The sequence below is a fragment of the Leptonychotes weddellii genome, chromosome 1, assembly GCF_054177405.1.
Source record: "Leptonychotes weddellii isolate Sample4059 chromosome 1, ASM5417740v2, whole genome shotgun sequence".
NCBI lineage: Eukaryota > Metazoa > Chordata > Mammalia > Carnivora > Phocidae > Leptonychotes > Leptonychotes weddellii.
Window position 1 is genome coordinate 104,902,404 of NC_138369.1, and position 126,379 is coordinate 105,028,782.

General features: G+C 36.5%; 2 protein-coding genes across 5 annotated transcripts; one reads left to right on the forward strand and one right to left on the reverse strand.

The window, feature by feature from the left end:
* Nucleotides 1-8,497: 8,497 nt before the first annotated feature.
* On the reverse strand, nucleotides 8,498-50,769 carry PDCD10 (programmed cell death 10). Of its 3 annotated transcripts, none has more exons than XM_006735708.3 (8): nucleotides 50,618-50,769; nucleotides 32,608-32,818; nucleotides 23,821-23,874; nucleotides 18,731-18,848; nucleotides 17,952-18,078; nucleotides 12,169-12,247; nucleotides 11,791-11,873; nucleotides 8,498-8,979 (listed from the first exon to the last, which is right to left on the reverse strand). In XM_006735708.3, the coding sequence occupies exons 2-8, from the start codon at nucleotides 32,701-32,703 to the stop codon at nucleotides 8,898-8,900; spliced, it is 639 nt and encodes a 212-aa protein (XP_006735771.1). In that variant the 5' UTR covers nucleotides 32,704-32,818; nucleotides 50,618-50,769; the 3' UTR covers nucleotides 8,498-8,897. The 3 variants fall into 3 exon arrangements, with proteins under 3 accessions (XP_006735771.1, XP_030886457.1, XP_081685264.1); XM_031030597.2 differs by lacking the exon at nucleotides 50,618-50,769 and adding an exon at nucleotides 50,074-50,158 and having other exon boundaries at nucleotides 32,608-32,714; XM_081829138.1 differs by lacking the exon at nucleotides 50,618-50,769 and adding an exon at nucleotides 50,074-50,158.
* A 742-nt stretch (nucleotides 50,770-51,511) lies between these two features.
* Nucleotides 51,512-121,061, forward strand: SERPINI1 (serpin family I member 1). Of its 2 annotated transcripts, none has more exons than XM_081829124.1 (9): nucleotides 51,512-51,635; nucleotides 94,425-94,691; nucleotides 95,724-95,954; nucleotides 97,932-98,126; nucleotides 99,722-99,926; nucleotides 105,756-105,853; nucleotides 118,726-118,812; nucleotides 120,421-120,510; nucleotides 120,749-121,061. In XM_081829124.1, exons 2-9 carry the CDS (start codon nucleotides 94,442-94,444, stop codon nucleotides 120,823-120,825), a joined length of 1,233 nt encoding a protein of 410 aa, XP_081685250.1. In that variant the 5' UTR covers nucleotides 51,512-51,635; nucleotides 94,425-94,441; the 3' UTR covers nucleotides 120,826-121,061. The 2 variants fall into 2 exon arrangements, with proteins under 2 accessions (XP_081685250.1, XP_081685242.1); XM_081829116.1 differs by having other exon boundaries at nucleotides 51,515-51,646.
* Nucleotides 121,062-126,379: the final 5,318 nt, after the last annotated feature.

Genomic DNA, 126,379 nt, shown 5'->3' on the forward strand with positions numbered 1-126,379 from the left:
TCTAAATATCCCCACAGCCTCCAAATGAAATGATAAATTCAACAAGGAGAGTAATTTAGACCTGAAGTGACTTCAACCTTCAGCATTACTAGGAGACAGAGAACACCGCAACCTTCAAATGACCTGTAAGTAGAGAACAATTCTAACAGACTCCTACTTCTGTCCTGCTGATGGCAAACCTGTGAGTGAGGACAGCAATTAAGGGGAAGTTTAAGAGATTCTGTGGAATGGAGTAGAAAGAAACAGAGGAGTCAAGAACGGCAAAGGTAAAATCATCCCTAGAAAGAGAAAGTACATTTAATGACAAAATTCTGAACACAGGTAGGTGCTTGATAGATGGTTCACAACACTAGATGCACAGAAGTGGCAGGATTGGAAGTGGTAGCTTTGGTAAAGCATTGCATCTGGAGAAGAATGAGGTAGGAGAAGGAAACAAAATATTTTAAAGAAAATGAAGTATCTGATGGTAATAAAAAAAGAAACAAGGCACACTAGCTTTCTCCTTCTCCAACATCAACACAATTCATTTCTGCTACTGAAAATCCCACTCCCTCCAAAGAGGAAACCCAGAAGCTTAAGAAAACTATACCAGCACACCCCAACTAAATAAAATGTCAAGGAAGTGTATGGTATATGAAAAAACTAGACTGAATTAGAAGTACAAGTACTATGAACAGAAATGTACAAAAATAGGGAGAAAGAGATAAAATGAGAGTTGGTTGAATGCAGAAAGAGAAAAAAGCAAAATGATACCAGATTAAATTATAAGGTGCTCAAGGGAGAACAGCCTTAGATAAAAATTTAATAAAGTTATCTTGTAGAAAAACAGAGGAAAAAATGTAAATAAAAATTAAATAAGAAAGTAACAAAAAATCACAGAGAAAGCAGTTGAAATAGAAGTCAGGCAAAGAGCGCCCACCATATCTTTAACTGATGTCCCAGAAGGACAAAAACAATGCAATAGGATTAATGTTTAAAACTGTAATCCAAGAAAACTTTCCAGAAATAAAAGACCTCAATCTGTACATAGAAAGGGCACAACAGGAAAACTGACCTGGAATGATCAACTCTGATACATATCCTAATAAAACTATCAGACTCTAAAAATAAAAAATTCTCAGAGCTTCCAGACCAAAAAAAAAAAAAAGGTGAAATAAAGACAAGAGAATTAGACTGGTATCAGACTTCTCAAAACAAACAAACAAACAAAAAACCCTAAAAAAACAAAACCCCAAACAACATACAAAGCGAGACAACAGTGAAGCGACATTTTCAAGAAACTTAAGAAAATATTAACTAAGGATATTATATACAACCAAGATATCCTTTAAGTACCAATAAAAGGAAAAGGTTGAACACAGAAAAAAATTCAGAGAATACTAGATGTGTGTAATATAAAAGCACCTACAGGATGAGCTTCATCCAACCAATAGATGGTTGAGAAAACCTAGGCAAAAGAATTCATCGGAAACATTTCATATATTTATTTGTAGAATTTAGACCATTTTCTATGTTTTGATAAAGTAGAAAAATACAATTAAAAATGGGAAAGGGTTGGGTTGCCTGAGTGGCTGTCAGTTAAGCGTCCGACTCTTGATGCCTTCATCTCAGGGTTGTGAGTTCAAACCCCACACTGGGCTCCACGCTGGGCATGGAGCCTACTTAGGGAAAGAAAAAGGGAAAAGTAGAAAAAGAACAATGACTCTCATTTAGTAATAGGTCAAAGTTAAAGGACAGGATCCAGAACTGATACCCAGAGAGTAAAAGTTTAAGTGAGAGAAAAAAGGGGATTAAAAATCCTACAAAATATTAATATAAAGCCATAGCTAGAATAAAAATACAAACTTTCCTAAATACCAAAAGGATTTTTTTTCAAAAGCAAAGAGGGCACACCAAGAAGAAAAAGATACACAGTAATTATACCATAATACATGCAAAAACTGTAACAAATAACAGAATTAAGTCCAAACATTAACAGTCATATCAATAAGTGTGAATGGGTTTAACTCAAGGCCAAAAGACAATTTCAAAAAGTACTACACTAAACAAAAAGAACACTTTATAATGTTAAAATCCACACTTCACACTTAGGATGTAACAGATATGAATATCTACACAACACATAACATAGCAATCACCTATATGAAACAAACACTACAAGGGATGCAAGGAGAAACAGAAACACTACTAAAAGAAACTTTACCACACAGGACAAGACAGGTCAAGTGAACAAAAAAAATGTAGGGATATACAAGAACTAAACGTAAGGTGAATTTTTGGATATATATTGAATACTACAACCTAATAATAGAGAATATACAATCTTCTCAAGTATACATGAAACATTCATATGGATATGCAAAAATCTGATCATATATTAGGGCACAAAGAAAATATCAGCAGGTACTATAAAATTATTACAAATAATACTTGCCGATCACACTGCAATAAAAATAGAAATTAAAAATGCAACCAAAAAAGGTTCTTCCACTTAAAAATTAAAGATATTGCTATAAACAACTCCGGCAAAATAGCGAATAGAAACAAAAAATACAGATTTTCTGGGGTGCCTGGGTGGCTCAGTCATTAAGCGTCTGCCTTCAGCTCAGGTCATGGTCCCAGGGCCCTGGGATCGAGCCCCATACTGGGCTCCCTGCTTAGCGGGAAGCCTGCTTCTCCCTCTCCCACTCCCCCTGCTTGTGTTCCCTCTCTCGCTGTGTCTGTCAAATAAATAAAATCTTAAAAAAAAAATTACAGAATTTCTGAAAAATAATAATAAGTACATCTGTAGGATTACATTCTAAGCAGTGATCAGAGAAAATTTCATAGCACTAAATACCTGTATCAATAAAAAATAAAAATTAGTTACATTCCCAACTGAAAGAGCTAGGGAAATAACAACAAGGTAAAACAAAACCCAAGGAAAAAATTAATAAATACAAGAGCAGAAATTAAAAAATTTTAAAAATCAACACTAAAGAGGTAGAGAACAGAAAAACAGTTGGTCAAATTAATGCATAGAGTCCTGGAAAAATGAAAACAACATAGACAAAATATTTGCTAGTTTAATAAAGAAAATAAAGGGGAGAAAGTGCATATATACAGAACAAGAAATAACAAAGAGCTATTGATACAGAGAAAAAAATTTTAAACATGAAGGATGCCACTTCAAATGAAATATATCTGAAAACCTACAGAATACTTTCTTAGAAAAATATGGTTTAATAAACTGATTCCTGTAAAGATAGAAAGCTTACAAAAACAATCTGCATATGAGAAATACAGTTACCAAAGAATTACTCCACAAAAAAGCACCAAGCCCAGATGGTTTCATGGAGGAATTGTTAAATTTGTCTACATTAAAAAAAAAAAAAAAAAAGTTTGCATGATTAAAAAAAAGCATGAGCAAATTCAAAATCATGAAAAAAGATATAAAAATGGTCCTTAAACATGAAAGATATTTAACTTCACTCATTGTGAGAGGAATGCAAATTAAAGCTATAATGAGATATCATTTCTCACCCATCAGATTAGCAAAAACTCAAAAGCTTGACAACATACTGAAGTTTTGGGGAAACAGAAAGTTTCATACATTCCTGGTGGAATGTGAATTACCACAACCTTTATGGAAAAGTATTGGCAATATGTAATAAAAGTACATATGCATATGTCTTTTCACTTAGTAATCCGACTTCTGGGAATCCACCCTGAAGGTATACTTCAAAACATAAATATGTAAGATCATTTGTTGTAACATTATCTGTAATTTTGCAAAACACTGAACTACTTGAATGCCCAAGTATAGCAGACTGATTGTATAAACTATGTACGTCCACACAGTGGAATGCTAGGCCACAACAGAAAGAGAGGGAGGGAAGGAGAGAAGAGAGAGAAAGAGAAATCTCTATGAAAAATACAAGTGACTTCTGGAGATGCTAAGTGAAAAAAGCAAAATCCGTAAGAGCATTATGTGAAATAGCTAATAAGTACATGAAAAGATGCTCAACTTTGTCATTAGGGAAATGCAAATTTAAACCATGAACTACCACTTTGTATCTATAAGAACATCTATAATAAAAAAAAAGTCATTAACAAATGTTAGAGAGGATGTGGAGAAACAGGAACCCTCATATATTGCTAGTGGCAATGTAAAGTGGTACAGTCACTTGGAAAACAGTATGACAGTTTCTTAAAAAGTTAAATACAAATTAATCACACAACCCAACAATTCCACTCTTAGGTATTTACCCAAAAGAAATGAAAACCCATGGCAACAGAAAGACTTGCACATGAATGATCTTAGCAGCATTATGCATCAGGGCCAAAAAGGAAGCAACTCAATTGTCCATTGACTATTAAATGAATAAATAAAACAGGAATTCATATAATGGAATACTATTTAGCAATAAGAATACTGACAGAAATGCTGACATATGCAATGACATGGATGAACATAAAAACATACTAAGTAAAAGAAGCCAGACTCAAAAGATAATATTGTATGATTCTATTTATATGAAATATCCAGGAAAGGAAAATCTATGGAGACAGAAAGTAACTAGTGGTTGCCTGGAACGGGGGAGGGGGCAGGGAGTGGTGGGAACCAGGCATGAGAAAGTTTACTGGAATGATGAACATGTTCTAAAACTGGATTTTGGTCAGGTTGCACAACTTTTTAAAATGAGTGAATTTTGTGAAATTATACCTCAATAAAGTTATTTTAAGGATATATATGTGAATTTTGTAATATGTACAATATGCACCAATGAGTTTATTTTTTTGAAGAAAGCAAGTTTATGGAGTGGCCAGCCCTCCCAGTTTGCCCAACTCTCCCAGTTTTAGCACTGAAAGTCCCATCCCGAGAAACTTAAAGGCCTGGGCAAAAAGGTTATCTCTCTATATGTATGCTACCTTTACTGTAAGAAAGGGGGGGGGGTGGAGATAAGAAAACACCTTCATTACGTTTCTTCATAAAGAAAAGAAACATGGAGGGCGGGGAACAGTGAAGTTGGATACCCAAGAAGGGGCTGGGGAATGGGGCAGAAGGGATATGAGAGAGTAACACTTCTCAGTAAACCTTTGGTATAGTTATGACTTTTAGAAACATGTTAGCATTCCATGTATTTTTAAAAATTAAATCAACAAGGATGTGAAGTATGTGTGTAGGGGGGACCTTAAACTTGGAAAAAAACTGAAACAAATGAATCCAATTTATTTCAAATAAATAACATAATCACAGTGAGAGAAAAAAGAATTAACCCAAGTAATTTATGAACACAGAATGTAATTATATATCCTTATTACTGGGCAGAGTACAGGTAGGGAGAGAACTGCAAACAAGCTTTTAAGTGTTTTTTTACAGTGACATGGGCAAAAGCAATTCTAAGAACTATTTCAGCTGTACTACAGGATTGACCAAGTGAATAAACTGACTTGTGCCAGAATTCTGAAAAAACAGAGACATAGAAATATGGAATGGGGAAGTCAAGACAAGACCCCTGAGGATGGATAGAAATTGGAGGTATTAGTGTGAACTCATGATTTCTGAAATCAAACACAATGTGTATATAAGCACATTAAAATGTACATGGCACATGCATATTTGTGTTTACGGTTGTACATGCACATTTCCTAATTCTGTCTGCTGAATAGGCCTAGAAGATGACACCCAGCAACCGGAGCTATGTGTCTAATGTCATTCCCCAGGGTTTCTTGGAGAAATTGCTGATTCCAGATTCTGGAACATCTTTTATTTAAGAGAATGTCCTAAAATAAATAAATAAATAAATAAAACTAAAACGATGCCACAGGGATATAGGAGCCAGATTGAAGGAGCTCCTACTGAGCAAACTTAAGACAATTTACGCACCAAAGTAAGTAATGAATTATAAGCCACTGAAAAAACAGACAACCAAGAGTCCAAAACAATAGTTAATATAAAACCGTACACGCATAGGTATAGATGAACGAATGGATGGCTGGGGGAGAAAGGGTTCCTGCTAACAGTAGAATGCTGAGTGCCAAATGGTAGACGAGGACGGAACGCTGGAGTTAGAAAAATCAGCATTTTGCAACTAGCAAAGACTGATAAGCAAAAATCACCAAAGGCTACTAAATTCTGGTTATAGCATGGACTTAAAAGAGTCTTCTTCAGATTATTAGACACAAGGTAAAAAAACAATAACTATATATTGGAGAAACTGAAAAACACCTTGCCCAGGTGACCAAAATTAACATCACCAATGAGGAGCAGATGGACACCTTGTGCCCCCAGCTGTGATGCTTTGATGACAGTATCACTGATGGAGTATTCTGAGAATGCATAACCTGAACCTAATGCAGAAGCCCCAAATGAGGGACATTCTATTGGGGAGGGGGAGGGGGACAAAAAGACTGCATTCTCCAAAAATATGTCATATCAATGCCATAAAAGACAAAGGGGGACATGGAAATGATCCCAGAGTAGAGGGGATTTGAGGGCAAATGAACCACCAAATGATAAAAACAAAATGGTAAGGTTTAAACAATAGGGGAATCTGGGTAAAAGATGTACTGATGTTCTTTGTATTATTCTTAATTCTTGCCAATTTTTGGTAAATTTTAAATCATTTCCATGTAGAAAGTTAAAAAAAAAACAATTAGGAGGAACTGATACTGGGCTGTGAACCTCATGTTTTGCTAACAAGGCTATTAAACTGCAATCATTAAAAAAAAAAAAAAAACTACCACTGACCATTATGTCATTTTGTTTAAAAAAAGAAAAGTGTGAGGAGGGGCATTTTAAATATCCAAAACATAGTAGTCATACCCAAAAAAAGAATGGTCCTTTAAAATGCATAACTTCATATTTAAGAAAAAAAACTTATCACATTATCCTAATTTTTCTCATTTCCCTGTGGACAAGGGGAGCTTTGTCAGTTTGGTATTAGGGAATTAGTATTCTAAACAAGGTGTGTTTTCAGCAATGGATGAAGTACAGATCAGTGGAAAGAGCATGGAGGCAAACACTGAATTCAAATCCTGGTGCCAGAAGTTACCAGCTTTGTAGCCAGTTTCCTCACTTGCAAGACAGATAGTTTAATCATGGGACTGTTAAGAGAATTAAATTAATGTATCTAAAATAGCACTTGACACAGAGAAGGGTGCTCAACAAATGTTTCCTACTCTCCTTTTTCTTTCTGTTCTCTGGAGATGAATCTGACTGGGGCCATATTAGCCTTTTCCTCATTGATCAAAACATGCCCCCCATTAGGATTATGTAAGAAACAGCATTATCCTGAGAACAAACCTTCCTTCTGAGTAAACTTTCCAATAAACTTCATGAAAACAGAAGCCAGAGATACTGGACAGTGAAATGGAAAGATAGATGGCTCATAAAAACAGATGACTTGGGGAATGGCTGGTTAACTGGTGAGTTCTGTTAAAGAGGTCAAGACAATTGGAGGGAAGATAGTATTAGTCTGTATTAGAAAAGTTTGCTGCTCAGAAAAAGATAAAACAGTGTATTTTTTCTTCATATATTCACAAGTCTATTTTGCAAACAACCATCTATTTCCAAGAATGAATAATTTATATAAAAAATAAACTGTATTAAAATCACCAATTCCATTTGTTTTACCAGCTGTGTATTTTGAAAAAAAAAAAAAAAATCAACTCAGTAAAATGTCCATAAATTATGAGATTTCACCCAATTGTCTATTTTTTTTTTTTTTTTTGCTTCTTTCCATATATTTCCTATTCACATCTAATAGGACAATTTCCTTTTATACTGCCATTGACAGTAATTCTTTAAAAATCTGTTTTTAAAAATAAAGAAAAAAGTTTAAAAATAACTAAATTGCATTATAGCAAAGAAATGTATATTGCCAAACAGAAATTTAGTTTAACATTTAAAATCTTTATAAAAGATAAACAAATCCTGATTTTCCCTTTATTTTATCATAATTGAAAAATGAAATCACTTAACATGATCACTTGATACATAATTTCCTTAAAACTTCTCTATGGTGAAACAAAGCTCTATATATTTAAAGAGTGTGTATAACAGTTATAACACTCATGACAATTTCAAACCAACTAGCACTGGTATAGCTTCAAATTACTATTAGTTGTGGCTATTTTTGGAAAAAAGGTACAAAGCTTATTAGGGCCCAGCATACCAGAAAACCTTAATTTTACATTGTCATAGAGTTGAAAAAGTGACATTATAGTGTGAAGACACTATAAATTGCCATTTCTTTCTCATAAGTCTCTTAAAACAGGCTGCAAAAATATTCAGTACCTCAAATATATTAACTAACAAAAATATTTCCATTGACTACCTTTTGCCCAGAGTGATTAAGGACCAAAAAATAGAATTCTTGTTGCTTTATTATCTGATAAACTGCTAGTAAGCTCCCGTTAGTTCTTTAGACATTACACCAAGTCATCTTGGTCTTCTGATCATATATATATATTCATATATATATATATATGTATTTTTTCAAGTAAAGAAATGTTTAACAGATGTAAACTATTTATTGAATATTTGCCACCAAATATTGTTAAATACATTATCTTGCAGCATATCGCTTTCAAGTTAAAATGTCAAACAAACACCAATATTTACAATTCTTTTAAGGAATGTTATATAATGACACATTAAGGCGTAAATTCTTTTGGCTTATAATTCTTAAAAGAATGATAATAGCAAAAGTGATGCAAAATCTTCAGTGTGAGATTATGATTAAGCTACATTTTACAAAAATATGGTGTAAGATGGCAATAATCCCATTCAACATCCTGGATTAGATCCCTTCAGGAGGGACTGATAATTTATACAGTCAAACTTTAAAATTTACAGATAAAGGCAGTCCAATACTGCCACTGAGAAATACATTTCTTAACATATACAACTTTCAGGCCACAGTTTTGAAGGTCTGAAGTATCAAGTTGGTTTGATGAATTAGTCGGTTGGCACTTATGAACACATTTATTGCCCTGTTAAAAAAAAAAAAAAGGCATTAATTTTATCAAAAAAAAAATTCATCCTTTAAAAATATTTATACTTGATGCCATCCACTAACAGTAGCAATGAAATCAATTTAGGGAAAAAAAAAAAGAGGCAAGTTAGTACTAAGGATCATGTTTTACACCAGCTTGGAATTGAATGGTCCTGCATCATTTGAAACTATCTAGGAATTACTGCCCCCTAGTGGTTCCGGCTGGCAATAAGGTGTTGGTGGGCTGCTAATGATAGGTGGCGCCTCAACAACCGGATTTCCTGAGGTTGAACAAGTAACTGGCCAAAAAGGATTCAAATGTAGTCTCCAGCTCTGGTTTCATATAAGTTACCAAAATAATATCTGTGCCAGTATTATATTCAGCCTCAAAATCTCTACTTCAATGGACATATCTCTCTTACCTTCTTTCAAAAACAAACAAAAAACAAAACAAAAACTATGAGAATTCTAAACTACTTTTAGAATAAATCTATTAAAACAAAATAATCATGTGGTTTCAATATTTAAGAGCTGACAATATATAAAAATTCTTAAAAATTACTTTGTGCTGCACACATTTCTCCTTATCAGCCCATCTTCATGTGACTGGAACAAAGAACTGATGCCCTAGTCCCACTGTGTGGTCTTATCAGTTTCTCAATATCATAGCTAAAACTTTTATCTTCATCCTAGACATTTCTCAAAAAAGAGGGACCAGAAATAATTAGTTGCATCAGTGCAAATTCATACCCTTACTGGAAGATGGCTCAAAGAACAGGCTCTATTAACAGTTTTCAGTTTCAAGAAAACAGATACAAAACTAAAACCAAAAATAATGGCACATTATTCATATACAAATAGTTATAAAGAAGCTACTGAATGAAGAAAAAGTAGCAGGGAGCCTCAGTAATCCATATGAAGCGTACATAACTTCAGATTAATGAAAATTAGGCTCTAAAGGAATTTCTACCTTTCTATGTGCTTATTTCATGATAGTTCTTAATTAGAATCAGAAATAATGATCCCATCATGTAAATTATTCTTTTGATGTGTTTTGGTTATTTTGGCTTAGCAGTGGAGACCAAGAAAAAACAGATATAAGTTTATTTTCAGAACACACCTGCAAGCTTATTAAACTAAGTCATCAAGGAGCATTTCCCCTAGACTATCTGAACAGTAACAAAAACCATTAATAAAATGTACCTCATATCTTTAATTCATAATATAAATGTAAAGAAATGTAAAGATTTCAACCTATTTGAACTGTTAAAAATAAATGAAAATTAACAGACCATTCTAATGTATTTTTATATTATAATAATATTGTAATGTTTGACATGGATATAGGGATCTTTAAACTTCAATGGTAGGATAAATGTTAGAGGTCCCCGCCAATGATACATGAAATAATCACTATTTAGATTGTTTTTCTGACCCTAAGCACTGTCAGAAAATGGTCTTGTTCACAAAATTTCTAGTATTCTACTTGAGATACAAAGAGCTCTCTATAAGGTACAATGCTACAGAAGACACGGCCCCTCCATCAGCTTATACAGTATATGTACATGTGTAAAATGTATATGTAAAAACACATAAATTTTTTGGTTTTCTGGAGTGTTCTATAGATAACTGTATGCCTAATCTTAAAAACAACATCCAATTTACCTTTTTAGTATACTATTTATCTTACAGAACAACAGTGAAAGCCTCCCTCCTTCCAGAGTGGGTCACAACCTTTGTAGTACTTCTAAATCACCTGGAACACTTTTTATAAAAGACTTATTAAATCCTGGTCCCACTCCAAGCTACCTGAATCAGAACCCCTGAAGTTGGGACCAAAGCACTGGAATTTTAAAAAACTGAACCAAAGTGATTCTGATATGCAAATGGGATTGAGAACCATTGCTTTAACTTTCAGTTCTCAACAGACCTGGCAGTATCAGTATTATCTGAAAACTTCTTAGAAATGCAAATTCTTTGGGCACCTGGGTGGCTCTGTTGGTTGAGTATCCTGACTCTTGATTTTGGCTCAGGTCATGATCTCAGGGTCATGAGATCCAGCCCTGAAATGGGTTCCACAGGCAGTTTGCGTGAGATTCCTTCCCTCTGCCCCTCCCCCAGTTCACATGTTCTCTCTCCCTCTTTCAAATTAAAAAAAAGAGAAATGCAAATTCTTGGGTCCACCCTAGACCTATAGAATGGAGGGAGGGGAACTCCAAAAGCAATTACATGTACATGTATAAAATGTATATTTTGTTCTTTAATAAGCCCTCCAGGTGATTCTGATGCTCCTAAAGTTTGAGAACCACAGCTTCAGGGGCTGGTGAAGTAGGCCAGTAAGCCAAATCTCACTTCCCATGTTTCTGTACAGCCTGCAGGCTAAGAATACTTTTATATTTTTAAATGACCAAAAAAAAGGAGTATTATGTAACAGGTGAAAATAAAATAAAATTCAAATGTCAGTGTCTATAAATCAAGTTTTATTAGAACACGGCCATAATGTCACTTGTTTCCATACTAAGACTGCTTTTGCACCACAACACCACAGCAGAGGTGAAGTAGGTAGTTCTGACAAGCCCACCTATAGGTGGACCCGAAATATTTGCCATGAGGCCTATTTCAGAAAAAGTCTGCCAACTTCTGCTCTAGACTAGTTATGGCTAGATTATCAACCAACAGTCTATCTTAGTTACTAGCTAACTTGAGTATGAACAATATAGTAAAAGGGCTTAATTTATATGGTTTTAGTATTATATAAAACCACATAATTTAATTTTTTTTAAAAAGGATAATAAATGACACTACTTACTTGCCATCTTTAAAATAGGTTTTCAGAGTATCACTGAAGCTTTTGGAGTACTTTACAAATTCTTTCTTTTGGTGTTCAAGTGCCTACAGACATCAAACAGAGTAAGAAAAAAATATTAAATAAGAAAAGAGAAATAACAGAAAAGCCAAAATCAAAGACAAGAGATTATATAGAATATAGGATGGACTTCATATATTACAAATTGGAATTTTTAGAAGTATTTACTTAAACATATTTTAATTCAAGGACAAAACCAGTGGTTAATGATACAAAACTATTTTCAATAATCAAACCATCTTAGTATTTAATTCAATAAAACAACTAAGTGTAAATCAACATCTAGGGTGGCAGCTTATATAAGGCTTCTACTAAACTTACCCTGCGGTTCTGGTATTGATACTTCTTGAAGACATTATTCACTGTATCAAGAAGTTCTTTTATTGCACTAGCTATATCCCTGTTGGATAAGGAAAAAAGAATCTTAAAATCAGTTATATTTGGAAGAGGGGTGTGTTATTTTATATATATATAGATAGATATGGGTATATATATCTATAGATATACATATATATAAATATATATAGATAGATAGATATATTTTTTTAAGGATTACTAATCACACTGTAATTACCACATTAACACTGCATCAAGCCCAAACATGACTTGTTGGTTGGATGGATTTTAGCCTACATGTACCCTTTTATGATCCTGACTTCTCTTGCACTGCTGACCAAACGTTCTATAACTAATTTCAATCTTCCCAAATCAGTAACATTTCATTCAGCACTACTTACTCAAATGCATTATAAGAATTACCTCTGCTTCTCATCTTTTCCAGTTATGATTTTTCCTTTCTTTGATGAATTCAAGCTAGTATATTCTCTACGTTTGCTATGTCATGAACAATTACATAAAATTTTACTATTACGTGTACCACACTTCTGTATTTATCAGCACTTCGTTACATACCTACATAGCTCTTCTAAGACACATCTACCTTCTAACAACTGCCTATACCCCTCTTCCAAAAACTTTGCTATCATTATTTCCTTTGGAAAATATATTTAAATTCCTGAGAGAGACAGTATCAGAATATTTTTCTACCTTAACCTTTCAGCAATTATCCTTGGACTATATATGCATCAACACCTTCCTCCCCTTTTAAGCAGATAAAGAGAAGAAATCAATAGTTCTCATGAGTTGACTGTTCTTCCTATCCATTAACCATTTTTTTTCCTAAACTTTTCTTGTCTTTTCTATCTATGCTTTTTTCAACTTTCATCTTCTAACTGCATAACAATTTTTTTTTTGCCAAACTGAACTTAAACTTCTGCTGTGCAAATGCAATGCAAGTGTGAAGATATGAATTATTAGGACATAAATCTAAACCATCCCAAACATCTTTCATTACTTTTTAATCACAAATGTCAGATTTCAGCTATTTCATACCTAAAACATTTCAGCTTTACTAAAGAAAAAAAACACAAAAAGCTCTGTATCCAGATTATATGTGTGTGTTTCACAGCATTTTTCTAGTAAATAAGCATGTAGGATGTCTAAGAATTACAAGTATACAGTATTTGGGTACAAAAAAAGTACGTTAGCCTATTCGAAATAGTAGTGATATTTGTATTAAATACTTTAATAAATAATTACTTATTACCTCCTGTATGTCAAACACTGGTATCGGGCTGAACATTAAAATATTAGATTCAAATAGGACAATGAATGTTACATGGAAATGGTATCTGTCCACTCATTTTTTTTTTTTCTCTTTTTGCCTCTAGTTTAGGAACAGCAGTTTTAACTTACATAACTGTTCCTTTCATTTATGGTTTCAAGTAAGTTGACTCCTGTATTGCTGTGATGTGCGTAAACCACTGCTTAATAAAATGTCGTATGACCATGACATGAGAAAAATTACAATTTCAACAAATATTTGGAAGTTACTTCAAACCCACAATGAGCCCATTTAAAGCAGAACATAATGAAGCAAACTACAGTGATCAAACACGGAGGTGTTTATACACAACTACTTTGTAGAATACTTTAATATTCTGCTTTAAAAGGGGGAATTATAAAAATGTGCTTTCAGGGCTAATCGACAAGATGAACATATGCTCCATATACAATGATAATGGCTAGATTCCACAGGTCAAACGAGCAGTGAGTTCTCACTCACCTGTAAGGAAAAAAAAAAGGGTTTTCTGAAAGGTACCACAGACTTACTAATGAGTATTGGGAATCTGTACTTTAAAAGAAAACTTAAAAAATAAGCCCCCCAGGTGATTCTGCTGATGAACCAAATGTGGAAACCCGTGTTTGGAAACCTAGAGCCTAGAACTAAGGTTTGATCTATCACTAGCCACAGAACTTTATAAAGAACTCTACAGAATGACCCAGGCTGTTTATCCCCAGGCCTGGCCTTCTCTAAAAACAATCTGTGGCAATTTATATCAAATATTACATCATCTGTATGTACACAGAACGGTATTTTCATTTAAGGTGCTAGGGTTTGCACCAGGGAAGCTAAATTATATTAGTAACTAAGGGTTTGTTTCCTACAAGAGAAAATAATCAGCACTAAAAAATACTTCAGACAATTAAACAGATCAAGAATTAAAGAAAATAACTACAGTGTAATTACAAACAGTCTGGAATTAAGTGATTCTCTGACAAGGGACATATAGTAGGACAGAATTTTCGCAGTTTGCAGCTTTTAGTGAGGCAACTTTGGGGAAACATACACTCAAAAGAGAAGACGACAGGCATCAGAGGAACTATAAACATACATCTTAAAAAAAAATTGCAATAGTAGACTTTCTAATCATGTAACTCAAATTTATATAACATATTTATGTGAACATTCTAAAGGAAGAAAATTCCTATGCTGTGTGTTTAGTTAGGTCTAGACTGGACATCTCTGGAAAAGCTACTCTGCAGCCATCAGGAAAACCAAACTCTGGTGAATTTTAGCGCATGAATATGCAAATACATAGTAAATAGATAAATGCACGGCTTTCTGGTTTATTAAGTCACAAGTCTCTACTAGTCATCCATTAGAATGCATCAGACCTAAAAAAAACCCTATGCAATTAAATTTATTAAATATTTGCATAAGCTTAAATGTAGTCAAACAGAAACATTCATTAATCAAAAGAACTTTTTTTTTTTTAAAGATTTTATTTATTTATTTGACAGAGACAGCTAGAGAGGGAACACAAGCAGGGCGAGCGGGAGAGGGAGAAGCAGGCTTCCTGCGGAGCAGGGAGCCCGATGTGGGGCTCGATCCCAGGACCCTGAGATCATGACCTGAGCCGAAGGCAGCCGCTTAACGACTGAGCCACCCAGGCGCCCCTCAAAAGAACTTTTAAGATATTTATTTGCTGGATCATTTTTCCTAATCAACCCCACAGAGAAAAGTGGGGGAAAAAAACCCTTATTTCACAAAGCTAGTATGTGCTGTGAGCACATACTGGGTTCTGTGTGAGCCACTTTATGTATGTTTGTGTATGTCCTTTCTCTCAATTCTTAAAACTGTTACCCTCATCTTTATAGGCAGAAACTAGAAAAACAGAAGCTAAGCAACTTATCCAAGGTCACACAGCTAAATGTGGAAATGGAAATTCAAACCTAGGTCTGCTAACATACACACAAATACCTGGATATTTGTTAGCTGATGGGAATCTTCCTTCTACTTAATATAACCTATGAAATCACATATAGTACTTGGATAGTATCTTATACATGTTTCTTGAAAATACTGCTAAAATAAATGAAGAAGATAATTACCTTAAGTATGAAAAAGTAAAATATTTTAAAGAAAAAACAGTAACTGCACAGTACGTTGTGCCTGAAGGATAAGCCATTTTTTATTTTGGTGCAATTTTATCCACTAATTTGTTAAACAACTAACCATGGAGACAGTATGTATCAAAATGTGTCAGTATATATCTGTGATACAAATAATCACACCTTACCTATCTATGTTAATTTATACATGGTCTCATATATATTATCAACAAACTTTCCAGGGCCAATTATACCTCCTAAAATGGTTAAGAAATAAATTTTAAATGCCAATACTCTTAATTCAGTTGTGCGGAGTACACTCCAGAAAACAGAACTGAAATATTACTACTGCCCCATAAATGAGAGAAAAGCCCTTAATTCAGCCTCTGTCAATGACTATGGATAAGACTCTTAGGCTCCTGACCTCAACTTCCTTATGATTAAAATGTGGCTGTTTATACAGTGTTTTTCAAATATATCTCTCTTAAAGCCACAATGGGTTTAGCAGAGATGCCTTGGGGACTCCCTCAAAGGGGTAAGATGGTGTCAAAGTAGCAGGATGAGGGCTCTGGGCCTACCACACCTACCCCAGCTTCAACCACTACATTCTTCTCTCTCTTACCTACTGGCATTCTATATTAAGATATCCTTTATCACACCTCTTCCAGATAGCTAAAACTTTTTTCAATTACCAAGTTAGACCAGCATTATTCATCTCAGATTGGGAAGCAGCAGAGAAGACAATGGAGTGCATCTGCCTGGGTTCGAACCCAGATCTATCAGTTTACCAGCTCTGTGACCTTGGAAAAGTTACTTAATTTCTTCACCTGTTATAGCAGTGTTATAATAAGTTAATATATGTAAAATGCTTAAAAGAGCACTGAGAATGTAATTCTAATAAGTGACTACTATTATTAAGATGGCACTGATTCAATAAACCTCTCCTTCAATGACCCGAGGCAAAATTTGCTGAAAATATTATTTTTAAAATGTCAGATCTTCATAGAAATGCCCCACAGATCATAAACAAATATATGATCATCAAAACAAATTAAAATTTTATTAAAGTATTTGAAAATTCTAAAAATAAGTTGCTTAAACAACTGTGCTTCACGTAACTGGCAATTTATCCTTTTATGAGCTAAACAAGTTTACTTTATATTAGACTAAAAATAAAAAACTATTAAAACAGTTGACTATCTTCCTTTTTCACACATTAAAAATAGTTAAAGGAAGTTGAGGCTTTCCTATAAAGGTAAAATATTTACCTCAGGATTTGTTCCCTGTGACATGAATTTTAGCTAGGCAATGAAAAATCTTTTTCGTATTTTCAGGTTCTCAATTAGAAGACCTAAAAGAGACTCCTTAATAGCTGGGTTGCGTACCCATCATAAACCAGTACTTTCTAAAATGGGATACTCTGCCCCCTATACCACTCAAAATAGGTGCCCAAACTAGCTAAAATAACATTTTGCAATGGGAATTACAAAAAATACTGTTTCCAAGAGATGAATGTTAATATTTACTACAAGCGAACCTCTTTCCATTCTTTCAAGATACGAAGTATGATGATGCGGCCTCTTTCAGAAAACAACAACAAAACCTGTGCTAAATCTTTCCTTTTCAGCAATTTTTACTTGTGGTTTCACCAAAAGGTTGCATTGATAGTGCAGCTCTAATTATTCCCAATTTTCTTCATAGTATATCCAGTGGGGCTGAAGAAAATTGAGACTGTTTACTCATCCAGAAATTATGTTTGGATTTTCCCCTGATTCTCCCACCCTCTTAATCCCTGAGGAGAGTGCCCCTGGTTTGAGAGCCACTGCTCAAGGATGACCCATCTTGCTGCTGCTCACCAGTCAGCCTTCTGGCCCCATGCGTAATCTCGGTCTTATTTAACCTGTATCCCAAAGGTAAGGATTTGGAGGTTTACAATTTGGCCAATATTTAAAAATGCTATTCAAGCCTAAGAGTAAATTACTTATTCTAATAACTTATGCCATTTCTGCAACAAAAACAATACTGGTATCCTTTGTTACCAATACTATAATTTATCCAACTTCCCTATTTACTTTAATCCGACATTTACATTTTTGCATTATTTTTTGTAGTTCTAACTACATTCCAACTTATGTACATTTCATTCACTGTTTTTATATGAACATTCTAAAAAATTTTATCATACTCTAAAGCCAAATACCACAGCTTAGGAGTTAATAATCAAAATGCAGCATTTAAAAATTTCAAGTCTGATTTCAAATTAAAATTTCCATTTAATATTAATGTCGTACCAAAATAAAACACCTAGAATGAGTGGTTCCTTTGAAGTACTTTCAAGAAAAGAAGAACCAAAGCCAAAAGTTGCTTACTTGATTGTCTGCAGAAACCTCACTCTGTCATTGATCTCATCTGGGATCTTACTGAGAATTTGCTTAAGTGCTCGTGCCTTTTCATTTAGGTCCTGGAATTCTGGCTCTGGTCGTTCAATCATATACTCTGATAAAATAAATACATAAAAAAAACCATCATGCAACTCTGTCAAATTCAAGTCTACGAATTCCAAATGTTGGTTAAAGAGGTGGAGGAAAAAGAGAAAGGGAAAGGAAAGGAAAGACAAGGTTGCAAGGCAGAATTCATTAAAGTTCAACTTAGTTCAGAAATAATATTATGGCTCTTCCCAAGTAAAGGATCAAAAGATGAAAGACTAAACATTTTCAATTTGGGATAAATGGAAATTCAGTGAAATCTTAAACAAACAAACAAATAAATAAAAGACAGGCTCAATCAAATTTACCAGGCCTCTGAAGCTATATTTCATAAGGAAACCTTAAGGTAATGACATTCATAACAAATATAATGACAATATATATCTGTCAAGGGGGAAGAAGAGCTTAATAGCCAACCTCTATATTGAATATGTAATGAGTTCATGATATCAAAACCCAAACAACCTACTAATATCTTCAGCACATTCTTGAAATCTCACTTAAAAACACACAATAATTTATATAGATGTCTGCCCCATTATCATCACAATAATAACAATAACAGTAAGAAAGGGGAGGGGCAGAAGACCCATCTGTCAAATAAAGACTTGGAGGAAGTGCTTTTCAACAACTGTAAGAAAATTATATAAGACTCGGACTACCTTCTACATCATCAGCTGCCATTCGAAGAAGGGACTCTGTGAAGTTAACTTCTACACTTTTTTTCTCTAAAATTTTCATAATGATGTCTTGTGTAAGTCCTGGATTTTCTTTTTCAGCCTATAAAAAAGAGAAAGCTATTTTTAAAATACAGAAGCTTAATCAGCATTTTAAAGTCAAAACTTAATTGTTTAGAACCTGCTGGGAACCTCTTAGAGGAATCAACTTATGACAGCAGAAATCTTTGTAAAGTAGGTGTGGTGATAGCATTCACTTATGTTTTGTCAGAGCTTATGCATCGGTGACTTATTACAGCCATGGTCCCATTTGCCATTTGAACATAAAGTACTTAACATTTCCTATTTCTCCTCTACATTCACTTGCAATCAAACCAGTAACAAAAATAGAAATAAAGATTTTTATATATTTTGGTAATCCATCAATTACTCTGTTCAGTAGTTTAAATATACTAAGGACTTTTAGCTTTTTTTCATTAGCTAATATTTCAACTTGAGGATCAAGCTGTAACTCATCTTACCAGTACTTTGCAGATTATTTTAAATGAACAGAATGTCAAGAAAAACAAAAATGAAACAAAAAGACAGGATTTCTTTTGCAGGTTTTATTTAAGCTATATAATCCTTTACTTTTCCATGTAATAATTTTCATTTCCTATTTTATTTCTGTAGCAAGAATATTTCCTTTTGTAGCAAGAATATTTGTAGCAAGAATAATTTACAGAACATCATTTAATCCTTTTGCTACCTCCTGAGCTTGTTTCACTGATGAGTTTGCATTACTTCTACGTTACTTACACTCACTAGGACACTAAAATCTTCTAGCCATCTCAAGACTGAACACAGAAGGGCAACTGGGTGGCTCAGACGGTTAAGCGTCTGCCTTCAGCTCAGGTCATGATCCCAGCGTCCTGGGATCAAGCCCCGCATCGGGCTCCCTGCTCAGCTGGAAGCCTGCTTCTCCCTCTCTTACTCCCCCTGCTTGTGTTCCCTCTCTCTCTGTCTCTATGTCAAATAAATAAAATTAAAAAAAAAAAAAATCTTTAAAAAAAAAAAAAGACTGAACACAGAAAGTTATGAGTTTATCATAGTTAAATTTTCAGATTTGGGTTTTCCCCAGTAATTCTGTCCCATTTTATTATTTTTAAAAATTTTGTATTGACACTCTAAGTTTGTTTCTTTTAGGATGCCTGCCAATTTTAATCATTATGCTGATGATTTCCTATCTTTTTTGCCCAATATTAAACAGCAAATAGAAACACAATTTATGATCCTAATCAGACAGCAATCTATTTGCTTCCATATGTGTCAAGCACATTTAACCTCTGCCTTTTCAATTCCATTCTGGTATCACTGCAGATCCAGTTTCTTCCTGTTCCTACTGCTCTGTCCATTAAAGTATCTTGTTTCTCATTAGGCTTCAAGTATCAGAAACTGAAAGGTTTTGGAATGGAATGGGAAAAGAAAATATTCACGTTTATCTCAATCCTGGGATCATTTTAACTGCTGTCATATGCTATTCAAGGAAATCATTTTGATAGATGATTAATAACAATAAAGTGTATCCTACTGAATTCCATTTCCTTTATAACCTGTTTTGATTTTTCCTTCCATGAATATATTTAAGATAGAATCTATTTTTAAAAAACAAGGGTTACCTTTAAAGGAAAAGTTGTACAAACATGGGCTAAGATGGTGTCAACATTATTAATTTGGTGACCTGCCACAAAACTATATACACTATTTAGATAAGTCAGCATTTGATAAAATGGTTTATCTTCTTTCTCTAAGTAGCATTAAATTACCTATATAATGCATCATCTTACGAGGCAGGGGAGTACTCTCCATGTGCTTACAGAATATGCCAGCAGAACAATAATCTCTCTCTGATTAAGTTATAATAAACTGCGAAAGTCATTAAATGCTGAAAGCCTGAGAATAAAGTTTTCAACACCAAGTTGTGTGGAGCCCCAAACTGCCAAAACCAGAGCATTCTAGAAATCTTACAGAGGTCTCTAACTTTCTCAGTTCACAAGTGTTCTTAGGGCTAAGAAAATAGTGGCTATGTAGTAGTTAGGTTCAAATAACCTCGTAAGTACTCGTGTCCTAACTCTTAAGAACCTAGCAGGTTCTAAAAATACACAAATTGAAAGAAAAACATTTTATTTCATTCTTAAATAACCATGATTACTTATTAATGAGATGCATTCACCTGTTGGGCACTACACAATTTCTCAAATGTTGGAATTAGACTGGATCCTACAATCCTCATTTCCTATTGGGACACTGATTTTCTTGTGGTACTTACTTTTTATCACAGAAATGGCCAAAATTCCAACTTTACAAAAATATGACATCACTGCAAGGAATGTAGCCCGATCTAGTATGTTGAAATTGCAAACTACCTCAAGCTAGCATAGTTCACACAGTGTCAGATGTTTAGTATCACTGTGTTCCTTTAAAGTTTTAAAATAACTCATAGCACTCTTCTGAGTTTGCTGTGGGGCCCCAGGGTGCCTCAGTACCTAGCTCAGGAACAATCGTCTTAGTATCTTCTGGCTGAAATCCTTAAGCTACTTACTTTTCATTTTAAAAGCCTGAAATTTACGCAATGTCTCTGACTGACAAAATAAATAGATCTGTGCTTAAATTGGAGACTTTTAACTACCTATACCTTCAGGTTTTCTCCCAGAATTACAACCTTGAATTCTGTGGGGATCCAATTTTTATGAAGAATCCCACTGTGAAAGAAAACTATCCCCAAAGGCAGTAACATCCACTCTCATGATTCAGTGATTCTCAACAGCACAACCTATCAGAACTTTCCACAGGGGAAAAGAATCAAAGAGAATAGACATCTTAAAAGATAATATTCATTAGTATTTTATCTTGGGAAAAACAATTTTAATCCCTTTTCTCGTGATAATAAAAATATCAAACCTTGATAAATGACACTTGTGGTCAAATAACTGGAAATATGGACATATATTTTGGGAATATTAATAGGGATATATGGGTGGGTGAGGCACTTATTTTTTTATTTTTTGAGAACGAGAGAAAGTACGGGGAGGGGGGGAGAAGCAGAGGGAGAGGGAGAAGAAGACTCCCCACTGAGCAGGGAGCCCCATGCAAGGCTTGATCCCAGGACCCCGGGATCATGACCTGAGCCAAAGGCAGATGCTTAACCAACTGGGCCACCCAGGCGCCCCTGGGTGAGACTCTTAAATTTTTCAAATAAGTTGTTGTTTTAAAAACACAAAAATCTTCATCTTCTTAATGCATACCCTTTTAATTCCATTTGAAATTTAACAAATTAAATATGATAATAAAAATCAATCAATGCAAAACTGACTAATTTATTTTCCTCTCAAAATAACTTCCACTTTGCGCAATTAACAATCAGTGCCATGGATAATAAAATTTATCCATATGTTAAACCAGATCTATCAAAGCACATACTTTAAACATACTATTTGCTTTTAAAATGTACTTTAGTGTTAAAACATCAGATTATATGTAAGGATATTTGTAAGAAAAAGCTTAATGAAATTTGTTATTTTATCTCTTTTAGAAATGACATTGAAGATATCATCTACTACTTCAGACAGAGTCCTCCTTATGATGATCCACAGGAGAAATTTCTCTCTGTTCTTGCTATCAGAAAAGCTAAAAAACTGACTTTTCCTTATCAATACTATATTGTGCAATAGGTCGCCTTTCCTTCCTTTCTTTGGCCACAAAGAAAATAGCAAGTTAGTTTAAAACAGTTTCCATCATGCCTCCCTAATAACCAAATATGCCATTCCAGAGCCACACTGAAGCTCAAAGAAAAAAGAAAAAAAAAAAAAAAATTGATGATATTGCTTCATTCCTTCTCTTCATTAACCCACTGATTTGTCAGAACATATTTTAATTAAGCTACTATGTATGAATACACAAGCACTGCATTTTAGAGTATTAATAACATCAAAATAGCTCTAATATAATATATACAATGTAAATTCTTGTGGTGAAGAGAGATGTCTAGTGACAGTATCTATCCTAGCAGTTAAGAGTAGTATCAATAAACAATCTTTGCCATAAAAAGAACTCAAGCTTGATGGATTTATAGTTCTAATCCAATAAAATTTAACTATAAATTTATTCTAGATTTAAACATTAAAATACCTGAAATAGAAGTTATTTTAGATATTAATGGGAACAAACACACAATAAGTAAATAAAATTGAAGTTTTGGGTACCCTGATATGTACTGGGAAAGGAAGGGGGATGGATAAAGTTTTACATGAAAGAATGCACCTAATATATAGAATAGGACTGTCTAATAGAAATATAACGTAAGCAACAAATATCATTCATTGTAATTTTAAATTTTCTAGTGGCCATGTTACAAAATAAGAAATAAGTGAAATCATTTTAAAAGTACATCCAAAATATTATCATTTCAACATATAATTAATATAAAATACTTATTACTGAGTTATTTTACATTCTTTTTCTTATACTAAGTATTCAAAATCTGGTGTGTATTTTACACTTGGAGTACAACTCAATTTGAACTAGCAACATGTGGCTAGTATTTATCAAACAGTGCAGGTCTAGAGACAACAAAAAAGTTCACTCTGACAGAGTGACTTAGATGTATGTTTGTAAGGTACCCTTAATCTGACCCACACACAGGTCTTGTTTTCCCATCAAAAATACTGTTTTATACTTATGTTCTATAATTAAGCAATATGAAGAACATCTTTTTGAGTTATAACTTTACAAAAATTTTTATCAAGTCAAATAACAGAAAAAGAAATTAAAAAATATACTCTAAAGCTAAAGAGAAAAGACTCCAAAGAAGTCAGTTTCCAAAACAAAGTATGACAAAAAGATGATTGCTAAGGAAACAGCATTTGTTTCAATTCACTTTTGGGAAATGTTTTAAGCTTTACAGAGTACACTAAAACAGACGTGAGACAGCTGAAGAGGTTTTCACTAAAAGGAAATAAAGTGGCAATTATCACATGGTATTCAGATTTACATACAACATACATTTTAAGCATCATAACAAATTATTTGCACCTCACCTTAATGAAAGCTGCTCTCAGTGTCTGAGCTGCTGACAGGTTTACTCGTTCTAGCTGCAATATAAATTTTAAATCACTATTAATATCAATTTCCTCAGAAAAAGCACATTTCTGATATTCCATTCTACAGTAATAACACTGATAAATCCATCATTTGATCAACAAATATGACTGTGACCTTTAGGAAACAAATCCAGTATGTGTAGAATGAGGGTAAACTTTTGTACTTAGATAGTTAAATACATCTTTCTAAAACAAGGGATAGTAACCTGGCTTCAGATTTTTAGCCTCATCACTACTGGTCAAGATGGGAATAAACACAAGATGGGAACAAGTTCAGGAAAGCTCTTCAGATACACTTGCTATTTATTCTAAATTACCTTAATTCTTGAAATACACAGGTCATCTAAAATTTTCATTAGAAACCATAAGAAATTAAAGGATGTATGAGTTCTTCATTCTTTTTAGTTTTAAAAACAAAACACACTCTACCTTAAAAGTGGATTTAAGATAAGCACAGAATGCAAAATAATATCAAGTCCCTATAGAAAGAATAAACATATTTACTTCAATTACTGAAAATAAGGTTCGAGATCAACTCTCAATGCTCTGTTGCAAGTATATGGCAAATGTGGTGTGCACTGAATAGAAAATGACCAACACCAAGAAAACATTTATTATTTAAGATTTTTTGTATTTATTACCTTACTCCTTTTTAATTATTTTACAATCCCTCAGCCAGGGATTAAGTTGAGATTAGTCTATTTTATTAATTAGCAAACAGCACTGACAAAAGGTTTGATACTAAATAAAGACTGTGGATCATCTGTCCTCTATGTTATCTAGATTAAAAAAAGGTTACCTAAAATACTGAACCAAAAGTTCAATCCCAAAGCTTTTAATTTTAATATCAAATATGTGAGGTTTACAATTTTGAAAGATACATGTCCTTATTATACACTTTACAGAATTCATTTTTCAGTGAGCAAAAAAAAAAAAAAATTCCATAAAAATAATGCCATTTGTTGAAAAGTTAACTGCTAGGCTTAAAACAACTACCTTCAGTTAAATTCCTATTTTTTTAGTCCCTAAAGATTGGGCCAATTAACTCAATAAAGCTCAATGTATATATTTTTTATTGGGGACAATATTAAATGTTCAAAAACAATGTTAACTTTTATAGGATTCTTATGCAAGTGGAATCTTTTTACAAAAATCTTAGGAACATATCATATCTTGCAATAAATATTCCTTTCAATCCCTCGAGGAAATAAATGTAAGTTTTCCTTTATAAACAACATATATACACATACACATATCTAAGGAATGGCCTACACTTTATTAAATCAATTTATTTTCTAAACAAGACAGAAATGCCAAGAACCTTATCTCCCTACAAGTTACGCACCTTCAGCAAAAAAGCAACAAAATGTGCCAAGATAAACACTTTATCTCCAAAAATAAATAAAAGGCCATTTAACTCAGTTTTTTACTTGGCTTCTACAAATCCAGTAAAATCTAACATTGCCTTAGTAGATAAAAGGGAAAACACAAGAGGACAAGGTAGGCAAATACAGCAAAAAAGCAACTATGTAAGTTTATAAAATTAATGAAAATATGCTGCCACAAATGAAAAATTTTCTTCTTCCATGGAATTCATTTAACTGTAATGAATCCTATTTAAGATTAAAATAATAATACAGCTCTTCTGATCTCAAGTTCTTGTTGTGTAAGGGAAGGAGAGGCAGACAGACAGGATGAATGTTTCCAGTCTGATAGGAACCATTTCCTTATTTGGGCTTACACCACACTCCGACCTCTTTCAAGAAGTCAAAGGTCTGAGTCAGATGTGTACCTTCAAGTATCTGCATCATTAACTCATTCTGTACTGCCCTGGCTGGTGTGTGAAAGGGTCAAGGCAAATAAAGGAGGCCCAGAATAGTCTGTGAAGAACTAATAAAATTAGCCAAGATAGACATCAGATTTCTAGATTAAGTTTACATATATGTGTCTTAGAAAAGAAAGGGAAAGGTCAGGCATATACTAAATCAAATCTGTGAGCTGTGAAGCACCTCAACCAGAACTCTGCAGGGAGTCATTTTGGGATACATTATATACCCACATATCTTGCAGTAAACCCACTAGGCTTCATTACTCATATGATATCCCCACTACCCAGGAAGTACCAGGCATACAGGCACCTATCTACTTTTTGAATTGAACTTAATCTCTCAACCATAAATTTATCTAAATTGTTCTTCAATCTACTTATAATTTGCAGCCTGTAATACTTAGCAAGATATGTTTTTATCTTCCCTAATAAAAAGTGCTTCCCCTTTAGATCTTTCACTTGTGATAGATGATTTGATGATAAAATCACGGTCACCTTACCTTTCATGACAGTATAAGGTCCTGGCAGTATCCTAATAACAGTTATCATTTACTTATCACCTATAATGAATTTTGTTATGTATTTTCATAGAGAGTATCTCATCCTCACAATCTGGAACTAGCTATCATCATCTCTATTTTACAGAGGCAGAAATTCAGTTTGCATAAATTTATCCAATATTCAAGAGCTAGTGCATACAGAGGCAGGATTCATAACAAATCTGTCTGCCTCTAAAACCTGTGCACAAGCCACTTAATGCTACCCTGCCTCCCTGAATTCACCCTTCCCACACTGGCATCCACTCTCTCACTGAATCTCTTCAACTACTGAAGAACTAACAAATGCCTGAGTTTCTCCCATGTGTAAGAAAGTCAGTGTGAGAGATAAAAGAAATAGATTATAGTCCTGGAACCCCAAAAGATCAATTTAAGTAAGCAGCTACATGGAAACTAATGGGATCACTGTCAGCTGAAGTAGGAAAAAAAAAGTCTTTATGGAGGTGAAAGCTGAACTGGTCCCTGAAGAACACAGACTCTTAAAATCACCTTCCTGGTGGGGCACCTGGGTGGCTCAGTTATTAAGCATCTGCCTTCGGCTCAGGTCATGATCCCGGGGTCCTGGGATCGAGCCCCGCATCGGGCTCCCTGCTCAGCGGGAAGCCTGCTTCTCCCTCTCCCACTCCCCCTGCTTGTGTTCCCTCTCTCGCTGTGTCTCTCTCTGTCAAATAAAATCTTTAAAAAATAAAATAAAATCACCTTCCTGGGCCATTTGCAAACTTACGGGTTTCTTCAGGGGTAACACATGTGGGAGTAAAGTTTTTATGTAAGTTTAGAACAGACAAGAATTTCCATTTTGTTTCCAATACTTCCACTAATTAGTCCAGTAATTTTTTTCAGCTTTTGAGGTAACAGTTGTTGGCCAGGTTATCTTTAAAGAGACAATGCAATCATTTCTTAGTAGTAATTGATTCTGAATTCAGAGGAGGAGGGAACATATGATTACGCCTTGCATTAATGGATATCTGGACAAGGAGAGGCTTTCCTCAGGCCTCAGCCATCTAGGAATTCCATGTCACCAGTAAAAGAGTAAAGGGCAAAAAGAGAATAAGCACAAGAGAACAGGGCACCTAATCTCATTTCACCAGAAAGGTAAAGAAAGTACCTCCTGAAGTCCCAGCTAGAAGGAAATAATAGGCTGGGGTGGACCTAACAGCAGGGCTCTCACCCCAACCTCACATTCTGCCTACTCTGTTTTGTGAGCTCCTCCTGTAATTTATTCTTGATAGCTTCTGAGAGCACTATTAACTACCAACTTGTCAAATTTAACTCTCTAGAATGTTTATAAAAATATTTCAAAAGCTTACACATAATTGTGATTCCATAGAGAGTGCATTTATATTGCATTGGTCCCTCCACTTATTGCACTGGTCCCTCCCTCCAAAGGTATCAGCTCATTCCTATACTTTATTTTCTAGTTATCAAGCCTGTCTCTTACACCCATAACTAAAAAAAAAAAAAAAAATCCATTTAACTCTTTGGTTACTCAAGTTTTATAGGTCTTGCATAAAATCTTTTGAAAGTATTTTCTTTTTTTAAGGTCAAAATAATTAGGTTAGTTGGTTCTGAATTATCTACTAATTTGGCTTCCTCAAAATCAGGCATGATTTCTCCATGCTAACAACCTTCTCCCCTCCCCACAAACACTATTAATCCTATTCTTTAAAAGGAATCATACATGGCCAAGAAAAAAGAAAAAGGGGTGCCTGGGTGGCTCAGCTGGTTAAGCATCCAACTTGATTTTGGCTCAGGTCATGATCTCAGGGTCCTGGGATGGAGCCCCTAGCAGAGCTGGGCTCCCCACTGAGCAGGGAGTCTACTTGTCCCTCTCTCTCTGACCTTCCCCCGCTCATGTGCGCACTCTCTTCCACTCTCTTTTAAATAAATAGATAAATCTTAACAAAAAAAAGACACAAGAATAAAAGGTACATCTCTTATGACTCAAATGAAAATGAGGCAAGTCAGATAAAAAAAGAAAAAAGCTAGAACATAAGTAGACAGACTCAAGAGGCCACCTATCAACTTTTGTGCTGCCACAAAGAAGAGAGATGCAGTCATGTGTTTTATACATAGTAAATGTTTCTAAAATAATCCGTTTCTGGGGTTGCCAGGTTTTCCAGCAAAAAACGTAAGCAGAGCCACCTATCACAAATATGTTTCATTAAAAATTGCTTACTAGAATGTAAAACTCTAGGGAAGGCTCACAATTTTATCCAGAAAATTGCACAAAGACTTCTGAATAACAGCTCTAACACTTAACTACATGCCTGGTACTATTCTCAGTACTACAATATATTGTCATTTATTTTACAGAGTTATGAGAAATAAGTGTATTACTGTTTATCATCAGTTTATAAACAAGGTCAGAAAGATAAGACTACATAGCCTAGAGTAAGGGGCAGAGCAGTAATTCTTATGCAAGATATTAACTACGATCACCTCTGGATGGAAGGACTGCAGGTAAAACCCATGCCTTCACTATGGAGAAGTATGTTTACTATGCTCCAATTCTGGGGTTTGATTTTTTTCTTTCAATTAAAAAAAAAGGATAGTTAGGTATGTGAAGTTGGAGAAGTATTCAGAGATTTCATTTGCTTATTGGAAAAAATTAAGAGTTGCATATTCTGCTGAGTTGGCTGAAATAACTGTGTTGGATGCTTCTGAATATAATATTAATTACTTATTCAGAAGTACCATTTTTGTGTGATTTATAAACAAGCATATAAACCCTTGGTGATCTAAAATTCTTAGTTGTTTGCGAAACTGTTTATTCCTATCTCAAAACACAATACATATTTCTTCAGAAATTATACTTCACCTTAAAATAATTCCTCTAAAAAGTCACAGGAAACGATGATTCATGATGTATCTTTCCCTGGAATGAAGAATTGAACTACACCTCTCTCCTCCATACACAAAGATCAGTAGAAAGTAATACAGTACATGAGAACCTGACCTAAGACTTGTCATGACACTTCTATAAACTCACTATTTCATAAGGTAACCAGGAGACCTATTTCACAGTACATTTACAACACATGCAATATACTTGGACTCTGAACTCTGCAGCAGCTGATTAAATAAGAAGCCTACTCCTTTCTCAGCTGTCTTGGCATAGCTTCATTAAGTTTAGCAAACATCAAACTCCCAGAATGCCATAAATAACTTTGCTTTGTGAGCTGGAGTAACAGTACTAAAATTTCCCAGATATAAGGATGCCCTACTATCTAAAAATCTGTTCTACAAGACTTCCAGACTACTATTGTTACTACTATGAATGTTATGGTAAGGTGAGAATGGGTAAGTTTTTTTTTAACTCTTCCAATACACTGTGGACAAAATTAAGTGTATCATTTAGCTCCAGAGTTAAACATTCATCCCTACTCTGGTACTACTTTCTGTAAGATTAATTTGACAATCATTTTATCTTTAAATCCGTATAGCACAGAAAAACAGAGCCAAACTAAATTCTAACTTCCCCATTAGTAGATCTGTAGAAAAATCTATGTTTGAACTATAGTTAAATACTAATGTTTAACTGACTAGGTATCTTATTTTAGATGTTACATTAATACACTGGAATGTCAGACAACAATGCTAGTATTTTATTCTTCTCAACCACACACTTCACATTTGAAGGCACAATTATTTTATTCCATTCCTAAATCAAGCCCCAGATTTCATATCTCTATCAAAAAGACCTACTACCACTATTCCTAAAAGCCTGTTATTTCTGAACACTTGTTTTTGTAACATGACAAAAATAATTTTTATAAAAAGCTTGATACCATGATGTTAGATCATAAATTTGAGAGCTAGACCCTGACAATTTGACACAGTATCTCTCAGTATGCTACATCTAGCCATTTCATTTTCAAATTCAGTTCTAGCAATTCTTGAACCAACTATGAAACATTTGGCAACACGTTCTAATTCCGGGCCCATTAACCCACATATTTTTTAGATGTCATCTGGCAAGAATCATTGCCTTTATTTCTGGAAGAGATTTACCAGTCCATTCATAGCCTTTTTTCTTTCAAATTAATTTTTCTTACACATGAATAAATTAGAAAAGATATCTCAGTATTAATCCCAACAGTTCATTTTATCAGAATCTCATATCCTATATAACTATTTTCCAAAGCTAAGATTCAAATAAAATCCATTTTCCTTATGTAGGAAAAGATCACTCTAGTTGTTAGAAAAAAAACTTCTCTCACTCCTCTTCACTAACTAGAGGATCAAACAGCTCTGCAATGTAAATTGCCCTTCCTTCAAGTAAAGACTCAAAATACTAGATACAGAAATGCCCCATACAACTTGGCCCAAAAGTCCACAGGGGTGGCTAGCTATACAGACCCAAGAAGAGGGAGCACTTCTGGGTAGAACTGCCATAATGGTTCTCGAAGTACCTGAGAAGTTAAAACACTAAACATCAACATACATTACTTAATAGTTTCAGTGACTGTCTTCTTACCTCATACCTGGTACAAGGATAATTAAATAATGTATTTGCTTAAACATCTGTTTAAGATGTTTAAGAAAATAGTTCCCTATGGTTCTTAAGAAGAGGTATAATGCCTTTTTCTTTTTCACATCCTCGGACCCTAGCAGACTACTCAGCAAATAAATGGCTGACATTTAGTAAATATTTACTAAACAGAACTGAAGCACTTGCTTCTAACAGTAACTGTAGTCTTGTAATGAATGGGTACGTATTAGAACAAAATGGTGGAACTAATTACTGGGGTGTTGGCTATACCTGCCAGAGATGGGTATTACCAGCCCTAAAAGAGTGCCTCCAATGCTTCCACAGTATTAGTATAAAGAGGGACAGGTTTTTCAAAAGATGCCTCCTATTGCTTCCTCTTTAGTAACAAAACTTCTAAATTTCCCAACCTCCTTTGCAGGTAGGTGTAGTCATAAGACTAAGTTCTTGCCAATGAGATGTAAATGGAAGTCTTGTATAGGACTTTCAAAAACGTTACTTGAAGGAAGCTTAATTGGCTGGAAGTAACACCCCCAACTCTATTCCATTTTTTTGTGCCTTCCAGACAACAACTTAGGACATGATGAATGGAGATTCAGCAGCTACCCCACATGCTGAGGTGACCTTGATAACGCAAAGTAAGCACTAGGATACCGAGTCATAATAACACTAGCACTGGACCACTTACCGCTATAATTTTTATGCAAGAGAAATAACTTTTATCCAAGCCACTGTTTTTTTCTTTTATGGTCACCAAACCTAATAACACTATTTGACAGATAGCATTTAGAATTTCAAAATGTATGTCTGAAATGGCAACTAGGTCTGTGATTTCCAAGTTGAAGAGGATGAATCACTCTCTATTGTCCCCAAGACTTAAGACCACAAATGCATCAAATACATTATTATTAAACCTAATAATGTGGGAGAAAGGGTTTTGTAATCCAGAATCTTACTCTAATATAAATACTTTACAAAAAGAAATAAACAGTCATTGGAAATGGTGAGGGTTTCCAAGTTACAGCAGCAACAATAAGGTCAATGGTGTTGACAGCTTTATAATTAGCAAAACAAAAACAGAAAGACCCTAATTAAATATACAGAAAGGCTAAGGCTGAAGCCACTGAATTTGGAATCCTAGATTTTAGTTCTAGGTAATTTTATGAACACCATTTCACATATTAGGAACTCAATTCACTATTAAAAGGAGGGGCATGATTAAATTATTTCTAAGGAATTTCCAGCTCTAATTCTCTAAATTAAAAGAAAAACCAAAAATGTATTAAGTCCTAGAAAATTCCTCAAATAAAAAAGCAACTACATCTTCTCTAGATACTAAAGCAATAGTAGCTTCCATTTATCAGTAAAAATATGTTTTGTCTCTACTGACTAGAATTCATCAGGATATTTTTGTGCCTGCTCTTCTGGCTACCTAAAATGTGCTTATCCTGAACTCAACTGTCAAACCCTTACTTACCTCTTTTCGATCTTAGCATTTATGTCTCATCTTGAATGAGGCTGGTCCTGAACCCTAAAGCAGATCCCACCTGCTATTTTATTGAACATACAATTTTTCGTGACTTCATAGCACTTACCACAACTTTCCATTTATATTATTACTTGCATTCTTTTATTCAATGTCTGTCTCTCCCCCTATAATGAAACCTCCAGATGGGAAGCAATATATCCAGGTTCCCCCTCCCTACTGTTTTATGTCCAGACCTGGTACAATGCCTAACACACAGATGAAATTCATCTATGTATTTGTTATATGAAGGAACAAACAAATGAATAAATGACGCAGGCATCAAGAATTGAAGAGATCATACGAGAAATGTTTACCTACTTACCTCATTAAACACAGGATACATGACTGCATAGAGGGGCATAGAAACCATGGAAGTGGTCTCAGCTTCATTCTTCATCTCTTCCATTGTCATCCTCATTCAAAAGCCAACTACAGTAGAAAAAGCAGTGCTAAAATGCAGAGGAATCTTCATTCACTGCAGTATTTCTTTTCTCTTTTGTGATAAAAGAACAGGGCACAAAATATATACTGACCTGGTTAAAAGGGAAGAAAGAACAGAGATTTACTCTATTAATGGAAAACTACAAACACCAATAACTTTCTTTTCCAGTGTCTCTATCTTATGAACAGCTGATTTGTTAATGTATCTTACTTGTGAAGGTACCCCTGATCAGTAAGACATCTCTTTTCCTCCTCAGACTCAGGAATTTGCCCTTTCTTACAACTAATTTTCCCTCATTAACGAAGCTGTGATTCAAAAATCCACTCTTCTTAGAGAGAGTGCTCCCTGAAGCACCATGGAATAATGATGCATCTAATTCTATCATATATACAATCAAAAAAGTTAATACAAGAAATTATCAACAAAGTGTATAATTATGGCACTTATACATAACATAAAACTATAACTGTGAAATACATAAAGCATAAATGTTAATGGAGAACTGCATTAAGAATTAAGAAAAAAGGGGCGCCTGGGTGGCTCAGTTGTTAAGTGTCTGCCTTCGGCTCAGGTCATGATCCCAGGGTCCTGGGATCCAGCCCCACATCAGGCTCCCTGCTCAGCGGGAAGCCTGCTTCTCCCTCTCCCACTCCCCCTGCTTGTGTTCCTGCTCTCACCGTGTCTGTCTCTGTCAAATAAATAAATAAAATCTTACAAAAAAAAAAAAATTAAGAAAAAAGGTGTTTAGATTAAAATCTTTTTGCTAATAGTTCATTGATTTTGCCACCAAAAAATAACAACAAAAGCATAGCCAAGCACCAAAGATTTAAGACAAATCTTAAAACTGGGAAAATTCTATCAAATGTGTCTATTTGGGGGAAAAAATGTTATTTAATTTTGCCAGAGGTATTTCTGAATCTTTGTCCAAACCTGGCACAAAACCTAAGTAGAGAGATCCACAGACACTGATAGTTTGACAATATACTGAGAATTCAACAATATAAGAAAGAAATTTTGCCTTGAATAGTTGAGGAAGTATGTTGGTTTTTAAGAGAAAGCAACTGTATTTATTTCCTTTGCTAGGCTAAAAAATGAGCCTAATTATAAAGTAAGAGAGTAATATTAGTGACATATCTATATTTTAAACAATGTATATTGGTATATATATTTCAAAACCATCAATTTTGAATAATTTCTATCATTTATAAAGCATTTTCAGATTATAAAACATTTTTCACACACTTTTAGTCCTCACAATTACTTTACATTAACTGTCATTCTAACCTTATTTCAGGTTCTGAGATGATAAATGATTTGACCAAGAACACACATGCAGAGGCCCAAGACTTGATCCTAATACTCTCAATCCAGATCTAATAATTTCACATTAAAAAAACAAAAAACAAAAAACTAACTTTGAAGTAGAGACAAAGAATCTCAGCTCATCTACCCAAGAAAATACCCAGAAGTTATTCATTCACTGAATAAATGTAGGCTTAGCACCTACTCTGTAAAAGATGCAGTGGGGGGGGGGGGGTGATTAAGATGTGGTCCTAATCATTAAAACTTATCTGGGCCAGACTGTGGAAGACCTAAGCAGTTTGAAAGATACAATCAAAGGTCTGAGTATGCAGAACTTCAAAAAGCTCTAATAACTTATCCCATCTGAGAACTGCTTACTATCCTTCCATAATCCCTACCAGTGAAAGGGAACTTGACACCTACAGAAACAGGCTAGTCCCATTTCTGGTAGTTCTAAATATGGAAAGTTTTTCGTTTTGGGGCTACAAGCTGCTCACTGACCTCACAGAACCAAATCAATAAATAAAAATAAGAAGGCCAATTCCTAAGTCTTATTCTATAGGGTAACAGAAAGCCATTACCTGATCAGATCATTTATTTAAGCGGATTGCTTTGGTCATACTGTTAAGGATAGAATGGAGGAACATAACCTGATGGCAGGGGAAACTTAAGAGACCTAGTATAGTTATATAAAAGACCAACCAGACCTGAGCAAGTAGCAAGAGGAAGAAGGTAAATAATCAATTGTGACCCTGCTGTTTCTAATTAACTACTTAACTGGCCATTCGGTAATCTACTTTTCCACTTTAGAAATAAATTGTGAATACTTTTTCATATTAAACTTGGAACAAAAAAGAGGGGCTGAAATGCAGGGATAGTAGTCAAAATGAAAATGATGGATACTGGAAGCACAGTATAGACAGTAATTGAAGGCATCAGTATCAATGGAAAAAAAAAAAAAAAAACAAGCAAGAAATAGCAGAACAGGGCCAACACCAGAACTTGAAGAGACATCTCATGGGGTAACAGAAAAAAAATCATTCATTTATTTAACAAATATTTATCCATTACCTATACAGAATTAGGCCTAGGACTAGCTACGGAGCAGTGAACAAGACAAGACAGTCTCTGACCTCATGGAGCTTATACTATGAAAGGAAAGCCAGAAAGTGAACAATTGTCAGTATCAACAAGGGAGAAATGCAGATGCTATACTGCTATTGGAGAACTGGGTGACAGAACCAGCATCACAGAAACCAGGTGTTTCAAAGAGAAGGTGGTCCAAAGTTTTAAATGCTCCCGAGCATGGACAGTAACTTTTAAAAAATGATTGGATTTCTTGATGCGGTCATGAATAATGCTGGAAGAGTAATGTCACTTGTATACCGGGAGCAAGAACTACCTATCTGTAGGAACTGAGACGGTGAGCTGGTGAGAGAGATGATCTCAGTAAAAAGGAGGTGAATTCCTAAAGTAGGCTCAATTGGATTATTTTTGTCTTTTACTCTTTTGAACATGTATGTATCCCTGCATATATAAAGGCAGACAGAAGTGAAGGGATCAGTAAAAGTAGCCAGAGTCACTCAGAATTCCTGCTGGCACCTACCTATCTACCCCACTAAACCTGTTCAAATACTTAATTTTTACCTTTGTAAACAGTGGCATTGAAATTTTTTTTAATTGTGTTGAATCAATAGTATTGTCCCATGTCAGGAATTTCACTTAAGATACTTATGATCTAGGGGCGCCTGAGTGGCTAAGTCATTAAGCGTCTGCCTTTGGCTCAGGTCATGATCCCAGGGTCCTGGGATCGAGCCCGGCACTGGGCTCCCTGCTCTGCGGGAAGCCTGCTTCTCCCTCTCCCACTCCCTCTGCTTGTGTTCCCTCTTTCACTGTGTCTCTCTCTGTCAAATAAATAAATAAAATCTTAAAAAAAAAAAAACATATTTATGAGCTAAATTTAAGAAAAACCAAACATATATATGTATTTCTTGCCTCTAAGACTAACTTACAGTACTATCAGCTACTATTTGTCATCAAAAAGAAAGTATTATAGGGGTGCCTGAGTGGCTCAGTTGGTTAAGCATCTGCCTTGGGCTCAGGTCATGATCTCGGAGTCCTGGGATCAGCCCCGCATCTCTCTCTCCCTCTGCCCCTCCCCACTGCTCATTCTCTCTCTCTCTCTCTCAAATAAATAAAGTCTTTAAAAAAAAAAAGAAAGAATTACAGCAATATCATGAGCTAAATAGGTGTCTGTCTTACATCATACTAATCTACCTTTTAATACTGTTCCTATGGAAAATGTTCCAAAGAACCAGGTTACAACTGAACTTCTCAGAACACACATTCACAAACTGGGGCCACTCAGTTTCATTAGTGTTTATATGAGATTAAAAATCAACAATTTCAATAAGGCTTTTTAAATATGCCAATTTTAGTTCAGGTTAAAATATGCTGTCATTCCTTCTACATGCTTCTTTATTTGAAATGGTTCAGTGGACAACCTGCAATTACTCCAAGCAACAGAGCCTGTTAACCTAAAGAGCAAGGGTCAACTGAGCTGAGCAAGAGCTTGAGTCCCTGTCCCTTTGAGAAGGTTTCTTACTTTCACCATGGGTAACGTCAGGCCCAGGGCAGCTGGGCAGCACATTACCAAAGTTTCAGCTCTCTAAGGGATACTGGTTTCTGAGGTGAGTGCTGATCATGCATACAGAGCCAACTAACAATTAGTAACTCCAAATCCCAAATCTGGAAAGGCCTTAAAAAGTCACCTCATCTACCATGTAGTACAATAGAAACCACAGTCCAAAAAATGACTTGCCATGATTATAATTGCTAAGTAATAATAAATAATAAAAATTTAATGTGGGTATAGTGGCAACACAGCAAGAGCTACTTAGTTTCCTATTTCCAATGTGTTGCACTGGGGGAAAAGTTTTCATTTCAAAGCAAGCTTTGTTTCCTGAGAAGTTAGCATCACAACATTTTTAAAAAACCAGAACTATAGATGTCAATAACTTAGACAAAACGTATACTTTTAAGCAAATTTTTCTTCAAAAACACCCTCTGTGATATGGTAATACCTATATAAATAGAATATAAGCAATCGATTCATTTATACTTTCCCCCTTATTTCCTTCAATGTTCAAAATAGCACTAATTTCTGACACAAGATGCATAAGTATTAAATACCTTCCTGCACTTAAGACCACTATTATTTGTTTAAAGTGAGGGGAAAACAAAAATAGGTTCCTGGCCATCCCACTGCCAAAGTCTTAGTCTTTGGAGTTTCTATCCGGCCCTGAGCAAAGAACAGGAGTCTGTTCATTTAAAGAACTATACTCAGGGGCACCTGGGTGGCTCAGTCAGTTAAGCGTCTGCCTTCGGCTCAGGTTATGATCTCAGGGTCCTGGGATCCAGCCCCGCACTGGGCCCCCTGCTCAGTGGGGAGCCTGCCTCTCCCTCTCCCTGCCACTTCCCCTGCTGTGTGCACGCTCTCTCTCTCTGTCAAATAAATAAAGAAAATCTAAAAAAAAAATTAATTAATTAAAAAAAATAAAGAACTATACTCAGATATATCTCAAGGGTCAGAATCAGCATTTTCTGAGAGAGCCTCATTTTAATCCAACTGGGCAGGAGATAATTCTAGAGCTAAAGTTATTTACTCACAAATATAAGGAGTGGACAAATGAAGTCCCTGGTACTGAAATATGCAGTTCTTGGGGAGAAAAAGAAGGCTCCTAAATGGGCACCTGGGTGGCTCAGTTGGTTGAGAGACTGCCTTCGGCTCAGGCCATGATCCTGGAGTCCCTGGATAGAGTCCCACATTGGGCTCCCTGCTCAGCAGGGAGTCTGCTTCTCCCTCTGACCCTCCCCCCCTCATGTGCTAGCTCTCTCTCATTCTCTCTCTCTCAAATAAATAAAATCTTTAAAAAAAAAAAAAGAAGGCTCCTAAATAAATTCTACACTTAAAACATTTGTAGGCAGGTATATTTGTCTTGTTTTTATTTATAGTCAAATCCAAAACTTAGCCCTCTCACCTGGTCTTAAATTCTTATAATTCCTTTAGTTTCCCTCCTTGAAGAGGGAAAGATTGATTGATTGATTTGATTTTGATTGGACCCACAACCTATTCATGAACACTTAGCTAAAAGAAGTTTATTCATTCTGGCAGTAAGCAGAATCCATGTTTATGCCACCAAATCTGTATTTCTTTTTCCCAATAGGGACATTAGTCAGTATAGAAGGTACATAGTAGACAATAAATGTTTGTTGAATGAAATTAATGAGATAAGAGATGGGCAATTTGTAAGTTGAATCAGTCTTGCTAACACTTTTCAAATATCAAGCCTAGCAAAACAAAACAAACATAGAAATCTAATTAATTCTATTAACAAAGTCTAATTTACCAGTCACATTTAGCAGATTTTACTACTTCTTGCTATCCCAAGCTCTTCCTAGTATGGTAAGCTAAGATAATATTAGCATCAGATGATTGCAACTAAAATCAGAATTCCAAGAGAAATTTACATGAAAACTAAAGAAAAATAAAACAATCAGAGATTATAAATTATTTTATTAGGGCTGCTAGGATATCTTTTAGATCATGGAATAAAACTGGCATATAATTTAATAGTTCACAAAATTCTCAAAATGCAAGAATTTCCAACATAGGTTAGCCCTGCTTTATACATAAGCAAGATCCAAAAAGCTATCCAGCTTTCAGCCCATAGCAAAACTTTCTCTTATGGGAAAGGATGCAGGACTGGTGTAGTTTCCAAATGTTGGACGACCTAAGCCATCACAATCACTTCAGTCCTCATTAAAAACATTCCCAAGATGACTCAATCAGCATCTCCAAGATAGGGTCCAGGAAGCTGTATTTTTAGCAGACAACCCCAGTGATTCTCATGAACAGGACAAGCTGGAAACCACTGGTATGGAAAGAACAGTGCCTAGAGAGTCAGAAAAACTAGCTGCCAAGGCCAGGCTCCGGGACTTGGGTAAAATTGACTAAGTACCTGAGACAGGGGTTCTTTTTGGTTCTGACTTTGTGGAAGTTTCACTTAATCACTGGCCTTGTTTTCCCAACAGAAACAAAGAGGGAATAAAATTATATCATTTTAAAGGCTCTGGTATTCTAAATTTCAGTGATAATAAATGTTATTACTGTGATCTACCACAGGTTCAAAAGTAATCTCATGGGAAACTAAAAAAATTTTTTATCAGATCACAAAAACTATTTACGTTTTCTAGTAGAGAGGGCCTGTCCAGTAGTTGGTTGATTCAAGGTCTCAAATACCTGACAACTCTTTGCATTCTCTCAAGCACCTGGGAGCTTGAATCATACCCATCAGGCTCCTAGAAAACTAAATTTATTCTAAGGCTGTGTAGCTCAGTCTGGCCATTTAGCATAGCTGAAAAGTGAGCCTTTGATAATCACAACCCACTTTTTAGGGCCTTCTCACCTCAAAATGTTGTAGCCACTTTTAAACAAGAGCCAAAATATTTAGAGGAGAGAGCTAGGAAAAAGGGAGGCAGAGGAATAGGGTTAAGTGGATCCTACTTAAACCAAAATAAGCTTAAAACCTTCAAGATATACCTACATCTCTCTCCTTCCTCTGCAAATTATATTTCCTATAATTCAAGGTCTTCCATATGTAGTTTTCTTTTTTAATAAGGTTATGTGGAATTCAACCTTCCTGAGCACGCCCTACAATCAGTTCAGTTTTTACTGAATTTTGCATTTAGGGACATCTAGAAACAATCCCTTGTTAATGGTTAAGTGTAACATATGACACTTTGCCACCGTATTTGTTTACATATATCAAAATTTTTTCTAGACATCTTCAAGATATCAATGGAGAATCTGTGCACAGCTATGAAAAAAAAGCCTAAGTATTAAGGTCTGAAAACAAGGGCTCAAATTCTGCATACTGTCATTATAAACCATCTTATCTCTGAGCAAAGCACTTCACCTCTCCATGTTTTAGTTTCTTTTTTAAAATGGACAAAAACCAAGCTGTATACTTGAAAAGAGATGTAGTTAGAATAAAAGATGAGGTGATTTCTAAATCAAACCATAAAACTTCTATATTAAATACCTGTAATTTACTAAGCACTGTGCTTTTGTACTTTTAAATAACTATTCAAAGAAAGTACACATTCCACTATGAATTATCACTTCATTGGAAGGTCTAACCTCTCGATCAAATTTTTAAAGGCACCCTCTCTGTTGTAACACAATTTCCAGGTATCTGATACCACTAACGGTTGAAGGACTCCAGCTATGCTTTGTTAAAAAACAGGATAAAAAAGATAAAGTCTTCAATATCTCTGTTAACATGATTGACCAAACAAGCATTTGCTAAGCTATTAAGAAGAGAGGCTCTAACTAAAACATCATCTGAAAGCTAAGATGTCTTTGAAAACAGGTAACACTGGCAAATTAGAACACAATGACCCATAAAGGAAAAAATGCAAAATATAAAAGTGCTCTAAATTTAACTCCATTCCTTTATCATTCTTTGTTAATTCCCATATGTCTGTCACAGATAGGTGTTCCCTTACTAATAAGCAGACGTGGTACTACACACACACTTACAAATCAGTCACTTAAAACTTACGATTTATTTTTTCTGTGGAGAAATAAGATTCTAAAAAACACTTCAAAATCCACAATGTTACCTACAGGAAAATAGGAATATGACTGCTTCCATTATACTTAGCTAACATTAGTAACACTGTCATTAGAGAGGTGAGTAATAAGCATAGTGATTCTAGAATCAGACTTGCCTACATTCAATGCTGGATCTACCACTTAATATATGGTGTGACCTGGGGCAAGTTATCTAACTTTTCTGTGCTACAGTCTTCTCATCTATGAAATGGGAATAATAGTCTCTCTCTCTTAAGGCTGATGTGATGATTCAACAAGTTATTACAGATAAAGTGTTCAGAACAGTGCAAGGCACATAGTAACTATTCAATATTAGCTATTATAACTACATTTTAATCAGATCTCCTTCTAGAAATCAGGTCTCCTGCACAATCATCTAGCCAGGCAAATCAAGAATGCTTGAAAGCCAGACAAATAAAGAAAGGTAAGTGATTTTAAGCCTCTTTAAAACAGCAGAACTGTTGTTTTTCAAATAAAATCTTTTATCAAAAGAGATAAAATACACTAAACTGTTCATTCGTGCAATAAATGGATGAAGTAACTAGTTTCCAGCCCCTAGCCCCTCCTTCTCATAGGAGCTCTTCAGCAACTCTCTCTCCACAGTTGGAAAACTATTGCTCTAGGACAATCAGGACACAAGCTTTATAAACAAAGCATTATGAAGAACAAAGGGGAACGAATGGTCCCAAAAGTAAGGTCAAGTGCTGGCAAAAGCCCCTCTGGGCCCAGATTTTTCCATAACTCAGTTAAGAAACTTAAATGTTAAGACCCTAAAATTTTAAAGTGAAAACAGCCATTATATATTATTTCATCCAATCTCCAAATTTTACAACTTAGAAATGTCCACAGACATTCACATTAAGAAAGCAAACAGAATGGTGACAGACATTTTAAACAAATACGCTACCGAGCTACTATAGCCTATTGTATAGGACATGTTAGTCTGCCAAATGAACTACTTCTAGACCAACCTGCCTTGATCTTTAAGTCATCCATGGGTCAATCTGCTTACAGCCAACCCCCAAATTCCACGTACAGTGTTTGAAGACTGAAACCAGCAGGAATGGAGCTCTGATTTAAGGTGTTACTAAGCAGCACAAATTTGTGGATCCTCAATTTGGTGCTGCTGAGACCTCTGACTCACTCACCTTAAAAGTTAACTGCATCATGTCAGTGTATGCACTTGCATATTTTGGAGAGCATAGTTTCTTGTGGGGAAGGGGAGTATTGTTTCTTAATACAGAAATCTATAAAACAGACAAGAATTAAATTTTTCTACACACAGATGGGACAGTATAGAGCACTAGGTATGCTCTCAAATTTGAAACAAGAACCTGAGTTTCAATTTTTGCTCAGCTGGGTGTTATCATTTAAGTTATTCATTTCTCTTTCTATACTGAGAAATTAACGAAAATATTGAAGTACTCAACTTACATGGTTATTAAGAGTTCTAAACACATATGAAGCAGTTAATAAAGTGGCTGACACAATAAGCATTTAATTCATATTGTTACATTTTATTTATTTATTTTTAAAGATTTTATTTATTTATTTGACAGAGAGAGCGCACATGCACGCAAGCAGGGGGAGCAGGAGAGGGAGAAGCAGGCTCCCAGATGAGCAGGGAGCCCAATGCAGGGCGGATCCCAGGACCCTGAAATCATGACCTGAGCTGAAAGCAGACACTTAACTGACTGAGCCACCCAGACAACCCCAGTTACTGACATTTTTAGACAGAGCTCTATGAACCTGACATAGCAAAAGGATTGGAACTAGGGTGAGGCAAACCAGACCACTCAGAGCACAAAACTTAGCTCTGACTTGCAGGACACAGAGTAATTGCCTCCTTAAATTTTGTACCCCAGGCCCCTCATTTACCTCACACTAGTCCACATCTGCATAGCACACACAATGACAACCTCTTATTGGTTATCACAATGTCATAAAGGTCACTTCACATAGCATATTTATAAAAATTTTTTCTCCCCCATTTGGCCAAAGTGAAGGCATAAAATACTTGGACTACCAGGAAAAAAAAAAAAAAGTTACATATCATCCAAAGCAAGCTACATAGTTTTAGAATACTTAAAAGAATTTGGTCAATAAGTGAATTTTAAAATTGTCTGTCAAGCTTATGTTAAAATTATTTTTTATTCTCTTCATGTAAATAAATCAACTTTAATAGAGAAAACTGACCCAGAAGCAGACTGGGTAGCAGACTGAAATAAAGATGCAACCAAAGACCTCAAGATGATTCAAGGTAATTCATAAAAGGGCATAAGACAATAAATAGCTGACAACAAAATCAAAGGGCTTGTTACCTCCGAATTACCTGATAGGAAATAGGAACAATAAAAGTAGCAACAACCGGCTTCTAAGATACTTCTGCACAAGTAATTCAGGAGAAAACAGTACATCTTTTTAGTTGTGACAATCCTCAATTTTCCTATTCCAATGCCTAAGTTTTTGTTAAATCCTAGTCTGAACAAAATTTAAATGAAAACATTTGTTGTAGGGCAGGAAACAAATTCAACCTTTGAATATGTTCATCTTTTCTAAGTTCTTAATCTAGTGGCTCATCAAATGTCTGAGGTACATCTTTCTATTTTCCTTTTTATTTTGTGATCTCCCATTTTAATTTTTCCAATATAATGCTAAAGCTTTCCTTTAAAATCCCTTAGAAATTCAACTAAACTTAAACCTTCATACTGTTCCTATGTTCCCTATGCTTGAAGGTACAATTTAAGGAGACTGTACCACATGGGCTAGGCCTCCCTGCCTTGTATCACTTATAATACCTACCATTTATCTTAATGACTCTTAATTGCCTAAGGTCCTCTAACCAAATGCAATGTGTATTTTCTTTACCATACTTACAAAATTTCTTTGCACCAACACGGCCACAAGGCACTCAAATGTTGATAAAATTGTTAGCTCTAGATAACAAATTCACTGGGTCATTTGTTTAAAACTAGGTGCTAATAAGGACAAGGTTTTATCTTGATGATAGCATTTAACTTCACTTTTAGCTCCTGATCTCAAATACAAATGCTATTAGTCACATTCACACACAAAAAATGAGGATATCTGCTTGTATATATAGTTCATCTTGTAACCTTCCTTTCAAAACTGTAATTTTTTAAGGAGGCAAACCAAAATTAAGATAGGACCCCAGAAATCTAGAGTTTTGACAACACTGCCAGAATGCCAATTTTATTATGGATAAAGACATCCAGAAAGCATATGTATTTCTGAATAAGAGATCACAGCAAAATTCGAAGTTCTTTGGAATTTAATTAAACCTTGCAACATTGTCAACTGGTATAGGGAGCAGTTGCAGCCTAGAGGCCAGGTCTGACTCCTCTACCATTCCCAACTGGCTTTTGTGGTAGTAACCTTACATAAGTCTAAGATGGCAGCAGGGGTGTAACATCTTAGGGTTTTGTCATTCCTTAACTCCAATCTCCACTAGAGTTCCAGTTCATCCTGAAGACAGGATGGTTGAATGAGGCAGGAAGGCATGTTTCAGTACCAGAGACCAGATGGTAAGTTAGAGAAACTATAATTTTTTTCCCTTTCTATTAGCTCTGACCCAAAATTATCAAATGAATTGGTGCATGCAAAAGTACATTAATATGTAAGGAAGGGGGTAAAAGAGGTCCAAAGATAAAAAGGAAAAAAAAAAAAAAAAAAACTAGGAAAAACTGCCCGTGTAACAGTCTTCCCATCCCCTTCCCCTTCTACCCACTAAATGATAAACGCATTAAAGAGAAGTTTTATTCCTTTTTCTATTTCCTAGTAGCTAGTGCAGTACTCTGCATAGTTAGTCTAAGTTAGCAAGTGTTAGGTGGAGATGTGGTGATGAAAAGTCAAAAAGAGTCCATGCCCTTGAGGGTGGTGCGGTCTTGCAGGGAAGAGGAACAATAAAGAAATACAACACGTCAAGCTGCCACTTTGCATAACTCCTCAAGCACACCTGCCTCATGTTACACATATACTTATCGTACACAAGTTCAACACGCATGCCTAACATTTTTTGAAGAAAACAAAAAAGAGAACTATTGAAATCCGAAGGTGATCATAAATCCATTCCACGCACATAAGTCCCAGAATGAAAGACAGGACACACATGGATCTGCTATTCCCCCTGCCAGACTTAGGGACACAGTACCTCTCACTATGAGCACCTCACCACACTATGATTCCTGTGTTATACATATTTCTTTTCCAACATGACTCTGAATAACAAGTCAAATGCTTCACCTACTACTCAAAGGAAAAGTAATTCTATCCCAGTGCTAAAGAAAAACTGGCTGGGTGAAAGTTATGTTAGTCTCCAATGTCCTAACTCCCTACAAGATTTTTTCGAGGAAGTTTGAATGTAAGAAATTTTTGCCTGCAATACCGACCTTAGCATCTAATATAAAAATTCTCTCTAACTGCAACTCTAAATCTAACTGCCCTCCAATAGAGCTCAATCATTACATCATTTTTATGGCAAGGACTTAAAATATGGTCTCTTGAGTGAGGCAGCCTGGATTCAAATCCTAATTCCAAGCAATTACTGGTTGTATAACCTTGGGCAAGTTGCTTAAACTCTCTGTACTTTAATTTCTCCCGTTTAAATTGGGGATAATAGTGCCTCTACCTCACAGGACTGTTGCAAGGATTATATGACATCATGTGGCATGCTTAGTGTGATGCCTGGCACTGAGTTACTGCTCAATAAATGCAACTATCAGATTATATCCCAGCTCATTCTAATTATTTAGGGTAATTTCACACGTAATATATACTCAATAAATATTTGACAAATGAATAAGCCAAAATATTATTAAGCAATCTATACTTACTTCTGGTAAACTTATTTCCAAGGGATTGGCCTGAGTAAACAGTAGTGACTACCATTTAATATACTGCACTGCTGTTACCCAATAATTCATAAGCTTGCTGATAAAATCCTCTTTTTTCTCTCTTTTAAATAGCAACAATTAATTGATTCTAAGCAACCACAGAAAAGTAAGATTAAGACTGAAGAGATTCAACTCACTTTTTGGGTAGTTAAAAAAAAAAAAAAGGTTATTCAAACCAAAAATATAAGGATGATTTTGAAAATAAGATTGTAATACTACACTACATCAAAGATGCAATTAATTTCGTAGCTAAAATTTAAAAACTGTATTTTTCATTTTCCTACAAAAATGGACCACCAAACTACATTGCTTATCTTTCTGCAAATAAATTATTTCTAAATGCCGAAATAAAGGTGTTTTCATTAGTTACACTGTGTGTGCCCCCCAAAAATCAATATTTAAGACTGCAACTTTCTATAACATTTCAAATGCAGTAATATATACAAAAAAAAAAAAAAAAAACCTCACACTACTTAACTTCTAATTTTATTTACCATGAAATTAGCTTTAAACTCTTAGTAACATTACCTATTATAATGACCCTAATGATCCAAAAACATGTAAGAAGCAGTACTTCAGATTTATTCTCCATATACTAGTTATACTAGGTAAATATGAATTTCTTCGGTAAAAAAGATCATAAAAAAATAAAAAATAACATAAAAACTGACTTTTTTTAAAAAAGGTAAGTTTAGGACTTATCAAAGACTTAACAATTATTAATAAAAACCGGGAGCATTATCAAATTTTTTTTTTTAAAGATTTTATTTATTTATTCATGAGAGACAGAGAGAGAGAGAGAGAGGCAGAGGGAGAAGCAGGCTCCCAAGGAGCAGGGACCCCGATGCGGGACTCGATCCCAGGACCCTAGGATCATGACCTGAGCCGAAGGCAGACGCTTAACCATCTGAGCCACCCAGGCGCCCGCATTATCAAATTTTAAAACCAAATGCCAGCAATCATTTTTTGACTATCTCTTGTGAGAGAGGGAATTGGTGAATTCATGAAAGCATATAAGGTTACAGCAACTCAGTGCTGTTCAATTTATTCTATGCGATTATTACAGTACTGCAAAGGATTACTGAATTTGTTTTCACAACCAAAATCTAACACAAATTTATCCCTGAAATTTGGTTTGCATGTTTTTAAAATAATGATCATTTTAGTCTCATAAGTATCTAAGTTTAAAGCAAATAAGGTATTACCTTAAGACCCAGTGAAATATGAAAGTTTTCAAGAAGCCCAAAATATAAGCTCCTTTGAAACAACCATGACTCCATTTTACAAAGTCACCTTGTCTAAAGCACATGATACTAAAAGTAAAATTCAAAAGATACCATGGTTTAAAAACAAAATGAAACAACAAAGAAAAAAGAAAAAAAGCATGAATTCTGTTCAGGACAAAATGAGATCACATTAGGAAGTACAGAATCCATTAAAAGTTTGTTTCCTCCACATCTGTATTTTGTTATAACGAATGTTGCTCGCAAAAAGGAGGACAGTGATAAGGTCTCCAAAATGCTGTTACACACAAAGTTTGCTGTAACAGAAAATGACTCCTTTTTCATTTCCCTATAGAAAACGATCTATCCTGATCTTAAGAGACCTCCAAAAAGAACAAACATCTTTCTACAATTTATATCATAAAACTTCTGTCATAAGTCCTTTCATCTAAGGGAGGAAAGCAAGTCTGTTTTACTTACTTCTGTATCTCCGTCCCTAGCAATGCTGGAGGCACTGTGCATGAATGCACTCATTCATTCAATCATTTACTCACTCATTCAGCAAGTATTTACTGAAAATTTCCTTTGTGCCAGATACTGTCTAAGTAATGAGGTAAGGCACATGACAAATGAGAGGGTCCTACCTAGGTAGCTTAGTCTAGTGAGAGAGACAGACGTTTATCAAATAAGTAAAGAAATAATTAAGTTCCTATTGTGATGATACTACAAAGACATACAAAGCTGGTGAAGATACACTGGGAACTTACTATACAGTAAGTTCTAGTTTTAGGAAGGAAGGGTCAAAGAAGGTCAGGAAAGGTTCCCCTGAGGAATGACATTTAAACTGAGATCTGCAAATAACTAGGAGTTCATCAGATTTAGGAAGGAGACAGGGAGCAGTCCCGCAGGGAGATGAACATGATGTACAAAGGTTCCCAAGTCAGGAAGAAACTTATGTATGTAGTAAGTGAAAGGTGTAGTAAATAAGAAAGGTTGGTAATAAGTGTGGAGAGCTGGAAAGGAGGCAAAGAATAAACTGTCAGCATCAAAAAGTGTATGAGGGTAAAAGAATTTGAATACTTAAGTCATTTAAGTCCTTTTCTCACGTAAAATAAATAATTTTGGGAACTGAGTCTTTATTCTGTAACAGTAAGATCTACATTCAGAAGACCTGGCTTATGCCTTAATCCCACCAGTCACTAGTTTCAGGACTTTACACTTGGCCAGTCTGAACTTCTTCATTCTCTGTGTAAACAGGTACTCAATTATTTTACCTACTGGGAATGCAATGATAATACAGAATCCTGTTCTCATGACCTTCTACCCTCAAAGATAGATGCATGTGGGAGACATCCTAAGTCCTGTAAGAGATGATGTCCAAAAGCTGACGCAAGGCTCCTGCAGAACCAAAAATGAGAACAAATGTGGATACTGGTGAACTGCTAACTATTTTAAAAATACAAGTATTCACATAACTCTGGGAACCCTAAATTCTTCAATGTGCAGAGATCCAAAGTGACCACAGTGTGACTTAAAGATTGTAAATACAGTAACAACCTTACTCCATCATTTTACAATATAGATGAAATACCAAAACTATAATGGGCCTCAGAGATGAAGAGTAATGATAGAACTGAACCCAGGACAAAAACTAACACACAATGAACAAGTGCATTAAATTAATTTTACTTATTTCCAAATCTTCCTGACTTTTAATTCAAAAGCTCATTCCACAACCTCAAAGCTGCATGCCAAAAGTTAGGGAACTCATCTCACACTTCCAACAAAAAGGAAATGCCTACACTGCCATCTAGAAAACACATTAACATTCTTGCTTTACTATCACTAACTCATGTTCAGTTTACGCTCTATGTAAACTACCATTTCCTCCTATAATACAGCATGGAGCCAGTTATCCCAACGTAATTTTGTTTAATTGGTCTTCCTTCCTTGTGTACTGCATTACTCATGGTGCTATGTTACTCCTATACTTCCTACTTCATTCTATAATATCATACCTCTATTTTAAATGTTATATTAATCTCCAGACCATCTTAACTTCAATCATAGGGGAGCAATATACAATATATGATCCTAGAAAGAGTTTTTGCATTCAAAAGTTAAACACTGTTAATATTTGCAGAGTACATTCAAAAAACAGCATATGGTCAACTTATACAACAGTAAACAAGGATTAACTACTAGCTATCAGCAGATACTGAATTACTGTATATAAACTTATCACAAAAGAAATCCTGATGTCAAAAACACACCTAAAATTCTATTAAAGATCCAGTAATATTCATGAGCTATAAATGGTCACACTAACAATTATAAAGGATAAGACCGTTAAGTTACAAGAATACTGCTTTCTGCTCAATATAAAATATAAATGTCCAACTTTCCCATTCTTTAGTAAAAATAGGATGAATTAAAAGTCATTTATAATGCTAAGAAAAATAAGAAAAATAAAGTAGGCGCTTGATGATTTTACACATACATACACACACACACTGGAGTCAAGAAAATAAGGGGAAAAGTAAACAGAAATCAACAAAATGTGATGTTACGTCCAAGAAATGCAAAGTAACTTCTTTTCTAGTAATGAGCACACCAAATTCTCTTGATACTATTATTACTTGAAAAACGTGTAAAATAAGTTCTGTGACAGAATTCCTATACTACTGTTGTCAGTTTTACAAAATCATAGGAAAAACCGTCAGTCCTAAGGTAGGGAGGAAAAGGAACACCTTTTAAATGTAAGGATGGGGTATATTTTTTTACATTCTCCTATCTCATTATCTACCATTTAAAATGGTACAGTCCGTCACTTAGTATACCCGTAATAAGTAGGCTGAAACTCACTTATTTTTCCAAAAAGTTAGAGTGTGTCCTTGTTTTATTGAGGAATTCCTCCAACTCAAAAAACTCTTTAAAGGGCTTCTGAGAAATACATAAAATGCATTACTTTGCAATTTCCCCCCACTCACTTCAAAAAACCACCAACCTCCCTATTCTTTCTTTCTGGTGCGTCAGCCCTCATTCAGAAACTGGATTACAACTGGATTAGATTCAAATCAGTCCCTACGTGTGTGACCTTGGGCACGTCACTTATCCCCTCAGTTTCTCACAGGCATCCGAAAACAGTGTCTTTAAAAACAGAACGGGTGTAAAGATACCTTTGGAATTACACCTAAGGTTAAGGTTTTCTGCTTAGAGGCAAAATTACCTCCTTAGAAGGGCCACATCATGAAACTGGAACTGAATCCGCAGATCTCTGTCAACATTGACTCTTCCTTTACAGTTCTCCTCTTCTTTCAAAGGGCATAACCTGAGTCACCCCAAGAGCAGACTCCCAAGCGCCCCTTCCCTCCTCCACTCCTTCCCTATCCTACTTCTAAAGCAGGGGAAAACAGCAGCCACATCTCCCCGCCCCAAGCCACACCTTCGGAGGACCCCACCCCAGACACATCCGCCCTCTCCCTTCTCCAGGGGCACCAGAGGCCAACCTCGCCCTTCCCCTCCCGCCCCCACCTAGAGGAGACTTCCTGGAGGCGTTCAGGCCCGAGCAGGGCAGGCAGCACTTACAAACCCGCTTTACGCCACTCGCGTAGGGTAACCTCGCTTACGCCCATAGGGCCCCGTTCCCAGCCTCGTCCGCTCCGCCTGCCAGAACCAAGCCCAAGTGCCTCAGCCACGGCCCCTGTGTGACCCCACACCTCTTCTGCTCCGCTCGGGGCTACAGAGACTGGGATAGAAGACCCACACCTTACCGGCAACTGAGACACTGACTTCACTTCCCACCTTTGGAGCCCTCTTCAACTCCCGGATCAATTCACTCCGGCGACGCCGGAAGGACCCGAGAGGAACCAGGCGTTGTCCGGAATCCTGCCCAGCCGGAGTCGCGCAGGGGCCTATGGGAACTCGTAGTCCCACTCTCAGCCGTCGTCCGCAATCTCTGCACATGCAAGACTACAATTCCCGTCAGGCTGTGCGGTAGAGCCTAAGGCGATGGGTGGGGACACTTCCAGCCAATAGTAAGAGAGTTCCCTGCCTTTGCGGGAGGAGGTGAGACCGAGAGAGAGGGTGTTCGAAAGGAGGAGGAAGGGAGGGGTCAGCTCTCACCTGCACCAATCAGGGTGCTGGGTCGGCCCTGCAGGCGACTCACCCATTGTGGGGGCGGGCTAGCAGAGCAGAAGAAGGAAGGGGGTTGGGGGGAGAGCTTGAGGCGGGTAACGTGGGGCGGCAGAGCTGTGGACGCTGCACCAGGGGGAGGAAGCATGGGGGGGATCGCCGGCGTAGAGAGAGGGAGCGGTGTGGGGATGCGTCCCGGCCGGAGGAGCAGCTTCCCTGAAAGCGGACAAGCCCCAGGCACACCAGGCGGCCAGACCTGAGGGTCGTTGGGAAGGGATAGTGTGAGCTTGGGTTTCTGGAGGGGGCGCCCGGGCGGGGCAGGAGGCAGCTCCAGGTGTGAGGCCACTGACTGAGGAGAGAGGGGTCCCCAGGGGAAGGGAAGCGGCAGAACAGCTGCAGAAGTGCAGGGAGCGGGAAGGTACTAGGGCAGCAGCTTCCCGCCGCCACCAGCCGGGGCAGCAGCAGGAACAGCAGGGGGAGGAGCAACAGCTGCTGAATTCGCCAACTAGAGGAGGGGGAGGCGGAGCTTGGGTCCCTGTAAGCAGCCGGAGGCGCAGTCTGGACTCTAGTTTCCCGGGAGAGGCGAGAGGTAGGAGCACGAGCCGAGCGGAGCGCAGTCCTCCGACATCAGCTCCAGCATCCCGCCAGGGGTTGCAGGTGTGTGGGAGGTAAGCGTGGGTGCCTCTTCTGGGCGTCCTCACACTGCCTGGGAGAAAGCGTCTTCTAATAGGAATTCTGTCAAGGCACAGCTAGAGTCTTTGACTCGGGTTAGGGAACTGGTGCGAACCCTTTTAGATGAAAGATGTACATTTTGGACTTTGTAGGGGGAGAAAAAGCAAAAGGTGGCTTGATTCTGGGTATAAAGGGCGTGGTTAGTGTTTTTGGTGTGAGTTATACCATTAAAACTGTTCTGGGAGATCTTAAGATTGAGGGTAACCCTGGTAATTGAGGATAAGGTGGATGATATCTGGATAGGTGCGTAGCTGGTTAAAAAAAAAAATTTGTCATTGATATAGAATTACTTCAGAACTCTTTCACTAGGAAAATAACTTTGCATTCTTCAATGTCCACCCTGTACGTTTTATCAGATTGTCCTGCTACCGACCTGTTTTCCAGGGTGGTTTACTGCAGGTTCCTAAAATTGAAAGAGATTTGTATTAAGGAAGCAAATGCAGGCAGGAATAATCAAGATGACTAGACCTGTCAGAAGTATAACTTTGCCAGCAATAATGTAAAAACGTTTTAATGGATGGATACTTAGCTTTCCTTCCAGTGGCTCTAGAATATTGGAACAAAGACCAGGACTCAGCCTACAGTGGGAACATACGGTGTACTTCATTGCTGCTCCTTATTCTCTCATTTGGGTCTGGTAATATTTGTACAATTTAAAAAACTAAAGTACAAGAAAAACTGTGAGCATCTTTTCTGTTTAGGGAGTGTGTACCAAATGATTACCCTTAGTATGTGTTGTGATGGGTTTAGGCTTAAAACACATGTAATAATATCATAAAATCATAGTTTATTCTTGGTATTAAACCTTGTGCAATTTCTTTGAATGTTATTAAATACCTGTGGATGAAAATATGTTTTAATACTAGATAAATGTGAAAGTCACACCTCGCTTTGTGTAACTATCACAAAATTGCAGTCTTTCTTTTTAGAAAAGTATGTAAATAGCTATTTTCCTAGTCATTTTATTTTTGTTACAGAGGTCTTTCAGTTTGCATGGCTTTTAATCACAGTAGCATATTGCAGCACATTTTGCTCTGAAATGCTTTCTTGTGACAATTGTGTATTCCAGGGTTTGCAAATAATCTACTTTTTTTTTAAACTAGGATCAATACAATGGAGTAATTACCTTCTATTTCCTTGTTTTCATGCTTTTCTCATTTAGGATTTTTGGATTTTATTTTTGTAACACACACAAAATTCCTTTTTAAAAAAGAAATGGCCAGAAGGAATTCTCTTCATAGATTAAAGTTCTGTCCTACTGAGTGCTACTACTGATAAGCCTAAAAGACTCCTCCCCTCCAGCACCCCCTGCCACATTCTTACACACCAGAGAAATATATAGATGGACAGATCTTAGAAAAACAGCTGCTTTTAGATTGTCCCCAAGCAGATCAGGTATTAGAAGCAGCAAAGAGCTTAGAATAAAGAAAAGCAACAGTAACCAGTAAACTTAGCCACGGTAAGGATCCAAGTTTATCTTTGCTATATCACGGGAGAATCTATTAATCCACGTAGCTGATGAGACCCTATGTAAATGATTTTAGGAGGAAAAAAATGGGTACTAGAGTATAGTGAGGCTTGGAAAAGATTGTGTTTACCCTTGTTATTTGTGAGTAAGCAGATTGTTCTGAGTCAGAGTCTTAGAATCTTTCTTAGTCTCTGCCACTGATTGATTTTGTGAAATTGAACACTTGCTGTCACTAATTTATTTACCCCATGTAATAATAATAATTAATAATAATATTGGCAATTAAGTTCTTTCAGAGAGCCTTTATAAAGAGTTTGGTTGGGAATCAGTTAATAATCAAGTAAATGGGATAGAAAAAATATCAAAACAGTTGAAATTCGGATGTACTTTGAATCCCAACTATTTTTAGGTCTTCTGCTGTGAGGTATCATAAGGATAGAATCTCATTAGGAGTGGATGAGTTTGTGGTATTAAAGCACTGGATGTTTTGCCTGCTTCCAAGATTTGGATCCTCTTTAATTTATCAATGAAAGAGATTGGGTTCCTATATCATTCGGCAGTAAAAGCATGTTTTTATAAAGGAGAAAATCATTAGCAATATATAGTACTTTGTTACCTTGAACTTGTCTCAAGAGATTTTAAATTGGTGTTCATATTAAATCTCAGATAATCTGAAGACTTCTTGACTGTATGTTATGGTGTTGAGGTGATTCTTTATGTGACAGTTTATAATTTTATGTAAAGCACTACTTAGGCTAAAAGCATCTTATTTATTCTGCCCTTGATTTTTACTATTTGTGTATGGCTATTAGTGAGCATATGATATGATGAGAAAGAAAACCAACGGAGTGCAGAATGTCTCTCTGGAATGGACAGTACTCTGGGGATCACTGTTCTTTAGCCAAAAGACTTGGTTAATTTCAAATTACAATATATTTTGAACTTTTTTATACAAAATTATGACTCTAAGCTTATTGAGTGAAAATAATTGAGTATCGTGGATTTCTCATTCTAACAGGAGGATTCACTGATGCATGCAGCATAAAAGAGTGAGACTTAAAGGTTCAAGATCAAATATTTTTGGTGTGTTGGGAGGGTGATTTATAGAGGGGAATAGATACGAAAAGTACTATTTGATAAACAATTTGAGAAACTGTTTTAGCAAGAGAGAAAAGAGACTTGATCTGTTTGTTAAATGTCTGTAAGTGGTTCCATGGCCTTTTTTCCCCAATCATTTCTAGAAGCCTAATACCCATAGTGGGAGACAGTACTTTCCTATATTGTCATTTTAAACTGGAGTCTGACTGACATTAATTCATTAGATTTTGAGTAATCATGGGTTATTAAAGCAAAGCAAAAAAGATCCTCTGTGTATACATTCACTTCTAATTGAATTAATTATTTGGACATAATACTAAAAAGAAGTAAAAACCTAAAAGGTGTTTCCCCCCTTCATAACAGAGATCCTTGAACCAGACACTAAAAATGAGCAAGAACACCCCCATCCCCCTTTTTACAGCAAACTTCTAAGGTTAAAGAGTGCTTTGGGGGATCGGGATTAATTATTATACAAAGGTAAGGATTTGTTTTTGTTTTGTTTTCAATCTTCTAATGTTTTCAAAATTTAGTCCTTAAAGTTCGGTAAGTATTTTTTAAGTAACTAGATTATTAGCCCCTGGAGACAACATACTTCTTTCCTATCTCCTGCTTGTTCTGAGCATCCTGTGTCACACTCAGCATAAAGAAGTGGCCCTATAGCCACTTACTGAATTAGAACTACTAAGACTTTTGTAATGTACACATTGAGACATTTTGCCTTTTGATAGACAAGAGTTAAGTTGACCTCAGAATAATTACTATACATTAGGCTTTCTGAGAATATCTGTGCTGGTTGGCCTTTGCAAAAGTGTCCATTGGGCCCAATTTCATTTAGATTGTGTGGGCTGTGAAGACTGATCTACAGTTTTGTGTGCCAACATTTCTAAATTCATGCCAGAGATAGGGAATATGGATGAGGGGAAAGGGCTCTCCCACTGGTGGCAAACAAGGTCTGCATTTTCTAGCCAGAGAAGCCTATGGCTCAACGCCATTTTACCTAAGTAAGATACCTTTGTTGAAGTTTACTCATGAAACACATATTTCATTCCATAAAACTAAATTTGTTCTTCCATTTTTCTAATCATTTCTTTAAAAAAAAAAAAAAAACAAGAAGAAAAGAAATCAGACTGTGTTTAAGCACAGGTGGAGTTGGGCATTTATTGTCTTTGGCATTCAACCTTCCAGAAACAAATTAATCTGATTAGTGTTAGAATGAAGAATTCAAATGTGATTTTCCTTTCATTATTATAAGACCTGGAGAATTTGAGTTAATTATAGATAGTTTTTTAGTAGTAAATTTAATAACAGCAGATATTTAACTGCCTTTTTTTTTTTTGCTTTTTAACATCTTTTCAGCATACAAATAGATACAAATTGGCTTAGAATTGATGATTGATTAACCTTCCTTCTTCATGTTCCTTTGGCATTACTCTTCATGCTTAGCATTGTGCCTTGTATGGAGTTAGCTGAGTTCATACCTGTCTTCCTCACCAGATGCTTAGTAACTTCAGAACTGAGTTTCATTTGCCTTTCTATTTAAGAGCCTTATATAAAGTCTATACTTGGTAACAATTTGTTTAAGTATTTGACAACCTATAATGAAACATCATTTTACATTGTTCAAAAACAAGTACAACTAGAAAAGTGAATTTTCCTTAGACATCTGTTTTAGCACCAAATGCAGCCCTTTGCCCACAACAGTTGCTTATATAGAGCTAAATATAAATATTGGTGTCTACTGTTGACTTTGTGAATGAATAAAGCAAACATTGCTATTAATTGCAACATTGCATATGAGTGTACTTTAGATATAAATTTATTAATTGCATGCTTTTTGGAATTTGGTTTCTCTTTGCCTCTAAAATTTTGCTGACTTAAAGATGTACTTTTAAGTAACATTCCCCACACGTTCATATGCACATTTTCTATGACTTGTTTTTCCTTGACACAGAAATACTTAGAGAAAAACAGATAAATGTAATATAAGGCTTTATCTTAACTAAAATTTAACTGGTCTTAGGTGTTCAATTTTTAGTGAAATGGTTACCTTGGGAGGCCTGATTCAGGCTTTTTAATCCTAAATTATACAGGTATTTGTCATCTTTGAGCAAGCATGGGGAAGGGATGAATTCTGAGATTTGGCATTAACAGTGCTCAGTGCTAGCCTTCTGTACATCAAAACTGCTGAATGGTACCTCTAACTCCAGCCATTGCTTCAAGACCTCCTTCTGGTTCTGCCTAGGGAAGGAGCTTTCTGAGCTCCTCACAGATCCTAATTTAGTGTGGGAAGGAAAGCAGATGGAATTTATTTTGACTTAATAATCTCATTTTCCTAAGTGTACTGTTTTTTTCAGATACATCTCATACCAGGGTTCTCAATAACAGTGACTCAAGCGTCACAAAGTGATACCTATTGCACAATCTAACAATTTAATGAGTACCTAACAATTTGAAGCCCATTTCCCTCCTAGCATCTTGGCTTCTTTTGAATGGGCCCAAAACAGCTCACTGGAGTATTTTTGATATGTTGCCCACATTGGATTGCTTCTGTCATTTTCTTGATGACCTAAATTTTCCTTTGAAAAACTAACTAGTTTTATTTGAGGTCTTTAAACCCTATGTCATTTGAAGAGTTAATAAACTCTATTTTTTTCCACCTTTCAGGAGTGTGCTATAAACACTGTATTATGATGTATAATTTTGCTATTCGTTTAATTGTTGCATACTTCACAAAGCAATCTAAAATCATTGAAGCAATTAATGTTTTTTAGATAGAGTCAGCCTTCTAGTTAAGAAACCTGTACAAAGTATCCTAAATTGCTTACAAATATTAAATTACTTGTTCTATGTTCAAAGCAGGTTAAATTATATCTTATAACTCATTTGACATATAATACTGGATAAAATTTTGGTAATACCAGTATCCTTATAGCCAAATAACAATGGTATAATTTTTGCTTTTGCTAAGTCAGGGTACTTTTAAAAATTATATTAAAAATAAAATGCTGATAACCTAAAATCATAAAGGCCTAATAATAACTATTCATGTTTTTTTATTATAACAGCAGATTTAGCTAATAATTACTAATATAAAGTTAAACATTTTGAATGAGAAGAAATCTTACTATCAAGATTATCTGAGAAAGCAAATTCTTACTTATATGGCCCAAAAGTAATTGACAATTTAAAAAAAGTTTTATAGTATGTATGAATTAGAAATGCTTTCAGCTTCAAGTTTTACATACAATAACATAAAACAATAGGGATTTATTATTACAAAATAAGAAGTCTAGAAGTAGTGGTTTACTTTTTGTTTAGAGGCTCCATGTTGTAAGGATTTTGTCCTCATGCTTTTTCTCATGCTTGCTGCAAGATGGATATTCCTGCTGATCCAGATATCATATTCTAGTTCAGGGTAGGAAGAATAGGAATGGCTGTACGTCTTGAATGTTTCTCTTTTAATCAGGAAATAATAGCTTTCCTAACATCCTCCTCCTGCAAATGTCTACTGTGGACCTGCTGGCCCCTAGCATGTGGACGGCCCTACTTATTTAAGATAAGCTGAGGTATCAAGAACTTTTGGCCTTTGTGGGTGGATAAAGCAGGGAAACTGGTTTGAGAATGATTTGGGGGTAACCAGTTCATAGTTTCAGCTGTTGTCTGATAATTAAAACCATGTTAACTTTAACTTGTATTTCTTTTCATTCTAATTGACTCTGCCTCATGTTTAGTTGTTGTTTTCCCCCAGGTTAGAAAATGCTAACCTTCTTACACCCAGGTTTTCACTTCTGTGACTACCAAACTTCAAGTCTCTGAGCAAAGGCATTCATCGGAGACTGATGGTTTCTCTGGTTAAAGGTCATCTGGCCCATACCACATTTAATACTTGTCCTATACTTTTTATTACAGACATAATAACACTTGAAAGGATGATTCTGTCTACTTTAAACTACTTTAAACCTCAAGGTTTCAAAGAATCTCCATGTAGCCTGCATTTGAGAACAAATGAAAGAACAATTGAATATTAAGATTCTTTTTAAAAAAGATTTGTTTAGCTCTGGAAAAGCAAAATAAGCCATTGTTTCATAGAGAGGAGCTCACTCTAAAAAATTTTAATCCTGGAAAATGGTGTTATTACTCATTCCTTAAATGTGAAAAATATTATCAACATCCATACAGTAATTAATACCTAAATTTTGACTAATTCTTACAAGGAAACATCTTTGACTTACAGTTTTGATAAACTGATTTTTGATAAAACTGATTCCTTGAGGTTAGGAAAGTCTGAGGAAAAAGTGGAAATTAAGAAAATGGAAACAAATACATAGTTTTTCTACATAAAAAACCCTCATAATCAAAGAAGTTGACCATAGAATCTTGGTTGTATTACAATTGTCTACTTTTCCATATCAACATCTTACTTTTTAATTTTTTACACTTCTGTCGTGTGATTTCAAGTGAGTGGCTTTATCAAAATTCTACAGATAGAGTGATATATAAATTATTAAACTACTTTTATAATCTGTAGTATGGGGTTGGGGGCCTTAGAGAGATACAACAAAATGTATAAAGTCACTTATTCCTTGGCATAATCTTTTGTCAATTCAGTTAACAAAAGAAGACATTGTGAGACACATTTATATAAAAACAAGGATACGTGACTTAGGACTGGTATTACAACAGCTACTATAGTAGCAATCCAGAAGCAGAAGAAAATTGATCTAATGTGGCAATTGGGACAGCTTTGAGGAGGAAGTAGGGCAGTGTGGTGTGTTGGTTAAGAGGACAGTGTGGCACACTATGGCCTGCAGGCACAGTACATTTTTGGTAATTGAAACACAGCTATGCCCATCGTTTACATATTATGAAGATTGCTTTCTTGATACAACAGCAGAGTTGAGTCATTGTGACAAAGACCATATGGCCCAGAGCCTAAACTATTTCCTATCTGGTCCTTTTAAAAAATTTGTTTGTCAACTACTAGTTAAGAATGTGGGCTCTGCAGTCAAACAAAACTGGGTTCAAATTTGGTTTTGTAATCTGTAACTTGACTCAAAGGCTATTTATATTGATGAAATAAGATCTCACACAAAGTGCATTGCAGAATACCTGGCCTGTTCATAAATGTTATTTTATTAAATGTTAGATTTTATTTTGTTATGATTTATTATTTTAAGTGAACTATAACTTTTAATTCAAATGAAAACTAAAAACTCTTTAAGTACTCTCTACTGCTCAAATAAATGTTCAGGAAACTGGGAAGGGTGTCATCTAATTGTAAAACATTTTCAAGTGTTGCAAAAAATATTGTATGGGTAAAATGTGATCAATGTAAAAGTGAAACAACTTCAATGTGTGGAAAAGTAAAGCCCAATCTTTAAAATACACTTAAGAGTGAACAGCATATTGAATATTGTAGGAAGCCATGCCAGTCAATTAAGAAAGAAGTTAATATACTTTATTAGAATTTAGAAGAAAATGATATTTAAAAGTAAATATACTAAAGAAGAGACATCACTACCAGTCTTATAGAAATAAAAGATTATTAGGGAACACTGTGAACAATTATATGGTATAAATTATATAACCTAGATGAAATGGGCAAATTGCTACTAAAACACAAACTACCAAAACAGAAAAAGAAATAGAAAATATGAATATATACTTAGAAATCCTCAACAAAATACTAGTAAATCAAATCTGGCAACAAATAAAAATTATATACCATGATCAAGTGGGATTTATTCCGGGAATGCAAGGTTGGTTTAACATGAAAATCCATCAGTGTAATATACCATATTAGTAGAATAAAAGGCACATGATAATCTCAATAGACACAAAAGCATTTGACAAAATGCAACTCATTGTCATGATGAAAACATTCAACAAACTAGGCATAGAAAAGAATCTCCCCCCCTGATAAAGGACATATACAAAAACCCAACAGCTAACAGCATTCTTAATGGTGAAAGACTGAATATTTTACTTTAAGATCAGGAATAAGAAGGATGTTTGCTCCCACCTTCTATTCAACATTGTACTAGGGGTTCTAGCCAGCATAGTCCAGCAAGAAAAAGAAATAAAAAACATCCAGATTGTAAAGGAAGAAGTAAATCTATCTTTATTCACAGATTAAATGATCTTGTATATAGATAACCCTAAAAAATCCATACACACACACACACACAAAACTATTAGAACTAATAAGTTCAGCAAGGTTGCAGGATATAAGATAAAAACAACAACTGTATTTTTATATACTGGCAATGAACACCCAAAAAATTAAGAACATTCAAAACCAAAATATTTTAATCCAATTAAAATAGCATCAAAAAAATTAAATACTTAGGAAGTACAAGACTTGTACACCAAAAACATAAAATGATGTACAAAACATCACTAAAAGAGATTAAAGAAGACCTAAAAAAATTGAAAGATATCTTGTGTTTATGGATTGAAACACTCAATATTGTTGCTATTTCCTAAATTAATCTGCAGATCCAATGAATCGAAATAGATCTTTTTTTAAAAAACTGACAAGATAATCTTAAAACTTACGTGAAAATGCAGTGTACGCAAACATACATTTATTAGTGGAGTAGCGTTGAGAGTCCAGAAACAAACCCTTAAATTTATGGTCAATTGATTTTTGACAAGAGAAAGGATAGTCTTCAACAAATAATACTGAAACAACTGGACATCCACCTGCAAAAGAATGAAATTGGACCCTACCTCACACCATGTACAGAAATTGTAACTCAAAATGGATCACAGGCCTAAACATAAGAGCTAAAATTGTAAAATGCTTGGAAGAAAACATAGGAGTAAATTTCATCGCCTTGCATTAGTCAACGGTTTCTTAGATATGACACCAAAAGCATAGTGACAAAAGAAAATCTAAATTGGACTTCATCAAATTTAAAACTTTTGTGATTCAAAAGACAAAATCAAGAAAGTGAGAAGACAAACCACAGGAAGGGATTAAATATTTGTAAATCAAATATTTGGGAAGAAACTTATAGCCAAAGGACCATAAAGAACCTTTTCATAATTCAAAAATGAAAGACAACCCAATTAAAATTAAGCAAAGGACTTGAATAGACATTTCTTTCTCCAAATAAGCAAATGAAAAGATACATAATGCTGGTCACTAGGGAAAGGCAAATCAAAATCACAATGAGATACTACTTCACATCCATTAGATGGCTAAAATAAAAAAGACAGACAATAACAAGTATTAGGATGTAAAGAAAATTGAACCTTTATAAATTCCTGGAGGGATTACAAAGTAGAGCAGCCACACTGAAAAACAATTTGGCTAGTACTCAAAATGTTAACCATACAGTTAGCATGTGACCTAGCAATTCCACTCTAGGCATATGCCTAATAGAATTGAAAAAATATGTCCACACAAAAACTCGTACACAAATGTTACAAAGAACCATTATTAATAGCCGAAAAGCAGTGTAAACAGGGGCACCTGGGTGGTTTAGGGTGCCTCAGTAAAGCATCCGACTCTTGATTTCAACTTAGGTCATGATCTCACGGTTGTGAGATCGAGTCCCGTGTCGGGCTCCCTGCTGGGCATGGATCCTGCTTAAGATTCTCTCTCCCTCTCCCTACTCCCCTTCTAAAAAATAAAAGACAGAAACAGCCCACTGCCCCTCAGTGAATTTGTATAGCCATCAATGGAATATTATTTGACCATAAAAAGGAATGAAGAACTGATAGATGCTACAGCATGTATGTCTCTTAAATACAGTAGGCTAAACAAAAGAAAAACAAGATACAACAGGCTATGTTTTATATAAAATATTCAGAATAGGCAAATCCATAAAGACAGATAATGCCAAGGGACATGGGAAATGTAGAGTCACTTATTTTTTTTTTAATTTTTTAATTTTATGGTTATAGGGTTTCTTTCTGGGATGATGAAATGTTCTAAAATTAAATAGTGGTGATGGTACAGCTTAATGAATACATTAAAACCCACTAAGCTGTATACCTTAAAAATGTGCATGTAAAAATGTGAATACAGTTGACCCTTGAACAACACAAGTTTGAACTGCACAGGTCCACCTATATGTCAATTTTTTTGACAAATACAGTACTATAAATGTATTTTCCTTATGATTTTCTTAATATTTTCCCTAGCTTTATTGAAAGAATGCAGTGTTTAAATATACAAAGTATGTATTAATTGACTGTTTTAAGTTGTCAGTAAGGCTTTTGACCAACAGTAGACTATTAGTAGTTAAGTTTTGGGGGAATCAAAAGTTATACACAGATTTTCTACTGTACAGAGGTCAGAGCCCCTAACTCCCACACTGTTCACAGGCCAACTATATATTATAAAGTTGAAAAAAATATATAGGAGTTATGAAAGATTGAATTATAAGGAACCCAGACTAGCAGACAAAATAGAGAAATAGTCTCATTTTATATAATTTAATCTCAGAACACCAGGCAAAATTAATGAACAGAGACAAAGATCTAGCCACACTTTGTTAAAGTTGTTTTTTCATTTGTTAGTTTTTATTTTAAAATGAAGGGGAGGGTGAACCTTAAAGAACTGCAAATAAAAATAAAGGGAGTGGAAATCAGCTTGTCATCAGACTTTCCTTCTGCAGCATTTAGTAATGGAAGGTAATAGACCAATGTGTACAGAATTGCAATGGAGTAAGTTTATGATTCAAAACTGCTTATCCAGCTGGGCTATGATTCAGTGTTCATAAGAACAAGAACAATATGTCTCAGTCATACAAAGGCAGACACACCACCACCACCATCACCACCAACAACAAAAAATGCATACTTACTTGCCAAATAATGAGAATTAAGAATTCAAGATTGGGACTATGAAATAATGAAACAAATGACATTTATATAGTTGCTGCTATTGTTTTAAAACAAGATGTTAAAATTAGTTCTTATGAAATAAGATTCCTATGGTAAGAAAAAGTTAGTAATACTTTGGATCAAATACCTCAGATCACTTCAAAAACAGGAGGCATATAAGAAAGCTAATTAAATGCCTTACTGTGTAAATCATGGATTCAGTAGACATTTTTTTTTTTACATTCATAGAAAATATGTATTTCCGAACATAGGAAAGAAATGTGATCAATGCAAAAAGAAAAACAGCATGACAAAATGCTAAACACATGTATTATAATTACCAATAGATTTAGTCTTTTATTGAAAGGTAGAAATTACCACACTGGATGAAAAACAAAATCAAACTATTAGTTTTTAGGGACGCTTGGGTGGCTCAGTCGGTTAAGCGGCTACCTTCGGCTCAGGTCATGATCCCAGGCTCCCTGCTCAGCGGGGAGCCTGCTGCCTGCCACTCCCCGTTTGTGCTCTCTCTCTCTGACAAATAAATAAAATCTTAAAAAAAAAACAACTATTAGTTTTTAAAAGAAACAAAGCTAGGCAAAATGATACCAGTTTAAAGTCAAAAGGTGGCAAAGCACTAATAGACAAAAATTAATTTAAAAATATAAGGTGGCCATATTTTTAAAACAAGACAGAGTTCAAGGCAAGGGCTTTAATTTGGTGGAAAAAAAAAAAAGGTATTTTATATTGGTAAAGACGTAATCCATACTGAACATTTAATAGCCATGAGCCTATTTATCCTGATTGTGTAGAATTAAAATATAGAATTAAAATACGGAAAAGAAAATATGGCCTTGGTATCAGATCTGGATTCAAGGGAAACAAGTAAACATACAACGTGAAGAATAAAGAGAGGACAGAAATGGACTTGGGAAGAAGCAGAGGCAAGGTGCTGACCCAGAAATGGCAGTAATGATGATGGAGATTCAGGGAAAATGTGGGATACACAACAGTTTTTGTCCTTGTGTTAGCTACTGTGCAGAGATTACGAAACAAGTCAGAAGTCAGCCCACAGGTAAGTTGTGTGTGTGTTTGTGTGTGTCTGTGTCTGTCTACTGTATTTGAATACCAGTTTTCCACAATCACCACCATTCCCTTTTGTCTTATATGGGGCTACTTAGGGTCATTTACCTTATGCCCCCAGCTTCTGTAGGCATTTCAGTTTGTGACCCCTGGAATAAGATAAGGGGAATGGCTAAGGAAGAATGACTAAGAAAGTCATGAGTCTGAGAAATAAGAGAATAATTGTTCAAAAAGTAACAATTGCATACACTTAAAAATGGTTAAGATGGGAGAATTTTAATATGTTTTTTATCACGTTAAAATGTAAGTTTAGAAACCTAAAGAGATAGCAACAATTATGAATCTACTGAAGCATTTAAATCTGTTTGTCTTAAGGGGATTGTATTTATTCATCTGCATTCAGTTTGGTTCATATTATAAAAAGTAATGGCTTATTGAGACATTGATACATGACTATGTAAAAATTTCCCTTTGCCTTCAAAGCAAAGAAGTCAACTTTAAAATTCTCATTTCCTCTTTTTTCAGTCTTAAAATTTTTGTTGTTGCTCTAGTTTATATTCATATCACCTTCCTTTTATGTCACCCTATTTGGAAAATTTTAGTTTTTGGTTTGATACCTGCTTTCTGAGTGCCACAAAATATTAATTATGTATTTTACCCTTATAGGAACATAACGTTCAGTTAGCTAACTAGCGTGAGTAATCAATCCATCCCTGAGAATCAGTAACCATATATAACAAACCAGAGTAATTGCTATCTTTATACAAGTGAAGACAAGCATTTGGTTGTAAGGCTGACAACACAAGTTTCTCTTTTTGTATTTGTTTAATAGTATACCAGCTAATATTTTAAGAAGTGTTTTCTTTCTCCCCATCAAAATAAGTTGTAAATGAAAAGCTTTAAGATTTCACTTATCAAATGGATCCAGAATTCCTACCAAAACACCAAACCTTAGAACCCAGGAAGTAAGCTTCACAACCCAGCCAAATTTGTTGCTGTAAAAGTTACATTTATTTGTTAGGCCCTTAAGTCCTATTCAGAGCCTGTTTACTTCCAATAAACTGTTTAATTGACTGTTTACTATTTAATTTGTATGTGTAGACAGATTAACAATGATTCGATGTAAACCCTCTCTGATATAAATGAGAGGGGGAGAAAACTGCAAAACTAAAAAAGTGTAGTTGTCAGAAGGGCACATGTCTTGACAACTTGGTGAAGAGATTTTTCTTAAGCCAGACAGAAAATTGGAGATGTGTGAAATTGCAAGTGCTTACCCTGCTGAATGTGCTTACCAGGGAATAGGATTCCTGGGGTTCTCAACAGTCAGAATATGGTGATAGGTTGTCAATGGCATTTTCAGGCTGTCAGCCTGATTGTCAGGGTAGAACTAATGGGTAAGTGGTATTTAGCATTAGTGTGTATGATTTGTTTTAATGTCTTTTGTAATATCTCAGGTAATAGAGGAGCCTCTAATGTAAGCAAAAGATTACTTTTCATATGTGAAAGGGCAACATTTTAGAACTGTATACTATCCCATGATTTAAATGTTTTTTTTTCCAAATTGTGTTTGTATTAGGTTGAACTTCATGAAGTTGCCAAGATTTGACTAGTTTTGACCTAACGAAAAAAAAAAAAAAAAAGGCAATTCACATGGTTCAACCTAATACATCAGCTATTCCAACCTACATAGTATTGTTCCAAACTGGGAATGTGTTTTTCAAGGGAAACTGTTTCTAGGTGAGTAATAAACATGCCTTGTGTCCCTTTTGCCAGGCCCTGTTCTCACATGGATAATAATTTTCTCTCCTTATCCTCCCAAGTCTTACACATAATGGAATTTCCTAGAGCTTCGCCATAGGCCATCTCCCCCACACCTCACAGGAAATCTCATCCATGCTGATAGTCTGAAATGTGCTGACAACTCCCAAATATATCTCTGTCCCAGACCTGTGCTCTGAATGCTAACCTTGATTATCTAACAGCTTCCTTAACTCCCAAAGTGGATGTCACGTAGGCATCTCAGATTTATCTAACCAAAGCACAATTCCTGATGACCTTCTCTCAACCCTCTCTGTTTTTGGTCCAACCTTCTCCATCTAGAGAAGGACACCCTCACCCACCCAAGTGGTCTAGGAGAACCCTGGAAATCATCTTTCCTTTCTGTTACCTAAGGCCTGTCCAGTCTCTCTCTTAGTAAGAATGTCCAGAATCTGTCTGCTCCTTTTCTACCTACATCAATACAGCTACTATCTCCTTTCACGTAGATTGTTGTAATAACCACTCAATTTGTCCTTAGGCTTCTACTCTGGACTCCCTATAATCCATTTTGTAAATATCAGCTTCTTAAATTGTTCTACATTTTAGGAAAATGCAGCCTCCTTGCTACCTACAAGGCCCTATATGATTTGGCCCCTACCTACTTAAGCTGGACTCCTCTTTCCCTTTTGTTTACTGATTTCTTTCAGTTCCTCGCAGTCACAAAGCTCTTTCCTGCCCTTGAGCCTTCATGTTATTCAGTCTGTCTGGAATACTGCTTCCCTCTTTAACTCTTATTTATCCTTCAGCCCTCAGTCTATGTGATCCTCGCTCAGAGAGGCCTTGCCTGATCCCGTCTCCAATAAGAAGTAGGCCCCCATGAATCTTTCATATAGCACAGTATGTTTTATTCATTGCACTTAACACAATTTACAATGAGATATTTGCATGTATATTTATTTGGTTGGTGTAAACTCCATGAGGCAGGGCCCTTGTCTGCTGTGCTCACCACTGTGAGGGCCCAGAACATAGTAGATGGTACCTGCTTAAAGTGAAGAACAGTCTATCTTAGATGTTTGTACTTGCAGAAGACCAGATTGTTCGGAAGAGGTTGTGATATGACAGTCCTCTAGAAGTATGGTATATAGTACATGGAATACGGGCTGCTCCCAAATCTCATCTTTACTTCATGTGAGTTAACACAACTATTTGAGGCCCTAAATTATAAGCTTTGAAAGCAGATACTTTGTCTCTTTTGTTCACTACTGTATCCCCAACACCTAGAAAAGTGCTTGGTAAATAGTAGATGCTTAATAAATATTTGTTGAATGAATGAACTTGTTTCCTCTTTTGCAAAGTTCTTGTCTCATGACAAGGGGTTCAATTAAAAAACAAACATAGTAAATGCCTAGTACATAGCAGCTACTCCCTAAATGCCAGAAATCCTAACATCTTCAAAATGTAATTCTGATTTTTTTTTTTTTTACACCACTGATTCTCTAAAGCTCTGGGTTCCCACAAAGATTGAGAATGAGGGGCAGTGAGATGGGTGCATTAACCTTTGAGGCTCTTTTCAAACTACCTAAACTTCATTCGCCTCACCTCCACTGCCTACTACAGAGTGGCTATTCTTGAACATATTCTGTTCCTCGGGTGTGCTAGAGCAGAGGTTAAGAAACACCTAGTTCTAGGCAGAACTAGGCAGAACCAGTGTCACTGAAATATCTGATAAATGAGGGCTGTATGTCAGAAGGCTATTAATGTTGTTAGTCAAAAGTGTGTGTGTGCGTGTGTGTGTGTGTGTGTGTGTGTATGTATGGAACTGCAATGATTCTTTAGCAGTGCTATTGTCTTTCTCTTGGTGAGAAATACCAGAATGTGTGCTTGGTAGAGTGTTCCTCTGGATCTATTACCTTGGATTTAATCCTAAAGACAGTTGCTAGTCCATAATTTTTTCTTAGAAAGGGGGGAAAGGAGGGAAGAGAGTACATTTCTTCCTCTCTGAAATCATGTATGAACCTTACTTCAAGCTCCTTTTTCAAGGGAACTATTTATACTTCCAAGGACCAATCGGAAGAGACTCAGTTATGCCACATTTACCTTTGTTTTATCTCAGTTTAAGCATTTGTGAGCTCTGCAATCATTTTTATGTCAGTTAATTAGGCATGAAATCCAGGGAAGAGAGAGGGATGAGGGTTAGAATCACCACAGGATGTCCACAAATCCCAGAAATTGGAGCAGTGGGAATTCATCAGCCAACAGAGCCACACATCCCAGCCAGACCCCTGGCTACAGAGACGCGACTTCGACAATCAGAATAGATGAAAGCTCCTCTTAAAGCCCTCTACTGGTCTATAATTGTAAAATGTTGACAAGCAGTTGGATTATTTATGCAATTGAAATATTTAGGCAATTCAAAGTGCCCTACTTCTGTGGAGCACATATTTTCATAAGTTGCTGTTTCTAGCATAAAGCTTTTCTTTCTATAGTCTATGGAGGCTGTTCAAATTTGAACATTTTAAATGTCAACATAGAATAACATAAAGGTTTATGACCTGGCTTTAAGAAAACCCACAGTGCAAAATCTGAATTTGCACATCTTTGGGACACCCTGGGAATGTCACTAATCAGATGAATCCATTAGAAGTAACACGACTTCTGGTAGAGCTATATTCCAGAAGAGAAGTTAACTGAACACATCCTTACAATTCCCTGCAGTTGTACCGTCTGTCATTTTCTTGCTGCCACTCTGCAGTGCTCCAAGATCTGAACAACTAAATCCTTTCATTTCCTTCCACTTTAGGGTTTCTCAGTCTTTCATTGCTGGTCTGCATACCTGCCCACCCATGGGTTTCAAGGTTAAACTGACCTTGTCCTGTCCCCAGCCTCCACCCCCAGGTTCCAGTAGTTGTGTGCCCCCTGGATTCCCTCTAGCACTTTCTCTTTGCCTGTGACTGACACCTAACCTCGTTGGCCTTCCTGAGTTACTTCTTTTCTTCCCTTCCTGCTGTTCACAAACATCTTTGATGACTTTCCTGCAGCCTCAGGCAGCACAATGAGCCATTCTGTTGTCGGAACTAATATTGTCAAGATATATATTCATTCGGCAACTCTACTCCTCCTCTTGTGCTTTAGTATTTCAAGTCTAGCAGGTTACTAGGTCATACCTCTCACAATAAGCATTACACATATAACCCCCCCATCTACATTTCATAAGTGTATCTGTAAGGGGAAAAATGATACATTTTAATCCATAATGTTTTTCAGGACAGCGGTTTGGAAGCACTTCCTAATTAAGGAACTGAAAGAAAGCACATGGTATTGTAATCCCTCTAACCTGACCTCGTTTTAGAGTAAGTTAAGATTTTTTTTATCTGCAACACAGCTTCACCTCTGATTTGGAGTTGGCAAGTAACCAATCATGCTGATAGATTCAATATTTTAAAATCAATTTACATGTGAAAATAAGTTCTTGTTTTAAAGAAATTAAATGACAGCATTAGATTCCTTCAAATGAGCTCATTGATGTATTGTTATGCTTTATATAAAGATCCGTTATTTTAGGTTAACATGTTAGGGAGAGAGGGAACTACAAGAAGTCTGTGGTTAGGACTGGAATCTTGTATAATGCAGACCAATATCACTGTTCATACTTGGAGTTGTAGCAAATATAAAATGTGAATTTGATGTGACATAAATCGTCTTTTTAAAAATATCTTGGTTTTCATCTGTTTTTTACTTTTCTTCTCTGTAACCTCTGAGATTATAGTACTAGCTATTACTTGCTATTAAAATGAGTAGGTGATACTGTTTTTCTAATTTTTTAAAAAATTAAACTTCCCAGTGAGTCTGTCTGGCCATCAGTCATAGAATAAGTCATCTTTCTGATTTTGGAAGAGGCAGATAAGCAAATGCCCCTTGTAATTAATATGGCAGTCATAGCCATGAAAGCAATTTCTAGTCTACCACTATAATTATTTAGATTAGCTATTTGATTTCCATTAATCAAAAGAAGAAAACTAAGTAACTGCAATACGCAACCAACTGTCTGCCTCTGACTTTAAAAATAATGTATTCTGAGTCTCCACTGACTTTTCTCATGTCACAAGTCTGAACCTCTGTGTGAAAAATAGAGTCCAGGGCTGTATATAAATGAGGTTTTCCACCCAAAGGGGATCAGCTCTGTGAGATTAAGTATTTAAACAGCTACAAAAGATTTATTAAAGAGAAAAGTGCATCTATTACTGATTAGGATATTTTGAGAGAAAGGCACATTAAACAGCAATTTTTAAATAATCATATCAGTGAATCACAGTATCAAATGACTTTACTGCTGAAAAGAATCTTAAAGATCAAAGACTAACCCTCCTATTTTACTGATAAAGCCAAGAGCTTTTTCTAGGACCACCTGGAACATCTCAGCTTTTTGAAAGGACTTCAGTTCCACCGAACTTCAAGGTCACTAAAGACAGTATGTAATTGTTTATATCCATGGTGTTTGCACAGTGCCAGGGACATATTAAACATTCAAAATATAAGTGTGTGATGAATTAATAAGTAACTTTATGAACAAACACGATCACCTCTCTGTTGCACAGGGATTTATGTTACACAAATCATACTCAAGACTGGCTTTATCTGTTTTCAAAAAGTTTGCATTAAAGTAGCCTAAACTGGTAATAATCTCTCTCTTTCTGTTTCTCGTTCTCTCTCTCTCTCACCCACACATACGTACATACACACCATAAGATATAGTTATTGATCTTTAAATACTTCTTGCCAGCCTCTGTATATTCAGATGAACCAGGGATATAAATGTCCCTACACACACTTCTTGCGAATTGCCAGATGGGTAAATCACCAGCTAGAGTACAAATGTCTAGGATATTCAGTACCCTGAACCTCTGTATCCTTATAGGTCTTTTGTCTTCATTTTTGGAGCTGCTAGTATCTGGATTCCTGTGTCCTTGATACCCCAGACATTTTTTTTCAGCTATACATTTTAATTTTTTATCATATGCCACATCTCCAAACAGGCATTTCTTGGGGTAGATTGATTTTTAGCAAGGCATTGATTCGTTTGAGTTGAGCCATCTAAAAAGGCCATAGCAAATCTAGGACAACCTGAGAAGGACAATAAATGATAGTGATGGACTATATAACCCATGGAATAAAATAACTACCTATGAATCCATACTGATACAAATAAATAATTTGAATATATAAGTAAATGAGAGAAAAGGGATAGCTCTTTCTTACAGTAGAATTCCAATTAATGAATGTACAAAGAATAATGGAAGTAGAAAAATCACCATTTGACAAACACCCTGTTAACTGTTGCAGATAAGAATAATCAATGGATGTGAAAATTAGTAGCCAAAAACATGTTGAGAAATAGGATATTTGCAGTCTTAATATATCTACCCACAAGATACTTTTTAAAAAAATTGGAGGAGACTGGCATGCCTGGGTGGCTCAGTTGGTTAAGTGTCCAACTCTTGATTTTGGCTCAGTTCATGATCTCAGGGTCATGAGATTGAGCCCTGCATCAGGCTCTGCACTGGAAGTGGATCCTGCATGGGCTTCTCTCTCTCCCTCTCCCCCTGCCCCCACCCCCCCCACTCATGTGCATGCACATGCGCTCTCTCTCTCTCTCTCATGTGTGCACGCTCAAAAATAAATAAATAAAGAAAGAAAGAAAGAAAGAAAGAAAGAAAGAAGACTAAGGAGACATGACAGCTAAATGCAGTGTGAGACCGTGGAAAGGATTCAGGACCAGAAAAAGGAAATGGAATAATTGGAAAAAATTTGAATAAGGTCTATACATCAGTTAATAGTAACATATCAAAGTTAATCTCCTGGTTTTGATGATTGTGCATCAGTTATAAGTAAGATGTTAACATTTGGGGAAACTAGGTAAACTAGGTAAAGGATATATGGGAACCCTACTTTTTTTCAATGTCTTTATAAGTCTAAAATTATTTCAAATTAAAATTTAAAAATATTTTTTAAAATAAATAAAAAGGCCATAACCCTTTCTGATATTTGAATGGCTTTTTATAAAAGAAGCCTAAGAGATAGAGAAGTTTTTTGATCCACACTTGAAATACGAAATACGTGCCAGCCATTTCAGTGATTTGCCTAAGGCTGCCCATTATGGAGCCAGGTTTCTGTTAGATCTCGTTTTTCTCACTATAGCCCCTTTGTTCTCATAACTGCTTCACAAAGAAGATGGAGAAGGCATTATTATTCCTACTTAATAGACTTGGAAACAGCAAGAGGAAAAGATTTGCTGCTTAGTGAGTGGTACAGTTATAACTCAAGTTCAAGTCTTCCTACTCTTAATCCAGTTTCTTTTCATTCATATTCCATAAATATAGCTATTTCTCTATTACTCTCTTTCATTCGACAAACACTTATTTAGAATCTTCCAGTCAAAACCCTGTACTGAGCACTATGCATACAAAAATGGAAATGACTTTGGGGGGCCGACTTCAATGAGGTGGTTATGAAGAAGCAATAGAAGTTAACCAGGGGGAAAGGGCTAGAAATATCATTCTAAGCAGGAACTGTAGTAACTCAGCCTCCAAAGATGGCAGCAAGTACAACAGAATTGGCCTTGAACCCCAGCATCCTGGAGGTCCCATTTATTACTTCTCTGTAAACTTTTAGTTCCCGTGCACCAGTGAAAGGCCACTTACAGACTATTGAAAATTATACTTCAGTTTCTTCATATTGACTTTGCTCTGGGGATTGTTTTAGAATCTACTTACATCCTACTTCACTGGCAAGCCTAAATTCGTCTTGCTGCCTGAATATCCCCGTAGTCCAGCTGGTTAGCCTCATCAATTCCTCTGTATGGTGCCATCAATCAGATCTTACTAAAGTTATAATGGTTCTGGTAGGAGAAGAGCCAGCCACCAGCTAGACAACTGAAGTCAAAAGAAGATGCACCTACCTGGCTTTGGAACTCATCATAAGCTGTCCTGACACCAGGGCAGAGGAAGGCAACTGACCAGAGAATAAGTCAGGCCTCCAATCCTCCCACACTATTCCTGGGTTGAAAATTCATAGGCTGGCAGCAGGAGATTCTTCAGTTCTGGTAGCCTTGCTCTGAATTGTGTGTGGGGGGAGGGGGGGCGGCGGGGTGCACATGTGTGGTCTTAATGGCTTTAAAATCCTTAATCTGCTTAAACTGTATGGATTATTTAAGTGGAACATCTCTCCTGTATTTATCTAATCTGACCAAAGATTATACAGTTCAAAGGATCTGAATTTGCCTTTCCTTCATTGGTTTCACACATATGTTCTCATTAGCCTCTGCAGGGGATGAGTTCAACATCATGATGATTTAAGGTGTTAACATTTATGTTTTATTCACCACAATTCTGCAAATAACAGTGGCCAAAGTCAGGGAGAATAAGACCAAAGGATTAATCTCTGAATGGTGGATAGTCTTGAATCTTTAGCTTTGGAGTGCCATTGTTTTGATAGCATACAGGATATATGCATCTGTATTTCAGCAAGATTTAATACTAGTGCAGTTACCGATACACAATTAGTGCCAATGAACTCTTCGCTGGTACAAGAGTCCTCTTCAGCCTAACCCAGAGCAGAGGGAAAACAGTGCTGCTTATATGGTTTACTCAGGTATGATTTTTGTTGTTGTTGTTCTGAGCCTGCCTTTAGGTATGTGAGTAATAGACTTTTGGGATCACGATTTTGTTACAAGTTTATTCATTGCAAGATTAACCACTGAGTTGCAACACATTTAAGTCTTGAAGAGTCCAAAGAACAAACTAAAAGTTCAGGGGTGGCAATTTCAGCGTGTTAAACTATTCATTGGCCCAGATTAAAAATTTTGTGGGCCTCTACTTAATGACTGAGGAATTTGCCCAGATATTCTGCTTAATAAACTTAAAGTCCCAACTGTATCAGCTTCCAAGTGTATCATTAACTGTATTAGTATAAAAACTGTAAGCCATGTTAGCCTTACAAATTTGTTTGATGTGTTAGGGTGGAGGAGGGGTGAGTAATACCTGTATTATCTGACTAATGTTTGTCTTTAAATAGTGTGTTATCTTTCAACCAAAATTACTTGATCTACATTAACCTTCTAACACTTAAATATTCTACTGATGTCCTAATTTCATAAGACATTAGAGTGATTTCTGTTGCATAAATGATAGCTTTCATTGTTTATAAAATGTGCTTAGACACACTCAATAATGTCGTCTTCAAACTTATATTGCATTGATTACATCTGGCAGTCCCATATGGTGAAACTTAGTTACAACCCTTCCAATTAAATTATGGTTGGAAGCCCACTTCTGGGGTGCAGCTCAGTGATCTACTAAATTCCTCAATGACGTTCAGAACATGAAATAACTTTGAGAGAATAAATTTACAGTACAGGTGGGAGCAGACAAGAAGGTTTTCAATCTGTATTAATTTATTTTCAAAATTCATTACTTGCACAGTTTACTTTCCAAGCTAATTCTAACCAAAGATGAGTAACGCTGCTTTGGCAAGAGTATGTGCATAAGATATTTTCATATGTTTAAGCAGAAGTACCAAGTTCAGTGCTTATATACAATTAAGCTCAGTGAAAAATGCTCTGAAGGCAGGTTCTCTCACACCTGCTCCCTGGCTTGTTCTCAGCTAATGACCCTGCATCCTATTTCATGGAGAAAAGGGAACCCATTAAAAATCTTCCACAGTCTCCTGCTACCACAGCTCCCCACCTAAAAGCATTGGTACCCACATACTTTGCCTTTTGCCTTGTGTCTGTAGATGAATTATCTGTGCTTCTACGCAAGGCCACTCCCTACCTCTACACAGGTGCTCATCCTCTCTCCCCTTCCACAGTGCCCTCTCCTGAATCATCAATCCCCCCTCTCTCAGAGCATTGCTACTAGAAGACGAGCATCCTGTTTTCTTTTGTACCTCAAACAAACAAGCAAACAAAGTAGACCCTCTCCTGACTAGTGTCCATCCAGCTACTGGTAGATTTCTCTGTTCTTCAAAGGGGCTGTCTTTGCTCAGTTCCTAGATCCTCTCTTCCCATTCCTCCATAGCCACCCACTCTCCTCCTTGCCCTCTCCATTCCACCTGGGTTGGCTTCTTGCTGATCTTGGGACCAAACAGACACTCTCCTTCCTCAGTCATATGCTCTTGCTAAACCCTGGTCTCTGGCTCTAGTTATCAGGAGCTTGAAGGGGCCCTTCACATTTTCAGTGAAGCCTTCCTCATCTTTTTTATTACAAAATAAAATAAGATGAAAATAGGGAGGCAAACCATAAGAGATGCTGAACTCTAGGAAACAAACAGGGTTGCTGGAGGGGAGATGGGGGCAGGGATAATTAATTCTGTGATGGGCATTAAGGAGTACTTAATGTAATGAGCACTGGGTATTATATGCAACTGATGAATCACTAAATTCTACCTCTGAAACTAAAAAAAAAAAAAAAAAACAAAAAACAAACCTGCAATAGGCCTCATCACCCTCTCACTCTCTTATCCCGTTTTGCTGAGTTGTCCCCACCCCTCCACCTTAGGATATTTATCACATTCTAAAATATTATATAACTTATTATATTTTCTAAATAAACTCCACTACAGGGATTTTTGAGGATTTGAGTGTTAACAGGCTAAGTTGATATAGGTCTCCTTTACAAACAAATCCAATGACCCACAACAAGGTAGGGCTGTTGAGGGAAAACCACCTGGGCTTTGATACCAGCCCTGAGTCTCTACTCACTATAAACAAAGTGGTCTTAGTCTACCTACCCTCTCCAAGTCTCAATTTGCTCCTCTGTGAGTGGAGATATTATACATAAATCATTCATTCAGCAAATATTGAGGGCAGACAGGCCAAGCAATGCGCTAAATAAACATAGCAGCCCAACACATTGTAAAGGAGTAAACGAGCTGGCTTGTGAAATGCCTCGTTTTAATTAGCACTCTGCATATCCTCGTTGGTATCTTACCAACTTGTTTTTCACACTTGGGTATGTCAAACAATCCCCTGAAATATCTTTTAAACACACTGGGGCCCATGTCTAGAATTTCTGATCCAAGAGGTTGGTGATGTGGCCCCTACCCTGCATTTTCCTCCTTTCCTGGGAAATTCTGATGGGGAAGTCCCCAGACCACACACTGGGAAGTGCTGATTTAGAGAAATAGTTTTATTAGCTCCCTTTTTAATATTAGGTTATAAAAACATTTTAGAGTCATGTCATTCTGAATAAATTATGCTTCCCCAGAAGCCATTTAGTCTGGGACTTTTGCCTCACATTAATGATATTAATGATCCTTAGAGGCTACACACACGCTATCTAATCCTACGAGATTCTCAGTCTTAAAGTAACTTGCCCCTCTGAGGACATCTTTTGTTGCCTAGTAGAGTAGCTTCATTGCAAAAAAATACTTGAGTAATTTTAAAATGCCATCCATGTTCATTGCTAAAAAGTGAGGAACGTCAAAGAGAAGCACAACCCAAAAAAGAAAATTGAAAAGGGAGCCTTCCTACCATAGACACTGCAGAGAGCCATCAACAAACAATGCTAACTACTGCCATTATTAACCCATGCAGATTCAAATATGAACGTGATTTCATTTCATTAACATCATTACGTTAAGGCAAGTAATTTTGAAATACGACATGTTCTGTGATAAGGTCATAAACCCACAGAACTATTCCTTAGTAAGTAATCACAAGGTAAGTTAGGTTTTATTCAATTCAGAATTATTGAAGCCTGGAAAATCTGACCTGTGGGTTAAAAAACAAAAGCACACCAATGACAATTTATTGTTTGTCTTTTAAACTACAGTCATATCACAGGTTAGTTGTGTCCCAGGAGAAATTTGTTTTACTGTACAATTGAGTTTTCCAGACAAATGAAATGTATCTTGGTAAATACCCCAATATTTTGTTTCTGATGGCTCATGGTAGTTTATCACACATATATCAGACATCCCATATGGAGGGATGTACTGAGCAGAGTAAGAATTATTTTTGAGATGGCTGAAGGGCATCCTCATGAATATCTTACACTGGGTGCTGCAGTAATACCATGATTCTCATAGGAAATGTGCCTATAGTAAATCGTCCTCGGCTTTCAGTCTTTATGTCAGATCTGCATAGGTTTTCTTTGATTGTAGAACAACATTTTTTGTGGCTTCTTCCTAAAGTCATTGTGCCTGTCTCCAGAAGCCTTTTCCTCTATTTTTTCTTTTTTTTAATTTTATTTATTTATTCATGAGAGACAGAGAGAGAGAGAGGCAGAGGGAGAAGCAGGCCCCCCCGAGGAGCAGGGAGCCCAATGCAGGACTAGATCCCAGGACCCTGGGATTATAACCTGAGCCGAAGGCAGACGCTTAACCGACTGAGCTACCGAGATGCCCTCTATTTTTTTTTTTTCTTTTAATTGCTAAAGATGGGGAACCAAACCAAAACAAACATTTATGTTAGGATTGTATATAGAATAAAAGTAAGCTTTCAAGAGTAGGGACCAAAGTATGCCCTTCTGAGTCAAGTATACAAGCTTCAAAAAAAATGTGTATTTTTATGGATTTTTATTTTTGACTATTTTTAAAAACTTAAAGATTTTGTTTCTTCTAGTTTTTCCATTGCATTCTGGATTAGAGAGATCATCTGATGTCGTAAGCTTTGTGTGAAATAGAACCATAGCACTAATCCTAGAGATTACTGGAGTGTTCTAGGATTTCTAAGAGGTTACTGCTTTTTTGCCCCAACCACTTTTTCTACAAGTCAGATGGCCTTAGGGCCATTCTTAAATATTAAGAGTTAAGGCCTTAATATTACTTTTATCAATCTGGTATGTAACTAATGGTACCTCAGTGTAGTTTTACTTTTAAGTGATAATTATCAAAAAGTTTGACCATATTTTTATGTGTTTAAGAGTTTTTTGGTGAAAGATCTATTCATGTCCTTTGCTTAATTTCCATAGGATTTTTGTTAGTTTTACTGACTTATATAGGTCTTGTATAAAGTAGGAAAATTATCATTTTATCTGTAATTTAAGATTTTTTAGTTTGCCACTTGCCTTTGACTTCACTCATGTTTTTGCTGTAAAGATTTTTAATTTTTGCCTATAGTCATATTAATCTTTTCTTTAATGGCTCCCAGTCTTTGTCACACTTAGGCCTTTTCTAATTCAACACTGTGTGTGTGTAATACTTCTTTAAATATTTAAACAGTACATATACATATATATACACATAACATATGTATATGTAAATGTAACATATACACACATACATATGTATATATACATGTTTTATGTATGGAAAATATATGTGTATGTGTGTATACTTACATATAAATATATTTGTATGTTCCCAGGATTTCTCCTTGGAATTCCAAAGCTTCGACTTTTACTTTTAAAGTTTGACCCACCTGGTATTTATTTCGATTTAAAGTACAAAGCACTTATCTTCTTTATTTTTTAATATGTAGATATTCTGTTCTTCCAACACCAGTTAGCACTTATTGGATGATCTCTTACTCCACTGATTGGACATGCCAAGTTTTATCATATACTAAATTATATTTCTCACCACCCTCTTCTAATTACTATAGTTTTTAAATGCATTTTAGTATCTCATCACTGTTATATTTTCCCCAGAATTTTTTTTTTGCTATTCTTGCTTAATATTTTTCTATGTGAACTTTAGAATTGCTTGTCTAATTTTTAAAGGTTGCTATTTTTATTGAAATTGCACTAAATGTATAGAGTAATAATATCTTTATGATCTTGAATATTCCTATCTAAGAATAAGGTGTCCATTTCCATTTATCCTAGTCATTTCCCCCATTGTCTTATAATACCATATGTAATTTTTAAAGTTTGTTTGTTTTGACCAGCATCAAATAAAGGCCAGGCATTGCAATCTATTGATATGTCTCTCAAGTCTCTTTGAAGCCACTGGCTTCCTGCCTCCCAGCTCTCGCTGCCCTTTATTCCTGCATTTTATTTGTTGAAACTGAATCAGTTGTACTGTGGAGTTTCCCATGGCCTGGATCTTGCTAACTGTAACCCTATGGTGTTGTTTAACTTGTTCATCTGTCCTTATTTTAGGAAGAGTGTTCCATAAAAGATGAAACATTCTAGTCTTTGTGTCTATTTTTAAGCAGCATTTCAATTTTTCTTTTTGTATACTTCTTCCTTATTTCTTTCTAAGTATATTCCTAGGGTTTTTAATGATGCAACTTCAATGGAGGGCAGTTACAAGTACTTGTGCCTTTTGACCTAGCAATTTAACTTCAAGGAACTTATCCTGCAGAGATAATTGCACATCTGTGAAATGATATATTTCTGAAATTAGTCATTACCTCATTATTTGTAATAGCAAAAGATTGCAATAATCTAAATTCCCATTGGTAGGAGACTAATTGAGTAAATTACAGCGTACCCATACAGTAAAATGCTGTGAATCTGCTAAAAATATAAATAAATAAAATAAAATGAGGAAGCTCTTTATGTATGATAGCAAATAGTTTTCAAGATATGTTGCGACACGGGCGCCTGTGTGGCTCAGTTGGTTAAGTGACTGCCTTCGGCTCAGGACATGATCCTGGAGTCCCTGGATCGAGTCCTGCATCGGGCTCCCTGCTTGGCGGGGAGCCTGCTTCTCCCTCTGACCCTCCCCCCTCTCATGTGCTCTCTCTCTCTCTCTCTCATTCTCTCTGGCTCAAATAAATAAATAAAATCTTAAAAAAAAAAAAAAGATATGTTGCTACATGAAAAAATGAGGTTGCAAAACAGTGTATATAGGATGTATATTATGTTACTATTTCTGGAAGAAAGAAAAGGGGAACTATATATACTGTATATACATAAGGTATCTCTGGATGATAACATTGGTTGGCTCCACCAAGAGAAATTGGCTAACTAGGGAATAGGAGATAGAGGTGTTCACTATAGCCCTTTTCATAACTTTTGAATTTTGTTGTCTGTGAATGTTTTACCAATTTACCTTTTTTTTATTAAAAAAGTTGAAGTATTGTAATGTTCTATATAGCAAGTTAAGATCCTAATTAATATATTTTATACTTAAAGCCTGTTGTAGTGTTATTTGGCAAACGTAGGGTCAGTATGTTAAAGGGAGTGAGATTTCATCCAAACATTATGAGCTATCTTGCCAGCATGGAAGCCAGTCAAACACTGAGATGTCCCACATACACATACACACACAAACACAAAGCTGACATACACACAAGGAATTTGAGCAGAGTCAGTCTTGTGGAGGGAATTCCTGCATTCAGTATGAGAAGTGTATCAAGTGACCTCTAAATCCCATCGAACTGGGACAGCAAGGCATAGCAAAAATAGCATGGGGTGGGGTGGGGGGTGCCTGGGTGGTTCAGTTGTCTAAGCGGTCGACTTTTGATTTCGGCTCAGGTCATGATCTCAGGATCCCAAGATCAAGCCCCACATCTAGCTCTGACTCAGGGCAGAGTCTCCTTGTCCTTCTCCCTCACGCTTTGCCCCTTCCCCTGCTCTCTCTCTCTCTCAAATAAATAAAATCTTTTAAAAAAGTAGCATGGGATTTGAAGCCTTCAGATAAAAGCTCAGATCCCCTTTTTACTCCTTAGTAAGCTGTGTGAACATGGTAAAATTTCTTAAACTCACTAAGTTTCAGTTTCTTAATCTGCAAAATGGGGTTACCTTCGAGCTTGTTATGAAGACTAACAATAATTTGTTATTATGTATAAATGATTAGTTCATTATATGATTTTAGCTCTAGAAGTCCCTGAGTTAATTGGTCTCTGGGGAGAAAACTGAGGTAAGAGAATCTATTTTATAGGAAGAATTTCTCTTTTCATTTTGAAATTTAGATATTCCTAGCATATTCTTGAATTTTATTAACAATTCCCTAGTCTTCAAGCTCCCAGACTCTCACATGTAGACTCTCAAGCAATACCAGAAATGAGAAAATAATAACAGCATATCCCATCCTATTTGGGTAGCCTCTCTTGAGCTTAACTCAAGTTGAGCTTTGACTCTCATTGCTTTTCTTACTGGGAACTATAACTGTATATTTAAAAGATAGATCTATAGATGTGTTTCAGTGTGAAATCTATGAGGCTCGTATCAACCTGATGCCCATCATTCAGTCATTCTCTGCAGGGCCAATTATCTGTATGTATTTTTTAAAAAGCCAACTTGAGAGAACTATTTCATTTTATTCTAATTAACTTATAGACAAGTCGTTTGCAAGAAAGACCCTGACACATATCTTGGAGTCCTAAAAATATTCTCTGTAATTTCTCTGACACACCTAGCTTTAATTTTCAATAATGCTTAAGACGTGTAAGAAGCGGCCCCCCAATGAAAAGCCAACATCCTTGACTGCATTTCACCATGACGCTTCTGCGATCTTTCAGTGGTTAACTAAGGAGAGCGACACACTCTCACGGGGTGCCAGGGTAGAGAGCGCTAGTGCTCAACATAAGATCCATAAAATATCCCTCCCATTTTACCCACCCAATGACGGAAAAGCCTCAAGCTGCTGTGTAAGGAGCTTGATAAGGGACAATTTCCTGTCAGTGAGGATTGTTAAACTTAGAAGAGATTCAGAAGAAAATAATTATATCCATGTCTCTCCAGATCTCTGAAAATGAGAGGGGTTGATTATTAGTTAGATTGCTTGAAACTGCTTTTTGGAGAAGTACACTATCTCCCCAAATTTCCTCTTCTTTCTTTCTTTTTTTTTTTTCCTATCTGACATTAACATTGGCTTATTTCCTTAATTCATCTTTCTACACACTTTCTAACGCTGTTACTATATTGTAAATGTGGTTCTGAAAATTACAGGGAAATGTAACCAGAATACTTTCATGGAGCCTTTTTATATCCACTTAATGTTTTACTTGTTTGCCCACACTCTGCAATAAAAATTACAAGTTGCCTTTTCAGACACTGACAGTGATGAACAGGAAGAGGAAACCAAACTTTTTTTTAGAAATCCCCCTATTACAATGTGTGAGGCAGGTTTATAAATAGACTTAACAGGTGGATATTTTCAGGTAACATTAATACATTAGTCAATATCAAGGTAATTTTGTATTTTTTGTTTATAGGAGTATTAAAAAACAAAGCAGTAAAATTATTTTTTGACACATTCTTTCTCACTTTCATTTGCACCATAGTAGTCCTGCAAAAGACTGTCTAGAAAATAATGTAGGTAACTTAATTTCCCCGGGGTACAGTAAGTAAGCCACAAGTATTTTTTTGTTTTTTCTTTTAAAGAAAGAGCCACCTAATTTAAGTTTGTGTTTTGTGTCAGTTAGAGAGTTCTCTCCATCAGTTTCTAGCATTTCTAGCACAAAGTGAAAAGAATTCTAAGAAAATCATAATAAATTTTTCCAGATTTCTAAACTAGTATGCATTTTAAAAATGTGAGATATGATGCCTTTTCAAAACACTGAAATAACTGTATTAAATAAAAGGTAGCAAAACAGCATACAAAAATTCTATTCAGCCTGACACACAATAAATTCTCACTAAATAGTAGGTTGAAGCATATGAACATGCCAATATTTGACCACTTTGACTTATAAAAATGGCAATTTCACAAAATTCAGCCTATTGTTAATATATATAATAATTCTATAATCATCTTGGTGTCAGAAACCTGAGTCTAGGGGCACCTGGGTGGGTCAGCCAGTTAAGCATCTGCCTTTGGCTCAGGTCATGATCCCAGGGACCTGGAATGGAGCCCCACGCTGGGATCTGCTCTCAGGGGCGAGTCTGCTTCTCCCTCTACCCCTTCCCCTGCTCATGGTCTCTCACTCTCTCTCTCTTTCTCTCAAATAAATAAAATCTTTTAAAAAAAGAAGAAGAGGGGCGCCTGGGTGGCTCAGTCGTTAAGCATCTGCCTTCAGCTCAGATCATGATCCCAGGGTCCTGGGATCGAGCCCCACATCGGGCTCCCTGCTCCGCGGGAAGCCTGCTTCTCCCTCTCCCACTTCCCCGGCTTGTGTTCCCTCTCTCGCTGTGTCTCTGTCAAATAAATAAATAAAAAATCTTCAAAAAAAAATTAAAAAAAAAAAAGAAACCCATGAGCCTACACCATTTTACTAAAAGAACACTTGGGTCTTGGGAATATTATAGTTATTAGCCAAGATAAGAAAATAGCTTTGTGTGGTCTCAACAGACACTGAGGCAAAGTGAAACTACGCATTTCACCTCAGGAGAGTTTAGGGATGTCCTCAAACCCTCACACTTAATCTTATAAAATAAAGCAAGAGGTTAAAGCTAAAAGAGAAAAATAACAACAGCTGTGAGGGCTCTTAAAGCTAAGACAGTAAAATAGTGCAGAGAGATGGAGAATTCAAAAAAGAAAGACAAGAAACACCATAAATATAACCCAAATATAATTTAATACAAAAATAAATGCTTTGAATCTGGGCTATTTTGGTGTGTATGGCCAACAGCCCTAACTACTACTGTCCTTTGTTAGGGTATCATCACATTACAATACTGTATTTACAGTTCTGAGTGCATTATCAAGACAGGTTAAAACTGGCTTTGAACGCTCTGAAAGTCTTCCTGGGAGAATTTTTTCTTTAAATAATTTCTCTGGATATTTTACCTCCTTTCCCAGCCCTTCAGGATATACTCAAGCATTAGCGAATAATTGGAGGGTAAGTTAGGCTAATACTCCCTCCATTAACAAAGTAATTGAGAAGCAACCTTATATCTGAGTATTTTCAGATTTTCAGGGACATAGCCAGCTTTTAAAAACTTTATTACATAAGCAATATTTTAATATTGAGAAATTAGAAATTCCAATATTTTTATTTTTATTTATTTTTTAAAGATTTTATTTATTTATTTGACAGAGAGAGACACAGTGAGAGAGAGAACACAAGAAGGGGGAGTGGGAGAGGGAGAAGCAGGCTCCCCGCTGAGCAGGGAGCCTGATGCAGGGCTCAATCCCAGGACTTTGGGATCATGACCTGAGCCAAAGGCAGACGCTTAACGACTGAGCCACCCAGGTGCCCCCTTTTTTTTTTTTTTTAAGATTTTATTTATTAGAAATTCCAATATTTTTAAAACTCTGAATAAAAAGTTGGAGATCTCTTTAAAGAATATATATACCTAATACATGAAGGAAAATACCACAAAAGCATATCTTTTGCATCATCCTGTTATCCTCTGTATCCCTAGCACCTAGTACAGGACCTGGTATGTAGTTGTCAAGAATAAGTAGTTATTGAATGAATGAATGAATGAATGAATGAGTAAATTAAATTCTAGGTATTGCGTTCACATTTAAAGTTTATGTTTTTTCGTATCTATAGTAGCTCATTAAACATCTTTTGTGTACAAAAAGTTGTTCAGTACAGATGACTCAGTTTCCTCACCTGTAAAATGAGGGTCTGGTCAAGGTGTTTCCCGCAGGAACATTCTGCAGTCTTTTAAACAGCTAAGCCCATAGGCTGAGTAAGAGCAATCAGCAGGGATTTCTTAAAGCATTAATGGGTAAGCTAAGACCCTTAATGCCTGGCTTCTTCCAAAATGGCCTTGAGCCACACATGACCTTGACTGATGATGACTTTTTAACCCATCTCTCTGAAACTACTCCCTGAATCTTGCCTTAGGGCTTGTGTGTCACTTGTTTAGCTCTCCTGACAGTACTCCAAAGGAAGTCATTCACTGGCAAGGACAAAGTCTCCCTGCTTGTGCCAAACAGAATTACTCATTACCACTTTATGGAAAAGCCCAAGTCACGTTTCCAGGAGGGCTGGGATCTGCCAGCTCACTGATGCTTGTTGGCATCACCTTTATCTTCCCAGTAGTCACCTACTTTAATCAAAAGCCTTTGGAATTCCAAATGGAGCCTCTTTATCAATTGAGATCTCTTGAAGAAAAGGAGTATGTTTATAAATAAAACAGCTTATGTAAGGAGACATGTTTTATAGAGTTCATGCTACTAATTTCTCTGTTTTTGTTTTAAACGCTTGTATTAGGTCAAGAACCTATGGTTTTTTTCTGTTTTTGTTTTAAACACTTGTATTTGGTCAAGAACCAATGTTATGAGAAGTAGATCTATGTGGCCTACTTCTAACTCTACAGGGTCAAATATGGTAACCACGAGCCATATATGGCTATTGAAATTAATTAAAATAAAATAAAATTAAAATACTTGTTTCTCGGTTGTATTGGCCACGCTACAAATACCCAATAGCCACCAGTGGCAAGTGGCTACCTTATTGGGACCAGTACACATACGTAATATTTATGTCATTGCGGAAAGTTCTGTTGGACTGCATTTTTCTAACTTTTTAAAGGACACAGAATAATTGAGTATTTTGGTTTTTGATTTTAGAAATTTGTTACAGCCTAACATGGGAAAATGTTTGACTAGAGACGTACTTATTCATCATCTATTTATTAAGTCAAACAGTTTCCCAAGAGGTTATCTTTATTGTGAAATGTTCTTGAAAGTTTATAACCCTTATCACCTACTAGTTAGAGGATGTTTGGTGCCAAAAAATCACCAAAGCTCCTTGGAAGCCTTGCGTATCAGCAAAGAAAGGAACTCTTGTGAGTCACGGTCCATCTTCATTCCAATTAGCCTCCCTCTGGTTGCTGAGGAATTCAGACTTAATATATTTATATTTACCAAAGCACTTTAAAAATTCTGGGGAGTTTTAGCACATCTTCCCTTGGTTGTTTCTCAACATTTCCAGGACTGTTTAGTCCCTAAATGAGCAGACTACCATAGTCTCTTCCAGGCCTAACCTTCCTCTTGGATGCATGCAAAATACCGAAGAATTTTAGACCTCTAGCACCGCCAGCTCAGTGCTAGCTGCTATGTGATCAGTAGTTCCAAGCCACAGAGTTCTACTAAATCATTTTGGGGTACCAGTGGTATAGTACTAATTCAACCAATGATTAAGGAATATTCAGTGATTAAGAAAAGACTAATATTCCAGTTCCCTCCTACTCTGATTATCGGATTATCCCATGAAAATAAACATTTTTTGAAAGAAAAATTTCTAACTGTAAGGATTTTTAAAATTAGTTAAAGGATAATTATTTTTAAAAGGTTATAATCTTGACTCTCAAACAAATATAAAATGAAAAGATATCAAAGATTTTATTTAGCTCATTAACTAATGAGAGAATCAGTAAGCTGTTACAACCAATTCATTAAAGAATCCAAAAAGCAGATGAATATATAAACTCATGAGGAATACTGAAACACATTTGCTTAATAGATGCAGAACTGGTCAATATCCACAGGGCAACAATCAGTTGCATTCAATCATACATGTACACTGTGCATTTATATAGACAAGAATCATTTGCATCACTATCAATTATCTTCAACTTGGAGAACGGTGAAGTTGTTCAAAGACAACGAAGGGCCCAAAACTCATAGTCAGATACCCCGGAAGGTTATGTTCTAGATAATTCATAGTTTTTCATTGAAGACATCCAGCAATCATCTTGGGGCATTTTCAAGTCTTTCATAATTCTTTCTGGTAAATTACATATCTGTAACTTATTCTCTCCATAGTTCTGTCCCTTTGATTTACCTGGCCATTTACTCCTTGTTTAAGAGATACCTGATAAGCTTTCCTTTTTGCTTGATTCAATAGAACAGGAAAAAGGACATAAAGGTGTGTTTTTTTGCAAAGTGTAAGAGAGTATGGAAAGAATCACAGTGGGCTAGATAGCTGGGGGGAGAAGCAAAAGAAAGAGGAAAAGATGGAAGAATCATAATTTCATAGATACCATGATTACAGAATTAAACCTCCTGCACTCCTTTATCTCCTTGATTCTGGTCCCTTGGTATTAAAATATATCTCAATTTACATAGCATCTTCTTTTTAGGGAGAAAGAACATTTTAAGGAGAAAAATGTACAGTTCTTTTTAAAATATAGCACAATGGAGTATCTTTATACGCTAGTGTATTATGCCCTTAATAACTAAGATTTTAAGTCTGAGCCTTCTTTTCATCCTTCTGAATCACTTCTGGCCATTGTTTATCAGGCACATTACATGATACTTTTCATAATGCATTTTCTGATCAAAACTTTTAGCACCTTTGTGATTGAAAATATAATCTTAAGGCATTTCAAAGACTACTGGTGTATTCTCTCCATTTCCATTTGATTATTTGACTATTCCACCTGCACACCCCTCCACACATTTATACAGCTAATTTGAAAGTTACCAGGAAGCTATTGACAGCCTAGCACCTGAGCAATAGTCCTTCACAAAGCATGCATTGGTCATTCACCTTTCCTCACTTTGAAAGCACTATGATTTATATTGAGAGATTTGGCAAATTCGTCTGCCTCTAATTGTGCTGCTAGGCATCCAACAGACAGTTCTTTTGTACATATCCCAAGGACAAGAGATATATCTCTTGCACAAATTCATTCACATACATGGGTCTTATATTCGTGGATCCTTGTAAAATACTCAGTTGTTGTGTTACAAGAAAATCAGTTGGTTCATTTCTCAAGTGATAAATGCTTGCATCACTTACAGTAAACTTACATCCTCCCCTCTGTTCGCTGGGTCCATGGCCCTTTTTCTTTTCAGTGCTGCCATACAATACAGTGCTATTGAGGACAATTCTGGGTCCAAGTTTAAGCAAAAATTCGACTGTGGGAGGCAGCACCAATGAAAATAAGTCGACTGAGGAAACAAGGATAAACAAGTAGCCAAAAGTTTACACTTATCCAGGCTATGACGCTTACACAGGAAATGATCACAGTGGCACAGCTGCATCTCTGAGATCGACTGGTTTCTTTGGACATTGATCATAAGATTTATTCTAATTTCTGAAGAGTTAAAATTGGGGGTGGGGAGGTACACTACATATGTTGTGGTTCAGGAACTGTCCTAAATTACAGGTTGCTAAAGTACAGGTTGTTTCACAAGGTCATGACTCCTTTTTTTTTTTTTTTAAAGATTTTATTTATTTATCTGAGAGAGTGAGAGAGCACGAGCAGGGGGAGGGGCAGAAGGAGAAGCAGACTCCCCACTGAGCAAAAAGCCCGATGTGGGGCTCCATCCCAGGACCCTGGGACCATGACCTGAGCCGAAAGCAGACAGTTAACTGACTGAGCCACCCAGGCATCCCGGTCATGATTCCTTTTTTGTGTGTGACAAATTCTTTGACAAATTTTCCAGCTTCACTGCGGCTGATCTAGGTCAACCCTTTCTCTTAGTAAATCAGAGAACAAACATCTGGAGACCAACCTGTTCCAAATTTCACCAAGTGAACTGGTACTAACCAAACTTAGAGAAGTGGCTTCCAAACACTCAGTGCCAACCCATGGGGGGTGGGGGTGGGGGGGAGAAGAAAGAAAAAGTAGTGACACCATGAATTCAAACATATCCACTTTGAAGAACTGTCTTCTTTTCATGATGAAATGTTCATTCTTTTATGTGATTGTCAGAGGCATTCTTTTTTGTTAAACTTGCCCCCATTCCAATGTATTTGCTTAATAAAATAAAAATTGAGCAACCTTATATTGGTTCCCTCAATTAAAAAAATAACTACATGCAAAAATCTGAGAATTAATACGCCAGAGTAATTCAAGATAGTGTTCTTTGCTTTAGGCATTTTTTCTTGAGTTATTTTGTATGGCTGTTTTTTGTTGTTGTTGTTGTTGGAGAAAGGATCTTCCTCAGCCATTTTTTTTCACCTTCTAAAGAATACCTTCCGTTTTTACTTAGCTCACAATTATGAAACCATCTTCTTTACATTTCAAATAATTGCGCTATCCAAAAAAAACCAACAAGTTGCATTTATGAGTATCAATCTTTCTATAAATAAGATTAACTACTAAGAAAGCTTTTTTTTTAAATCTTCCTTATTGTGCTAGCTTTCCACTTTGTGATCACTCACACCTCAATTATAAGATCTAATTCCCTGGCCTGTTTGAATGAAGTGTTTGCCAAAGCAGGATATGCACACACACATGCCCAAAACCTATCCTACCACGTAAAGGAGAGATGCAAGAGTTAATGGCAATTTATTAGTAGCTCAACTACTTCTGCCTTTTCTAGCACAACAGCACAATCTACTACTACGCTGGTCCTGCGGCCCCTTGTTTTTCTGTAAAGGCATTTTATTCAGTAGCTTGAAAATAATGAACTACAAAGTAATGCTCCATGTGAGAGTAATTCATTTTATTTTATTTTTTTTTAAAGATTTTATTTATTTATTTGAAGAGAGAGACACAGCGAGAGAGGGAACACAAGCAAGGGGAGTGGCAGAGGGAGAAGCAGGCTTCCCGCCGAGCAGGGAGCCCGATGCGGGGCTCGATCCCAGGACCCTGGGATCACGACCCGAGCCGAAGGCAGACGCTTAACGACTGAGCCACCCAGGCGCCCCGAGAGTAATTCATTTTAGAATGTGTTGGTTGTTATGATTAGTGGTGGGGCCCTGGCATTCTGTAGACTAATGTTAATACAGTAACATTTGGGTAGCCCCTTTTGTGAAGGTGGTGCACTTGTTTGTTAATGCATCCCATGTCCAGGCGTTGCAGTAGGCCAGCATTGGCAACAGTACCACTTTGTCAGACTGGAAAGATGGTCTCAGACTCAATAAGGAAACACTTCATCAAAGGGAATAAGAAATGGAAATGATGGGGCGCCTGGGTGGCTCAGTCGGTTAAGCGACTGCCTTCAGCTCAGGTCATGATCCTGGAGTCCCGGGATCGAGTCTCGCATCGGGCTCCCTGCTCGGCGGGGAGTCTGCTTCTCCCTCTGACCCTCTCATGCTCTCTCTGTCTCATTCTCTCTCTCAAATAAATAAATAAATAAAATCTTTAAAAAAAAAAAAAAAAAAAAGAAATGGAAATGAGCCACTACCTGTGGACTAGGATTAAATTAGCTTCGAGAATTGAGGAGAAGCAGCTACTCTTGCTATTCCTTCCAGTGCAGCATTCGTGAGCCTGTACATCTCGAGCTACATTCATTCAACAAATATCGGGTACCTACGATATGTAATGTATTAAGTGCTTATTCTGATTATTTTAAGATAGACAAAGAGGAATGCACTTCTATCTGTGTCTTCAAAAAGCTGAGGAAACCAGCCGACTCGTGTACAGAATTATCTGTAATAGAGGGAAGCAGTGATATGTGCTGTTGGAGAGGTAGAGATAAAATGTGCCAACATTTCAGAGGAGGGGGAAATTGCTGTTGTAACTGAAGAACCAGGAGGGTATTCATGAAGGAAATGGAAGTGGAGCAGAACCTTGAGGAGTGGTTAGGATTTGAACATATGGAACCAGGTTGAAGTAGTTCCAGAAAGAGAACTACACAAGCCAGCACCATGAGACAGAAATTCTGGGATATGTACTGCAAAAAGGAGTCTGGCTTGAATTGGAGGATCCCTGAAGGGGAGTAGTGGGTAGAAACATGTTGGATCACAGTAAAGTGAGACTAAAGATTTGGGGCTTTACTCTACAGGCATGAGTAAGATTTTGAGGTTTTGTAAATATAGGAATACCTGTTCATAACAGTAATTCAAAACAATTCATCCGGAGACTATGCATCCATTGGATTGAGGAGGGCAGTACCCTGGGCTTCAGAGAATGGATGGAAGTCATTGGTGGAGCCCTTGAGAATGCATTAAGAAGAACTGCCACAACGTCTATGGAAATGGTCATCGGATAATGGGTAGAAGTGTCCAGAGCACAGTATGGAATAAGTGTTGACAGCTCATCGAACATAGGGAAAGGGACATGGAGAGGAGTCAAAGGACTCTGATGTTTTAAGAAAAAAAGGAAAAAAAAAAAAAAAAGAATGGGCCTGATTGATAAACAAGGAGCCCAGTTTGAGTCACCTTGAATTTGAAGTGCTGACAAGAATCAAAGACTAAGACACTCCCAAAACAATTTGCAATGCACATCAGGAATTAAGATAAAAAGAAAGCCAGAGCTAGAATTTTACTTACTGGGGAATAATATGAACAGGGACAATAGTTGAAGTATCTTTGTTTTGAGGGAAGTTCACCAGCAGGCACGAGAAGAACAGTACACAGAAGAGAAGAGGGCCAGGAATAGAACCCTGGAGAACACTCCCCACTTAGAAGGTAGAAGAAGGGGGAAGCTTCCCTTCTCCCCAGAAAAAATCCTCAGAAGGAGTAATCGGAGGCAGCGGAGGTGAAAGAGCCAGGGGCTAGGGGTGGGATAGGTAGCATCAGAAAGGCTGGGCCAGTCTGGCAGAAGCCATTTTTTTTTTCTTGCACACTGGACATTTTGCCTTTAAAAGAAGGAAAGATCACTTAAGTATAGATAAAATGTGTGCTTCCAGAACAGAGTTCTTTAAATCTTGACTAAAGAGTTTCCTGATATAACTTGCTTCCACCATTCCTTGCCATAATGCTTCTAATTCCCCAGCAGAGCATGTAAATCGTGGCCTGCTGCCCACTACCCTGGGAAGAGCCCTTTCTCACAGACATACGGATGTTTTTTCCAGGATTCTGCCAGAAGCCTGAAGATACATTAATAGTTTTGACATTGCTTTCCCCCAGTAAGCTGCAGGTCCACCAAACACTGCTTCTTTCTGCATCTGGACCATCTGCTACAGACCAGGGGGTTCTTAACCTGAGGCCAGTAAATATCCTGGCCAGTGAAAGTAATGTTCTGTTAGCCATATGCATGCATTTTCTGAAGAGATTGTTTACCCTTCTCCTGATTTCTTAAAAGAATCTCTTTTCTTAAAAAAGAGAAGAACCACTATAATAGATTACATGTTCTTGTACAATGCTGTGAGTTTCTTGAGGACAAGATCCCGTGCTTATACATTTGAGTATCTTCATGGTACCTCTTTCAATCTTGGTTGAATGAATGGCATTTAATAGTGCTACATTAGATGAGCCAACAGGAAGAATAAAATACTCATTTTGGCTCTAGAGCCTCTTCCTTGACAGCAAATATACAAACCTAGGAAACATACTCTCTAATGACAATGTTTTTTATTAGTACGTTTGTAGCTTAAAATGAGTGCTTCAAACAGGCACTATTTCATTTACATCTTCAATAATGGTGTGGAGTTGGGCTCCCTGCTCAGTGGGGAGCTTGTGTCTCCCTCTCCCTCTGATGCTCCCCTATTTGTGCTCTCTCACTCTCTCAAATAAATAAAATCTTTTTAAAAAATTGTGTGGCGTAGAAATTGGCATCTTCATCTCATGAATGAGGAAGCTAAGACTGAGAGAAGGCATGTGATTTGCCAAAGGTCATACATCATGTGTTAGCTTATTTATCTCATGGCACATTCATTTGTAAATAAAAATGCTGATGAGTATGATAGACTTGACCTTGTTTTTCTAGAATGCTTGTTGGTTGGCAATAGGTTGGTTTTTGTTTTATATGAATGAAATCTTTTTGTTCACCTAAAATTTGATACTCATGTTGAAAGCAATGGTTTCCAAATAGCCATGTTACTGAGGGACAGATACCACCACCATATAGTGACTTTAACTTCATTAACTACTAGATAACATTAAACGAAAGTAATGAGGCCCAGCTTTGGGTCTTTGTAGGGTATGTCAGATAACAGTCTAGTGTCATGATTAAGAGCATGGCTTTGAATCTGACTTGGATTTCTGAGTTCTAGTAACCTAAGTATTAAATACCGGATATATCTTAGGGTCTCTTTCAAATTAGAAGGGTACCTGCTAAATTTCCATCTGAATCTAGACATTGAGAAAGTTCCCCTATTCTGCTTCCACCTTTTCCTGGAGTCCTCTGGAGTCCAGAAGCAGGGGGGCTGGGGGGGTGGAAATTTGGGGGCAGCCTCGCATTGATGGCCTCAGTCTGCCGGCTGGCAGGGCAGCTGTGTTCTCTGCCCTGGGCTTCAGTCCCACCACAGACACTGCTCTGCAGCAGTGCACTTGATCTCCCACAGGCAGCCATCCCATCTCCCCCAGCGGGGTCTCCCACAGCAGGGGTTGTGAGAGTCCGTATTTACATGCAGGCTGAGCCTTGCCTTCCTAAACAAAGGAGACTGATCTAAACCTTAATACAAAAGCAGAGGGATGACAGCAGTGCTTGGAGTTTCTCAGACAAAACAAAACAAAACAAAACTGATCCCTAAAACTGAACCCTAAAATGTGAAGGACTTACAAACTAATAGGCAGCTCTCCAGAAGTTGGAATGAAAAACGTGATAGGAGGGAGGAGGACATTCTGACTCAAACCCCTGTCAGAAACACCTTGCTCTTAAGTAAAATGTGTATGCCTTCTGTTAACTGAGGAAAGGGGATTGTTAATGTTCCATGCTCGTTGAAATACAATTTTCCAAATGTGTTCACTCAGTATCACTTTACGTGTTGTTTTCATGATAGTTTTTTTTTCCCTTGAAGGTCATGAACAAGTAAGCTGCTTAATTGTTTGACTAGGCAGTTCAGCTTTTAGATGCCTGCAGTGACAAAGAGGGAGAATACAAGGAAAAAGGAAATTCTGTCCCAGCTGTGTGCTGGTCAGTGTGTGCCGTTTGTGGGTGGACAGGGCTTCGGGAACACTGGTGTGCCAGGAGGAAGAACTATCAACCAGAGATGTCTGGCACTGACACTTTCTTTTCCACAGAGAAAATGGCTCAAGAACCAGATAAACCTCGTATTTAGAAATATTCATTGAAATAGAAGCAACGTGTTCTGGTATAAGCTGAAATGGTAATATCAGCCTAAGTATAAAAGGACAGTGTGGTAGAAGGCCCCTCCCTGCCCCGAGATCACTATTAGGAGTAACAGCCTCATAGGTAACCACAGTGGACGAGAAAAGAGCACAAGGATGTGCTGAATGTGTTTCCCTAGGTTACCACTTCCTGTGGGTTCTGCAGCCTGGGCTGAACAAACTAGGGCCGGTGGCAGGTGTGTGTCTGATCTTTTCCTGCCAGTTGGCAACCCAGTTGCATGGTGCATTAATTTTATAAATTGTAGTGAATGAGTAGAGCGACATTTTCAAATGCCTGACTTCACTAGTTCATCTTAAACCCTGTAAATATCTTTTGGTTTCCATTATAGTTTTCCTGGACCTTTGTAGTTTAGTGTAAGCTAGAGTAAATTGTTTTAAAATCATGACCAAAATATATATGGTGAAGATATGAAAAATTGATACATTCGCCTCACCAAACATGGTCTAAATTTTCCATTATATATGTAGCTATACATACTCTTAACCCCATGAAGGTGGGGACCAGGGCTACCTGTTCCTGGAAATATCCTCAGAATTTAGCAATGTTATTTGTTCATTTGACTATTAATTGCCTTTTTAAAAATAGTATCTCCCAACATATCCTTTAAAGGGGCTTTTGTTAGGAGATATTAACAATGTAAATGTTTAGAAATTTGGTTTGCTTTACAACTTTGCAAGAAATAATTCTTATTTTTATTTTATTTTTTGCCTTTCACTCCATTGTCAGAGATAATTAATAATTAATATGGAAATTATTGTTTTTCAGGCTTGAGCTCTCCCAACATGGCTTTCCTTGTACTCTTCTCTTTGCTGGTTCTGCAAAGTCTGGCTTTAGGGGCCACTTTCCCTGATGAGACCATTGCTGAGTTGTCAGTGAATATGTATAACCATCTTCGAGCCACTGGGGAAGATGAAAATATTCTTTTCTCTCCATTGAGTGTTACCTTTGCTATGGGAATGATGGAACTTGGGGCCCAAGGTTCTACCCTGAAAGAAATCCGTCATTCAATGGGATATGACAGCCTGAAAAATGGTGAGTGTCCTTAGGTTTAATTTTTCAAGGTGGTTTGACTTTAACTTTCAACTCAGTTATGTTGTCTTAGGCCACAGGTAGCAATATTCACACAATGTGAGAAAGTGATCTCATTGAGATGGTATGGTTAGGAGAACCATCAGGAAACCCAAGGAAGGTATTAACTCCTTGCTGTATCCTTAGCTGAGTTAATCTAAGGAAATTGTAGATTTTATTATTATTATTATTTAAATAAAAGTCACTGTGACAAATAAAATCAAACCTGGTTCTTACTGAGTTTCCAGTCTAGAGGGAGAGGCATGTATCAATCAATTATCACATAAATGAATATTTACAACTGTGATAACTGCTATGAAGAAAAGCAACATGATTCTCTAGGAATATTAGAAATTTTTGCTTAAAACCAATTGTATCTTCATTTTTTAAGCAGCATCCAAGAATTTTTTTGAAATGTTTTATTATTATGAAAATGTTATGTATTGGGGAAAGTTTTTAGCCAAAAGGTTTTTGTAATCATTTTGACATGATGTATGATTTCTATTTTAATGTTTTTAATATACATGAGAATCGACTCATTAAAAAGTTAAGAACTCGATGATTTCTAAGGCATGTTTCTAGTTATAAGGCAAAAAAGTCCAGTGAAAGTAAAATTTCAAGGAATATTTTGATTTTTAAATTAGGTAATTAAGCTTAATTCTTATTCCTATTAATTATAAAATGAAGACCAATTTAATGAGAATAACCTAAGTACTTTGAAAGGAGACAACCAAAAAAATCTCTATAGATTCTACCAAGACATCAATTAAAACGAAAAATAATACCAGTTCATAATACTCAAAGTTAATTTGAAGATCTAGAAATGGCACAAATATTGGAACCTCCTAGTCATGTCGATATGGGGAATAAACTAGTGCTCTTCCCTTTGGCCCCTGTCTCATCAATCTTCCTTGCTGTTTTTTAGTGCTTTTCCAATCCCCATGATCATTCACTGTGTTTGTTCCACTAATAAACTTATTGTTTGTCATTTTGCAGGTAACGAATTTTCCTTCTTGAAGGATTTTTCTAACATGGTAACTGCTAAAGAGAGCCAATATGTGATGAAAATTGCCAATTCCCTCTTTGTGCAAAATGGATTTCATGTCAATGAGGAATTTTTGCAAATGCTGAAAAAATACTTCAAAGCAGAAGTAAATCATGTGGACTTCAGTCAAAATATAGCTGTGGCCAACCATATCAATAAGTGGGTGGAGAATAACACAAATAGTATGTCATTTGGTTCCTTTCTTTCTCTAGTGGCTTAGTTTTAACTCTCTTCTACTTCTGAAATTATTTTCTCTTCACTCCAGTTGAATTTTTGAATGTTAGCATTTAGTTGAGTATCTAATAATTATTTTGTATAGATTACAGTCTTTTTAGAGGCATTGCTTATGAATAAACATTTTTGAAAGAACTTAAATCTTTTGGCATGTGAAGAATTTAGGCACTATGATAAATCTGTCTGAAATCTGTCTCTCCAATCATGGTTTTCCTCTGCATGGTAATCTTAACTACTATATGGAATTTTGCTTGAGCTGACTTGTTTAAGAAGTTAGATACCAATTAGGATGGCAGTTGGTGGGCCTCTTAAAAATATACTTAAAATAGAATGTAAGAAAGAGTTAAAAATCAGAGTTGGGCTTTTATTTTTTTTTAAAGATTTTATTTATTCATTTGAGAGACAGAGAGAAACAGAGAGAGCACAAGTAGGGGGAGTGGCAGAGGGAAAGCGAGACACAGACTCCCCGCTGAGCAGGGAGCCTGATGTAGGGCTCAATTCCAGGACCTGGAGATCATGATCTGAGCTGAAGGCAGATACTTAGCCATCTTAACCATCTGAACTACCCAGGCAGGCACCCTCAAAGTTGGGCTTCTAAACAACAGAACTTGATTGGTAATCAAAAAAATTGTATAGGATTTCTTAAAAAAAGAGCAGCCCATTTTAAGTCCAAATAAGTGGAGAATGAGAAAGAGATACATTTATTTTAAAATTTATTTCTAATCTAATTTAAAATTTATTTCTAATCTGAACATTTATTTTAAAACTTATTTCTAAACTTGACTGGCTTGGTTGGTGGAGCATGTGATGCTTGATCTCGGGGTAATGAGTTTGAGCCCCACATTGGGTGTAAAAAAATAAAAAAATAAAATTTTTAAAAAATAAATAAAATTTGTTTCTAATCTAGTCTTTAAAAATGTATTTAAGCTTTCCAAATGTTTCATATTTTACCATTTTATTTTCTAACTTTACCATCAAAGTATTGAAATTAGAATTTAAAAAATGAAGCCAAATTGAAAGTAGATTGCAGAAGTTCGTTAAATTAATTCATATTGTCAAAACTCCTCAAATAATGTCAATCTAATATATTTTATTTTGGAACAATAACAAAAAAACCTGACCACATACCCTATGTCCTATAATCCCAAAAATTCCGAGGCACCTTTGTAAGCACCTAAAGAAGTGCTATCATTAATAAAATGAGAGAATACAAATTTTGGTCCTATCTTTTTCAACTATGACATTAAAACGTAGGATAAAATAAACTTATGTTTGTATTTTAACATTCAAAGAATAAGTCAAGAATAATAATCCACTTTGAATAGATTGAATGATTACAAGCTATTTCGAAAATCTTTTTACACATTTTTAGCTATCAACAAAGAGCCAGTATCTTTGACAATAGATTTGTAAAGGAATATTTCAAATGATCGATAATAAGGCATCACTAATTCAATTGGCTTTCACTCATCTGTTTTCACCTAGTCGAATGCAGTTGTTATATTTAGTGGAAAGATATCCAATGTATATGGGGGAAATTTTTGAACTGGCTGACATTTTAATCATGTACATTGTTCAAGAATAAACTCGGTAATCATTATTGAATGCTTACTCTGTGTTAAGAGATGTGTATACATCATTACAACTAGAAAGTAGTAAAGCCTGAGATTCTGTTGTACTTGGTTCTATAGTTTCTGCAAGTGTCAAGATCCTACCAGTGTTATTGCAGGTAGGTGTGTTTTAGATCCCCTTAATCTGTAATTGTGTGTGTGTGTGTGTGTGTGTAACATTTTTCCTTTGAAAGCAAGATACTTTTAATTTTTATTGTAAATTTGGTAGTGGTATACAGTTTTTCTGGATCTTTTGGTCCCCATTCACCTTCAAATTTAATATAAATTTTCATCTATTCATTTTTTCCTGAATAGGTCTGTTGAAGGATTTGGTATCCCCAAGGGATTTTGATGCTGGCACTCATTTGGCCCTCATCAATGCTATCTATTTCAAGGGGAACTGGAAGTCACAATTTAGACCTGAAAATACTAGAACCTTTTCCTTCACTAAAGATGATGAAAGTGAAGTCCAAATTCCAATGATGTATCAACAAGGGGAATTCTATTATGGTAAGACATTCTGGCTTTTATTTCTCTCTTCTTACAGTATAATAAATTTTTAAGAAAGAACATGAAGCATTTATTACTCAAATATCTTGTCAATCTTGTTTGGGCTACAATTCAATTTCCTTGGCTCCATTTTCAAAGGCCTCTAATTAGATCTTAAGTGAATATTATATGCATTGACAGTTTTCTAATATACTTCTTTAAATTATAAAGTTGATTACACCTGCAGAATGGCTTTATTCATGGGTAAACACCTGACCTTGTATAAAAACATTCTGAGTTACTCCAAAAAGCTATTGGCTTTGGGGTGGTTGTCAGTGACCCATATGTTCCACTTTGCTCTTGCTTGGATTCCTTACCACTTTTTGAATTACAACATTTCTTTAAAATTTTGCTTTCACGGATGCCTGGGTGGCTCAGTCAGTTAAGTGTCTGCCTTCAGCTCAGGTCATGATCCCAGGGTCCTGGGACTGAGTCCCGCATTGGGCTCCTTGCTCAGCTGGGAGCCTGCTTCTCCCTCTGCCTGTAGCTCCCTCTGCTTGTGCTCTCTCTCCCTCTCTCTCTGTCTCTCTCTATCTCAAATAAATAAAATCTTTAAAAATAAATAAATAAAATTTTGCTTTCAGACTGTGTATGTATGGTTAGACATAATTATTCATTCATAGTTTTGTCTATTGAAAGTCTATGATTTGTGATACAACTCAATATCCTTGGCATTATTTTCAAAGATATTTCATTGGACTTTTCAGAAGTTTAGAGTGTTAATCCTTCTTACACACTACAATGGACTGTATTCTTACACGCTATATTTGAGAACCAAAATGTTTAATGGTCTAAAGGACCTAAATCAGTTATAGGAAAATACTCATAACAAAAGCATTACATTTTCTTTTTGAAAATGGGGTAATTTTGAGGTAGCAGCAGGATCTCTTTTTTTTAAAGACTTCTTTATTTTTTTTATGGAAGGCTGGTGAATTTAGCTAAATTATTAGAACAGAAAGCCCATTACCTTACTAACCTCATTACTTAATTTGGAGGTCTTAAGCACCACAGTTACTGTGGATAACTACTGTAGAATGTAATAGATTTCATTTTGACTATGCTATCTTGGCCTCAAAACTTTTAGCTGTGGTAATGATAAAGTCCCAGGTATTACGTAGTCAATTTCCCCCTTCTTAGAAATCAGGTGGGAAAAAAAAAAAAAAAAAAGAAATCAGGTGGGTATTGGCAAATATGAATTACAACTACTTGGATCTAGGGCTTTATTTTTCTAACCAGGACTTACCATCGTTTCTAAAGATATTCTTTAACTATATATTCATTTGAAGTATCTCATTTAAAAATAAAAAGTAAGTCTATAGAACATATTATAACAATTGTGATATGATTATGGGGATTCTAAAATAAAATAAATTCTTTAGGACTGAAGATTCACTTGATTTCAGGACCTTTTAAAAAAAAAACAAAAAAAACACCTTTTTTCTCAGATGCCTGAATTTCTTATATTCTATATACTATTTTGGAAGAGAGTTATAACAAATTAAACCTTTTATTTGAGCTTGAATATGGGCCTTTTATCACCTTTCTTTTTGTTTTAGGAGAATTTAGTGATGGCTCCAATGAAGCTGGTGGTATCTACCAAGTCCTAGAAATACCCTATGAGGGAGAGGAGATAAGCATGATGCTGGCATTGTCCAGACAGGAAGTTCCACTGGCCACTCTGGAGCCATTGGTCAAAGCACAGCTGATTGAAGAATGGGCAAACTCTGTGAAGAAACAAAAAGTGGAAGTGTACCTGCCCAGGTAAGAGGCTCCTGTGGGACTCCTTCTGATAGCACGGAGGGAGAGATTTCAATGTAGTTTCCGACTCAGGAAAACTCTGGCCACTGCCTTTGAATTTTAAGTCTTAGCTACTCTCTTCCCCCTACTCCCCTTCCTGTTTCCTCCCCTTCCCTCCTCTCCTTCTCTCCCTTCTCCTTTTTTAAAGTAGTCTTTGTACTCATGACGTCCTGCCCAGAGACACAAGCTCACTTATCGATTCACTCAGTACTATTTACCAAGACTTAGTTTCAGATCCTACTCAATATTCTTAGCTTCATTTTAGAAGATTTCTCAATAGATCGTCTCTGAATATCATTTGCTTTGGCAGTCTTCTGTATTTCATTAATATTTAAAGTTGATTATAGCTGGAGAGAAAATAATCTCCCACATTGTTGGAAGAAGCACAAACAAGTTACTGTGCTCGGTGCCAAGATGCAACCATAAATAAGCAGGAAAAAGCTTACAATTCTCCCTGTGGATTAAATAATAAAATCTATGCAGGGCCTTGATGTTCTTCTCAACCCTGCGTCTGGCCACTCACCACAACAAACACTTTGTAGCATGTTCTATCCATGTGCTTGTTGCTATGCTACATGCAAGTCGCATGGTTTTGCCTGCCTCTGGGTCTCTATGCATGTTTTTGCCTTGGCCTAAAATACTCTTCTCATGTTTCTTTGCCTGATATTGATATTGTGTACTTCTCTGTATATTTTTAAAGAAATTCTTTTTGATAAAATGAGAAATTCAGTACAGTGTTAATGCTTCCCTTATTAAATTCCATAAATTAAGTGCAGCATGTCCAAATGCTTCAATTCTGTGAGGATGCAAAGTTATTTAGGGGTATTTTAACAGAATCCTAAATGAATGCTTAATAAGTATCACATATTCTAATTCAACCATATTCACTAAAAATGTGGCCTCCAGGTCCTGTCCACTGAGAAATTGAATGTGGCAGCAGAAGAAAATTAAATTTTCATTTTCTAAGAGATCCTCTTCAATTATGAAATAGTTTAGCTTGCTTGCTCATATTAATGCCTGATACTAAATTAGGCACAGTTAATTACCATGTATCCATTTCTCCAGAAGTTCTATGAACTCTCCTTCTGCCTGGTTAATGCATAGAGAGCAAGACTAAATAGCTAGATACCACAAATCTGGTTTCCCTTTTTAAGAAATTGACTGTTTTCAAATACTTATGTGTAGATAATGATCAATAGGAAATGATCTACCCCTTCCATTTTACAGTATTAGGATCCCCTAAATGTCCAATGACGGTAATGATGTTTGTGACCTCATTTTAGCAAGGGTAAAAATGTTTTAATAGCCATTTCCTAGGTTTACTCAAGTGTCTGTCTTAAAATGTTTGTATAGATTTATTCGCATGGAGATATTACTCTGAAACAGCAACTTTGCATTTCTGTAATTTGACCACATTCTTGTCCTGCTCCACAGGTACTTTTACTTTCTATTATATTAGATTTTATGCATATAGGTTTTAAATGCCTTTCTTAAAAGGTATAGGGTATGTTGAGGGGGGGAGAAGGGACAACTACTTTTGCATTTTTATTAGTTTTCCCCCTAAACAATAAGTCCTACAGGAATCAGATGCTAAATTGAAATTGTATTTTTATCCAAAATACAAAACTCTATTCAGGAGAGGGTAAAATTGCTATACCTATGTGATACCATAAATCCAGTGAAATACTAAAAGGTTAATGCACAGTCATACATTTCTAAGATTTAAATGAGATTACCAGATATTCTTCCAATTTATTCATGGTAGCAAAAACAGTTTGGCTAATATAGATAAAAAATATACGTAAGATATCTAAAAAGCACTTTAGAATAATGCCTAGCACAGAGTAAGCATCATATAGTTATTACCTATTATCACTATTATTATTTATTTTCAGTGTACATTTTAAGTCCTAGTATTCACCTTATGTTAATCTATGGGTAGCTTTTTTTTTTTTTTAAGATTTTATTTATTTATTTGACAGAAAGATAGTGAGAGCAGGAACACAAGCAGGGGGAGTGGGAGAGGGAGAAGCAGGCTTCCTGCCGAGCAGGGAGCCCTATGTGGGACTCGATTCCAGGACCCTGGGATCATGACCTGAGCCGAAGGCAGTCGCTTAACGACTGAGCCACCCAGGCGCCCCCTATGGGTAGCTTTATATATACTTTTCTTCCAGTAAGATTTTTTAAAAACCTCGTTCTGATGAACATTACCCTCTTCATTGTATAAGGTGCAAGAAGATTGTTTTAAAATGAAAATCAAATATCTTAATATTTGGAATGCAGAGGTACCTGGCTGCCGTATCTTTCCACTCTGACGTTTGTAGTCTCAGATTTGTCATTTGTGATCAGAGTGCTGGAAATCAACAGATATAGAGTGGTTTTCTATTTTGTAAGCAGAGACCATCCTGTTATTTTGAAATGATTGTCTTAGAAATAAAGCACTTTAGTTTCATGTTTATAAAAGAAAACTAATACATAAGCCATCTGATTTTGTTCTTTAACATGAGTGCTTTTTATTAGGTTTTTCTACAGAAGGTGTCTTGATTAGTTTCTTAATTGCTTACAAGGTGAATAAATCTCCTTATATGTAAAATATATTTATACTTTTCTAACACTTGCTCTCCACACCTGAGTCTCTCATGCTTCTGCCCTCAACATACCTCTTCAACTTACTCAGAAAGTTGCAAATGTATGATTACATTGTTAAAATAGGCTTGCCTTTTGGGTTTAAAAAAGCAGTGTCGTGGCTTTTTATTTTTAAATTCAGTGGGCAAAATGTAAAATCTACCTATAGTTTGATTGTTTTTAAATAGCCATTGTTAGAATTGTAGTTATTAGGGGTGGGGCACTTTGCGGTCAGACAGACCTCAGCTCATATCCTCACACTAGCTGTGTGACTAGGGCAAGTTGCTTAGCTTGTCTGAACTTCAGTTTGTTCTTCTGTAGAATAGAGATAACAATACATAATCTCACAGGACTCTGTGACATTATCATAGGGATGATTAAATGAGATACCATATGTAAAAGGATTTGCATAGTGTCTGGGATATAGTGAGCCCTCAGGTGTGGGAGATGATAATGATTATTTATATGCATATTAGTCTATATTAAGAGGAAAGAGTAAATGGATAATAGCTATTTCCCGTAATTTGATAAGGAAACAAAGACGGGAAATGGATAAGTGGAAATTGTTCACATCCTATCTTCAACTTTGAACAAACACTCTCTTTTTTTTTTTGGTCACCTAGATTTTTTCCCTTCAACCTATGTGTATTGTCCTATGCCAGATACTACAGATATTGAAATAAAAAAAGATACTGTATTTGACTAATTTACAGCTAAAGCAGCAGAGATGAAACAGCTATTTAATCAAATTACTCCACCACTACTAAAATGCAAATATAAAACACCTTAACATCTATAATAACGTGAATGTTATACATAACTGCAATATTGTGAGTGTTATCAATACAATCTGCCCTTTATTACATGCCTCCTACATAGTGGCATCATCCTAAGACTTCTAGGAACCTTTGGGGCACCTGGATGGCTCAGTTGATGGAGCTTGCAACTCTTGATCTCGTGGTTGTGAGTTTGAGCCCCATGTTGGATGTAGAGATCACTTAAAAATAAAATCTTTTTTTTTTTTTTAAAGACTTCTAGGGGGGTGCCTGGGTGGTTCGGTGGGTTAAGCGTCTGCCTTTTGCTCAGGTCATGATCCCAGGGTCCTGGGATCAAGCCCCACATCGGGCTCTCTGCTCAGCAGGGAGCCTGTTTCCAGCCTGTTCCTCCCTTTCCTGTCACTCTCTCTCTCTCTGTGTCAAATAAATAATTAAAATCTTTAAAAAAAAAAAGACTTCTAGAAACCTTATTTAATCCCCTCAACAATACCATGAGGCAGGTATTATTAATGTCATGTTCTACATGCCAAATCCGGAACTTGCCCAAATTCAATCTGGCTAAATTACCATCCTCACCTGAAACAGCAAACCTCAGAAGTGTGAAACAAACCAGGTTGCTCCTAAGAAATACAAAGAATCCTCTACTGATCTCTCCCTTCACTTTCCTATTTTAGGTGGATCAGGACATACAGAATACGACCTGGATCCATGCCCCTACTCTGCCATTTATTAGCCACATGACCTTGGTCAAGTTATCTCATCTTTCTCTTCCTTGGTTTCTTCTTCTATTAACTGAGGATAATAATAATACTGACCTCCAAGGATTTTAGGGATATTTAAATTAATCTGTTATAGTCTTAGAATAGGTTTTGGTAGGTCAGTCAATCAATCAATCAATCAATAATAAATGTAAAGCACACACACAAAACACCTTAATCAAGCCATTGAATGTATTCTTTGAGACATTCCATACCTCCCTACTCATCCCCCTTTTCTACTTCCACAACCGACATCTGCTTTTTGTAGAAAACAAAAGAGACTGTGCTAAGTCCAAGTAAAAATGTAGGATATAGATAAAATTCAGGACTTGGTTTAATATGTTTGCTATACATTTATTTCTCTATTTGTCATATTTTCCATAAACATGAACCTGCTAAAACTATTTTCCCCTGACTATTCCTCTTGATGTCTGAGTCTTGTTTATAGCAACCATTCCCTTGTTGTTCTTAAAACCAGACATCAGAAATGATGCTAATGGAATGTTTTGTGACTGTCACAAACTTAGCTTTTTTAAGGATATAGCCCATTGCCTAAAAACTTACATTTATGATCTTTATTGATCAAGAAGCAACATCTTAGAAAAAAAAAGGAAACATTTACTTCTAGTTGTTCTCACTTTTTATAAAAAAGTAATAATCTTTGCTTTAAAAAAACTGCATTTGTGTGTTAATGCAGCCATGTTTACTCTGTATTTTTCACTAGAAAGATGGGAGATACAATTCACTGGTTTGGGAAAGACTCTATATTAGGACCAATGAGGCTCTCTGTGGAAACCATTTTTTTTTAATTAATATTCTGCTCATGACCACTGTACTTATTTTCATTTCAGTTTTAAGTAATGTTTTATTTCTTCTTGCAAATGTGATGCACATTTATGTATAATTCATAAAGCCCATTAGAACAAAAAATACAAATTTGTTATTCTTTTGCTTAAAAAAATCTCTAATATAATTGTAAAAGTGTACAGTTTTTAAGATGTAATCCTTAATTCACTTTTGTTGATGAACATCTTTTCTGTGATGGTACCAAGGAAACAGGCTTTGGTCCTGGAGGTTAAAATAACCAGGAAGATATATATTATTAACACAATAGCTTTTATGTTTCCTTTCTCTGAGTGTATGGAGTTGAAATGTAAGATGTATCCATTATACAGCAATTGGATACAGCATTGGCTCTCCCTTTCCACAGGGAGCTGAGTAAGGACACTAAGAAAAGAATGAAATGCCTTGGATAAATGTTTGATAAGACATTGACAGCTTAAAAAATCAAATCTATTACCAGGTCACACGATTTTGAAGGCAACCCATTTACAGGTTTGACATCCTTGACCTCAAAACACTTATTTCACCCTATATATTACAGTTTTGCGTCCACATCAAATAGTGTTCCTACTTAATAATTTAATATTATTCTGATACATTATTCTTTTTGCTGTCTCCTCTTTTTATAAGCACAATCGAATACCACTTGCAGTCAAAAGCCAGTTTTAGTATAATTTACCATTAAAATCAACATAGCCAACATTTTATTCTTGTCCCAGGTAACAGGATGCTATAACTAAAAACTTTTAAAATGCCGTAACTAAATGCTTTTCCCCCTCTGTGTTCTCCAGGTTCACAGTGGAACAGGAAATTGACTTAAAAGATGTTTTGAAGGCTCTTGGAATAACTGAAGTTTTCATCAAGAATGCAAATTTGACAGCTTTGTCTGGTAGGAAATAAACATCGATTTTTAAAAAATGTTATTATTTCATGAAAGATTTTAAAAATGACGATGTTCTCAAGCACCTTAAAGATTTAAGGGTTGAAATTGTGCGGCAGCGGGGGGGGGGGGGGGGATGTAGAGGCCGCTTTCAGGCAACAGGCTTGACCAATAAAAACTTGATCAAGGCAAAAGGGCCCACAGTGACCACCTGGCTGAATGTAGACAGGCACATCAGGTGGCCCACCTCAAAGTATTCATAGGCCCTACCTAACCAATGGGCTACTTGCAACCAGGCACAGTTACCAAAAAAGGGAAAATTCCATTACATCGTCATACCTCCTCCCCTTCCTCCTTCAGAAGCAGCCCCTGCCCACTGCCTCCTGGCAAGCAGCCTCCCCTCTGCTGTCCTTCCTGCTGCCCCCTTATGGAACAGTCACTAAACTTCTAGCTCCTTTTAAGAAAATAAATAAATTAAAATTAAAAAAAAGTGATGATGTCGAACCCTCTATCTGCTATGGAGTTCTGAGGTAAAATAAAGTTATCATTTGCCAGATAAATATAACAAATAGATTTACCTTCTATACACAAAGCTATAAATAACAGTGAGAACAGCAAGTTTATATTATTCTGGTCCATGTCTTATCTTCAACAGTAGATACTCTCCAGAAGACCTGTCTTACACAGCTTTAGATTCCCCATCCTATCTGACACAATGCCTTGTAGATAATCAATAAACATGTTGATTTAATACTTCAATATGTCCAGTTACAGTAAATTATATGGGAAAGAAAGAAGGAAGAGAGGATAAATGCATGCCTGTTGTGAGAACCATTTTTTAAAAGAATATCTAGTGAGATGATATAAAGATTATCTCAAGTCTTCAATAAGAAAAGAGCGGTTTTGAAGAAGTAACTTCAAAATATACCTGGCATATTGGGTGTTGAGTAATTTATTTTTAAAATCCTGGAGCGGGGGGACCTAGTTGAATTATTGGATTCAGATGCCCTAATTTGTTCAGGGTAAAAATCATTAACATATTACCAACATTAAGTACTTAGAACATGTAAAATCCTTTCGGAAATATTTTAAGCATCTAACCCCAAGACATTTATCATTGAAATAAGGTACCTGTGAGTTTAAGCCTTAGCTTATATAATGATGTTCTATCATTTCTATAGAATATGGAAAATATAAGAATCTATTTTCTGATGGGATCAAGATAAAAAAGAACTCAGTGTTTAAGTCCTCTGTATATGCAATTTATTGGACCCAACTCTCCAACCAGAGAGAGCTGAGGCATAGAAGTTTCTTTAGCAGTTCATATGCTACGGGAGAGAATTTAGTTTTCCTCTCCTGAAGTAAGAGCCTATAGAAAATCAAGCCGACTGAATAATAGCTTCTAAACCTGGAATATGAGGACCCATGGATTGAGTTCAGTGAAGTGGGCGCTCTACCCCGGAAATTGCATATAGGTGTGCACTCACGTACATGTGTGTGTGTGTGCACGCCTTCGCATGCACACACACACACACGAAAGAAAAAAGAGAGTGGAGATAGGTTCATAGCTTTCAGGAAATTCTCAAGGAGTTTATAATCAAAAAATGCCTTGCGCTCCCAGATTTAGAATTGAACAGATTGTTTTCCAAGCAGAACTCAGCAATGAGATGATGTTCATGTATTTGATACCACAACTTTTACCCCTTAATTAGAGAACTGACATCTCAAAACACTAGTAGAATTTTTCTGTCTACTACATAAATGTTCCTGTCCACTAGAGAAATGCAAATTTTGCCCTAGTAAAGGTTTTCAGGGCTCACATCCAAGCTCCTAGGGCTCTGAACTTTTCAGTGGGGTTGTCAAGGAGGTAGGACTGGTGGATATTCAAAAGCTAATGGGTACTTTTGTGCTTGAGTCAGAAATATATTCATGGCTCAAGCATAGTGTAATTTAAAGTTCTTATGTTCCCTTCCTCAGGAATTGAGAGAATCTGTCTACCATACTGGCCAAATTCCACTTTCTTACCGTGGCTCTATTTTCTGTTTTATTAGAGATTCCTCACTGTCTCACCCAAACATCTAGGCAGTTATTTCCCCTGCATAGTATCTGCAGCTTCTCAGTCCTGAGGGAGTCGTGCCGCGGTGGTAAATCAATTATTGTGGTCAGTGTAGCTTAAAATTTTTGACATATGTGGGAGGTTTATGACGTAATATTTAATTGCCTTTAGTATGTCCAGAGACAATAGAGAATAAATATGTATTATGAATGCAGACGGTTTGGAAATTTGAAATACCACTCGGATCTTTCAGAGTTCACATAGTCCATGTGTGAAGGCTCTGTTTGTTCGACCAGACCTCAGTCAGAATTGAATCCTTCTCAGAGTGGTTACAGCTGCCTTCCTAGGGCCTGGCACCTGGCTGACACCTAGTTGGAACACAGTCAATGTCCACTGAGGGAGCAAAACGAGGGAGGGAAGGAGACAAGAGGTTTCTTCATAGCCACCTTCTACATTACATTTCTTGAAACATCGAACTCCTTAAAACATCAGTAAGAAATCCAGGATTGGCCATCCTCAACCACCACCCAATTCAAGTCTTCAGGATAACTTGACGAAAGGTCTAAAGTCAGCTTCTCAAGCTTTCAGTGGGAACTCTTTCATTCTTAACTCCCTAGTTTTGCCAAGACCTTGGTAGTCTTGGCATGTCAGCCCACCCCAAACAATACTTCCTTTTTCTCCCTCTCCCTCCCTCCCTCCCTCTCTCTTTCTCCCTTGCTCTCTCAGTCGCTCGCTCTCTCTCTCTCTCTCACACACACACACGCACATACACATTAATTTATGAATCATTCATTCAAAAACCAGTGACACAACAATAAAACTTGCCTCTCTGCTTTCGCTAGATTTGAAAGTATTTATTCCCTGCATCATTCATTTGGGCACCGTATGCTCTGCCCCACATGGTTGGTGTCCTTTTCACATGTCTAGGTTTTTGCCTCTCCAAATGATGTGAAAACCCCACTGATTAAAGTGTCTGTGATGCTTAGTAACCCCTACAAGTACCCAGGAAAATTATTAGCATGTATTTGATTATTACTTTCTACCTTAATGAATTTCATGGGGATAATTTCATGGTGTCTCAGATATACATTAATTACATTCAATGCCCTGTCTCTTCCTTTCATTTAATAACTCTTCATGAGTCAGTTGGTGTGAGCACAGGACTAGGTCATAAAAATGAAGAAATGACTAAGATATCATACCTGCTCTAAAGAAGGATACAGACTTGGGGGGAGAAAGACATAAACAGTTGGATTTAATAAAAAGAAGCAGGATAGAAATGTTTTATTGGAGCAGTGTGTTCAGGACATACCAGGACAATTGTGTTCTCCAGGGAACATTTGGCAATAGTTGGAGACCTTTTGGGTTGTCACAACTGCGGAGGGCTCCTGGCACCTATCCGGTAAAGGCTGGGGATGCTTCTACATTCCTGTGACCTACACTGCACAGGACACACCCCACAACAAAGAATAATCCAGCCCCAAATGTCAATAGTGATGAACCAAGAAACCCCATACTAGAGAAAGCATTGTGGAGGCAGAGAGGGAAAAGAAAGTCAACGGGCAGAATGGGAGTGTATTGGTTCAAAGGATGGAGGGGGAGAATATAGGTATGCATTTAAGCTTTCAAATGCATTGAACATTTTTGAATAATGTCTTAGAAAATGATAGCAATGGTTGCCTCTAGAATACAGAACAGAGGCCCCTAGATGAGAGCGGAGATTTTGTTTCGTCTATCACTGTGCACTGTTTGGGATTTTGCCTTGTGCACGTATTACTTCTTCAATTAAAACTCTTAGTTGAAAACTGGGAAAAATTTTTAAAAATCGCATAGTAGAATTCGTAAATTCAAAAGCACCCAGGAAACAATTCAGTACTAAATCCTTTAGCACAAAGTACGAATTTATCATTCTTAAATTATGCAATGAAATTTTATCTTTCTTTAAAAATAGCAAATATGAGTTAGCAGTGGAAAAACAACCCTGCTCCACATTTTCTTGCTTCTGGAAAAATTGAGTGACTTGAGAGTCCTTTGCTAAGACCTCTTGAATCCATTCTTTCATTCTCTATCCCATGGCATCCACCTTTATTTCAGACTCCCACTACTGCTGCCCCAGACGATTTCAATAGCCTCCTAAACGGTTTCCAATCTCTTTTCTGTCTAATCTGGCTTCGCTACCACTGCCAAGATTAATCACCTTAAAACCTGCTCTCAGATCATCCCAGTTCCCGTTCAAAGCCTCCCTTCATTCTGCTGTGTGCACTGTTTGCTACTCCACAGGGCGTTCAGACCTCAGCTCACTCCAGCCTTAACTCTGGCTGATTCCTCGCACACAGCTTTTGCTGCACCTCACGTCTCCCCAGGGCCCCGGCTTTATAAAATCTCTCCCACCCGAAATATCTCCTGAATGGATCTGCAGCACAGATATCCCCAGCTTCATCAAGCCACAGGATTACACCAACCAGAAGTAATAACTCCTTCGTAAATTCTACAGCATTCTGTACTTTTTCTTATGCTGCATATCACATCTGACCTCATATTATCATTATTTATGCATCGGATATCTTCTGCCAAGATTGATCCTTATGTGTGTTCAGGAAGCACACGGTTCTGTGCTTTCTGCCTAGTACTCACTGAATGAAGAAATGAATAAGATGAGATGCTCTGTATTTATTGTGCTTATTTTTGGTCATCTCAGTTTGATGTCCATGGCTTTTTACGCTAAATTCCGTTAACATAAAACACAGCAAAGACTTATACAATAAACATGGAATCTAGAGAGTGCTGAGAATCATTTTCTTCTCAGGCTCGATTTAAAATGCTCATCTAGTTGCAGCGAGGATCCTGTTATAGAGTAGGGCTATTTTTGTAATGGAAATGAATGACTGTCAGCATTTGGATTAATAGATAATCCTCTTGGAAGGTGGAAGGGGAAGGAGAAAGAGAGTACTAAATCCTTTAGCACAAAGTATGAGCTTTAATAAAGGAGCCAATAAAGTAAAGGAATTAAGAAGACACAGCAAAAGCCACATTCAGGTCAGACTCAAGTGCTTAGATTTATGCCGGACTGACTCTTCCATCCTGCCTTTGTTTGTTCTGCTTCTCCTTGCACCTGTAAGCCAGAGGACTGTATTTCTCTTCCAGAGCCGTACCTCCATTTCCCCTCTCCTTTCTTGCCTGGACTATTGTAACAGCTAGCAAACTTGAATGTTCCTGCCCCTAGCTGTTTGCTCATCTGGTTCACTCTTTACAGCCCCTGGCACAGGTATCTTCTAAAATCAAAGCAGAGGTGCCCTGTTACTTCTGGAGGAAGCCCAGGCTCTCCAGCCTCAGAGTCCAAGCTCTTAAAATCGAGTGCATCCCCTGCCACTCCCCACCTCCTTATGATGTAATCAGGCCCCAGATGGACCTTCAAGTCATTGCTGCTTGCTTGTCTCACTTCACAAGTACAATCCTCTGCTTGGAATGCCCTCCCCTGACTCTCTGACTTTCCCTTTTCTACTTATCCTTCAAGAACCAGCCCAAATGGCACCGCTTCCGAGAAGCTCTCCTTGATATCTCTCCCTTCCAAATGGTTTACTTTCCCGTCTCCGGACTGTCATAGTGCAAAGTGCTATCACATGTTCTACCTTTTCCTTAGATTGTTCACATACCTGTTTCTGATCTCAGAGCTCCTCAGAAGCCAGGGCTGTGTCATACATAGATGACTTTCTGTCCTCAGAGCCCCAAGTGGTGTGGAGAGCGGGACAGATGCTGGGTGGGTGCGTGTGGTAGGACGGGCTGCTGGGCCCACCTCACTCCAAGTGTGGAGGCTTCTCTCAAACCTCTGGCCCTCCTCACTATCCTTGCTCCAGCCACACAGGCCTTCTTTTGGGTCCTTGAACACACCTGGCTTGTATCTGCCTCTACGCTAGCTTTTCCCTTTGCTGGAAACTACCTTCAGGTGTTCCCGTGGCAGGCTCCTTTGTATTCCTTAGGTCTCAGCCAAGTTGACCTTCTCAGATATGCCTTTCCCAACACCTCAAGTCAAGTAGCTCCTCTTCCCTGCCCTTGTCACCAGCCAACACATCACCTCATCTTGCTTCTTCATAACACTTAACCAGACCCTGAAATTGTGGTCATTTCTCCATTTGCTTTTTTATTGTCATTGTTACTTAATGTTTGCTTTCCTCCTCTTAGGAAGGAACTGTTCAGTTCACCATAGTAAATCCAGTATATCAGTAATGTCTGGCACACAGGAGGTACTTAGTACCCAAATGAATGAATGAATGAATGAATGAATGAATGAATGAATGAATCACTAGTCTATCACAACATTTCTCCAGAGAAACAAACAAACCCACACGATTCCTACCTTGGAGCTCAAATTCTACAAACCTTTCTAAAGTTCATGGGTGGAGCTGACGCTAAAAATATTTTAGCAACTCAAGTACAGAGCCGCTTTTAGTATTCTTGGGTTCTGTTATGGAACTCTCTTCATTTTGTTATTTTAAGCATGGCCTTGGTGACGCAGAAATCTATTTCAATTGGCTGTGTTTAGGAACAGTGCCACAGAGGAAGCGGGGGCCACGCACTTGTGTGGTGGCCGCCCTACCAGCCACATTATGTGAATCACAGATACTTGGAGCCTTTGGTGCCCTGCACAATATCTCATACAAACAGAGTGCTTGATAAATATTTGCTCAGTGACTGAATGAATGCCTTCGTATTTTGCCCTGCTTTCTTCAGAAGAGCTTGAATTATTGCCCAGCTCTTCTCTGGGAAACCTAGGGTTTGCTGGCCCCGTTCCGCTCTTATCCTTTGTGAAAAGCCCAGCTCCTCACTGCCCAGAGGAAAGTAGGACCCGTTATTTGGCAGCAATGTCTGCTGTGGCCAGAGGGGAAGACTGCTTGGGGCCAGTGCATGGATTTTTTTTTTTTTTGAATGTAGCTTTGTCTTTGATTTATTTTCTTTTTTAGAGAACAATGAACTTTCTCTAATTGATAAGATGGGCTCATCAGTGTAAACTCCTTAATTCCCCTCCCATTCTGGTTCATCAAATACCTGAGTGCCTACTTGGTGCCTGGCAGTGTGCACAGAATTGCAGGGAGGAGATAAATTGGACCAACAAGGTCCAGGCCCTTAAGGAGTAGGTGAACGGCCCAGCAGGAAAGATGGCCTTGATGGCACATAATTACATCAGGATGAGTAATATTGCGGGACAAGTATAGGAAGCCCTGTACGAAACCATCGGGGCAGCAGACCCATTCTTGTTTAAACCACTTTCAGCTTATATTTGAATGTGACTGCTTGAAGTTTGTCCCAAGAGAAAAAATTTCATTTTCTTTTTTCCCCTCAGGATTTGTGATGTGATTTATTTGTCACATTTTTTTCCTACTGGTATATCTAAAGGGGTGGTGGTTTTCTACAACTTAAGAGTCCTGAGGTCTCACTTACATCTGCAGATATTTGCTGTCCATTGTGTAGCAGTTAATCACTCCTGGGAGTTGGAACGTTGGATTCAATCTTTATTTGCTGTCTTTGAAATACACATGATGACCGGTCTGTTGGATCCCATTCCCTTAGCTCTTCTACTCGATTGGATTTTTAAGTTTTTAGCCTGTGTGGCCTTTGTATTCTTTCCGTCCCTAGTGCTGTTGTCCATCCATTTTCTAGAGTATCTACTTTTGGATTAGTGTCATATGTTTTATTTATTACAAGAATAAACTTTATAGGCACACTTGTGAACAGAATTGTGGTCATGGTGCCCATAGAGGGACAACCTCCAAAGTCTTACACTAGGAAATATCTAGTCCCTTTCATTCAACAATTCCTAAATTCCTGTTCGTGCTAGGTTAAATACTGGAAGCTTACACATTACCAGCAAACTCTCTTTTCTTAGGTTAGTTCAGTCATGAGGCCCACCACGTGCCAGAAACCAGGTACATGAAGGGCAATGGCACAATCCTTGCCTTCAGGAATTTGACAGTCCAGGAAGAGAGAGATGTAGATGCAAATATGATATAGCATAAAGGCTGTATGTGAATCAGAGCCTTGGTTCAGTCAGAGAGAGTGGTCCGTTCTACCTTGGTGGGGAACAGCAACCAGAAGAAGGCAGAAAAGGCCTGCTAGGGCTTGAAGCTGAGCCTCAGAAGTAGATTAGGTCGACTGTACAATGTTGAGGGAGTTTGTGGGGAAGCAAAGACACAGAAGTGAGCGAGGGTGGTATGCTTAGGGATTCCAGTTCAAATCACCTAGAGCATAGGGGGTGGGGGGAAGCACACTAAATGAGTGACGCAGGGCAACCTCACAGACCCTCACATTGTACCCTAGGTCTGCAGGTACACAGTATATGGAAGGAAAGGTGGGAGGCAGAGCCAGCACGAGAGGGGAGACAGGGTTTTAAGAAGGGTTGGAGAGGCATAAACTGGCTTCTGTCTGATGAGATCATCCCAGAGGAAAGCTTGATGTGAAATGGAGGCAGTTAGAGCCGTTCTCAACTGCTGTGCCGTTATACACTGTGACGTCCCTTGGAAACTCGTTTTAAAAAAGTATTTGCCTATGTTGCTGGGTTTAACGTCCTGATTTAAAAAAAAGAAAAAAAAACTTTTATCTCTACATTAATAGGTGAGCTTGGCCTATGATTTTCTTTTCTTAGACTGCCCTGGTTCAATTTTAATATCAAGGTAAGACTATCCATAGATGACTTAGATTGCTTTTATTCTCTTTCTAGAGTTGAAAATGGATTTATAATAGAAAATCCTATCTTTTCCTTGAAGGATTGGTTAAATCACCTAGAAAACCATCTAGGCTTGGATTTTTTTTTTTTTTTTTAAGACAGGGGGCTGGGGGGAGGGCCAGAGGGAGAGAGAGAGAGAGAGAGAATCCCAAGCAGGCCTGGTTCAGAGCCCAATGTGGGGCTCGATCTCACAACCATGACATCATGACCTGAGCTGAAATCCAGAGTCAGACACTTAAACCACTGAGCCACCCACGTGCCCCTAGGCTCACATTCTTTAATTTTGAGGAAGGAGGAAATTTTCATCTACTCATTCAACTACTTTAATGGTTACTGGATTATCCAGATATTCTATTTTTTTCTTCATTCAATTTTATAATTTATACATTTCTATAAAATTGTCCGGTTGATGGCAAATCTCTTTATTTTCAAAATTATCTGCATGAAGAAGCACAAGAATATTTGGGGAGATGGAAATATTCTGTATCTTATTTGTGGAGGTGGGTTCACAGATATGTCAAAACTTACCAAGGACACCTGGTGGCTCAGTTGGTTAAATGTCTGCCTTTGGCTCAGGTCATGATCCCAGAGGCCTGGGATCGAGTCCCGTGTCGGGCTCCCTGCTCAGCAGGGAGTATGCTTCTCCCTCTCCCACTCCCCCTGCTTGTGTTCCCTCTCTCTGTCAAGTAAATAAATACAATCTTTAAAAAAAAAAAAAAACACAAAAAAAATCTTAACCAAATTGTGGTGTGGACTGTAAAATATATTTTTGTTTTCCCTTATTGTAATTTTTGTATTGTAACTTTTTTTTTTAATTTTATTTATTTATTTGACAGAGAGAGAGAGACAGTGAGAGAGGGAACACAAGCAGGGGGAGTGGGAGAGGGAGAAGCAGGCTCCCCACTGAGCAGGGAGCCCGACGCGGAGCTCGATCCCAGGACCCTGGGATCATGACCTGAGCCGAAGGCAGACGCCCAACGACTGAGCCACCCAGGCGCCCCTAATTTTTGTATTGTAAATACATGCAGTTCATAGTAAATAGGTTATACCTCATAAGCTGTTTTACATTTATCTGCAGGAAATTATACAAAGTATTTTTTGTGATTTTTAAAAATTCTATCTTTAGACATGTTCTCTTGTCTTAATATCGTTTATTTGGGTAATCTCTCTTCTTCGTGAATCTTGTTGAAGGTTTGTCCATTTCATGATCTTTTAAATAACTAGCTCTGTGGGAGAATGCTCAGCATTCTTGCTTTCTTGATCTATCTGCCATGGTGCCTTGGCACCTCCTCCCCAGCCTCTCACCATTTGTGGGGGCAAATGAGGGCACATAGGAAGTTAGATGACTGGGGGAAGAGGGTACATTTGTGGCAGAAGCCAGCGTTGAACGGATGAGATTCCTTCTTTCAAGGTGTCTAGTGCAGTCAACAGATCAGGCTCAGGAGCTGGGAGGCGGTTTTCCTGTGCAAATTGACATGGCTAAAGTATCATTCTATCTTTGAGAACTCCCCTCAGAATATTTAAAGAGGGCTTAGCTGGCAAGGTGGACACTCATTACCCTTTAGGAACTACATTCTGTCACTCTTGCATTCAGGGCCATAATACTGGCTCTTGGTGCGTGGCCCCACCTTCACTGGCAGACTGAACAAAATGGGTAGCTGAATCTGAAAATAACACAGCATCAGTTAACTCCTAAATAGTTAATATATTTTACTGTCTTGGAGTTCATGTATTTGTTTTGCCAGCTAAATATATCTGACTAGTTACTTAATGCAATTTATATTGTTTTTTTATTTGTTGAAAAAAAAAAAACTAGTCTTCTGGATTTGAGGGAGCTAATTATACTTAATTGTTTAATGTAAAAGCTCTATTGCTTTTTATTTTTCTTCTAGTCATCAAATGCATTCTAGAAGAAAATATCATAATATGTGAGACAGACTATTTCAAAATGCAATGCTTATATCTTAATACTAAATATAAGCTGAGGAAGTAATATCCCTATTAAAAGTATATTCAGAGTTGCCACTCAGTTGTCTTGGAGCTTTATTCAAAATAAGCAGGTGCTGTGCAACAGATGTACCAAAAACGTTGTTGAACATTAGTCCCTATCAGTATAAGATAATTACCTGTTTTTGAAAACTTGAAAGGAAAATGTATGTTGTGGATAGGACTTGGTTCCTGACAAAGTCTTACTAAGTAGCCTAATGAGAAATGCACTGTGCTTTTACTGAATGGTGCATCAGCAACAAGGTTATCTTAAATTTGAATTTGACCTCCTGGAATGGGAAAAGGGGGCTGGGGGTGGTGGTGGCAGAAACTTGAATAATCTTGTATCTTGCTTCCTTGTGCTATTTTTCTTTTTATGTAGTTGAACTATCTTCTCTTCATTTTGTTTCAATCTGAGGACAAAAGTTGGAAACTCATCGCTGAAAGCTATTGCATAGTTTGCTCGCGCTGCCATAACAAAGTCCCCCCCAGACTGGGGGGCTTGGAAACAGATACTTGTTTTCTCACGATTCTGGGGGCTGGACATCTGAGATCAAGATGTCTTCAGGCTTGGTATCTTCTCAGGCCTCTCTCCTTGGCTTGTAGATGTCTGTCTTTTTATAGTGTATTAACGTTCTCCAGATAAATAGGACCAACAGGATGTGTGTGTGTGTGTGTGTGTGTGTGTTTATATAGAGAGAGATATCTACATCTCTACAGAGAAAGAGACAATGAGACTGAGAGATTTACTTTAAGAAGCTGGCTGGCACACTTGTGACTTTAGAAATTTAAAATCTGCAGGGTGGGCTGCCAAGCTGGAGATTGAGGGAAGAGTCCAAAGGCAGTCAAATGGCACAATTCCTTTTTGCTTAGAGGTCAGTCTTTGTTCTAAAGCCTTCAGCTGGGGGCGCCTGTGTGGCTCAGTTGGTTAAGCAGCTGCCTTTGGCTCAAGTCATGATCCCAGGGTTTTGCAATCGAGCCCCAGATGGGGCTCCCTGCTCAGCGGGGAGTCTGCTTCTCCCTCTCCTTGCTGCTCCCCCTGCCTGTGTTCTCTCTCCATCTGTCAAATAAATAAATAAATCTTAAAAAAAAAAAAAGCCTTCAACTGATTGGATAAGGCCCTCATCTGTTTTACTCAAAGTCCACCAATTTAAATGTTAATCTCATCCAAAAAAACATTTTTGCAAAAAACATCCAGAATAATAGTTTCACCAAATATCTGGGTACAGATATCCCGGCCCAGCCACATAAAATTAGCCATCAGTTATGGTCTTCCCTCTCTCTCTGTGTCCGAATTTCCTCTTCTTATAAGGACATCAGTCATATTGGATTAGGGCCCGTCCTAATGACCTCATTTTAACCTAAGACTCTATCTCTAAATACAGTCATATTCTGAAGTCTTGGGGGCTAGAACTTCAACACATGAATTTAGAGAGAACACAATTCAGCCCATAATAGCCATTCATTTAAAAGTAAGCATACATAGAAAGACAACTCTAAGGGAAAAAGAGCCCTCCTAACACTGAAAATGTGTTCTTTCCTCTGACTTTAGGATAAAGCATGTTTGTGAATACTTAAATAAGCCAATTAACTGGAATGGAAAGTAACTCTTTTATATTCACATTTCTACAATCTAGGAGTCAATTTTGTTTTTCTTTGCCAAGGATATTTCTATTATCACAGTAATTAGAGATCAGATTTTTAAAATGTCTTATTCTGATTATATGTGGATTTCTACCTGTTTTAATTTTGTGCTTTAAAATTTCAGATTAGAGTGCAATGTGTGAAATGTTTTTATCTTGAGTTATGAACTAATTTGAAGTTGCTATTAAAAACAGAGCCACATTTCTGCTTTCTCTGGCAATATAAGAAATAATGGGAAAATTATCAATAAAAATGAAGGGAAACATTAACAAAAGAATATAAAATAAGGACAAATCAGAAAACACATCTTCAAGGCTTCTCTGAAATCATAATATAATCTAACAACATTATCGCTTCTTTTTATATCAGTCCCTTAAGTCACTCATATTTTCCAAAGCTGTTTAAATAAAGGGTAAAATGCTTCTCTATTTCTGATACTGAAGAAATGCTTCTTTTCTCTCTTTTTTTCTTTTGCAGATAACAAGGAGATTTTCCTTTCCAAAGCAATTCACAAGTCCTTCATCGAGGTTAATGAAGAAGGCTCAGAAGCTGCTGCAACCTCAGGTGCCAAATTATAATTTTCTACAATCTTCTCACCTTTTTTTGATTTGTATTTTTAAAACAATCTTGGGTGAAGAGTAGGGGTCATTTTTAGAACCAAGCTAAAACAAAAACAAAAAAAAAAAAAACCTGACTCTGCTCTAACTTAGAAATCAAGCTAATGCTGAACCAGCTAGAATTTTCTAAATAGAATATGAAGCATGCACTTAACTGCAGTGCCCCGATACAGAGTAACTCCCATATCTAATGAGAGGCAGGAGGACACTGGTGGCTCTGTGGAATAGATTTCCCTGCTGCGCTGCCTGTTTAAATATTTTAAGTATTTTCTTGTCGCCCATTTAAACATTCTTCTTCTTACCTAATTACTTGTGGAAACTAGTTCTTTTTTTTTTAAGATTTTATTTATTTATTTGAGATATATAGAGGAGAACACAAGGTGGGGGGCAAACAGAGAGGGAGAAGCAGACTGCCCCCTGAGCAGGGAGCCCAACGGGGCTCGATCCCCGGACCCTGAGATCATGACCTGAGCCGAAGGCAGACACTTCACCGACTGAGCCACCCAGGCACCCCTGGAAACTAATTCTTAATTTTGTCAAAAGTTTTGATTTTTTAAAAGCACACACATAAACAAGATGTAATAAATAATTTTAACTGAATAATGCTGATAAAATAATTTTAAATAAATAATTCTAAAATTTTGACCTAAATCATGTGTTCAAAGCAAAATGTTAAATGTCCTTGATTATTCTGAATGTTTTGATTTCCCCAGTTAAATGAGAATGATTTTTTCCAATGATTTTTTTTTTTGGATCTGTTTCAATCTCATGTTCAACTGCTATGTTCAAATTTTAGTAGGATTTTTCCTTCCTCTGGTAGAATGTAAACTATCTTTTTTTTTTAACTTCTGCATAAATTTGTCCACTAAAAGGATATCAACAGTTAAAACAGTGTTTTCAGGAGGAAATAGAAACACAGTGGTCTTGGGGCATCATGAAAGCTGAAAATCTTACATAATTTAATCTTGACCTTTTCCTGACAATGAATCACCCTGCAGCAAGTATAAAATGATTATCCCATAATAAGGATCTCAGGGGAATGCAGTTTCCCAGCTGTAGGAAACATCATGCTTCTCTTACTGCTGAATTTTCCCTTTCATCACGACCATTCTGGTCACTCGAAGTCTGGTGACTTGCTGTGTAAAAATCCCCATTTTACGCAAAAAGAAATAATGATTTGGGAATATAAGGAAACTTGGTTTTTTGTTTGGGGTGTTTGTTAATTCTCCCCCTTTCCTTAGCTCAAAGGTCATTTTAGTAAAGACATATGTATTTATCTGAAACTGAGAATAAAAATTTTGTAAGAGGCAGAATAAATATTTCTAGTATTTTTGGTGGAATGGAGGTAGGAAACTGTGTGTGTGTTGTGTGTGTGTTGTGTGTTTAAAGATCAAGTAGAAATGTTACCACCTTTACAATTTTTTCTCTTAAAGTCTTTAAAATTTTGTTTCCTGTAAATTGTTGCCTTTGCATTAAATGTAGATGGTCTTGGAGAAATTACTCATTAGTCTCTGCACATCCACAGACATGTAATTGCTTTCTCCCTGCACTGTAGGAATGATTGCAATTAGTAGGATGGCTGTGCTGTACCCTCAAGTTATTGTCGACCATCCATTTTTCTTTCTTATCAGGAACAGGAGAACAGGTAAGTCTGTTATGAGAACAGAACTTTATTTATAGGCCAAAAAGAGATAACTTTTTTAAAATTGAGAGCATTTTTTCCACATTACTTATCAGATAATTTCTAACATTCAAATGATTTTTTAAAAAGAGAATTATTTATATTTTTATTTTTAGAATACTGCTAATTGTAAGCAAGAAGGAAAGTAAACATCCCATTTTTTTGTTCACACCCTGTTTTGTTCACTTCCAACCCAATGCAGGTACAGTCCTATTCATGGGCCGAGTCATGCATCCTGAAACAATGAACACAAGTGGACATGATTTTGAGGAACTTTAAATCATTTCATATGCAAAATAGTAACTAAACACATTATGTTTGCAACTGGTATATTTAAGATTTGTGTTTTACAGTATATCTTATGGTAATATTTAAAAATAGTTCCAGATAAAACAATGTACGTAAATCATAAGCCAAGGAATGTTCTCAGTATTATTGAGGTAATAGTCCCGTGGTGTCATTGTGTCTACTGTGCTGGTATTTAAAATAAAAGTGCATATTGATAATGTGAACAACTCTGTTTTCATTTTACAAATTGTAGTATAAGGATAATTCTAGGTAAAATTTGGAAATGGTAATGTTTTGGGACATCTGAAATCTTTCATAATCAGGCAAAAGCAAAGCCGTGAAGTCAATTTAGCACTATTTATTATGCTTACCGTAATAAAGCAGTAACAGGTCAGATGAAGACAAGCACTCCTCCAAATTTCTAATTGTTATTTCTCCAGAGATGGTATATAGTGTAGTATACAAGAATATAAACTGAACATCTGTAGGCTCTGTGATAAAACTTGATAGAAAAAAATAGGACTGTGCAAACCCCTAGATTATGGCTATAACGTATTTACTGTCTTTAAAAACTCCCTGGGCTTCAGCAGCCTGATATAGATTAGAAACCTGGTATATCACCATGTTTTGGTGCTGCTAGTAAAATCCAAATTACAACAAAGTTCCCCAAAGTCCCCAAATAAGCCATATGAGCAAATTAATAATAAAAATATGCCCTTCAATAGGTCGCCAGAAAATTAATGAGAAAAACCATACTAGTGCAGATACTGGAAACTGGCAGGTCAGGGGCTGAATGCTGCCCTCAGAGAGGTTCTTGTTTGTCCTTGTGGAAGGTTTTTGTGTTTTGAACTTGAATGTCTGCAGTTAGGGTATCACAGTCCTGGTTTCTCCCATTGGTCACCTGATGGCTCTTGGATGCATTTGTGTTTGGGACCCCTAGAGAGTATAGTCAGTACTTTGCAGAATTTATTCGTCTTTTTTCCTAATACAAGAAGTAGTCAATTCCAGTGGAGTCCTACTTCTTAAGGTCGCCAGTAAATGACTTATCCTTTGGCTGAGATAATGATCTTCCTTGGGGCTAGGAGATGGGTGGGGGAAGTTGCTGAGGGAGAATGATTTCATCAGGTTCCATGAACGGAACCAGGCCCATTTGACACCACATTTTTGATTCTATGATTAATGGTTGCAGAAAAAGTTTGAAACATTTTCAGAACTTAACAGAGACAATTTGCATGTGACTCTCTTGTGTGTTAGGTATTTTGCTATGATTTGGAGCTGTCAACAAGAACTGATATTATCACTAACTTTAATTCTGTTCAGGGGAGTAACTGTTCGGGGAAACCAGGCTTGACCCCAGACCTACTGAATTCTAAACTCTGGGGAAAAACTTGAAAATCTATGTTTTTAACAAGTTCCCTTGGTGATTTTGTTACACACTAAATCTTAAATATCACAAAAATAAAGGATACACATGGAATGCTTACTTACATAGTAGTTGTTTAGATATGGTTAATTTATAGAAAATTAGACCAATCAATTAAGTATCGTAAAGTATCAGAGCTTTTTAAACTTTATGTGTAAGAGAGTAACCTGGGGGATCTTATTAAAAATGCAGATCCTCATTTAGTAGGTCTGGGGTGGGACGTGAAATTCTGCATTTCTCACAAACTCCCAGGTGATGTGATTGCTATTGGCACATGGACTCAGGTTGGTATCAAAACTCCACATAACATAGGGTTTGCATGTTTGATACTTTTATATGTAGAAATAGAAAAGCTGTATAATATTCATACAGCTTGGAGAGATTTGGGGGTGGGCTAGTAGTCTACATTAAAAATGCAATGCACTTACACAAAAAGAGAAAAAATGGTTTTATTCTAAAGCTTCTTTTTTATGTATGTACTATGGAAAAATGCAGACTTCCTCTGCATATTAGAACACTTGAAATATATTTTTTAAAAATATAGACACATTTATAGGCAATGTGCACAAAAATATTTATGAATACCCAAGGACACAATACTTAACACTGAATCTTTTACAGCTTGTGTTTTCAGAAGACTTATAGTTTATTCATAAAGCTGAGGTTATTGTAGAACAGTGCTCTTGTTTTCATTTATAAGGTACACAGATTGGGCTAACTGTTGTTGATTCAGTATTGATATTCAGAGTTTGTGATATTCTTCGTTACCATATCACTACTTGTTAAGCATTACATACATTGCTATATCTGTATGTCCATCAGTCAACTAAATGAGTTACCTATAAGGAAGAGTAAACATTAGATGAGCATATGAATTTTAAAATGCCCCAAATGCAATTTTTATTAGCCGATATAAGATTAAACTCTATCATCCAGAATGTTTACCTTAACATATTTCAATACAATTTAGATCTCCCTTAAATTAAAATGGATTCTGCCTTGTTATTAGCATGTCTGTGGAATGCATAAAAATAGAATACTTGATAGTACCAGGTTTTTTCTATTGTTTGACTTTGTTTATATTTTTTTAATATCTTCTGTTCTATTAAAAAGGTAACATCTCATAGTTCAGTTCCACTTCCTTTAAAAAGTGTAGTTGATCACACACAGGCACACACACACACACACACACAGCTTATGGAAATTTCTTTCTCTCTGAATATATATTTTGGGAAGAAATCAACAACAATTATAAATCTTTTGCTTTTAAATCTTTCCACCTTTATTGAGGTGTAATTGACAAAACTATGTATATTTCAAGTGTACAATGAGATTTCATACACATATACAGTGTGAAATAGTCACCACAAATTGATAAACACATCACATTTACTCTCTTAGCAAATTTCAAGCAAACAATATAGTATTCTTAACTACCGTCATCATGCTGTACCTTAGAATCCCAGAACTTTTTCATCTTATAACTTGTTCATCTTTGGCCAATGTCTCTCCATTTCCCCCACCCCCCAGCCCCTGGCAATATCCAGTCTATGAGTTCTACTATTTTTTTAAGATTTCACATTATGAATGAGATCATACAATCTTTGTGTTTCAAATAAAGATTTGGCTTATTTCACTCAGCCATAGTGTCCTGCAGATTCATCCATGTTGTTGCAAATAGCAGGATTTCCTTCTTTTTTATGGCTGAATAATAATCTTTTGTTTATTTGTATATATATGTATGTGTACATATATTACAAAGGAATATATATGTTACATTTTCTTTATTCATACATCAATGGGCCCCTAGGTTGTTTCCATATCTTGGCTATTATGAATAATGCTGCAATAAACATGGGAGTACAGATATTTCTTTAAGATACTGATTCTGTTTCCTTTGGAGGTATTTTAGATATTAACCCTTTATCATATATGTGATTTGCATGTATTTTCTCCCATTCTGTAGGTTGCCTTTGCATTTTGTTGATGATTTCCTTTGCTATGCTAAAGCTTTTTAATTTGATGGAGTCCCATATGTCATTTTTGCTTTTGCTGCCTGTGTTTTTGGTGTCACAGCCAAAAAATTATTGCCAATATCAAGGAGCTCTTTCCCTATGCTTTCTTCTAAGAGTGCAAACATGGAGAATATGATACTTAGCCCAGCCACTTTGTTTCAAGTCTGCCAACAAAGTAATTCTTGAAGGAATGTTGAAGCCTCGACATGCACATAAAAATAGCTTATGGAAAAAAAAAATTTTGTGTTTCATGAAGACACGGAGAGAGTTTTCCACAGAAGAATCAGTTTATTTGTTTTTTAATAATTACTTTGGTTCAAAGTATAGGAGATAGTTTAACATTAATAAGCTAAGCGCTAACAGTGCATCCTGTTCATACTGGTTTCTGATTTTGGTGAGACAAAGATCCATATATTTGTGAAAAGGATGTTTAATTAATGAAAATAAAACCAGTGCAAATAAAACATGTACTGTCCTTTGTCCAAATACACCCTTTATTATACATTAAGTATAGATGAACCTTTTCTCTATTTGAAAATTGCAGACTTTTTTGTTTAACTGGGGAGAAATAAAGTGGGTATGTGTGACATATGGCATGTTCCAGAAAATGTTTCTTCAGCAGTCATCACAGCTTCCAGCTGATGTAGCAGTTTTTTTTCCTCTTCCTCAAATAGGAGACAATGTTTCATCTCTCTCCTTTTCTGAAAGTTTAATGATAATTCATGGATACATAAATCTGACATTTGTTCACACAATTGCTCTTTGCTCTATCTGTTATTCAAAGAAAATTGCTGATGGAGAGATTATCTTTTTCTTTATGATTGAGTGACCCCCCTCTTCGGGTGTTTTCTGCTTAAATATTTATAACCAGATAGCTATGGAAGAAACGCAGGCTGTGGTATGGGAGAGAACCAAGTTTAAACACCAGATCTGCCACTTACTAGATATCTGTCCTTGGAACAAGTTGTATTATCTATACTTTCAAATAATAACATCTACTGCTTAGGGTTGTACTAAGGATTAAATTATATAATACGCATGAGGAATATAATAAGTATTTGACACATATTAGTCACTCAAGGAATGCTATTAGCATTAACAGTCTCGTATTGCAGACCTTGTAAGGCACATAACTTCTCACATTTTAACACTTACGAAAATGGAGTGATTGATAGTGTCTCACAATGGCTGGTAAAGGTGGCAGCCATGACATAGAAGCGTTGCTTATGCAGGTAGTAATCTTGTTGCATGACGATCATCTAGCAGTAATCCCTTGGCTTTTCAGTTAGCAAACTATTTGAGAACAAATCATAATGACTATTTGACAGAGCATCATAAATCCTGGTTATTGTCTAAAAACCTTTCATTGATTTTTTTCTGTAAGATAAAGTGCCAGTTTCAAAATTGGTAGAATAGTTTTGATAGCTTAGAAGAAAGTTCTAGAGACAGAAATTGCAGTCTGGGCACGATTGTGTCACCAATGCTCTTAGGGGCATAGAGGACAACAGTGTGGGCAAACACGGACATCAAGCACTGCACGGAAAGTGACTTGGATCTATACTCTGTGTTTTAGAAACATTGTATTTTGCTTTACTTTGCATTGATTCTGCATATTTTCATTTAAAAATGTACATAACTATGACACGTAATGAAATTTATTTAAATAAGTCTAAAAGATACTTAATGTTTTGAATGAGTTTAAAACAAACGTTTATTCTACTCAATGTGCCACAGTTTGAATGATTTTTTTTTCTTTCTTAGTAATACCTAAAACAAAGGAGTGTCTTACAATTTATGTCTTGAATTGGATGAAATAGCACATTCTTCACATCAACGCTTCTGAAGGAATCACATTTATTAAAGTACATAGCAGGTGGAAATTTCACCTATAATTTCCAAAAGAGTGCCTTTATCGGCTATTAGAAGGGTTATTTAGAAGTTCAAATTCAAAAAGAGGGGAGGGGTAAGTGAGGGAGGAAAGCAAGAAGTAGAAAAGCAAATATTCACAAGCTACCTGCAAATGATACCTGCTTTCAGCAAAATGACTCTACAGTACCTGGAGTGGGTAAACTTGGTCATTAAAAAAATATCCGAAAGAAGATTGTTT

Bases quoted from the DNA above. Each gene is read 5' to 3' on its own strand.
- PDCD10 (XM_006735708.3), bottom strand. From the start codon at position 32,703: ATGAGGATGACAATGGAAGAGATGAAGAATGAAGCTGAGACCACTTCC. The intron at 18,079-18,730 runs GTAGTCCGAGTC...TTATTTTATCAG, and splicing joins GGCAGCTGATGATGTAGAAG to AGTATATGATTGAACGACCA. The intron at 12,248-17,951 runs GTAAGCAACTTT...CTTATCCAACAG, and splicing joins AGGTTTCTGCAGACAATCAA to GGATATAGCTAGTGCAATAA.
- SERPINI1 (XM_081829124.1), top strand. From the start codon at position 94,442: ATGGCTTTCCTTGTACTCTTCTCTTTGCTGGTTCTGCAAAGTCTGGCT. The intron at 118,813-120,420 runs GTGCCAAATTAT...CCTGCACTGTAG, and splicing joins AGAAGCTGCTGCAACCTCAG to GAATGATTGCAATTAGTAGG. The intron at 120,511-120,748 runs GTAAGTCTGTTA...AACCCAATGCAG, and splicing joins TATCAGGAACAGGAGAACAG to GTACAGTCCTATTCATGGGC.